The sequence below is a fragment of the Suillus subalutaceus genome, assembly GCF_016647625.1.
Source record: "Suillus subalutaceus strain FC151 chromosome Unknown DFJ58scaffold_50, whole genome shotgun sequence".
Taxonomy (NCBI): Eukaryota; Fungi; Basidiomycota; class Agaricomycetes; order Boletales; family Suillaceae; genus Suillus; species Suillus subalutaceus.
Window position 1 is genome coordinate 156,135 of NW_024540299.1, and position 121,412 is coordinate 277,546.

The window sequence follows — 121,412 nt, forward strand, 5'->3', positions numbered from 1 at the left end:
GGACAGTTCAAGAATTCCTCGCCCCAAAATTTGTCCTGTTTTATCAGAAGGATTGGTCCCTATATCTCGACGATCGCTCTCCCAACCACAAGGATTCCCTTGCAATCATGCAGGAGATGGGAGTTGCGACGGGCATAGATGCGCAGGCCCTCGTCGCCTTCCGTCCGGGGATGAGAGACGCACGGGAGAAACTCCAATGGGTGTCGGCGCGTGTCACCACGTGGCCGGAAGATATTGCATACTCATTGTTTGGTATCTTCGGCGTCAAACTACCAGTCATTTATGGCGAGAAGAAGCAAAACGCGCTTGGGAGACTTTTGCAAGAGGTCATAGCTCAGTCGGGTGACATCAGTGCCCTGGACTGGGTGGGAGAATCATCCGAATTCAATAGCTGTCTACCGGCTGACATTACTTCATATAAAGCTCCACCATACACCGTGCCATCTCTGTCCGAAGATGTCATTCAAACGTCGATCTCCTCGCTCCGACATGTCGTAGCTGTAGATTTTCTTCTGAAACTTTACGCTCTGCTTGACAACATGAACGCACCTCGTTTCGGGAACTGCAGACTGCATCTGCCTTGCATCGCATTTCGTGTCACAGCAGTCAGACGCAGTCGCGCTCAGGACCTGGAGATATATGAAGTCAATGCCGACGGGCTTCATGACCTGCTGATCACCACGGAGGACAAGCTGATACAGTTCTCATCACCACGACCCACTATGCAGACATTCTTGCTTGTTCGTCCGTGGAATCGTTATCTCCTCGAGCTTCCTGACTTCGCGGAGCCGTCTGGCTTGGCAGAGTTGCCTGACGTTGACGACATGGAGAGCGAGGACGGTTATTGGTCCGCGCCCGGGTCTCCATTACACAATTCGCCCGGAGAGCTCCCTGAAGCACAGGAGTTGGTTGATTCGCAACTGAGCGATCGAGCCTTGCGATTGGCTGCTCGCCTTGCGCAGCCCTTTAGCGCATTTTTGCTAGCGCACCAGCGCGGCGGAGAATACAAGAGAATCGCGTCAGATCATGATATTATTGCACAAGTCAAAGACCTTTCTTCTATTCTAGACATGGTCAAGACGCTAGAAATATTGTAGCGGTATGCATTTGTTATCTACAACAGTAATCCAAGAGTGTGAATTTGACGTATGAGACGAGCAATACCCAATGAATATCCTCGAAGCTGATCTACAAGCAATCACACAACTGGCGACTTCCATGCTCTCTAGCCATGAGCTGCCCTGTGGCTATCGGTTGCGAATTGGATGGATGAGGAACATAATCTTCATCACGAATCAAGCCATCGTCAGCATCGTTGTGGTGCAAATGGATGTGTGAGACTTGGACTATAACGAGAAAAATGCACGAGGTATACTAGACTCGGGGTAAGATGAACATCGAAAATCAGCGGCAATGCACGAGCGGTCCATAGGTAGTATAGGTGGGCTTTGAAGGTTGTAGCAGATGATTGGTTGGTGGGTAGTCGAGACTGAAAAAGATGTAAGTTGGAAATGTGATGGCGATCATTCTCGTTCTCGTTCTCGCGTGAATTTCTCGCGTGAATCTTTGTGTGAATGTCCGTGAGGAGTGACCTGCCGCGGCGGTGAGGGAGAGCAGTCAGATTCAAGGCAGGGGCAATGTATCAGGCTGCTGCAAGGAGTCAAGTGCGAAGGAAACAAGAGATGGACGTGCTTTCGAAGGATCATGAATGTCAGCATTCCGGAGAGGTGTCATGTGTATGCAAGCAGAGGAAGGAAGGAATTGGGAAACAAAGTAGGTCGCTGTGAGTGTACTGTAGGTGATTAATATTATCTTGGCGACTGAGGGACGAAAGATCTGACAGGCAAGATTACTCGTGATCGGACGTGTGATATCGATGCCAAAGGTGAAGCTATCGTGCACAAGTGATTGCCACTGCACGACTCGTCTTGTAAAAGGAAAGCCGAATCTGCGAGTTTTCGGTGCATCAACTTGAATACTTATGTTGCATTGTCGTCTATCTCGTCCTGCGAAAATAGCATCCGAGTCTGCGTGCACGGTACGTTGCAGATGTCAAAGAGCCGTATTGAAACAAAAGTGTTCCATATGGCAATCGACCTCCGGTATGGTCCAAAGCCAGGACCACCGCGCATCATGATGGTGAAGCAGTCACGGTGGGCTTGAAGTTTGCGCCCGATAGTACACTAGTCCAACAACCGTTGTGCATTCGGCACAGGAAGCAAAATGAGCGCTTCCGATGGGCTTTAAAAGTTTGCGCCCTGTAAAATCCGCGAAAGCTGACCAGAAACGGGTTCCATCACCACAAGCCACATACCACCGAAGTGCGTGTCTAAGACGGCCGGCGGGAACGGCACACTGATGGGGTATGCCTCTAGAAGGTCGGAAATCGGGGGTCCCATTGACTAGAAAGTATTGTCCTACATAGGGTACTACTATCCTCAATGGATACAAATTGGAACAAATTAAATTTGCGCCCATGTGTACTGGGCGTCTAATGACACATGAAGCTGATTAAGGCTGTGAAGAAACAACAAAATGCCCGGTACACACACTGCTACTGTACCCAGTGCACGCACCTCTGAAACTTACATAAGACACTTGCAAGCTCTCCAGCAAGTTGTGCTCAACACCATCCACCTCGAGCAGAATGACGGAATTAGAACATGCCGCCATCCGAATCACCACCACTAGTCGAACGTTTGAAGGTCATGAAGATAGTGTTTTGGAAGCCGCAATCTTCCCCGATAGACGCCGTATGGTGACAGCCTCGTTTGACAAGACGCTGTGTCTGTGGGACTTAGAAGACAGTGTTGTATTGAAGATAATGAAGGGGCATCGCTTCAACGTATACACAGTAGCAGTATCAAGAGACGGGAAATTTATCGCAAGCGGTGATGGTGGAGGAGAGCTCATCGCCTGGAACAGAGACGGCGAGCCTCTCACCGAACCCATCAAAGTCCACTCCAAAGAGATCTACTCGCTTGATTTTTCCCCAAACAGTACAGTGTTGGCAAGTGGCTCATTTGACACCACGACGGAACTGTGGAACACAAAAACATGGCAGGTGCAAGGAAATCCAATCAATTGTGGCGCTGGAATCACCTGCGTTCGGTATTCACCGGCACCATCTGGTGAACGTCTTGCCATCGCAACCAAGAAAGATATCCAAATATGGAATCCTGACAAGATGGAACGGATTACACAGTTCCAGGGTCACAATGGAGCATGGAATCGTTCACTCGCGTGGACTCCCGATGGCAAACAGCTTGTCTCAGCTGGTGCTAATTTCGATCCCACCATACGGATCTGGGATTCATCGACCTGGAAGCTAGTCGGTGAGCCCTGGAAAGGCCATACCGAAAGTGTCTACATGATTGCCTTGAATCCTACTGGCAGCCTTCTCGCGTCCGCATCTCACGACCACCAGGTTCGCCTTTGGCGACTTTCTGATCAACGAACCATCGCCATACTCAAGCACACCAATGTGGTGGATTGTGTCACTTTCTCCACGGATGGCAAACACATCCTGAGCGGAGGAGCGGATAGAATGATCTCAAAGTGGGCAGTACCTTTGCTGGAGGACATTATGAAGGACCAGGCATTAGATGTAAGATATTGCTCATTTCCGTCCCTTCTTCATCTCATGTTCTTCAAGGGTGCGTTACGGGAGGACACCCCGAAGGAACAAGTAGCAGATAATGTGAGTTTCCGTTCTTTGCTCGTCTCTTTGTATGTTGATCCTCAATCTTGATGCCAAGGCTCAACAGTCTGATTGCGAGGCATGTTTCTATCCTTCATTCTGACCACATGATCTGACCATGTGTAATACAGATTCTCGCCATCAACATCACAGCCCGCGACGCATGCATAACCGGGGACTTGCCCACTGCTGACAGGCTGTTAACACAAGATATCCGCGCCAATGGCAATGAATACAACTCTTATGCGACTCGCTCGTTTATAAAGGCGAGAAATTCAGACTGGGACCGTGCACTTGATGATGCGCTCAAAGTGAGATGCACCGTTCCGTCGTGACATTTTTAACACCGATTATATCGTGATGTAGAGCATCAGCATTCAGCCATCCTTGATGGGCTGTATCTCCAAGGGCATCGCCCACTGCGGAAAACGACAGTTCCAGGACGCAATGAAAACATTTGACCTCGCGTTCATGTACGTGGACGCAGACTTAAATAAAACTCGTCTTCTACTCTTGATTAAGGTACCTCAATTGTGTCTCATGTTTAAGCTACTTACAAGACAGCTGTCAGGCCATCGCCCTTTTCAATGCAGATCAACATGACGAGGCAATCTTGCGTGTCCACGAGCTAGCTACCACTCGTCCCAATCCGAATTCTCTTGCCTGTAGTATCGTGCAAGTGAGTACTCCTGACATAGTCAACTCCAGATTCATGCATCGATGCTGATTTTGCGAGTCTCGCGCTTCAGGCTTACCTACACGTTCAAGTGGGAATGAATGCATTAGACGACGCACGTCACATCGAAGCTGCCGACCACTTCACTTCCGCTGTCAACACCATTCGTTTCTCGTCTATGTCGGCCATCCATTCTAAATATGATGTCTTTGTGGTGGTAGGTTGATTGCAGTGCAACTGGAAATCATTTTTTTCACGGCCGACTGTGCTTTTTCTAGTTATTCGGGTGGGACCTCAAGTCCTTGTGGCAAACTGCACACCAGAATTGGTGCCATGCGCTCCTTCGGACAGGTAGACTTCCAGAAGCCATTAAAGCATACCGATACATGATGGATAGGGCTGATGAGGCTACGAAAGCACGCTGCCTTGATTGGTCGACAGGCAAGTCCTCGTGATGTCAACCGGTATACTTCTCAACCTCATTCCACTCAGCTTTCAAGCAAGATTGCAGCGTGCTCTATGCTGCCGCCGGAGTGACTGACCTCGCTGGGAGCGGAGATGATGCCCTCGCTGCGGGTAATCACGACAGGGCTGTCGAGCTTTACTCTGCGGCGATCGACCTCGATTTTGCAACCGATACCATATTTGCGAACCGCAGTCAGGCGAGGTCAGGAAAAATGCTGTGGGACGATGCACTCCTCGACGCGGAAAAGGTGCGATGACAGTTACCGTTTCCTATTCGACGCTCATTTGGTGATACGCAGGTGATCGAACTCAACCCGTCATCTTACTTTGGATATCAGTTGAAGCATGCGGTACTTCATGGCGCACGCCGATATGATGAAGCCATCGAGGCGTTCAAAATCATGTTCTCAAAGTTGGAAAATGCTCCCGACACGGAAGCACAAAGTACGCCCCTGAATAGCACATCCTCCAACATTGTTGACTCCTTCTCCAGACTTGCGCCAACAGTATGCTAGTCCATCCGAAGCAGGAGGTGCTATAGAAGAGATTATCAAGGTTCAACTTGATAACGCCCCGCATCGTCTAATCGACACCTCCACTGGTCACTTATGCAGTCGCGACGTACAGATCAATGCCTTCAAAATGAGCGCAGAGTACAAAGAACTTTTGTCATCCACAATTAAGCATGCAGACCTTCAAGTGGAGCGCATTCAAGGCGTTGTGGCGATGTACTTCCGTTATGCCATGCTATCGCATAGGTGGGGAGGGAAGGAGCCGTCGCTGCATGACATCCAGGGCAAGGTGGTATATGACTTGGATCCAGTTGGCGGGATCCCGAAGTTGCAGTCATTCTGTAGAACTGCTCGTGATATGGGGTATCGATGGGCATGGATTGATACCTGTTGCATCGACCAGACTAACAACGTCGAGGTCCAACAATCGGTCAACTCCATGTTTATCTGGTATCGTCACTCCGCACTTACGATCATCTACCTGTCGGATGTTCCACCTTCGTCGCAGCCTGGTGCACTCGCAAGTAGCGCTTGGAACACGCGAGGATGGACAGTTCAAGAATTCCTCGCCCCAAAATTTGTCCTGTTTTATCAGAAGGATTGGTCCCTATATCTCGACGATCGCTCTCCCAACCACAAGGATTCCCTTGCAATCATGCAGGAGATGGGAGTTGCGACGGGCATAGATGCGCAGGCCCTCATCGCCTTCCGTCCAGGGATGAGAGACGCACGAGAGAAACTGCAATGGGTGTCGGCCCGAGTTACCACGTGGCCGGAAGATATTGCATACTCATTGTTTGGTATCTTCGGCGTCAGACTACCTGTCATTTATGGCGAGAAGAAGCAAAACGCGCTTGGGAGACTTTTGCAAGAGGTCATAGCTCAGTCGGGTGACATCAGTGCCCTGGACTGGGTGGGAGAATCATCCGAATTCAATAGCTGTCTACCGGCTGACATTGCTTCATACAAAGCTCTACCATGCACCCTGCCATCTCTTTCCGAAGATGACATTCAGACGTCGATCTTTTCGCTCCAACGTGCCATGGCTGTAGATTCGGTTTTGAAACTTTACGCCCTACTTGACAGCCTGAACGCTCCTCGTTTCGCAAACTGCAGGCTGCATCTGCCTTGCATCGCATTTCGTGTGACAACAGTCAAACGCTGTCGCGCTCAAGACCAGGAGATATACGAAGTTAAAGCCGATGGGCTTCATGACCTGCTGATCACCACAGAGGACAAGCTGATTCAGTTCTCATCACCACGACCCACTAAGCAAACATTCTTGCTTGTTCGTCCGTGGAATCATTATCTTCTCGAGCTTCCTGACTTCGCGGAGCCGTCTGTCCTGGCAGAGCTGTCTGACGTTGCTGACGACACGGAGAGCGAGGAAGGTTATTGGTCTGCGCCCGGGTCTCCATTACAGGATTCGCCTGGCGAGTTCCCTGAAGCGCAGGAATCGGTTGATTCGGGATTGAGCGGTCGAGCATTGCGATTGGCTGCTTACCTTGAACAGCCTTTTAGCGCATTTTTGCTATCGCATCAACGCGGCGGAGAATACAAGAGAATTGCGTCAGATCATGATATTATTGCACAAGTCAAAGACCTTTCTTCTATGCAGGACATGGTCAGGACGCTAGAGATATTATAGCGGTATGCATTTTTGCTGTTATTTATATCCATAATCTAAGAGTGTGAATTTGACGTATGAGAGCAATACCTACGGAGTGTCCTCGAAGCTGATCTACAAGCAATAACACGACCGGCCACTTCCATGCTCTCCAGCCATGAACTGCCCTGCGGCTGACAGTTGCGAATTGGATGGATGAGGAACATAATCTTCATCACGAATCAAGTCATCGTCAGCATCATTGTGCTGCAAATGGATGTGTGAGACCTGGACTACAGCGAGAAAAATGCACCAGGTATACTAGACTCGGGGCAAGATGAACATTGAAAATTAGCGGCAATGCACGAGCGGTCCCTGTTATGTGCCTTACCTTTATACTCATAGGTGCTCGTTGTGAAGAATACGAGGATAAATTTTCCGTTTTCGATCACATTCGGGACCGACAAGAATATCGTGGTCGACACAGACAGCACGAACAGCTGTCATGACCTCTACTCCGCAAAGCACGTCAAAGTGACTATTCACAGCAACAAGCGCGAAGGACATCACCGTTTTCAGCAAACCATAATCATGAAGCAATCATTTCAGCATTGGGAAAAAGCTAAGGAAAGCAACATGTTCTTCAAAAATTGCAGATAGATACTGAGTCAAAACACATTTGCGACTACCGATGCCATGAATACCTAACTGCATTAAACACCATTGGAGCTGGGCAACACCAAGAAATACGAGAGCGCATCGACATTCGTCGCAAGACCACGAAAACCAAACGGGTTCTCGACCCACCAAATCGCTCATGTCAGCACGCATTCTGCGCAAGGATGTCACGTTTTACGAAACGATAATCCAAATTTGTTTAGTGTTGTGAACGACAAATGTTCAACGTCCTGAAGGACAAAGATGACGACAAGCTAATACTTACGCAATGTCAGCGAAAAGAAGACAGCGCAGTAGATAATAATCCTTTGAGTCTTTGACCACATGCACTACCAGTGGTTGTGAAAAACAATAGTGCCAGATCTACAGATCGGTACAAAAGCGGAACATTCAGTGCCGAATGAGGCTCACGGGGTATACACAATGACAGGGAAAAGAACAAACTACCCTCGCAAAAGCCCTCCTCTGGCGACTCGGGGACCCATCTCGAGTGATGTGCTACCCGGTCTTATGAAATTGCTGTTCACATGATCGTGGTTGGTTCGGGGTTCTCTTTCCTGCGTTACCTTTGTGCGCTTGGTTTGCCATAGTGCGACGCGTTTTAGGAACTCGTGGCTTAGACACAGCTTCCCCAAAAAACGTCTCCACAAAATGACGCATAACTATTTGGTGTCTAGAACCAGCTGCATTTAAGTAATACACAGACAAAGTCCCAAATCCATTCAAACCATGGTCCCAAATATTTGAGCGCCACGGGAGAACTTCTTGCTTACCTTTGATCACAGGCCCACTCAGTGACAGTCAAGAAACTCGAAGAGGCACTTGGTGAGAGGAGGTTGCTGCTGATTGATATGGCCGCTAAGACATTGATGAGTCCAATACTAGCAATGTCATATAGGTGGATAATAGTGTGGTTAACTTCGTATTATTTTGCCAAGTGTGCGTGTACATCGTGAGTCCGGCTAGAATGATCGGCGAAGATATATATCAAGAACTGTATTTTCAAAAGCGGGTGTTTCTCACGACATGGACCCAACACTGGAACCAGCATAAACACAGCGCATCTTGATAGTAAACAGCGGATGATCGATGATCGCTGGTCCCCGTTCAAAGGGTTCTCGCGACCGTCCAAGAACCCTGCCAGCATGACAATACAGAATTCCGTCCTCCTTGTGACCAGTGACAGTGGCACAGGCCCTAGTGCTGCCGCGGCCTGGTCCAGAACCACGGTTCGAACCGGACTTTTGGTCCGGTCCTCTGTGGTTGGGTCCATGGCCAGGCCCTTCCGAATTGTTCCAATTTAGTTCAGCCTTCCCGAACCGTTCCGAACTCTACCGGTATGACAATACGGAATTTCATCCTCAGGCTGTGACCCCGCCACATCATCTGTTTATGAAGTTAGCAAGCGTCTGAACATGAACACATGTAGCCTGCTTGGGGTCAGGTAGTTGGCGCAATTCGACGACAAAAAAAGTACAGGTAGATATAACAAATTCCAGATCTGTACGTACGAGTGTGAGGACGTTGAGACTTCTGTACTTGGATAGCAAATGTGAACTTGGATGGCAAGCATACGTACATGAACACATTGAAGCGTCTCGTCAAGGACGCTGCCACAAGGTATGCGAGAACTGGAACATCCACTCTATGCTGTCAATGATACTGATTAAGAAATTCAATCAAAAATGAAGATGTGAATTATTCAATGAAATTACCTCGCACTCCATGCTAAAAGCGCTTTCCTTGACGCGGGAGGTTTTTATTTGCACCTGAACACCTGTTTGTTAGCGCATATATCGTATCACAAATGTACACGCATACGCGTTTTTCCTTGGGCAGACCGCTATTCCACTCGTCGAAGCCAAGAGGAGTGTCTATGGCATTTGCATTTGCGTTCTCGACGAATGGCCCGCTGATATTCATGGTGAATCCTTGGTTGTACTTCAACTTCGCGACTGTGCCTTTGAGGCGGCTCGAAGCGCTGCGGTTGGATGCGGAGGAGATGACAGGCCGATAGTTCGTGACCTATGGGAAGAGGTTATTGAATCGATGAAGACACTTGTTTTTTGTGTATTGCTCACTGTTAAAACAGCTGGTGGACGCAAGCCAGGTAAGCATACAAAGCGCGTTAGACAACGAATGTGCGTCTTACGTGAACGGTGCCAGGTTCCCTATGCCCTCCTCACTGATCGTGGACATTAATGCGATGGGGTATGGTACAATGCCTGAAATAAAGAGCTTGCATATATCGCTGTCGATCGCGGTCACGATTGCGGCTGAACGACGGGTTGAGGAGTACGTACGTCTTGTCTGATTCTGTTGTGCTATAGACTTTCCACCCTGCAAATTCGTTTGCGACTGAGTCTTTTCCGGCAAGAGTGGTGTCAATTCTCCGATCGTACGTCCAAGATGAAGTAGGCGGTGGAGAGGGATGGACATGGAGGACTAGCTAATAGATGAAGAGAGCGAAGCTGGCCCTGGATTTATGCTTACATGGTTGCAGATTGCAAAAATATAGGTTTCGGGCCTCGTGTCCCGGGCGTCTAATCATACGTGAAGCAAGTTGAGGCTGTGAAGAAGCATAAAAGGGCCCGGTACACGCACCTCTGAAACTTAGATCAAGATACCCACAAGCTCTCCAGGAAGTTGTGCTCAACACCATCCACCTCCAGTAGAATGACTGAAGTGGAACAACCCGCCATTCGAATCACCACGGCTAGTCGAACATTTAAAGGCCATAAAGATAGTATCTTTGCAGCTGCAGTCTTCCCCGACAGAGGCCGTATGGTGACGGCCTCGGCAGACAAGACGCTTCGTCTGTGGGACTTAGAAGCCGGCGTTGTGTTGAAAAAAATGGAGGGGCATCACTTCGGTTTACGAAGACTTGCAGTGTCAAGAAACGGGCAATTAATAGCAAGTGGTGATGATGGTGGAGAACTCATTGCCTGGAACAGAGACGGCGAATCTCTCACCCAGCCCATCAAAGTCGACTCCAAACAGATATGGTGGCTTGATTTTTCCCCAGACAGCACATTGCTGGCGAGCGGCTCATGGGATACCACAGCAGAGCTCTGGAACACAAAAACATGGCAGGTACAAGGAGATCCAATCAATTGTGGTGCTGAAATCCGCTGCGTTCGGTATTCGCCGTCTGGTGAACATCTTGCCATCGCAACAAAGACAAATATTCAAATATGGAATCCAGGCAAGAGGGAATGAATCGCAAACTTTGAGGGTCACTCTGCGTACAATGGAGCATGGAATTTTACACTCACATGGACACCCGATGGCAAACAGCTTTTCTCGACTGGTAGTAATTCTGATCCAACCATACGGATTTGGGATTCATCGACCTGGATGCAGGTCGGTGAACCCTGGAAGGGCCATACCAGGTCTGTCAACATGATTGCCTTGAACCCTACTGGCACCCTTCTCGCGTCTGCATCTGAAGACCACCAGGTTCGCCTTTGGCGGCTTTTGGATGGAAGAACCATCGCCATATTCAAGCACACCAATGAGGTGGATTGTGTCACCTTCTCCATGAATGGCAAGCACATTCTCAGCGGAGGTGGGGGTAAAATGATTTTGAAGTGGGTAGTACCTTCGTCAGAGGACATTCTCAAGGACAAGGCATCGGATGTAAGTTTCTGTTCATTTTCCGTCCCTTCTTCATCTCATTTTCTTCAAGGATATGTTACAGGAGGGTGCCCCGAAGGAACAAGTGGCAGATAATGTGAGTTCCCATTCTTTGCCCGTCTTCTTGCATATTGATCCTCAATCTTCATGCCAAGGCTCGGCGGTCTGATTGCGAGGCATGTTTGCAGCTTCACTCTTACCACATAATCTGATCATGTGTGATGCAGATCCTCAGTATCAATACGACAGCCCGCGATGCATGCATAAGTGGCGACTTGCTCACTGCTGACAAGCTGTTGACGCAAGACATCGGCGCCGATGGCAACGACTACAACTCTTATGCGAGTCGCTCGTTTATAAAAGCAAGAAATTCAAACTGGGACTGCGCACTTGATGACGCGCTCGAAGTGAGATGCACTGTCCCATCACTACCTTTTTAACAGACTAACTTATATGGTGACATAGAGCATCAGTATTCAGCCATCCTTGATGGGCTGCATCTCCAAGGGCATCGCCCACTGGAAAACAACAGTTCCAAGACGCGACGAAAGCATTTGACCTCGCGTTCATGTACGTGGACGCAGATTTGAACAAAACTCGCGTTCTACTCTTGATTAAGGTACGTCAATTGTGTATCATGTACTAGCCACTTGCAAGACAGCTGTCAGGCTATCGCCCTTTTCAATGCAGATCAACATGACGAGGCAATTCTGCGCGTCCACGAGCTAGCTACCATTCGTCCCAATCCGAATTCTCTTGCCTGTGGTATCGTGGAAGTGAGTACTCCTGACATAGTCAACTCCAGATTCATGCGTCGATGCTGATCTTGCGAATCTCGCACTTCAGGCTTACCTACACGTTCAAGTGGGAATGAATGCATTAGACGACGCACGTCACAACGAAGCTGCTGACCACTTCATTTCCGCTGTCAACACCATTCGTTTTTCGTCCATGGCGGCCATCCATTCTAAATATGATGTCTTTGTGGTGGTAGGTTGATTGCAGTGCAACTGGAAAGCATTTTTTTCACGCCTGACTGCCTTTTCTAGTTATTCGGGTGGGACCTCAAGTCCTTGTGGCAAACTGCACACCAGAATTGGTGTCATGCGCTCCTTCGGGCAGGTAGACTTCCAGAAGCCATCAAAGCATACCGATACATGATGGATAGGGCTGATGAGGCTACGAAAGCACGCTGCCTTGATTGGTCGACTGGCAAGTCCTCGTGATGTCAACTGGATACACTCCTCAACCTCATCTTACTCAGCTTTCAAGCAAGATTGCAGCATGCTGTATGCTGCCGCTGGAGTGACTGACCTCGCTGGGAGCGGAGATGATGCCCTCGCTGCGGGTAATCACGACAGGGCTGTCGAGCTTTACTCTGCGGCGATCGACCTCGATTTTGCAACCGATACCATATTTGCGAACCGCAGTCAGGCGAGGTCAGGAAAAATGCTGTGGGACGACGCACTCCTCGACGCGGAAAAGGTGCGACGACAGCTACCGTCTCGTATCTGACGCTCATTTTGGTGATACGCAGGTGATCGAACTCAACCCGTCATCTTACTTTGGATATCAGTTGAAGCATGCGGTACTTCATGGCGCACACCGATATGATGAAGCCGTCGAGGCGTTCAAAATCATGCTCTCGAAGTTGGAAAATGCTCCCGACACGGAAACAACAAGTACGCCCCAAATAGCATGTCCTTCAACATTGTTGACTCTTTGTCCAGACCTGCGCCAACAGTATGTTAGTCCATCCGAAGCAGAAGAAACTGTTCGAGAGACTATCAAGGCTCAACTTGACGACGCCCCGCATCGTCTAATCAACACCTTTACTGGGCGCTTATGCAATCGCGAGGTACAGATCGATGCCTTCAGAATGAGTGCGGAGTACAAAGAACTTTTGTCATCCACAATGAGGCATGCAGACCTTCAAGCAGAGCGCATCCGAGACGTGGTGGCAATGTACTTCCGTTATGCCATGCTATCGCATAGGTGGGAAGGGACGGAGCCGTCGCTGCATGACATCCAGGGCAAGGTGGTATACGATTTGGATCCAGTTGGCGGGATCCCGAAGTTGCAGTCATTCTGTAAAACTGCTCGCGATATGGGGTATCGCTGGACATGGATCGACACCTGTTGCATCGACCAGACTAACAATGTCGAGGTCCAACAATCGGTCAACTCCATGTTTATCTGGTATCGCCACTCAGCACTTACCATCATCTACCTGTCGGATGTTCCACCTTCGTCGCAGCCTGGCGCACTCGCAAGTAGCATTTGGAACACGCGAGGATGGACAGTTCAAGACTTCCTCGCCCCAAAATTTGTCCTATTTTATCAGAAGGATTGGTCCTTATATCTCAATGATCGCTCTCCCAACCACAAGGATTCCCTTGCAATCATGCAGGAGATGGGAGATGCGACGGGCATAGATGCACAGGCCCTCGTCGCCTTCCGTCCAGGGATGAGAGACGCACGGGAGAAACTCCAATGGGTGTCGGCCCGTGTCACTACGTGGCCGGAAGATATTGCATACTCATTGTTTGGTATCTTCGACGTCAGACTACCTGTCATTTATGGCGAGAAGAAGCAAAATGCGCTTGGGAGGCTCTTGCAGGAGGTCGTAGCGCAGTCGGGTGACATCAGTGCCCTGGACTGGGTGGGCCAATCATCCGAATTCAATAGCTGTCTACCGGCAGACATTACTTCATATAAAGCTCCACCATACACCCTGCCATCTCTTTCCGAAGATGACATTCAGACGTCGATCTCCTCGCTCCGACATGTCGTCGCTCTAGATTTGGTCCTGAAACTTTATGCCCTGCTTGACAACCTGAACGCTCCACGTTTCGCAAACTGCAGAGTTCATCTACCTTGTATTGCATTTCGTGTCACAGCAGTCAAACGGAGTCGCGCGCAAGACCAGGAGATATACGAAGTTAAAGCCGATGGGCTTCATGACCTGCTGATCACCACGGAGGACAAGCTAAATCCATTCTCATCACTACGACCCACTATGCAGACACTCTTGCTTGTTCGTCCGTGGAATCGTTATCTCCTCGAGCTTCCTGATTTCGTGGAGCCGTCTGGCTTGGTAGAGTTGCCTGATGTGACTGACGACACAGAGAGCGAGGAAGGTTATTGGTCTGCGCCCGGGTCTCCATTACAGGATTCGCATGACGAGTTCCCTGAAGCACAGGAGTCGGTTGATTCAGAACTGAGCGATCGAGCCTTGCGATTGGCTGCTCGTCTTGGGCAGCCTTTTAGCGCATTTTTGCTAGCGCGCCAGCGCGGCGGAGAATACAAGAGAATCGCGTCAGATCATGATATTATTGCACAAGTCAAAGACCTTTCTTCTATTCTAGACATGGTCAAGACGCTAGAGATATTGTAGCGGTATGCATTTGTTATCTACAACAGTAATCCAAGAGTGTGAATTTGACGTATGAGACGAGCAATACCCAAGGAATATCCTCGAAGCTGATCTACAAGCAATCACACAACTGGCGACTTCCATGCCCTCTAGCCATGAGCTGCCCTGTGGCTATCGGTTGCGAATTGGATGGATAAGGAACATAATCTTCATCACGAATCAAGCCATCGTCAGCATCGTTGTGGTGCAAATGGATGTGTGAGACTTGGACTACAGCAAGAAAAATGTGCCAGGTATACTAGACTCGGGGTAAGATGAACATTGATAATTAGCGGCGATGCACGAGCGGTGCACAGGTAGTATAGGTGGGCTTTGAAGGTTATAGCAGATGATTGGTTGGTGGGTAGTCGAGACTGAAAACAGATGTAAGTTGGAAATGTGATGGCGATCGTTCTCGCGTGAATCTTTGTGTGAATGTCCGTGAGTAGTGACCTGCCGCGGCGGTGAGGGAGAGCAGTTAGAAGGCAGGGGCAATGTAACAGCCTGCTGCAAGGAGTCAAGTGCGAAGGAAACAAGAGATGGACGTGCATTCGAGGGATCACGAATGTTAGTATTCCGTAGAGGAGTCATATCTATGCGAGCAGTGGAAGGAAGGAATTTGGGACACAAAGTAGGTCGCTGTGAGTGTACTGTAGGTGATTAATATTATCTTGGGGACTGAGGGGCAAAAGATCTGACAGGCAAGATCACTCGTGATCGGACGTGTGATATCGATGCCAAAGGTGAAGCTATCGTGCACAAGTGATTGCCACTGCACGACTCGTCTTGTAAAAGGAAAGCCGAATCTGCGAGTTTTCGGTGCATCAACTTGAATACTTATGTTGCATTGTCGTCTATCTTGTCCTGCGAAAATAGCATCCGAGTCTGCGTGCACGGTATGTTGCAGATGTCAAAGAGCCGTATTGAAACAAAAGTGTTCCATATGGTAATCGACCTCCAGTATGGTCCAAAGCCAGGACCACCGCGCATCATGATGGCAAAGCAGTAGGCTTGAAGTTTGCGCCCGATGGTACACTAGTCCAACAACCGTTGTGCCTTCGGCACAGGAAGCAAAACGACCTGGGCTTTAAAAGTTTGCGTTCTGTAAAATCCGCGAAAGCGGACCAGAAACGGGTTCCATCACCACAAGCCATATACCACCGAAGTGCGCGTCTAAGACAGCCGGCGGGAACGGCAAACTGATGGGGTATGCCTCTAGAAGGTCGGAAATCGGGGGTCCCATTGACTAGAAAGTATTGTCCTACATAGGGTACTACAGTAGACATGCTCATAATGCATACTGTCGGGACCGCCAATAGTTTATGCATTATGAGAGATATGCAACACCACATATGTCACATTATTGTGACATATGTGACCTCCGCCAAAAGTGTGACATCATGCTACCTATTGTATCTGCTGATTGTACCGAGAAAAAATATTCTAGGAGGGTCTAGCATATGTAGATCACCATCTTGCATGCCGCATCCAACTTCGAGTTTCTGGCACAAATCAAGAAGATGTGTCAGTGTGATTGATGTAGCCGCTGAGTGCTGAATTGTTGTTGTTGTTGTCGTCGTCAAAATCAATCTCGATGACCTCGCCACTTGCGACGGCAACTTCGACATTCTGGTGAAAGAGCCGAAGTTCGAGGAGTGTCCTTTGTGATGATTTCCCACTGTTTCGCAGGTCGGTTGTATGCTATGGGCTTATCGCGGGTGTTATGCTCCAAGTTTAGGGACATTTTTGTGTATGATACTGTTGTAATTGCTCACTAGCTTCTATACATAGTTCAAAGAAAGAATACCGTTCACGCGGAACAATACATTTATGCAGTTCCTTAAGGCCTTACTATGTCCCACCCTGTTAATTTCGCACTTCATAATGCATACAAGCCATGTCAAGGCCATGCATTATGCAATATGCAATATGTATACAATTACATAGGAACATCGTTGGGATCCTGAAAAGTCCATCCATTATGAGCATGTCTACTAAGTAACTGTATAACGAAGCAGTTTAAATAGTGAAGTCGATAATTACCTACTGGGGGTACTCTGCTGCGGTCCGACATCTAAATAGTGTTGTTGGCAGAACTCGGGAGTTTTGAAATTCTGGCAAAACTAGTTGTGCTTCACGGCAGAACTCACGCGAAGGGAGGGTGGCCGAACCTCGCAGAACTCCAAGGTTTTCTGTTTTCATTCATGCCAATATAATTCCCTTCTGTGTTGGTGACGACATTGATGCGTTTTCCCACGTAGCCCGTCCGGACCGTCGCATCATATACTATCCCGCGACGTTAGTATTGCTGTCCGTAACAAGAGGAGATAAACTGACTGAAGGAACGAAAATATCTTACCCTTCTCCTGGTTACGCGGCAGGTAGCCAATCGCAGGTCATTCGAATTCATGGTGAAGGTCGCACTTGGCATTACAAAGCGCTGGAAGTGGGTCATCATGATGATCATAGGTTTCAGGCCTCGACTCCCGGGCGTCTAATGATACACGAAGCAGTTTAAGGCTGTGAAGAAGCATCAAAAGGCCCGGTACACGCACCTCTGAAACTTATATCAAGACACTCACAAGCTCTCCAAAAGTTGTGCTCAACACCATCCACCTCGAGTAGAATGACTGAAGCAGAACAGCCCGCCATTCGAATCGCCACGGCTACTCGAACATTTGAAGGTCATAAAGCTGGTATTTGGAGTCTCGCAGTCTTCCCTGATAGACGTCGTATGGTGACGGTGTCGCACGACAAGACGCTTCGTCTGTGGAATTTAGAAGATGGTGCGGTATTGAAGATAATGGAGAGGCATCACTACAGCATAGGAAGAGTCGCAGTATCAAGAGACGGGCAATTCATAGCAAGCGGTGATGATAGTGGAGAGCTCATCGCCTGGAATAGGGATGGCGAGTTGCTCGCCAAAACCATCAAAGTTCACTCCAGCCAGATCAACATGCTCGATTTTTCCCCAGATAGCACATTTCTGGCGAGTGGCTCAACAGATACTACAGTGGAGCTCTGGAACACAAAAACATGGCAGGTGCAAGGAAATCCAATCGGTTGTCGCGCCCAAATCGCCTGCGTTCGGTATTCTCCGTCTGGTGAACATCTTGCCGTCGCAACAAGGACAAATATTCAAATATGGAATCCAGGCAAGAGGGAATGCATCGCAAACTTTGAGGGTCACACTGTGTTCAATGGAGCATGGAATTTTACACTCGTGTGGATGCCCGATGGCAAACAGCTTGTCTCGGCTGGTATTCATGGCGATCCCGCCATACGGATCTGGGATTCATCGACCTGGAAGCAGGTCGGTGAACCATGGAAGGGCCATATTGATAATGTCTGGATGATTGCCTTGAACCCTACTGGCACACTTCTCGCGTCCGCATCTGAAGACCACCAGGTTCGCCTTTGGCGAGTTTCAGATCGACGAACCATTGCCATGTTCAAACACACCAATGACGTGTACTGTGTCACCTTCTCCATGGATGGCAAACACATTCTCAGCGGAGGAAGAGATAAAATGATCTCAAAGTGGCCAGTACCTTTGCTGTAGGACATTCCCGAGGCCCAGACATCAGATGTAAGATTCTGTTCATTTTCCACCCCTTCTGCATCTCATTTTCTTTAAGGATGCATTACGGGAGGATGGCCCGAAAGAACAAGTGGCAGATAATGCGAGTTCTCATTCTTTGCCCATGTTCTTGTATATTGATCCTCAATTTTGATGCCAAGGCTCAACAGTCTGATTGCGAAGCATGTTTCCAGCCTTCATTCTTACCACATAATCTGACCATGCGTGATGCAGATTCTCACTATCAACACGACAGCCCGCAATGCATGCATAACCGGTGACTTGCCTACTGCTGACAGGCTGTTAACACAAGATATCGACGCCGATAGCAATGACCACAACTCTTACGCGAATCGCTCGTTTGTCATGGCGAGAAAAGCGGACTGGAACCGCGCACTTGATGATGCACTCAAGGTGAGATACACTGTTCCGTCGCGACCTTTTTAACACAGGCTATCTTGTATGGCGATGTAGAGCATCAGCATTCAGCCATCTTTGATGGGCTGTATCTGCAAGGGCATCGCCCTCTGCGGTACAAGACAATTTCAGGACGCTGTGAAAGCATTTGATCTCGCGTTCATGTACGTGGACGCAGACTTGAATAAAACTCGTTTTCTACTCTTGATCAAGGTACGTCAATCGTGTCTCATGTACTCGCGACTTACACGACAGCTGTTAGGCCGTCGCACTTTTCAATGCAAATCAACATGACGAGGCAATTCTGCGCGTCCAAGAGCTAGCTACCACTCGTCCCAATCCGAATTCTCTGGCCTGTGGTATCGTGGAAGTGGGTACTCCTGACACAGCCAACTCCAGATTCATGCGTCGATGCTGATTTTGCGAACCTCGCACTTCAGGCTTATCTACATGTCCAAGTGGGAATGAATGCATCAGACGACGGGCGTCACAACGAAGCTACTGACCACTTCACTTCCGCTGTCAATACTATCGGTTTCTCGTCTATGTCGGCCATCCATTCCAGATATGATGTCTTCGTGGTGGTAGGTTGATTACAATGCAACTGGAAATTATTTTTTCACGGCCGACTGTGCTTTTTCTAGTTATTCGGGTGGGACCTCCAGTCCTTGTGGCGAACTGCACACCAGAATTGGTGCCATGCGCTCCTTCGGGCAGGTAGACTTCCAGAAGCCATTAAAGCATACCGATATACGATGGACACGGCTGATGAGGCTACGAAAGCATGCTGCCTTGATTGGTCCACTGGCAAGTCGGCGTGATGTCACTCAGGTATAATTCTCAACCCCATTTCACTTAGCTTTCAAGCAAGATTTCAGCGTGCTCTATGCTGCCACCGGAGTGACTGACCTCGCTGCGAGCGGAGATGCTGCCCTCGTTGCTGGTAATTATGACCTGGCTATCGAGCTTTGCTCTACGGCGATCGACCTCGATTTTGCAACCGAAACCATCTTTGCGAACCGCAGTAAGGCACGGTCGGGAAAAATGCTATGGGACGATGCACTCCTCGACGCAGAAAAGGTGGGATGACAGTTACCGTTTCGTATCCGACGCTCATTTTGGTGATATGCAGGTCATCGAACTCAACCCCTCATCTTACCTCGGATATCAGTCGAAGCATGCGGTACTTCATGGCGCACACCGATATGATGAAGCCATCGAAGCGTTTAATATCATGCTCTCCAAGTTGGACAATGCTCCCGACACGCAAACACAATGTATGGCCCAAATAGCATATCCTTCAACATTGTTGATTCTTTGTCCAGGCTTGCGCCAACAGTATGTTAGTCCATCCGAAGTGGAAGGTGCTATTCAAAAGACCATCAAGGCTCAACTCGACGATGTCCCGCATCGTCTAATCGACACCTCCACTGGGCGCTTAAGCAATCGCGAGGTACATATCAGTGCCTTCAGAACGAGCGCAGAGTACAAAGAACTTTTATCATCCACAATAAAACATGCAGATCTTCGAACGGAGCGCATTAAAGACGTGGTGACGATGTACTTCCGTTATGTCATGCTATCGCATAGGTGGGAAGCGACTGAGCCGGCGCTGCATGACATCCAGGGCAAGGTGGTATATGACTTGGATCCAGTTGGCGGCATCCCGAAGTTGCAGTCATTCTGTAGAACTGCTCGTGATATGGGGTATCGATGGGCATGGATTGATACCTGTTGCATCGACCAGACTAACAACGTCGAGGTCCAACAATCGGTCAACTCCATGTTTATCTGGTATCGTCACTCAGCGCTTACGATCATTTACCTGTCGGATGTTCCACCTTCGTCGCAGCCTGGCGCACTCGCAAGTAGCGCTTGGAACACGCGAGGATGGACAGTTCAAGAATTCCTCGCCCCAAAATTTGTCTTATTTTATCAGAAGGATTGGTCCTTATATCTCGACGACCGCTCTCCCAACCATAAGGATTCCATTGCAATCATGCAGGAGATGGGAGATGCGACGGGCATAGATGCACAGGCCCTCGTCGCCTTCCGTCCGGGGATGAGAGACGCACGGGAGAAACTCCAATGGGTGTCGGCGCGTGTCACCACGTGGCCGGAAGATATTGCATACTCATTGTTTGGTATCTTCGGCGTCAGACTACCTGTCATTTATGGCGAGAAGAAGCAAAATGCGCTTGGGAGGCTCTTGCAGGAGGTTGTAGCTCAGTCGGGTGATATCAGTGCCCTAGATTGGGTGGGGCAATTATCCGAATTCAATAGCTGTCTACCGGCCGACATTACTTCATACAAAGCTCCGCCTTACACCCTGCCATCTCTGTCCGAAGATGACATTCAGTCGTCGGTCTCCTCGCTCCAACATGCCATGACTGTAGATTCGGTTTTGAAACTTTACACCGTGCTTGACAGCCTGAACGCTCCTCGCTTCGCACACTGCAGACTTCATCTGCCTTGTATCGCATTTCGTGTTACAGCAGTCAAACGAAGTCTTGCCCAAGACCAGGAGATATATGAAGTCAAGGCCGACGGACTTCATGACCTACTGATCACTACGGGGGACAAGCTGATTCAGTTCTCATCACCACGACCCACTATGCAGACATTCTTGCTTGTTCGTCCGTGGAATCGTTATCTCCTCGAGCTTCCTGAATTCGCGGAGCCGTCCGGCTTGGCAGAGCTGCCTGACGTCGCTGACGACACGGAGAGCGAGGAAGGTTATTGGTCTGCGCCCGGCTCTCCATTACACAATTCGCCCGGAGAGCTCCCTGAAGCACAGGAGTTGGTTGATTCGCAACTGAGCGATCGAGCCTTGCGATTGGCTGCTCGTCTTGGGCAGCCTTTTAGCGCATTTTTGCTAGCGCACCAGCGCGGCGGAGAATACAAGAGAATTGCGTCAGATCATGATATTATTGCACAAGTCAAAGACCTTTCTTCTATTCTAGACATGGTCAAGACGCTAGAGATATTGTAGCGGTATGCATTTGTTATCTACAACAGTAATCCAATAGTGTGAATTTGACGTATGAGACGAGCAATACCCAAGGAATATCCTCGAAGCTGATCTACAAGCAATCACACAACTGGCGACTTCCATGCCCTCTAGCCATGAGCTGCCCTGTGGCTATCGGTTGCGAATTGGATGGATGAGGAACATAATCTTCATCACGAATCAAGCCATCGTCAGCATCGTTGTGCTGCAAATGGATGTGTGAGACTTGGACTACAACGAGAAAAATGCACGAGGTATACTAGACTCGGGGCAAGATGAACATCGAAAATTAGCGGCAATGCACGAGCGATCCATAGGTAGCATAGGTGGGCTTTGAAGGTTGTAGCAGATGATTGGTTGGTGGGTAGTCGAAACTGAAAAAGATGTAAGTTTGAAATGTGATGGCGATCGTTCTCGTTCTCGTTCTCGTTCTCGCGTGAATATTTGGGTGAATGTCCGTGAGTAGTGACCTGCCGCGGCGGTGAGGGAGAGCAGTTAGAAGGCAGGGGCAATGTAACAGCCTGCTGCAAGGAGTCAAGTGCGAAGGAAACACTGGAGAAGAACGTAATCCAAGTTATTATGAATGTCAGCATTCGGATTCTGGAGGGGAACCGTGTACATCTGCGCGAGAAGAGGAAGGAGGGGAGTTTGGGAAAGAACGTAGGTCGCTGTGAGCTCTGTATTGTATTAGGTGATTGTCCTAGCGGCTGAGGAGTCAAATATCTGACGGGCGGTAAAAGGAAATCTGAGTCTTTATGTGCAGAGTCATCCGAAGAGTGTGCGCTTGCTTGAAATGTTGTCACGCATCGTCATGTCACACTTTTATGAAAAGGAGCCTCTTTCAATTGATGGCCGGTTCTTCATGCTTCAATCCAGCTTTCGTCGCGTCCTGAAGCTACGTTTTACCCCACAAAGACTCACTTCGTTTTTTTGTTCCACTTCATGCTCTCTCAGTCCGGGTCCTCAAAGCCAGACAAGCACACACAATAAAATACGAGACTGTAATTCAAGTAACATCCAGGAACCCGCTCGACGCGTGTTTCGATCCCGCGTCAATGGTCTTCTGCGTTCTATAGACAGTCGCATTCTCGCAAAGGGTCCCGACGAAGTAGAGACCTATATCCATGACAAGATTTCCGTGGCGAAATTCGACAATGTATACCGCTCGACCATGTTCAACCGACTCATCCGTTTCTTGCTTGAAAGGGACCTTTTCAAGCTCGCTGTCTCGGTTTACGAGAGAATGCTCCACGAGCAATTTTTTCCAAGTCGTAGCATTAGCTTGAAAATAGCAGCTATGACTGAAATCGTGGATGATATGGCCGATGCTTTTGTCACTGCTCGCAACGTTGATCTCTCTGCGTCCGCGAATATGGTTAGCGTCATGGTAACAACATGTATGCGTGCGGGGCAAATGAGCACGGCAGAACGTTGGCTCAAGAAGTATGAGAGCGACTGCATGGAGCAGGGCGTTGCCCCTGATGCAGCTCCTTACGCGGGCATACTGGAGACATTGCATGAAATTCAACCAGAAAACTCCGCGGCCGTTCAGGCCACGTTGTACCGCATGCGCTCAGAGGGTGTCACACCTGATATATCAGTTTTCAACGCGCTTATCCACTCCAGCCTCGCTCGTCGAGAATACACCGAGGCCTTTGGGCTTTATCACGCCATCATGGCCAACCGCTCTACTTCCCTCTTACCCAGTGACCTCACTTTCAAGAAGCTTTTCCATGTATCCAGATTTTGGGGTCATAAACGTTCACGGAAACACAAGCGCCCGGATAATGCTGTCCCTCCCCGCCAGTTGTTTCGGGATATGGTCCAGTGCCATCTTCTGCGCACCGGGAATGCTCCCCTGGCACGTTCTAATATAATTTCAGTTTCATGCCTACACCTCGCACTGCGGACGTTTATGGCTCTCGAGGATTACCCCGCTACTCTCATGACGCTCCGCGCATTCGACCATTTTGGCTTCCAGCCGAACTTACAGACATATTTGATCGTCATCACTAGTCTTGTATTACGAATCAAGCAGGAGCTGGGACATGTTTGCAGGACTGGCCAATACCGCTTCGCAGATTTCGTCATGCACATGAGACCTCGGGAGCCTCCAGACGTTGACTTGCTAGAGCGGAGGATTCAGCATGGAGAACCTGTGGTGGAATTATCTGGTCCCGCCTGCGTTGGCCCTGAAACAGTCTCACACCTCCTCACTCTCGGGGAGCCAACTGCTTCATCCCGGTCTGAAACAGCTCATGCAAGTCGCAAGCGATTGCCCACATCTGCCGTCCCCACTGTCGACATGCTCATGGGAGCTACACCTCTCTCACCATTCCAAGAACTTTCGCTCGCACCGCTCGTGAGACTGTTGAGAAAAATGACGTTTGTAAACCTTTTTAAGAAAGCTGCAGCGGGTAAAAGGGAGGGCTGGGATTGGAAAGTGGCGGTGGGCCCCATTTTGTCGAGCGCAAAAGAGGAGATGTGGCGCGGCTTTGAGCTTCCTCCAGAGTCACGACCACTAACAAAGCGAAAGCGGAGAGGACATATCGGAGCTAAGAGGGGGCCGTTGCCGTCCTCGGCCTCGAGGATTAGAAGGATGGTTAAGAAACAGACCCTTCAGTCGATGCAAGGACGTAGAACCGAATGATCATAATCACGTGATTTAAGTAAAATTCAAGATTTGGCGCGTCTTCTTCGGTATGGACTCGAGTTATTGACCCAAGGAGTATAGTATAGTATGCCTCAAAGCAAATCGGAGCGCCCTCATAAACGTGCAAAACCTGAGCAAACCTCGCGGAAGGCGTATAAATTCTCAAATGCGATCGATGTCAGACGCGCTCTGCAGAATCAAGACCAGAATGCTCAAATAGAAGGTGCATAAGCCTTATGATCATCACTGCGAAGAATATTCACCAAGTCATGTAGCCCTGTCTGCATTGCGCTCGACTCTGTCCATCAAGTCAGGAGAGACTGTTGCTCCTCAAGATGAAAGGCTCGCACTTGTTGTGCAATGGATGGAGAGTTCCTCAGGTGCTCATGATATTTTTGAGATATGGGAGGGTATGAATCAAGTGCGTGCATTCTATTTTTTGTTTTGTTTTCTCAGCGTTTTGACGTTGCAATGCACTAGTCGTCCAGTCTATCACTCCTCGTGTCTCTGCTATCCTCTGTCCTTGCTCTGCTGTCCTCTCATTTCCCATACCACTCGCACGGCATTCCAATTATCAAAACGCTCTTGTCGCCAAAATGGATGCGCAAAATTACATCTTATCTCTCTGGTTCCAACGAGCTTATTCTCGTTTCGTTGAAACTGTTGAATAGTATCTCTCACTTCGGAGGTGGGAGGGAACGGAAGACACTTTTTGAAGCGTTTCCATGGGACACGAAGGTGCGTCAGCTTCCATACGCTAGCAGATCGGAATTTCTTTTTAAAAAACTTTAGACGTTGGCAAAAGTATCGCATATGAGGAGGAAAGGGAAAGGAGACACAGAGGATGCGCTCGCAAGACCTGGTATGTCCCCACAACATCTGTAGATCTATACCTGTCTGAACCTCATCAACCAGACATCCGCACTTATTACTTCTTCTTTATTCTCTCCTTCATCGATCCCGAAACTTCCTCACTGGTGAAATCGACTTTCCTCGAGCAACAGAGAGACATATTCCTGTCTATTTTCAAAGGTCTTTCTCAAGATTCGTATCTGGTAAGTCCTTGAAGTGTGCTCGGTTGGGCTGTGGTCTGATCCAAAAGTGAAACGGACCATGAAAATTGGACATGTGAGTGATACTTGGCATGGAAAGGAAGTAATTAATGTATGGAATAGCTCTTAAAATTGTACGAGCGCGCCGGCGCTGAATTTATTGTCGTTGACAGTGATTTTTTTCTCTAGACCTGTACCCTCTTCTAGGGTACAGGAACTGTTTTTTTTTTCACATCGTTTTTTTTGGCTTCAGAACTGTTAGTTTACTGCAAGTCTCAGACACATCCATCAAAGTATGACCAAACTCAGGTGTACATGGAACCCATAGATAACACATGATGTACATGAATTGTAGACTACTCTTATATACTGTAAAATATTAGTGCTTTTGGTTGGGTTTCTACATAACCGAAATATTGCAAACTGCGCACTTTGTCAGTCTTGAGCTCCGAGTTGCCGGTACTTTCTAAATCCAACAGGAACTTCAGCTACCATACTAGCTCTAAGTAATTTGAAATGTCAATGTACAAGAAAAAAAAATCTTCAAAGCTACACCACCTCTACTGTCCTGACGCAGTGCATCATGTCGCGAACAGAAGTTGTGTCTTTGACTTGTGCAATGATGTCACGATCTGACATGATTCTCGTGTATTCTTCGCCATATTTCTGCACTAGCAAAAATGCCCTGAATGGCTGTTTGAGGTGAGCAATCAATCGCAACGCTTTCTTGCTCAATTCTGAATCAACCGACTCCTGCTCTCCAGGGAACCCGCCATGCGAATGCTGCAATGGACACTCGAGCGCAGACGAGTAACTTTCCTCGCTCTCAGTGTCGTCAGCAATGTCAGACAGCTCTGCCAAGCTAGACAGTTCCGCAAACGGCTGTTTGAGGCGAGCAATCACTTTCTCGCTCCATTCCGAATCAATCGACTCCTGCTCTGCAGTAAACCCGCCATGTGAATCTGACGGGGACGGGGGACAGGATGAATCGTCTATGCTCTCCGTGTCATCCAGAAAGTCAGGCAGCTCGAGGAGACGACGGTCCAAGAGGCGGACGAGCAAGAATTTCGGTGTGGCGGATTTTGCTCGCGAGAACAGCTTTTTTCCCGTGGTGATGAGCAAATCACAAAGCCCCTTGGCCTCTACATCATAGAAATACATCCCTTGATCTTGATCACCCCTCCGCTTAAATTTGGTGACATCGAACACGATGCAAGGCAGATGTAACCGCCCGTGCGAGAAACCGGGGGGGCTCGTGCCGTTAAGCTTGTTATACAATTCTAAAGCCATCCCCTCAGCCCCAGCAACTGGCAGTGACGAAATTGATGCCCGAATATCATCTTTAGACAAAAATGGCAGCAAGGGATCTCCGTACGGCGTGAGATCTGCTGGCAGACAGCTGTTGTATTCGGATGATTTGCCAACCCAGTCAAGGACGCTGATGTCGCGCGACTGAGCAACAATCATCTCCAAGAGCCGCCCGACCGCATTCTGTCTGCCTTCGCCGTAGATTACGGGTAGGTAGACGCCGAAGATGCCGAATAATGAGTAGGCAACGTCTTCTGGCTCCTTGGTGACACGTTTCGATGCCCATTCGAGTTTCTTACGGGGGTCTTTCATTCCAGGACGGAAGGTGACGTAGAACCGTGAATCTATGCCCGTGACATCCTTCAACTCCTGCATGATAAACTCCTTGTGGTTGTCAGAGTGATGGTCGAGATACGGGGTCCAATCGCTTCGGTAGAAGAGAATAATGTTAGGAGCCAAGAATTCTTGAAGTGTCCATCCTCGCGTAATCCAAGCGCTCTCAGCGAGTGCGCCAGAAGGCGAGATATCTGACAAGTAGACAATCGTGAGAGCAGAGCGTTGGTACCAGCGAAACATGGAAGTGATGGATGTCGGGAGCTCCTTAATATCTTGCTTGTCTATGCAGCATGTATCGCTCCATGCCCAGCGGTACCCACTATCGCGAGCAGTTTCACAGAATCGCTGCAACTTCCCGATGCCGTGGACTGAATTCAACTCGTACACGCTCTTGCCCTGGATGTTGTACAGCAGCGGCTCCTTCCCTTCCCACCTATGGGATAGCATAACGTAAGCAAAGTACTTTGCCACCACTTTTCGGATGCGTTCTGTTTGGAGGTCCGCGCGCTTCGTTGATGATGACAAAAGTTTTTTGTACTCCGTGCTCGCCTTGAAGGCATTCGTCTGTGCCTCTTGATCGTATAAGCGACCAGTGGAGGTGTCCAGTAGACGAGTCGGGATGTTTTCCATGTAATCATAAATGACTTTTTGGATAACCTTTTCTGCGTGGAGTTGAGAGACATACTGCTGGCGCAGCTCTGGAGAAAGGGTCAACCATCTGGAGGTTTATGTTTTCAAGGCTTACCTTGTTGTCGTGTGTCGGGAGAAGTGTTCAACTTGGAGAGCATGGCTTGGAAGGCTTCGATAGCTTCGTCATAGCGTTGTGCAGCAAGAAGCACTGCATGCTTCGCCTGGTATCCAATATAAGACAAAGGGCTCTGTTGGACAACCTACATATCACCAGAATGGGTATTCACCACGCAACTGTAGATGTCACCACACCTTTTGCGCATCGAGAAGTGCATCTTCCCATAACCTTTGTTCTGATTTCGCCTTACTGCGATTTGTGAAGATGGTGTCGCTGGCTGAATCCAGGTTGATTGCCGCCGAGTATAGCTCGATAGCCTCGTCGTAATTGCGAGCATCGAACGCGGCATCTCCACTTGCAGCAACGTCAGTAAATCCTTTGGCAGCATAATGGTCCCTGCAGGCTTTCTCGAATTCTGAGTGAAAATGCAGGTGAGAACTGGGCCCGATAACATTGATGAAGACTTACTAGTGGACCAAGCAAGGCAGTTAGCCTTCGTAGCTTCGTCACTCATATCCATCATATATCGATACGATTCGAGGGCTTCTCTAATTCCACCCGACTGCCGGAGTGCATCGCAACGTTTCTGATTTGCAATCTGCCACACTGACTTGAGGTCCCAGCCGAAGAGCTGTACAGATCGCGGAGTTGGGCAAAAACAACATTTTTAATTACATCATGTTCACGCACCACAGCAAAATCTTCATATCCGGAAGAAATGGCAGAACAAATTGCGGATTCAGATGAGCCAGCGATGGCATTGACAGCAACGGCGAAATCGCCAGCACCTCCGTTGCGACGCACGTCACCTAAGCTATCGAGGTAAACCTATTGTGCGAGGTTCTGAATCAGTATCAACCGAGAACTGTACTGAATCAAGTCCATGATACTCACTTCCATGGCACTATAAGCAGGAGTATCACCATCGGGAGAAGCATCAGGTGGCTGGTGGACGTGTGGGATTGCCTTAGAAGGTTGCTCTGCGTTGAACAATGCAATGGCCTGAGAACGTGATGAATCAGGGAATATGGACGAAAACTTTGACCTGCCTTTATTAAGAGAAGAATAGTCTTCGATTGTCCATCCGTGAACATGGCCGCAAGGTCGAATGCTTCTATTGCACCCTGGATCTGCCCTTTCCCACAAAGAGCGATGCCCTCGGAGATATAGCCTGTCAAGGAGGGCTGAATCGTGACGGACTAAGTTACCATCACAGTTAGCATTCCAGTATGTCATGGGTGTCCAATATTATCTCACCTTGAGTGCATCATGGAGTGCACCATCCCAGTCAAGTTTTCGCGCCTTAACTAATGAGAGATTGGCATATGTGTTGTAGTCGCCGTTGTCACTGTCAGCAATTATCTGTTGTTCCAGCAGCGCTTCAGCGGTATCCCAGTCTCCAGTTATGCATGCCTTGCGGATTGTTGAATCGACATCGATGACCTGCAGGAAGTATCATCAGTAAATCACAAGGAGTAAAGGGCGGAAACATGCCTTGGAATCAAGCGAGGGTACTGCCCACTGTGAGATCTTCTTATCAAGACCTCCGGTGAGAATGTGCTTGCCATCCGTGGAGAAGATGACACAGCACACTGTGTGGGAGTGCTTGAATGAGGCGATGATTCGCCAATCCGAGAGCCGCCAGAGGCGGACATAGTGGTCATGAGACGTGAAAGCGACGAGGGTTCCAGTGGGGTTTACAGCAAGAGTGTTGATGCCCTTAGTAGTAAGGCCCCTGCAGGGACTACCGACCTGTTCCCACATCGATGTATCCCACCCCCGTATGGTGGGATCTGGATTGGAGCCCGCTGAGAGCAACCTTTTGCCGTCGGGCATCCACACAAGCGAGTAATTCCATGCTGAATTGAACTCGGTGTGAGCCTTCAAGGATTTTATTTGTTCTCTCCTGCTTGGACTCCATATTTGGATATCCCCGGATGTTGCTATGGCAAGGTGTTCTCCAGACGGCGAATACCGAATGCAATGGACATAATGACCGCAATTGATTGGAATTCCTTGCTGTTTCCACGATTGCGTGCTCCATAACTTTGTCACTTTGTCCATTGAACCAGTTGCCAGTACTTTGCTGTCTTGAGAAAAGTCCACCGAGTAAATTGCTGCAGAGTGAGCTTTTATGGTTTTGACCGGTTCACCAGTGTTGCCGTTCCAGATGATGAGCTCTCCGTTATGATCCCCGCTTGCTATGAATCTTCCGTTTCGTGATATCGCAACTGTCCACACCCAACCGTTATGACCTTCCATTTTCTTCGGCGTTACATCATCGCCTTGCAAGTCCCACAGAAGAAGTCTATTATCTCCCAAGCCCGTCACCATACGTCGCCCATCAGGAAAGACTGCTATTGCATATACGGTGTGTCCACGAGCCGCAAAATTTCGAACGGGCACTTTCGTTTGGATGATGGGCTGCGCTGTGTTGGAATCTGCCATTCAGTTGGAGGTCGACGGTGGACTTGCTCTGGGGATTGTTGGCGCCTTGCTCTAGGTCAATAGTACTCGCCATTTTTATCTTTTTTTTTCACAGCGCTAGTTCGTCTCGTGTCTTATCAGACGCCCAAGATATGGCTCAAGCACATGAGACTCCTTTTGTTGCATGGGTCGACTTCAGTCAGGACTCAGATCGTCATATCTGTCTCGCTTCTCAATCATGCGGCACTCAGGATTACATTTTTTCTGATCGATTTCGCGGAGGTCTCTACTAAGTGCCTGTCCCTCGCTAGTACTTACATTTTGCCTAGCTCCCTCCCACCAGTATATGTTACACGATAAAAAGAAATCAAACAACCTCCCCGCATAGCTAGTGAGCCTGCCAGCTTGCCCCTTGATAATCAATGATCACTGCCAGTCACTGCCCGAATAGTACTACTACACCGTAAATATAAATCATTAAGTAAATAAAAGGTACAAATGAAGTTTCAAACCTTTGGCTACAATATCTCTAAAGTCTCGATGTTCATTATGTCGCGAACGTCTTTAACTTGAACCGTGATATCATCAGACGCGATTCTCCTTTATTCTCTACCATGCCAAGTCATCTGCAAACTTCTGATAAGACACGAGGTGACAGATTGGCGCTGTGACATAATACAAAAATAGTAGTACACAGATTTGTGCAACTCAGAGCAAGACACCCACAATCCTTGGTTGCAGCAAGACCACCTTCATCGTGTTCAACACCATCAACCTCTAACTGAATGGCGGAAGCAGCACAGCCCATCATTATGATCAGCACACCCGTGCGAGCTTTTGAAGTGCGTGAATGCGCCGTATCTGCAGTCGCAGTATTCCCCGATAGACAACTTATGGTGACCGGCTTGGGAGACAATACACTTTGTCTGTGGGACTTGACGAATGGTGTTGTGTTGAAGAAAATGGAGGGACATCAGACCTGGGTGGGGGGCGGTAGCGGTATCACGAGACGGGCGGTTGATAGCAAGCGGTGATGCTAACGGAAAAATCATCGCGTGGGACGGCAACGCCGGCGAATTTCTATCTGATATCGACGTCCACCCTGCACGCTCCAGCTCAATTGGCTTTCCTCTACCTGAACCCCTTGCTATCGACTCGGATGTCCACTCTGCATGGATCAGTTCGCTTGACTTTTCTCCGGGTGGAACGCTGGCCAGTGGTTCAGGGGACAAAACGACGAGACTTTGGAGCACAGAAACATGGAAACCGCAAGGAAAAATTAATTGCGGTGCATCAGTCCACTGCGTTCGGCATTCGCCGTCTGGCGAACTTCTTGCCATCGCGACAGACGAGAATATTCAAATATGGACTCCAGGCGGGAGGGAATGTATCGCAAAGTTCAAGGCTCACTCTGCGTTCGATTCATCGCAGAATCGCTCACTTACGTGGACGCCCGATGGCACACGGTTGCTTTCAGCGGGCTCCACTACAGATCCTACCGTACGGGAGTGGGACACATCAACGTGGGAGCAGTTCGGTGATCCGTGGAAGAGGCACACTGGCTTGGTGACCGCTATTGCAGTGGACTCCACTGGTACCTTCGTGGCCTCCGCATCGCATGACCACCATGTCTACCTCTGGCGTCTCTCAGATCGACGAACCATCGCCTCATTCAAGCACTTTGATGAGGTGAATTCTGTCACTTTCTCCATGGATGGCAAGCACGTCCTCAGCGCAGGGAAAGATCGAATGATCTCAGAGTGGGCAGTGCTGGAGGACGATTTGCCTGGTTCTAAGGCACGTTTCCACCCTTCCCTGTTGGCAATGTAATGACCATGCATCCTATAGATCCTCGATATCGATTCGACAATCCGCAATGCATGCATAATTTGTGACTGGGATACAGCTGAAGCGCTGCTAACACAACGGATTGACATCGACGACAACAACCACATCGCCTATGCCAATCGCTCACTTGTTAGGGCGCGAAAACTTGACTGGGACCAAGCACTAAGTGATGCACTCAAGGTGAGATACACTGCCTCATCATGGCGCCCAAGGCTAAACGGAGACTTAGTCCGTCGGTATTCAGCCCTCCTTCACTGGGTGCATCTCCAAGGGTATTGCTTACTGTGGAAAAATGGAGATCCGAGACGCGATGAAAGCGTTTGATCTCGCGTTCATGTTCACGAAAGAAGACCCAAAGACCGTTCATCATCTTCTCTTGATTAAGGTATGCCAATGTTTTTTTTTCGCCTATACCTTATTTCATTAGGGTTTTCAGGCCATCGCTTGTTTCAATGCAAATCAATACGATGACGCAATCCAACGCGTTCAAGAGCTGTCCGATACTTGTCCCAAGGTAGACCCTCTTGCCTGTCATATCGTGGAAGTGAGCATTGTGCACTCTTAAAACTCGTGGCCGTTGACACTGAACTTATGCATATTAGGCATGTCTACGTGTCCAAATGGGAATAGACTCCTTGAATGACGCTTATGACAACAAAGATGCTGACCACTTCACTACCGTTGTCAACGCCATTGCTTCAAGCTCTCAGTCAGCTATTCATTCTGGTTATGATGACTTTATCGTGGTATGTTCATGTGATTTAACCGAAAATGCTTTTCATGCCCATGTGCGTGGTTTATCCAGCTCTTCGGATGGGACCTCAGGTCATTGTGGAAAATGGCAAACCAGAAACGGTGCGATGGACTCCTTCGCGCACATAGGCTTCGAGAAGCCCACGAATCGTATCGATATATGATGGATATGTGTGATGAAGCTACGAAGGCTAGCTGCCTTGATTGGTCCACTGGCAAGTCTTCAGTAACGTCCCCAGACTACAATTCTCACCCGCAGTTAAACATAGCTTTCAAGCAACGTTGCAGCGCGGTATATGCTGCCAATGGTGATGCTGTCCTTGCTGCAAGCGGAGATGCTGCGCTGGCTGTGAGCGATTACAACAAGGCTATTGAGCTGTACTCGGCGGCGATTAACCTGGATTCTGCAACTTATGAAACCTTTGCAAAGCGCGGTAAGGCAAAATTAGAAAAAGCGCTATGGGCGGACGCACTCCTCGATGCGCAACGGGTACGATCGCAACTATTGTCCTGTACTGAGCCTCACACCAGTTATACCCAGGTCATTGAACTTAACCCTCCCTCTTACCTCGGATACCAGTTAAAGCATGCGGCGCTTTATAGCGCGCAACGATATCATGAAGCCCTCGAGGCCTTTCGAATTATGCTCTCCAAGTTGGATAACTCTGCCGACCCACAGCTACGAGGTAGGCCATGAAAAACATGTGCCTCCAGATGATTGAACCTTTCCCCAGGGCTGCGTAGGCAGTATACCAGTCCATCCAGAGCACGGGCTGCTATTGGAAGAATTATTAATGACCAACTTGAACACACCCCGCTTCGTCTAATTGACACATCTACTGGTCACTTGTGTGATAGAGAGGCGCAGATGGATACCTTCGAATCGAGCGTGGAGTACAAGAAGCTCTTGTTGTTTACAATGATGCATGGAGAGCCCCGGATGGAGGACATCAAAGATACGGTAGTGAAGCACTTCGGTTACGTCATGCTATCACATAGGTGGGGAACGAAGGAGACAATGCTGCACGACATTCAGGACAAGAGCGTGTACAACTTGGATCCAGTTGGCAGCATCGCGAAGTTGCAGTCATTCTGTACAACTACTCGTGATATGGGGTACCGCTGGGCATGGATCGATACCTGTTGCATCGACCAGACTAACAATGTCGAGGTCCAACATTCGATCAACTCAATGTTTATCTGGTATCGCTACTCAGCGCTTACCATCATCTACTTGTCGGATGTTCCACCTTCGTCGCAGCCTGGCGCACTCGCGAATAGCACTTGGAACACGCGAGGATGGACAGTTCAAGAATTTCTGGCCCCCAAAATCGTCCTCTTTTATCAAAAGGATTGGACTTTATATCTTGGTGATTGCTCTCCCAACCACAAGGAATCCATTGCAATTATGCAGGAGATGGGAGATGCGATAGGCATAAATGCACAGGCCCTCGTTGCCTTCCGTCCGGGGATGAGAAACGCCCGGGAGAAGCTCCAATGGGTATCGACCCGTATCACCACGCTGCAGGAAGATATCGCATACTCGTTATTTGGTATCTTTGGCGTCAATCTGCCTGTCATTTATGGCGAGAAGAAGCAAAACGCGCTTGGGAGGCTCTTACAGGAGGTCGTAGCTCGATCGGGTGACATCAGTGTCCTGGATTGGGTGGGGCAGTCGTCCGAATTTAACAGTTGTCTGCCAGCCGATGTCATGTCATACAGCACTCCGCCATGCAGTTCGCCCCGCTTGTCCGAAGATGGCATTCAGAGGTCAATCTCCTCGCTCCGACATGCCATGGCCGTAGATTCGGTTCTGAAACTTTACGCCCTGCTTGACAACCTGAGCGCGCCTCGTTTCGGGAACTGCAGGCTGCATCTGCCTTGCATCGCATTTCGTGTCACAGCAGTCAAACGGAATCGCGCTCAAGACCAGGAGATATATAGAGTCAAGGCCGACGGGCTTCACGACCTGCTAATCATTACGCATGACAAGCTGATTCAGTTCTCACCATCACGACCCACTATGCAGACGTTCTTGCTTATTCGTCCATGGAATCGTTATCTCCTCGAACTTCCTGACTTCGTGGAGCCGTCTGGCTTAGTAGAGCTGCCTGACATTGCTGACGACGCGGAAAGCGAAGATTATTGGTCTGCGCCTGGGTCTCCATCACTGTATTCGCTTGACAGATTTCCTGAAGCACAGGAGTCGGTTGATTTAGAACTGAGCGGTCGAGCGTTGCGATTGGCTGCTCGCCTTGAGCAGCCTTTTAGCGCATTTTTACTTGCGCAGCAACGCGGCGGAGAATACAAGAGAATCGCGTCAGATCATGATATTATTGCACAAGTCAAAGACCTGTCTTCTATTCCAGACATGGTCAGGACGCTAGAGATATTGTAGCGGTATGCATTTCTCATGTTACTTATATCCATCATCCAAGACTGTGAATCCGACGCCACAGAATGTCCTTGAAGCTGATCTACAAGCAATAACACAATCGACCACTTCCACGCTCTGCAGCCCTGAGCAGCCCTCACAGGTGGCTAACGGTTGCGAATTAGATGGACGAGGAACATAATCTTCATCACGAATCAAGTCATCGTCAGCATCGCTGTGCTGCAAATGGATGTGTGAGACCTGGACGACAGCGACAAAATGAACCGGGTATACCAGTTGACCCAGGGCAAGACGAACATCGAAAATTGGCAGCAATGCACAAGCGGTCCATAGGTGGTGTAGGCGGGCTGTGAAGGTTGTAGGAGATGATTTGTTGGTGGGTAGTCGAGACTGAAATTGATGTTAAGTTAAACATGCGGCGGCGGCCGTTGACGCTCACGTTCTCTGTGTGTGAGTAATAGCTTACGGTGAGGAAGAGTAGTTAGGAGGTGGGGGCAATGTAGCAGGAGTAGTGCAAGGAGACTGTCGAGTCAAGTGGGAAGGATATAAGAGAAGAACGTACATCCAAGGGATCACGAATGTCAGCATCCCTGAGAGGAACCACTGTGTCCGTGTGAAAAGAGAAAAGATGGAGTTTGGGAAGGTAGTGAAATTGTCTTAGCGGCTGACTCGCTCCGAGGGGCAACATCCCGAATCTCGATATCTGATAATCTGAATGATCATAATCACGTGATTTAAGTAAAATTCAAGATTTGGTGCGTCTTCTTAGGTATGGTCATTGGTCCTGTCATATGGACTCGAGCTATTGACCCAAGGAGCATAGTATGCCTCAAAGCAAATCGGAGCGCCGTCATAAACGCGCAAAACCTGAGCAAACCTCACGAAAATCGTATACATTCTCGAATGCGATCGATGTCAGACGCGCTCTGCAGAATCAAGACCAGAATGCTCAAATAGAAGGTGCATAAGCCTTATGATCATCACTGCGAAGAATATTCACCAGACATGTAGCCCTATCTGCATTGCGCTCGACTCTGTCTGTCAAGTCAGGAGAGACTGTTGCTCCTCAAGATGAAAGGCTTGCGCTTGTCGTGCAGTGGATGGAGAGTTCGTCAGGTGCTCATGATATTTTTGAGATATGGGAGGGCACGAATCAAGTGCGTGCATTCTATTTTTTCTCTCTCAGCTTTTTGATGTTGCAATGCACTAGTCGTCCAGTCTATCACTCCTCGTGTCTCTGCTATCCTCGGTCCTTACTCTGCTGTCCTCTCATTTCCCATACCACTCGCACGGCATTCCAATTATCAAAACGCTCTTGGCGCCAAAATGGATGCGCAAAATTACATCTTATCTCTCTGGTTCTAACGAGCTTATTCTCGTTTCGTTGAAACTGTTGAATAGTATCTCTCACTTCGGAGGTGGGAGGGAACGGAAGACACTTTTTGAAGCGTTTCCATGGGACACGAAGGTGCGTCAGCTTCCATACGATAGCAGATCCGAATTCAAAAAAAAATTAGACGTTAACAAAAGTATCGCATATGAGGAGGAAAGGGAAAGGAGATGCAGAGGATGTCCTCGCAAGACCTGGTACGTCCCCACGACATCTGTAGACCTTGACCTATCTGAATCTCGTCAATCAGATATCCGCACTTATTACGTCTTCTTTATTCTCTCCTTCATCGATCCCGAAACTTCCTCACTGGTGAAATCGACTTTCCTCGAGCAGCAGAGAGATATATTCCTGTCTATTTTCAAAGGCCTTTCTCAAGATTCATATCTGGTCGTTCGGAAAGTCCTTGAAGTGTGCTGGGTTGGGCTGTGGTCTGATCCAAAAGTGAAACGGACCATGAAAATTGGACTTTTCGCTGAAGTGACAATTGGACATGTGAGTGATACTTGACATAGAAAGGAAGTAATTAATGTATGGAATAGCTCTTAAAATTGTACGAGCGCGCCGGCGCTGAAAATGCGGACGGTGATCACATCCCGGCAGATCTTGTGCACCATTTTCTCCTCGCTATCTGTACACGACCAGGACTGGGCATCTGTTTCAAAGACAGGGGATGGTATCCTCGTGATACGGATGTTGACGTCGTCGACGAGCCGAAGAAGGGCGGGAAAATATATAACAAGATCCTGAGTAACATATTGAAGAGCCTCAAGGCCAATGAAGACGCCAGGCAGCAGGAACTTGCGTTGAAAATTCTGGTGGCATGTCCGGAGCTGGTCGCTGGGTATGCAGCGTCGCTAATGAGAGATCCCCGTTAATGTTTGCTATTCTAGATACTGGCCTGCCGTTGCACTGACACTGGAACCCCGTCTATCGTCGAAATGGATAGCTAACATCGCGTTCTTTGGACTCGTCATCTCCCAACCTTTACCAGTCTCATCATTCTTCATCCCTGGGAACAATATTTATCAACCCGATCCACCACCGCTCTCAGCAATCCTCGAGAGTACCCTTCCTTCCGTCAGTACCAAGATGCATTTCTCCAAAGGACTGCAATCTACGTCCCACCTCGTGCAACATTGTACAGCGCTCGCGTTAGCCAGGTGCTTGACCAAGCTTTCCTGTGTCTTTCGTACATTCCAGGATGTTGAATCTGCACTCGAGGAAGACGAAAGTGGGCAATGGACGCGTCGGCGTCGAGAGGTTGAACGAGAGGCTCGGAGAAGGGTGCCAGAATTCCAGGTAGTGGTGGCGTTCTCACAAATGAAGGTAGATGCCAAAGAGGTGAAAGTAGCTTTGCTTGGGGAGAGCGCTCAGAGATTGCTTTGGTTGTATCATCTGTGTTTCCCTCAGATGGTTGCAGAGGCGAGGTTCGACGTAGGGAAGTTGTTGCAAGGTCTAGTGGATGCGTCCCAGGATACTGTAAGGGAAGCTGGGAACGTGTGTGGTCTGCATGACTTGAAGCAGTTGCATGTACTCCGATTATTACAAGAAAGCGATCAATTTATTTGGTCTGGGAAGGTTGGTCAGTATGATTTGATGTCTAATGTTGGCTTCGAGTGCTAACTAACTTTCGATCACAGCAAACTCTTCTAACACTTACCTTCATGCTCTCCTGAAGATATTTTGCGCTACCCCTACAAGAGCAGTCCGGAATACCCTGCGCTCACTGCTCAGGAAAACGCTTCCTGAAAGCATCCTTTTCCAAGAACACCCGGACGAGGTGGACATGTGGCTCGATTCCCTCCCAATAACTTGTCGTGGAACGGGTTGCGAAGCTCCAGATGGCGCCGCCCTGACCGACGAATCTGACGGAGTTGCCACCTTTCTGGATGACTGCGCGCAGCGATGTATAAAAACACCGTATCGATACTTGGAGACTCTTCGGGCTCTTCTACCTATGGAGAACTCAGCGGTCGATGCACCGAGTCCGTTGCTCATGACTGTGCTCGAACAATTTGCTGCAAAACTAGCGGGAAAATTGCTCACCCCATCGAATGCACTTGCCATTACTGGGTTTGTGAGAAGGCTCGTGTTCAAGCTAGCGGGCAAGCAGAGAGACTTGACGTTTCTGCGTATATTCTCTGGGAAAGTGGACGATGCTGCGATGTCTGAGAACTTGTTCTCCCAGCATGCTTGCGTTACCGCTGCGATCCGGCGTGAAGTGTCAATCATGCACAAGTGTTTCAGTCATTTCCAGGATGTGCGTAGACGCGCGGAGCCTAGCGCGAGTTCAGAGGTCGAAGACTTCTTGACGAAAATCGAAGGAGTACCTTTGCGTGTGTGCAGCGCTTATTTTTTTCATTCCAATGGAAATTGACTGCATTTTTCTAGCTGAAAGCTCAAGTGCACGCATTCACAACGCATACGAACTCGTTGACTGGTTGCGTTTCGTAGAACACACACTTCAGCCCCAAGATATCGTCCGACTTTCGGCCGTGGTCGAACGCTTCCATCCTCCCGCTCTCAAGGATTTATTCGAGAACCTTCATCCTGCAGATTCGCTGATGTGGGAAGGCGGTGATCTAAAGACTGCCTCGAGGCAGCTCCTCCAAGTGTATGTCACTTGCCTTTCCTTGATTCCTGCGTCGTTATGAATGTTAAATGCTTTACGCAGCCTTTCCTTTGATTGGATGTTCACGCAAAGCTCCGAAGCTGATATCGCGAACAAGCAATGCCGCGAAACAATGGTGGAGTGTCTGTTTCTCAGACCACCAACGCGGGTTCAGATTGAGCACGCCGTTTGCCTCATCGCACATAATATCTGCTCAATCATGGAACGGGAATCTCTTGTATGCGATTTACTGCTTTTGCTATCGGCGATTATGCGGAGGGCGCTTGGTGAACTCTCGAAAGAAGATGGCGCTCGGCTGAAGGAGTATGTCCTGTTGAGGGCGCCATCTATCCATGGCATGAGTATGTCTGGAGATCTTCCTGGTACTGTGCAAGAAGGTAATGTTCTCAATGTTACTTTGCGCACTTTCGTTAACTGTTTAAGCAGCTCTGTGCGCGTTTCTCGATATTTCTCTTGATCCCAGCAGTGAGGATGATAGGACAATGGTCTCCTCGATTTGTACATACTGGACGGAGTGTTTTAAGGCATCGGTTCAATCAGGACGACTGCAGACGGTACGATGATTCTATGCGTGAGTATTTACGTTGCTAATGTTTCTCCAGGGACGTTCCATCAAGTTGTGGCTACGTTATGCAGACCCAAACAATCTTCTAAACATCATTGATCAGGCGTGCGATGCCAATAATGCTGCCCTTACGCTTTCTGTGCTGGAGGTTCTGGAGTTTGCCCTTGATACCCTGAGGGGTTCCTTCACATGCGCTAGTTCGAGGATCCCTATTTCGCAACTCCTCAGGTTGTATTGGGTGTTGCCCGACTCCGAGGTGCTCGAAGAAACGATCGCTGTTGCAGTGACTTCACATCTTCCGCCATGCCATGATGGGCGGCCTCCACGAGCGAAGACATTGGACTTCTCCTTATCACCGCGATGCCTGCCAACTTCTGGAAGTTCACAGCTGGGAATATTGCCCGCTGATTTCATCTCGAGGCTGTTTCAAAAGGCGATTTGGACAGAATCCACGTCACGCATTGTGTCTGGGCTGGTTTATGCTCAATCCGGTGTTGCAAAGGAGTTTGTCGCGTGGTTCAACTCGGGAGCTTGGACGACCATTCCGTTTGAGCCTCTGCTATCATCGGTGCATGCTGTTTTGGATTCACTTGGTGGTGACGCCATCGATTTGTTTCATGATACCGTTATGATTGCACTCTTTGATCGTATGTTGCCTCAGCGTCATCGCCCTGAGGGCCTGAGACAGCTATATATCCGCTGCATCTGTATATTACTCAAGGCGGACGCAACTCGTAAACAGCAGTTCGCCAGCTTGCTACAGAAGAATATGCAACGCTTTGCTGTCGACCAATTCGCCCTCGAAAGCGTGTGCATTGCCTCGCGCTTGCAATCATTTCCCCCGCTGGCCGATCTCGTGACAGAATTAGCTGAGCGTGGACTGCAATGGGCTGTGCGCCATTTCTCTGGCCCTGAAGGCGAAGATGAAGAGGACCGATTAATTCTAGCCCAATTAAGTGCGTCGGATTGAAGAGGCTTTTCTTGTACCTTGGCTAAATTATGTTCGCAGCGAAAATCGCCAAGAAAGGATTCAAGGCAAAGGCGTACTTTGTGGAGCCTCTATTGACCACTATCATTCAGAACCGACTTGCTGATACCGTTGCTCTCGATATTGCCATTGCATTGCTGCAGTGCTCGCCCCTCAAGGTAATCATATCTTGTCATCTTGTGCAGCTTCAGGCTCAATATGGATGTTTTCAGCCTGTCGTTGTAAATCGAGCTCTGCAAAATATACTTCAACACCCTCAGTTCTTTAAACTATGTGGTCCTGAAGAGTCATCTCAAAGAGATCTTATCATCCGTTTTATCGCTGTCCTATTCCGACTCCACCCCACCAACACATGCCAGCCTTCACATATCATTCCACTCATGCGCATATACGGCGGGACCATCTCTGCCTCAGATCGAAATCTGTTGAACATCTTCCGTTTATATGAAGCTGAAAAGCTGACACCTATATCATCCATTCTCGCCAAGTGGTCACCTTCCCCTGGTGTTTCCACGTCAAGCCCGCTTGATGCAATACAAAACATGGATCCCATACGCATGTTGAGAACTTGTCATGTGTTCCCGATATGGAGACGTATGTCAGACGAACAGGAAGACGAGAAAGTTGGCCTGGATGAGCAGGTTTACGATCCACTATTCGTGACTTTGTTCGTTGCCCAAATGCTTGTGCATCATCCTCCAGCTTCGTCGCTTGAATGGGTGCAGACGTTCCGATCGAACGTTTTTAGTTTGCTCATCCGGTGTTTGTCTGCAAAAGATGAAAAGATTCGTGAAGCCTCACTCGGCTTGTTGGCAAGGGTGTGGAAATCTGTGGAGGTTCGTATATTATCTTGTTCTTCGGTATTCTAAGGCGTCGGGATGCTCACCCCTTGTCAGCTTTCGGATATGCAAGAAAAACAGCACGCGCTGTACATCTTTAACCTCCTGAAGAACCTTATCAAGCCCTCATTCGATGGTCCTCCCTTGCGGTTGCCTTCGTTTGCATCATTGATTCTGTCTCATGCTCTTCGTGGGGTGTTTTATCCTTCCAATTTCATCTACCCACGCACGGCGCGCTTCCTTCTTCAGCGCCCAGAACTTGACGTGACTGATGTGCCAATGCTATATGGCATGCTCTATGGTAGTTCGGATGACTGGAAGAAAGAGCGTGGATGGATCGTTAGGTTCCTGTCTGACGGCATGATGAGTACAGAGGATTGGAAGGTGCTTAAACGCCGACATACGTGGGAGCTTCTCTCCAGTCTTGTGCAGAGCTCAGTTCGCGATCAAGCGTTGCGACGCGCAGTACTGGAGGTTTGTTGCATTAACACTCTCGTCAATCCTTAATTCAAGTTATTTCACAGGTGCTCGCTAACCTGACTTCTAATGTCCAGGCAACGACTTCTCTCGTTTTAAGGTCATCTCTTCTATCCTGGATCGACATGCAAGTACAACTGCCACAGAGTAACGAAGACACTCTTGCTTGGCTAAGGATCCTTGAAAATATTCTGATCACAGCCAATACTGCGAAGCTGCAGCGGGCCACAAACGGTCAGTGGCAAGATGCTCTGTGCAGATGCTTGTCGCTGGTTCTACAGAATTGCAGTGGTATGGGCCTTATTTTCACTCCGTTTTTGAGGCTCATTCTCTTCCTGCAGCCCCATCGCTCCCCATTCTCCAACAAGCCGCTCGCGTGACGCTACGATTAAGTCTAGCGTCTCAGACCTCAACTTTTCATCTGTCGCATGTTTTCATGGCCACAATCAGCATTCTCGAACAGCTGGAGCCTTGCATAGATTTCAGCAAATCTAGTTCTGCCAACGGACCTGCCATTCCTTCTAAGCCACCGTACCACGGTCATGGGTTGCATATTCAACCACCAGTAACTGATCCCCTGCGTGCGTGGGGTGGCATTGTCGAGGACTTATGGCAGGCGAGTATGACGCTTGACGAAAAGTTTGTGAAATGGGATGTCCTGACAGGCAGGCTACTGCAGTGGAGAGGTATAGTCGGTGAGGATGGTAGCCCGATGGGTGAATGGGCGAGACTGGAAGCTGTCCGAGTATCTATGTCATCGATAGCCAACTGCGTCCAATGAACGCAGATAGTGATAAATTATAGCCTAGAAAATAATGTGAGAGATGATGTAGTGATCAAAATATCGAATATGCGTTCTCCAAGTTGATTAGGTACATGCTGAGGCACCTGATGAAAGATGATTACTTGATGTCAGAAGGAATGATTGTGCTGCATACCAGGTGTCCTGCTCCATCGATTCGCGTGACAGAGGAAAAACGCCTGCCTGAAGCCGGATCAATCAGGGCATCCTGTACTGCGCGGGGTCTACAGCACCACATATCCGTTCGTCAAGGATCAGCTTGGGTTTGTGGAACTGCGTACATGTACTCATTGTCACTTCCAAACACGATGCTGACGGGAATGCGTGGGCAAACTTTGTCCAAGTCCTGCACTGGTTTGGTTGCACCATCTGGTTCTCTGTACATTGTCTGAAAGTGGAGCTCAGTGGGATCAACTAGTTCAAAGAGGATCTTGGTCGCGTACCACCTCTTCATCACGCGAGCATGCTAAGCTGACACCATCGTAGGGTGCTTGCAGGTGACGCGCACCTGGGTGAGTCCGGAGTCCAAATTTCTACGAGGGCATTAGGGTGACGATATGACAGAATGATAAGAGGATGCAGTACAATATACAAATCCAGGACACGCGGGTCCCAGCGTTTACATCGCCTTCTTGATTTCAGGTTCTGGTACGCGTTTTCTCGAGAAGGCCACACGTCTTTTCGTTCGTATGCATGTTTGATGAGAACACGGCGCAATGGTTCCACTGCCTTTGCATTTGGACTGAGCATAGGTTCCACGAGGATGACAGAAGAAAATTTGAAGGCCGGTTCAAGGTTCTGCAATATGGTTCTAGTACAAGACCTGTAAATCGAGAGCGCGCATGTTGGAATAAGAGGCTAACATAGCAACTCCACCAAGAGAATGTCCTATTCCGACAAGACGCTGGCTTCGGAAGTCAAACATGGGTCTGAACCTTGATCCAGCAGACATAAGTCTATGGACAGCATCTGCATATTTGCGGCACCCGACTGTGCTGGTTCAGCTGTTCGTCTGTTATTGTGCAATCAAAGGGACTCACAGTTGTGGTAAAAAGGTGCCTGCCGAAGTGCGTCATCGTTGAGAGCGGCAGATACACCATGGTTTGGGCAGTCGATTGCCCATGCACATTTGATCTTCAACAATTTTGATGATTTGCTGGAATAAGCTGAAGAACACTGGAAGATACGTTCCAGGGTAGGCTGCCAAGTCTCTTTATGAAAGCTGGTCGAATGGAGCAAAACAAGTGTGACTGCTTCCTCGTCGTCCCAGTGAGCTTCAAATTCTGGTAGCCAGTATTTCTTGGCAGTGATGTACAGGGGATAGTGTTGGTCAGGTTCAAGTAGAGCTTCATATTCCAGCAAGTCCGATGTGGGCGACATGTTGGGACTAGTACTGTTGTAGTCACCTGAGGCACAGGGGAAAGCACGTGGGTGCCGTATTTTAGGTGTTGAAGTGTTTCAGCTTCTCAACATGTTCACAGGGGCACATCCTGTCTTTGATGGTTTTGGTCGCTATTCAACACGGCGCAGGTCAAATGCGAGGACAATTGAAGTTTTCTCACTCCAATTACTTTCTCTTGGAGAGGGTCGTAGTCGCTTGTACAAAAGTGGCCGAGAGCAATAACGATATCTTCTGCCAGTGGGAGATGCCGCGGCCGGGTCGTTGTTCGCGTCTTGAAAAAATGAAACGAGCATTCTATGAATCATAGATCATATCCTTCTCTCGCCAGCCTGTGCCGCCTCGCCTCATGACTGAAAGCAACTCTTGTGGGGCTTGAAAGCTTGGCCGGGAATGCTCGACACCGCGGAGTAGCCTTCAAGTTCGCAGTGATATACTTATTTTCTCTAGATCGGTTCTAGCTTGAGGCTAGGCTGTTGGAGCCAGCCTCAGGAAATTAATATCTCGCACGTGATCGCGTCGCGGTGACCTAATTCAATATATATATACGCGTCTTTGCATTTTTCCGTCACGGTTAACCTTGACCCTGTTCCAAAATTCCCTCTTTGTCTTGGGGATTGTTCGACGCTGCCACCCAAACTCGCCTTGACGACAAAAATCGGAGTCTGGCTCAATGGTCAGTGTTTATATATATATCTTATTTGATAGCTCTATCGTACTCATTCAGCTTTGATTTAGTTCGTGGTGCGTGCAGGTTGAGACTCATTTGAATGTAACTTCGCCAACGGGTCTTGCAGTTTTCTGGTGAACGTTCTGAATCGGCTCCGCCTCCGAATGGAGCAGTTACGAGGAGCCAGGTAGGCAAGGTAACATCGCGGAAACCTACTGCTCGTCAGCCTTTCAGGCAACCTCCGCTTGCATCGGGTGTAGCCTCGGCCGTTCGCAAGACTTCAATATCGACGAAACCAGTTCCATTTACGTTCAGGACTAATGTAACCAACCGCATTTTTGTAGCAATCAGTCTGTTACTGAGGCTTTAAATCTCATAGCTTCCTTCGAGAACTGATAGGTCCACCCCCGGAACGACCCTCTCACCGAAAGCAGAGAAGTTGGCCAAGGCCGAGGCACCCCCTGTGGTATATGCAGGCTGTACCTTGAGAATTTATGCCACCTAATATCTCCTTTGGCGGGCAAAGGACGATGATATTGACACTCGTGTAGAACCCGCGGAAGCAATCGACGAGCCCATTTATGACCTTGACACAGTGAAAGCTGCAAAAGTTTGTTCCTCCTATACCTGTAGGCTTCCTGATTCTCATCGATGCAGGTGGAGTTGAAGCATCTCCAGAGTCTGACAGTAGACACGTCAGACCTTAGTAAGGACCACGAACTACAAACCGCGCCTCTCATCACGAGAGAAGCGTATATCACTGCTGGATACAAGAAACATTCTACACAATATGGAGTGATGGGTCAGGTGTTGTCAATACAGTACGTCATTCCTCCCCCTCTGCGTCCCCAATATCCACGCTCGGCATCAAGTTCGAAATCAAGTACCTACGTCCCTGTAGATCCTAGACTCTATGTCAACACGGCGAGTCCTTCAGATCAACATTTCGCCTATGTATCTCATGAGCTCTCTAGAATACACCGTTCACTGCTGTAGTGTGTGGAGTACAAGGCTCGGGAAAATCACATACAGTTTCGGTCCTCCTCGAAAACATGCTCATTCCGAAACTCCAGGAAATAGGCTCCCTGCAGCAGCCTCTAGCAGGACTCGTTCTCCACTTTGGGGAAGGTGGTATCTGTTCCCTTCCGAGCGAGGCTGCATGGGTAGGTGTCCCGTCAACGGAGGGTGTAAGGACGCCGAAAGTGCGAGTCTTCGTGTCAAAGTCTTCCCTAAATACTATGAAGAGTGTTTACGCTCCTCTCGGAAATAACGTTGAAGTAGTTCCTTTACTATTCAACGAGGCAGAGTTGGATGCACAAGCTTTTCTATCTATGATGGCCGTTGGGTCGTCAGATTCAGCGCCACTTTACATCCAGATTGTTCTCGTAAGCTATAAAGGATAATCCATTCAGGATGTGTTATAGTCTGACCGCTTCTTTCCAGAGCATTCTCCGAGATTTGGGGGAGAGATTCTCGTACAAACTATTCATGGAGAGACTTGACGAAGAGAAGAGAACATTCAACCCCGCGCAAATTACCGGTCTTGAGCAGCGTCTGACCCTCCTGAACTCGTTCATGGAGCCCAATCGTCCGCAGCAAGCCACTTTTGGTTCAAGGACGTACGCCAATATCAGTGGGCCCAGATCAAATGTTATTGCTCCCAAATCGACATCGCATCGTTTCGCTGCGGGACATTTGACCATTGTTGATTTATCGGATCCATTCATTGACCCAGGTTCTGCGTGTGGCTTGTTCGAGATCGTCACGAGGCTATTCGTGAGGGCTGAGGTTGAGACTGGAAAGGTTCTTGTCGTCGATGAAGCCCACAAGGTATTTCGCTCGATGTCTCTTTGAAGTTGTGCCGTTCTAACGTACTGCATATAGTACTTGTCCACGAACAGAGGTGTTTCAGGGCTAACCAAGGCCCTTTTTACCCTCACGAGAGAGCAGAGGCATTTAGGGATGCGTGTCATCATTTCTACCCAAGGTAATTCCAGCCCTCAGTCAGACGGAGAGGCAATGCTTATACAAAACCCAGAGCCAACTGTAGTGCCACCCGTTCTGTTAGACTTGTGTACCGTCGCTATCATGCATCGATTTTCTTCTCCGGCGTGGTGGGACCACCTTGCACGGCACATTTCTGCCGACGTGTCTGTAGATGCAGCATTTGACACGGTTGTTAAGCTCCAGGTACGTCGGACGCTTGAACAGGGGGGCTCTGCTAATGCGCCGCACACGTCCAGACTGGCCAGGCGATTGTTTTTGCGCCATCAGGGCTTGGCGTGTTCCCTCAGGATGCAGAAATTCCTGGTCCGAGGAGAGTTAAAGGAGATACCCCGACTGCCTTGAAGATGAGCCAATTTGGAAGACGTTACATTATCATGAAGACACGCGCTCGCGTCACGAAAGACGGAGGGACATCGGTTCTTGCTGTTCCTCGTCAAGAAGAGAGCGAGGAGTCTGAGAGCGAGGAGTCTGAGAGAAAGGTGTCTGAGAGCGAAGAGTCTGAGAGCGAAGAGGAGGTATCTGAACCCGAGGAATCTGAGGATGAGGAATCTGAATAAGTTAATCACATCTTACCTAATTATGAATAGACACAATACTGATTCCCATCAATACTTATTTCATATGTAGCCTAATTCATAAAAGCATTTTCGTAGAAACATGTGCGAGGTTGTTTTTATATGTTTACCAAAGCCTTGTAAATTCAACAAGAACAAACAACATTCTGTTACTGCCGCAGTGTCAGTAGGACTCACTCACTACCAAAGCGCATTTTCCTACTATCCATAGCTGGTGTCTAGCGTTCCCCTATATTCAGTGCACTTTTTCCATTATCTCGTTTTGTCTTTGTGCTTTCTAAGGCCATGGCCGCCAACGTCAGGGTGCGGCGTCCAGCTACTCCACCGCCCGGTCTTCCACATGTTGCTCCTTCATCTCATAAATATCCGCCAATACGACAAGACCACCTGAACGCAGATGAACGACGTGAAGCAGCTTCCAAGGGGTATGGACCTGGGCAGAGAAGTCATTCATCAGGTGGTCTCAACATCACATCTGGGGAATGGAAACTACTGGCGGTTGTCCTTCTAATTGCAACTGGCGTCAGGATGTTCCGACTATCGAAACCAGATAGTGTGGTGTGAGTGTGCCAGATACTCACTCTACCCGTCTGACATATCCACCAGTTTCGACGAGGTGCACTTTGGCAAGTTTGCGGCGCGCTATATCAAAACGCGGTATTTCGTCGACGTGCACCCTCCACTTGCAAAGTTGTTGATCACTGCGGCGGCCTTCATATCCGGCTTCAACGGCGATTTTGACTTCAAGGAGATTGGCAAGTGAGTGTGTCGGAAACGATATACTTCTATTGTTGAGCATATGCATTAACTAGGGTCTTTGAAAATGCGCCATATGTGGCTATGCGAATGGTGCCCGCTACGTTTGGAGTCGCAACTGTCCCAATCGCGTATCTCACCCTACGAGCTCTTGACTGTCGCGCCACCACTGCACTACTAGCATCAATATTCCTGACATTCGAGAATGGACTGGTCACACAATCTCGCCATATTCTTCTGGATTCTCCCCTCGTATTTTTCACGGCCCTCACCATCTTCCTTTTTGTCGGGTTTTCGAATGAGGACAAGAAAGAACCATTTGGCACACAATGGTGGACATGGCTTATTTTGACTGGTCTGTCCCTAGGCGCTGTCGTTTCCTGCAAATGGGTTGGTCTCTTCACAATTGCGACGGTTGGTGTGTGCACTATCCTGCGATTGTGGCTTCTCTTGGGCGATCTTCGTGTCAGTCCAAGGATGTGGGCGAGGCATTTCTTCGCGCGGGCTCTCTGTCTCATCTTGATTCCTATCCTTTTCTACATGACCATGTTCCAGCTGCATTTCCTTATTCTTGGAAGCTCAGGAGAGGGTGACGCATTTATGAGCTCAGAATTCAGGCAGACACTGGGGCGCGGGATGGAGGACACGTACGCAGGTCCGTATATTGCGGTGATGTACATGGATGTGCTCATTTCATGTTATTGTAGATGTTGCCCTTGGTTCAGATATCACCATCCGACATCTAAACACACAAGGCGGTTATCTGCACTCCCATGCTCACAACTACCCTGGAGGAAGTGCACGTACGTGTGGCCTTTGCTTTATCTCATCTCCCATTGAATAGCTTGATAGAGCAACAAATCACACTTTACCCGCATAGGGATGATAATAATCTCTGGCGAGTGCTCAACGCAACAGTTGATGGCTATGAACAGTACGACTACGAGCACAAGCCTATCGTGTATATTGACCACGGCTCCCGCATCAAGCTAAGGCATATCGTGACCGACAAAGCCCTCCATTCGCACGAAGTCCGCCCGCCCGTCTCAGATGTCGACTTCCAGAATGAGGTTTCAGCGTACGGCTTGACCGGTTTTGTAGGCGACATCAATGACGACTGGGTTGTTGAAATCGAAAAGAGCGATAAAAGTGATAAAGAGTCGAGCAAACGCTTGAGGACGTTAAGAACGCATTTCAAGCTCAGGCACCTTAATACAGGCTGCTACCTCTTCTCGCACAAGGTGAAACTCCCTGAATGGGGTTTCGATCAGCAGGAGGTCACGTGCAACAAGAACGCTGTCAAGGCCAACTCGTTATGGTACGTCGAGACTGCTGCAAAGCATCCACAATGTAAGGTCTCTGTATCACTTGTCATCGAGTGTGTTCTCAGAACCGTCTCTTTCATAGTATCGACCGATGCCCCCAAGGTCAATTACAAGATTCCTGGATTCTTGTCCAAGTTCTGGGAGCTGCAACGGGTCATGTGGACAACGAATGCTGGATTGACCGACCGTCACATGTATGACTCTAGACCTTTGACCTGGCCTCATCTTCGACGTGGTATTGTGAGTTGTACGATTGAAGTTGTGATTCATATCTGATTGGTTGTATATCAGAATTTCTGGGTCAAGGATCATCGCCAGATCTACTTAATCGGTAATCCATTTGTTTGGTGGTCAAGCACGGCTTCGATCATCACATATATGATCGTCAGAGGCTTCCTCCTACTTCGCGCGAAGAGAGGATACCGCGATTTTGACAACAGTGAGAATTAGCGCAATTTACTCTTGTGTCATGCTGATCCAGGTAACCTGTTTTAGCCAAGGTTGTCAAGTATGATTCCCTCTGTGGTTTTCTCTTTGTTGGGTACTGCATGCATTACTTTCCTTTCTTCCTCATGGGCCGTCAACTCTTCCTTCACCACTACTTCCCTGCGCTGTATTTTGCAATTTTACTTAACTGCGCTGTTTTCGACCTCGCCACATCGACTCTACGACCAAAGATTCGGTTACAGATCGCCGCCGTCCTTATGGTGATAGCGGTCATTACATACTCGAAGTTTAGTTCCTTGACGTATGGTGATCCCTGGACGAAAAAGAAATGCACGAACGCACAGTGGGTGAAGACTTGGGACTTTGCCTGGTGAGTCTTGGATGTTCCATCAAGAGTTTGGGTTTTGACGAGCGTTTGTTAGTAACGAGTTTTTAGACGAGGTAGGTTTTATATAATTCGTGGAGCACACTGGCTAAACGCCGAACAGTACTCTCAGTATTCAGGCGTCACTGTTCCTACTTTGAACCGGACCACCCCGGTGGCAACCATTGGCGGTGAGCCCGGGGGGCGCGCAGCCATTGTGGTTGAGGACAAGCTCGGGCAAGATGGGGTTGCGCCACCTGAAGACGAACAGAACACCGCCGTCCCTATTGGTGTGCCGGAGCCCGGGCGGGATGTATTTGCCAAGGACAAACAGAAGGAAATCAAGAGCCTGAGGATTGCGTTACAAGATGTGCCGGTTATTAATGTGGATGAGAAGGAGATTAGCGTGGTGGCATTTGAACCGACCAGTGCAGCATCCGAAGTAGTGGCTGAGGGAAAAGAGGAGGTTAAGGTGCAAGCAGGCGACGTGGGTGCTACCGGTGAGTCGGAGGATGATGCGCGTCCTAAAGTCATCGGCATCCTGGAAAAGGATATGGAAGTGGAGCTGGGTGGGGATGTTGACGATCATCGGAAACCTCACGGGCCTCTTGACCACGAGGAGGCCATTGCAGATCAAGTGGCGCATGAGTTGTATCCTGAGGCCAGGGACGCTGAGTAAATTATTTAGGAATCTGTAATTTGTTGCTATAGATGTGTTGAGTGGTATTTCTTGAGTCGACTTGATCACACTTGACGATACTAACAATCTACTAGTACATTATGTCTTGAGGTACGCTGCGCGGCCGGCTCATCTTGTAAAAGGAACTTCTGTGCGGGTTTGCGTCTAGTATGTTGTCGTCTATCAAGTGTCCTACGAAAATAAGATCCCAGTCTGCGTGCATGGTATGTTGCAGATGTCAAGGAGCCATACGTGTATTAAAGCTGTTCCAAAAGTAATATATAGTAATCGACCTTCAGTAGGCGCAGTCACTCAGTTGGCTTGTCTGGAAGTTTGCGCCCTTGTGGATTACAGCTATTATCATATCGATAGTGGTCTGCCTGGCCTGTTGGGGAGTGAACCCTCAGGCCTCAAGATTGGTCCAATTGTTGCAAGGCAGACTCGGATTGTTTAGATCAACTTACAACAGACCTGCTGGACAATCATTGAGAAGTCCTTCATAACCCCACAGCGAAATGAACCCAGCTTTCATCCGAAATCGCCGACGCGGGCACTCAGACTCTTGGGCTGCATCCCGTATTCATGCAAACTTTGGAAGTCTAAATATACAGGCAATATTGTAGTGAGCTAATTGTATGTCAGTTTCGTGAAGGAAGGTCAAAAAGAATGACGTGCTGCACTGGGCTGGGTGTGGTAATTCGGACAGGCGTGCACATGATTCATGCAGTCCTGCAAGACCAAACGTGATCGTAGCATGCTATGGTTAAATAGGGCTCGACGGTGGGCCGCGAAGTAACCAATGCAAAATTATATCATGTCGGGAAAGATAGTGGATACATCAATACGCCAGTTGTTGATTTGAATATAGGTTCCAGGGCGTTCAGCCTCGTGTCCTGGGCGTCTAATTATATACGAAACAGGTTGAGGCTGTGAAGAAGCACCAAAGGGCCCGGTACCCGCACCTCTGAAACATAGATCTAGACATCCACAAGCTCTCCAGCACGTTGTGCTCAATACCATCCACCTCGGGCAGAATGACGGAAGCAGGACAGCCCACCATTCAAATCAGCAGGGCTAATCGAACATTTCAAGGTCATGAAGATTGTGTCTTTGCAGCAGTCTTCCCCGATAGACGCCGTATGGTGACGGCCTCATGGGACAAGACACTTCGTTTGTGGGACTTAGAAGACGGTGTTGTGCTGAAGATAATGGAGGGGCATCGCTTCAGCGTACGAGGACTTGCAGTATCAAGAGACGGGCAATTAATAGCAAGCGGTGATTATGGCGGAGAGCTCATCGCCTGGAACGGAGACGGCGAATCTCTTACCCAGCCGATTAAAGTCCATTCCAGACGGATCTACTCGCTTGATTTTTCCCCAGACAGCACATTGCTCGCGAGTGGCTCATTGGACAACACAGCGCAGCTCTGTAACACAAAAACATGGCAAGTGCAAGCTTGGAGATCCAATCAATTGCGGCGCTGAAATCAACTGCGTTCGTTATTCGCCATCTGGTGAACATATTGCCATCGCGACAGACAACAATATCCAAATATGGAATCCAGGCAAGGTATGCATCGCGAAGTTCCAGGGCCACACTGCGTTTGGCAATAAAGCATGGAATTACTCACTTGCGTGGACGCACGATGGCACAAAGCTTATCTCGGCCGGTTCTGCTAGTGATGCCACCATACGGATCTGGGATACATCGACCTGGATGCAGGTTGGTGAGCCCTGGAAGGGCCATACTGCGAATGTCTTCATGATCGCCTTGAACCCTACTGGTACCCTTCTCGCGTCTGCATCTCCAGACTACCAGGTTCGCCTTTGGCGGCTTTCAGATCGACGAACTATCGCCATATTCCAGCATACCAATGAGGTATTTTGTGTCACCTTCTCCACGGATGGCAAGCACATTCTCAGCGGAGGAAAAGATAGAATGATCTCAAAGTGGGCAGTACCTTTGTTGGACGATATTCTCAAGGACAAGGCATCAGATGTAATATTCTGTTCATTTTCCGTCCCTTCTTCATCTCATTTTCTCCAAGGATGCATTACTGGAGGATACCCCGAAAGAACAAGTGGCAGATAATGTGGGTTCCCATTCTTTACCCTTCTTCTTGCAAATCGATCCTCAATCTTTATCCAAAGGCTCAGCAGTCTTATTGCGAGGCATGTTTCCAGCATTCACTCTTACCACGTAATCTGACCATGCATGATGCAGATCCTCGCCATCAACACGACAGCCCGCGATGCATGCATAACCGGGGATTTGACCACCGCTGACAGACTGCTCACCCAAGAGATCAACGCTGATAGCGACGACTATAACTCTTACGCGAATCGCTCATTTGTGAAGGCAAGAAATTCAGACTGGGACTGCGCACTTGCTGATGCACTTAAGGTAGGATACACTGTCCCGTCGTGACCTTTTTAACACAGGCTAACTTGTATGGTGATATAGAGCATCAACATTCAGCCATCCTTGATGGGCTGTATCTCCAAGGGCATCGCCCACTGTGGAAAACGACAGTTCCAAGACGCGACTAAAGCATTTGACCTCGCGTTTATGTACGTGGACGCAGACTTGAATAAAACTCGTATTCTACTCTTGATTAAGGTACGTCATTCGTGTCTCATATACTCGCTACTTACACGACAGCTATCAGGCCATCGCCCTTTTCAATGCAAATCAACATGACGAGGCGATTCTGCGCGTCCAAGAGCTAGCTACCACTCGTCCCGATCCGAATTCTCTTGCATGTGGTATCGTGGAAGTGAGTGCTCCTGACACAGTTAACTTCAAATTCATGCGTCGATGCTGATTTTGAGAATCTCGCACTTCAGGCTTATCTACACGTCCAAGTGGGAATGAATGCATTAGACAACGCACGCAACAACGAAGCTGCTGGCCACTTCACTGCTGCTGTCAACACTATCAGTTTCTCGTCTATGTCAGCCATCCATTCTAAATATGATGTCTTCACGGTGGTTGGTCGTTTGCAGTGCAACTGGATTCATTTTTTCACGCCCGACTTGCTTTTCTAGTTATTCGGGTGGGACCTTAAGTCCTTGTGGCGAATTACACACCAGAATTGGTGCCATGCGCTCCTTCGGGCAGGTAGACTTCCAGAAGCCATCAAAGCCTACCGATATATGATGGATACGGCTGATGAGCCTACGAAAGCACACGGCCTTGATTGGTCCACTGGCAAGTATTTGTCATGTCAACCAGGTATAATTCTCAACCCCGTCTCACTTAGCTTTCAAGCAAGATTGCAACGTCCTATATGCTGCCGGCGGAGTGATCGACCGTGCTACAAGCGGAGATGCTGCCCTCGCTGCGGGCAATTACGACAGGGCTGTCGAGCTTTACTCTGCGGCGATCGACCTTGATTTTGCAACCGATACCATCTTTGCGAACCGCAGTAAGGCGAGGTCGGGAAAAATGCTATGGGACGACGCACTCCTCGACGCGGAAAAGGTGCGATGACGGTTACCATTTTGTATTCGACGCTCATTCTGGTGATACGCAGGCCATCGAACTCAACCCTTCATCTTATTTTGGATATCAATCGAAGCATGCAGCACTTCATGGCGCACACCGATACGATGAAGCCATCGAGACGTTCAAATCCATGCTCTTCAGGTTGGAAAATACTCCCGACACGCAAACGCAAAGTATGTCGCCAAATAGTACATCCTTCAACATTGTTAACACTTTGTCCAGACTTGCGCCAACAATATGTCAATGCATCCGAAGTAGAAGGAGCTATTCAAGAGACCATCAAGGCTCAACTCGACGATGCCCCGCATCGTTTGCTTAATACCTTTACTGGGTGCTTATGCGACCGAGGGGTACAGATCGATGCCTTCAAAACGAGCACAGAGTATAAGGAACTTTTGTCATCATCATTGGTGCACGTAGATCTCCCGATGCATCGCATCCAAGACGTGGTGGCAATGTACTTCCGTTATGTCATGCTATCGCATAGGTGGGAAGGGAAGGAGCCGCTGCTGCACGACATCCAGGGCAAGGTGATATACGACTTGGATCCAGTTGATGGCATCGCGAAGTTGCAGTCATTCTGTAAAACTGCTCGTGATATAGGGTATCGCTGGACATGGATCGATACGTGTTGCATCGATCAGACTAATAACGTCGAGGTCCAACAATCGGTCAACTCTATGTTTATCTGGTATCGTCACTCAGCACTTACCATCATCTACCTGTCGGATGTTCCACCTTCGCAGCCTGGTGCACTCACAAGTAGCGCTTGGAACACGCGAGGATGGACAGTTCAAGAATTCCTGGCCCCCAATTTTGTCCTATTTTATCAGAAGGATTGGTCCCTATATCTCGACGATCGCTCCCCCAACCACAAGGATTCCCTTGCAATCATGCAGGAGATGGGAGACGCGACGGGCATAGATCCACAGACCCTCGTCGCCTTCCGTCCGGGGATGAGAGACGCACGAGAGAAACTCCAATGGGTGTCGACTCGTGTCACCACGTGGCCTGAAGATATTGCATACTCATTGTTCGGTATCTTCGGCGTCAACCTGCCTGTCATTTATGGCGAGAAGAAGCAAAAGGCGCTTGGAAGGCTCTTGCAGGAGGTCGTAGCTCAGTCGGGCGACATCAGTGCCCTGGACTGGGTGGGGCAATCATCCGAATTTAATAGCTGTCTACCGGCCGACATCACTTCATACAAAGCTCCACCATATACCCTACCGTCTCTGTCCGAAGATGACATTCAGACGTCCATCTCCTTGCTCCGACATGCCATGGCTGTAGATTTAGTTCTAAAACTTTATACCCTGCTTGACAACCTGAACGCGCCTCGTTTCGCGAACTGCAGACTGCATCTACCTTGCATCGCATTTCGCGTCACAGCAGTCAAACGGAGTCGCGCTCAAGACCAGGAGATATATGAAGTCAAGGCCGACGGGCTTCATGACCTGCTGATCACCACGCAAGACAAGTTGATTCAGTTCTCATCACCACGGCCGACTATGCAGACATTCTTGCTTGTTCGTCCGTGGAATCGTTATCTCCTCGAGCTTCCTGACTTCGCGGAGCCGTCTGGCTTGGCAGAGCCGCCTGACGTTGCTGACGACACGGAGAGCGAGGAAGGTTATTGGTCTGCGCCCGGGTCTCCATTACAGCATTCGCCTGGTGGGTTCTCTGAAGCACAGGAGTCGGTTGATTCGGAATTGAGCGATCGAGCGTGGCGATTGACTGCTCGCCTTGAGCAGCCTTTTAGCGCATTTTTTCTAGCGCAGCAACGCGGCGGAGAGTACAAGAGAATCGCGTCAGATCATGATATTGTTGCACAAGTTAAAGACCTTTCTTCTATGCAGGACATGGTCAGGACGCTAGAGATATTGTAGCGGCATGCATTTTTGGTGTTATTTATATTCCTAATCGAAGAGTGTGAATTTAATGCAAACACGATTTGTAGATCTGAAGTATGCACTTTGAAGGCAAACAAGACGTGTGGAGTATGCATTAAAAATGGTCGCATGCACGGATTTGTATCGCTACTTACAAGTCTGCCAGTACCTTGTATTGGCTGCTAGAGGGTTTGTATACTTTGTCAATGGGATGTTTTGCCGATGATCGTCGGTACCGTGGGGATAGTATGTACTGTGATAGCCCATCACATGGGTGACAATTTCGTGGGGAATTCCGAATTTGCTGCAACTTTGCAACTGCGGGCGAGGGTACCCACTGCTTGTTCTTAGACTGCTATCCTCGCAAAAACTTACGTGTAGGACTCGAACAACAATCTAACGACGACTGATCACACTACTGTCTGGCGTTAATATATTGTTTCACGACTTGAACACTTGAATCCCTCGACTGGATTAACATCCACTTACGTCGTCCGTCGAGATCATCAATATTTAGTCACCTTGTCGTTCCAAAGTGGTACGTTGTTCTATTGCATCTTACAATCGGTTTTACAATCTATCGACAATCCTTGTCAACCTGTCATCAGCAGGCTATGTCGGATGGCCAGGTTTTACGTTCAAGTTGGGAGAAGCTGTCCCACGTCTTTGTCAAGGGCGCTGAGTATGATTCTCGTGAATGCCGGCCCCATCCGAGACGGTTGGAAGGTTCTTGGGTAGATCTTACCAACTGCGTCCACGCATTATTGGACAACCAAGAGAAGAACCAACTTATTTGGCTTCATGGGGCGGCGGGTGTCGGAAAGTCTGCTGTTGCGTTCAATATAGCTGAAAGGATGAAAGGTCTGAATATAACAGAGGAGACGAAGCTCGAAAAGCGGCTCGCGGGATCTTTCGTTTTCTCGCTCAAACACACGAAACGCTCTACGACTGGATATGTTTTTGCGACATTCGCCTACCAGCTTGCGAGTGCTTATCCTTCCATCCGGCAGGATGTGACAAGATGCATCCAGAACAATCCAGCCCTTCTAGACCCCGATAAGTCTCTTCGCGACCAGATGGAGAACCTCTTTCTCCAACCTCTCCGGAAGCTTCGATTGAGACTGCGCGGGTGTCTACCTTTGGTATTCGTTGTCGATGCCCTTCATGAGTGTACATCCAAAGCTGAGCTTGCCGATTTCATCACCCTACTCGCCCAAGTTCTTCGCGAACCTGATTTACCCGTGGCCCACATCCTGCTCACGAGTAATTCGCAAACGCATATCCGTGAAGCTTTTCAGAAGGCAGAGGTGCGCCCCCTGCTGTGTGAAATACGAGCGAGTACATCTGGCGAGATTCTCGCTATGGACGTAGCATCCCGTGATTCACGCGTAACTGGAGACTTGCCACACATCCTCGCTATAAACACGGAAGTCCGTAACGCGTGCATAACTGGAGACTTGCTAACCGCTGAAGAGCTGTTAACGCAAGAAATTCAAGACAGCGGTGTCAACAACAACCAGTCCTACGCAAATCGGTCATTTATTATGGCGCGGAAACATGACTGGGACCACGCGCTTCAAGACGCACTTAAGGTGCGATTCGTTGATCTATCATCATAGTGATGCAGTCCGTCAGTCTTGACCCCTCGTTGACAGGTTATATCTCCAAGGGCATTGCCCTGTGCGGAAAAAATGACCTCCAGGAGGCGAAAAGGGCATTTGACCTCGCATCCGTGTTCATGAAAAGTGATTCAGAGACCACTCTTCTTCTCTTGATTAAGGCAAGGAGGTCAATTTCTTCTTGAATATTCCTTGCTTCAACACAGTCTTCTTCAGGCTGTTGCGCTTTTCAATGCAAATCAGCATGAGGATGCAATGCTGCGGGTTCAAGGGTTGGCTGCTATTTGTCCCAAATCCGACACCCTTGCGTGTCGTGTCGTGGAAGTGAGTTTTATGTGTTCTGTGACTTCTGCCGAACGCATGTTCGTGCGTGACACCGATTGTCCTAACTCTGCACGCCAGGCATATTTATGCGTCCACCTGGGTTCCAATGCCTTAAATGGCGGGCGTCACAGCGAAGCTGCTGACCACTTCACTGCAGCTGTCAAGGCCAGCGCTTTCACATCGCGGTCGGCCATTCATTCCAAATACCAAGACTTTGTGGTGGTACGTGACACGATGCAGCCATGAGTTATTGTTCATGCCTAACGGCGTGCTTTATCTAGCTCTTCGGGTGGGACCTCAAGTCCTTCTGGGAAAATGCAAACCAGAAAAAGTGCGATGCACTTCTTCGTGCAGGTAGGCTTCGAGAAGCAATTGAATCGTACCGATACATGATGGATATGAGTGACGAAGCTATGAAGGCGAGCTGCCTTGAATGGTCTACTGGCAAGTCTTCATTATTGTCGCCTGGGCTGCAATCCTCACGTGCATATAATTTAGCTTTCATGCGAAAATGCAAAGCGCTCTATGCTGCGAGTGGAGTTGCTGAGCTAGCTGCGAGTGGAGATGCTGCCTTGGCTGAGAAGGACTACGACCGGGCTATTGAACTATACTCGGCGGCGATCGAGTTGGACTCTGCAACCGATACCATCTTTGCAAATCGAAGTAAGGCGAGGTTGTTGAAAATGCTATGGGAGGATGCACTTCTCGATGCGGAAAAGGTGCGATGGCATCTGTTTCACAATAGGCCATGCTCATTTCAGATATGCACAGGTCATCGAACTCAAGCCTTCGGATTATCTTGGATACCAGCTGAAGCATGAGGCGCTTCATGGCGCGCAATGTTATGACGAAGCCATCGAGGCTTTCCAAATCATGTTGTTAAAACTGGATGAGGCTCCCGACGCGCAAGTACAAAGTAAGCTCCGAATAATACATATATCAAAATGTTCGACTTTTCGTCCAGATCTGCACCAACACTACATCAGTCCATTTGAAGCAGACAGTGCTATTCGACAAGTCCTTCATGCTCACCTCGACAATGCCCCACTTCGTCTACTCAACACATCCAATGGGCGCTTATGTGATCGAGAGGCCCAGACACATGCTTTCAAGACGAGTGCAGAATACAAGGAGCTGTTAGCATCTATAATAAATAATGCAGACCTCCAATTGGAGCGCATCCAAGACGTGGTGGCCAAGTACTTCCGTTGGGTCATGCTATCACATAGGTGGGGAGAAAAGGAGCCGCTGCTGCACGACATCGAAGACAAGGTCGTGTACGAGTTGGATTCAGTCGACAGCATCACGAAGTTGCAGTCATTCTGCGAAATTACTCGTGATGCGGGGTTCCTGTGGGCGTGGATGGACACGTGTTGCATTGACCAGAAAAACAATGTCGAGCTCCAAAAATCGGTCAACTCCATGTTTGTTTGGTATCACAACTCAGCGCTCATAATCGTCTATCTGTCTGACGTTCTACCTTCGTCCAAGTCTTGCACGCTAGCCAGGAGTGCTTGGAATAAGAGAGGATGGACGGTCCAAGAATTCTTGGCTCCTAAAGTCATTCTTTTTTATCGCCAGGATTGGACCCTATACCTCGACGACCACTCTACCAACCACAAGGAGTCTACCGCAATGATGCAGGAGTTGGGAGATGCCACTGGCATAGATTTACGGTCCCTTGTCGCCTTCCGTCCAGGGATGATAAACCCTCGAGAGAAACTCCAATGGACATCGACACGTATCACCACGTTGCAGGAAGACATCGCGTACTCATTATTTGGCATCTTCGGTGTTCACCTACCCGTAATGTATGGCGAAAACAAACGAAACGCGCTCGGGCGGCTCTTGCAGGAGATTGTTGCTCGTTCAGGCGACGTCAGTGTGCTTGACTGGGTCGGGAAATCATCCGAATTCAATAGCTGTTTGCCAGCGGACATCACCTCGTATCAAGCCTCGCCATGGTTGCCATCTCTTTCCGAAGATGATATTCAGACATCGGTCTCATCGCTGCAAGATGCTGTGGTTGTAGAGATGGCTTCGGGATTGTACCGTGAGCTTGACTCCTTGAGGGCTGCTCGTTTCGCGCACTGCCGGCTGCATCTACCTTGCATGGTATTCCTCGTCACCGAAGTCAGAGGGAAGCCTGGTCAAAACCAGGGGGCCAATTTCACATATCAAGTCAAGGCGAAAGGGCTTCATGATTTGTTGGTCACCACGAAATACAGGCTGATCCAGTTTTGGCCAGGGAGATCCGCTCCACAAACATTCTATCTTGTTCGTCCATGGAATCGTGATCTCCTGGAGCTGCCCGACTTTGCGGAGCTTCCTGGCCAGGCGGAGCCTCCTTCTCCCGAAGCCTCGCAGAGTATGGAAGAATATTGGACCTCACCTAGGTCTTCGTTAGACGATATTCTTCCTGTGCCCCCCGGAGAAAAGGAAATGGTTGATTTGGAGTCTCAGTCACAAGCATTGCGATTGATTGTTCGCCTTGGACAGCCGTTTAGCGCATGTTTGCTAGCACAGCAACGCGGCGGAGAATACAAGAGAATTGCGTCAGATCATGTTATCGTTGCACAAGTCAAAGAGATGGCGTCTATTCGCGATATTATAGATGTCAGGACACTAGAGATATTGTAGTGTACACATTGTGGATGAAGGATACCTGACCCTGTGTTACATGTATGCGCCCACAATATTTGCATAATGCACCTGTACCCTGACCATCTTGAGATCTTCACAGTACTTATCCCCACCGATCCTAGAGTCCTACAGATGTTACCACGATTGGCACAGGCATGGCATGTACGTAGTACTCGGCTCGCGGCATGCACATCTGGGGAGAGCACAAACCACGTGTTCGTACACTCAATATGCCAGCCCTCACTCACTAGTTACTCGGCGCTCCCATGCTAGTCAATGATTATAAGGAAGGACTACCTCAGGGATGGGTAATGGAAACGGACTCGATTACGCGTGGATGCTAATATCTATTAAATATTATCTATGGTATATGTTACCAATGAAACAGCAAGCTGGCCTGCTCCCTTTTATGTCATAGCAATGCCAAAGTCGCCAACGCTCCTCCTATCTTCGCCTCGTCCAACACATCACGTATCTTCGCCTTGTCCTGCGCCCATGTTGGAGAGGCGATCCTGAATGCATCTCCAACGCGCGCATATGAGATGTCGCCCACACGCGCGACAGGCTTGAACTTTGTCAGGTCGATCACACCTCTCTGTGTGAGCATGTCTTTGCGCACGTGGATGTACTTGACGTGCGCGAGGATGAGCGTGCTGGTGTGCTCGCCTGTGACTCGGTGCGTGATATCGATGGATTTGTAGAGCTGTTGGGAGGCGGCGTGGTCAGCCAGCGAACGGGCTCGGTATGAAATGAAAATACCTCGCACTCCATGCTAAAAGCGCTTTCCTTGACGCGCGAGGCTTTTATTTGCACCTGAACACCTTGTTGTCAGCGCATATATCGTATCACAAAGGCGCATCCATACACATTTTTCCATTGTTAGACCGCTGAGACTCCATTCGTCGAAGCCGGGAGGAGAGTCTATGGCAGTTGCATTTGCACTCTCGATGAATGGCTCGCTGACGATGTTCACGCTGAATCCTTGGCTGTTCATCACATTCACCGCTGTGTCTTTGAGGCCGCCCAGGGCGTTGTTGTTGCATGCGAATGAGATGATAGGCGGGTAGGTCGTGACCTAGTATGGGAAGAGATTATTGAACCGATAAACGGACATGTTTCTTGTGAATTGCTCACTGTGTTAAACCAACTGGTGGATGCAAGCCAGGTAAGCGTACAGATCGCGTTAGATAATGGAAGTGTCTCTTACCTGTACGGTGCCAGGTTCTCTATGCCATCCTCGCTGATCGTGGACACGAATGCGATGGGACGCGGTACGATGCCCGAATTCAAGAGCTTGGTGATATCGCTGTCGATCGCGGTCACAATTGGGGCTGAACAATAGGTCGAGGAGTACGTACACCTTGTCTAATTCTGCTGTGTTATAGATTTTCCACCCAGCAGATTCGCCTGCAACCCAGTCTCTTCCGGCAGGAGTGGTGTCGACTCTCTGACCGTACGTCCATGACGGATTGGGTGATTGGGTGTAGGTGGAATAGGTGGTGGAATCGAATGGAGGGATGAACATCATGTTGATGGATTAGTTGAACTTAGATGGAAAGAGCGAGACTGGCCCTGGATTTATAGTTACATGGTTGCAGGTAAAGGCTGGTTTTCACATATACGAGGCCGATAGTGGATGTACGAGGCTGATAGCGCTGATAACAAGGAATCCGTGATGGTGTCCGACAGTCCGAGTAGATACTTGAAATTGCTTACTACAGCTTGCTTACTACTGGGCACGTGCAGAGTTTCTAACTTCGCGATGATCGCTATGCTGTGCGGCGCTGACACACCTTCTAATTAACCGCCGGCTCGGTGTCAATTCTGTCCACCACCGTCAAGGATTCGAATTCACACGACAAGAGCCTGCCTCTCCGCATCATCATCTTTGCAAGCATTCCGACTCTGAGTTGAAACCTCCCGGGCCCTCTATGGAAGCTTATGTGCCAGAGAGTTTGGAAATCTTGATAACGTGATGTGCGTCCGCAATGCGCATGACATGCAATTGGAGTCTGTCGGATTTAGACACAGACAATTGAGGTGCTTTCAGCGATGCATCTTCACGGGAGCGGCCGCCCAGAAGGAAATCTTGGCCAGTAACTGCGACAGCATGACTTGTTTCACCTTCTGATTCAAAGGACACTGTACTGACATTTTCAAGTAAGAGAGCACTCCTGCTTCCAATTCAGGAGACGGAATCCACAAACGACTAGCCACGACGAAGTAACAGCCTACTCCATCCGAATATCAAAATTGACGCTACAGGATGCCTCGTGACGCGTCAGTTATTATGCTATCACGGATATCGACTCAATTTGGCAATGTGGTATATCCTGGCATTGCTCGCGGGTACGCCATAGATATATCCCATTGCCAATTGCATTGAATCCCTCCAGGGGGTGAACTCCAGGTTTCTACGACATAATGGCAGACGGTGGTATCCCATTGGTAAAACCCCAATGAAACTAACAACAATGACATGTTCCTATAAGGTGAGTTTGCCCGCAATCAACACCATCTGATTGGGCGCTAGACCCTTCCTGACATTAGAATTTGTGGTCACAGTCGTAGTCATGGGCACAAATCATGGTTAGCGCGAGACAGCAATGACCTTGTTTACCATGGTCTCTAGCACTCATGGGGACTTCGTATGACTACGATTTATGTAATGTGCATATGCCAACTCTGACACTCAGGCCCTGGTGGCTCACACTTTCAACTGGCACTGACAAGCTCCTATTTTTATATCAATGTTGGAAGTGATATATTTGAATCACCAGAGAGTCGTGGTATGCACTAAAGGCCACCTGGACTCGGAGGTGCCGTCTGATCCATACCCCTCCTTAGACTATTCCATCCTCGACCGCTTCCCTGTCCTCCACAGAAGATCAGGAAGGTGCGAAAGTTTGGCTTCGCGCGTTCGAAGGCGCCAAAACCGTCCCGAAAAAATCGAACTTACTTTCTCTCGCAGTTCTGGTCCCGGAGGGGAGGTGCATTTATATTGTCGACTCTGTATCTCAAACTGAACATAATTTCTTTTCTCTGCCGCCGTGATGGATGCTGCCAAGAACTTCATAATATTACTAGCAAGTGTGGACACATTGACACCGAGCCGGCGGTCAAGAGGTGTGTCAGCACTGCACAGCATAACGGGGCGATCATCGCGCAGTTAAAAGCTGCACGTGCTCACAGCTATAGTAAGCAATTCAAAAGCAATTTCAAGTATCTACTCGGACTGTCGGACACCGTCACGGGTCCGTTGTTATCAGCGCTGTCAGCCTCGTAGATCCACTATCGGCCTCGCATATGTGAAAACCAGCCTTTACCTGCAACCATGTAGCTATAAATCCAGGGCTGGTCTCGCTCTTTCCATCCAACTAATCCACCAACATGATGTTCATTCCTCCATTCGATTCCACTACCTATTCCACTTACACCCAATCACCCAATCCGTCATGGACGTACGGTCAGAGAGTCGACACCACTCCTGCCGGAAAAGACTGGGTCGCAGGCGAATCTGCAGGCTGGAAAATCTATAACACAGCAGAATTAGACAAGGTGTACGTACTCCTCGACCTATTGTTCAGCCGCAATCGTGACCGCGATCGATAGCAATATGACCAAGCTCTTGAATTCGGGCATCGTACCGCGCCCCATCGCATTCGTATCAACGATCAGCGAGGAGGGCATAGAGAACCTGGCACCATACAGGTAAGACACGCTTCCATTATCTACTGCGCTCTGCACGCTTACCTGGCTTGCATCCACCAGTTGGTTTAACACAGTGAGCAATAAACAAAAAACATGTCTCTTCATCGGTTTGATAACTTGTTCCCATGTTAGGTCACGACCTACCCGCCTATCATCTCATTCGCATGCAACAACAATGCCCTGGGCGGCCTGAAAGACACAGCGGTGAATGTGATGAACAGCCAAGGGTTTAGCGTGAACATCGTCAGCGAGCCATTCATCGAGAGTGCAAATGCAACTGCCATAGACTCTCCTCCCGGCTTCGACGAATGGAGTCTCAGCGGTCTAACAAAGGAAAAATGCGTATGGATGCACCTTTGTGATACGATATATGCGCTGACAACAAGTGTTCAGGTGCAAATAAAAGCCTCGCGCGTCAAGGAAAGCGCTTTTAGCATGGAGTGCGAGGTAATTTTATTGCATTTCATGCCGAGCCCGTTCGCTCGCTGACCATGTGGCCTCCCAACAGCTCTACAAATCCATAGATATCACGCACCCAGTCACAGGCGAGCACACCAGCACGCTCATTCTCGCGCACGTCAAGTACATCCATGTGCGCAAGGACATGCTCACGCAAAGAGGTGTGATCGACCTGACAAAGTTCAAGCCTGTCGCGCGTGTGGGCGATATCTCATATGCGCGCGTTGGAGATGCATTCAGGATCGCCTCTCCAACATGGGCGCAGGACAAGGCGAAGATACGTGATGTGTTGGACGAGGCGAAGATAGGAGGAGCGTTGGCAACTCTGGCATTGCTATGACAGAACGAGGGAGGCCAGCTTGCTGTTTCTGTTACATATACCATAGATAATAATTAATAGATGTTAGCATCCACGCGTGGTCATGTCGGTTTCCATTACCCATTCCTGAGGTAGTCCTTCCTTATAATCATTGACTAGGAAGAGCGCCGAGTAACCAGTGAGTGAGGGCTGGCATATTGAGTGTACGAACACGTGGTTTGTGCTCTCCCCAGATGTACATGCGACGAGTCGAGCACTACGCACATGCCATACTTGCGCCATGGATCATGATAACATAGTCTAGGATCCATTGTCGGTGGGGTTATCGATGAATATGATAGCCCATACGTGGAGGCAAATATTCAACAATCTCGAGGGGAATTAATCGAATTTGCTGCCATTGTGTCGTCGAAGTTTGTGGTCCAACAACGCCGTGAAATGAAGGAGAGGTCGCCCTAAAAACATGAACACGCAACAACACAGCATGACGCGGTGGACGAAAAGAGCCATGACAGAACGCAACAACACAACATGACATCGCCGGCGATATCTCATGCTTATATATTGGAGATTATACATTGTAGATAGATAGACAGCGTCTACAGACAATGCATATATATGATGTCATGCAAGCGAGGCTCAACGCGAGACAGCAAGACGGCTTGCTATCATGCGTAGAATCGACGGCTTCCGACTCTTGAGTTCCTGTATGCATAGGTTAGCGATGGTTCGCGAAAATCATTGGAACTACAGACCTCCTGTGTCTTGAGTTTTTGCCCTTCGGACAAAACAATAAGGCAAGATCGCAGTCCTTTCAAACACCATTGTCTTTCAAGCCAGGAGAGAAGATAATTATTCCAGAACGACGTAAATGCATGGTCGAGCGTGTCGTCCCAGGGCTTCGGAACTCGCAAGAGATGAAAGGCCCAGTTTTGACATGCATAATTGAGAGCGTCAGAACCCGATGGATGTCGTGTGCGTGCTTGGTGTGCGAAAATTTCAAAGGTCAACATGCTGTGGATGATCTCCATGTCTGGTAGAAAATTGTCTTCCGTGAACTCCGGCTGGGCCAGGTGGGCCTGCGGGCCTAAGCCCTGGCCCTCCACATCACTACCAGTGAACGCCAGAAACACAGGAAGCAACAACAAATCCGACATGTTCTTGAGTATCTGGATTACTTGGAATGTTGGCTGTAAAGCCAATTCTGGGAGGATATTAAATTGAGTGATTGTTTCCAGTGTGCTTGAGAACTCTTTCATCGTCACCCAGACAGACCCCTCAGCAGTTAACTGCCATGCTTGTCCATCGGGCGTCTGCAGCCATTCTTGCCCCCTCTCAGCCTGCACCCACTCTCGTCCGCTCGGGATCTGCAGCCAAACTCTCCCGCACTGGGTCTGCAGCCATTCTTGCCCGCCGGTAGTCCACAGCCACTCTCTCCCGTCTGGGGTCTGCAGCCAGTCTCTCCCATTGGTGGTCCACAGCCACTGTTGTCCGCCATAGGTCCACAACCACTGTCTCCCACTCGCGATTCGTAGCCATTCTCGTGCGCCCGGGGTCCACAGCCACTCTTGCCCATTCTCGGCCTCCAGCCAATCCTGGCCAGGCACGCTAAGCAGCCAGGATCGCGCACTCTGGGTTTTTAGCCACTCTCGCCCATCCGGGCTTTCCAGCCATCGTTGGCCACTGGCGCTCCACAGCCAGTTTCGCCCCATCACAGTCTGAAGCCACTCTTGCTGCGTCTTCGTCGGCCTATTTCGCCTAAACAAGGGCGCTGGCCCTGCATCTCTGTCCCGCCAAGGTTCCACATCTCTGTCCCACCAAGAATTTCCATTTCCATTTATCTTCCACCAATCCCTTCCAACCCGGGTCCGTAGCCAGTCTTTTCCCCCCTGGGTCCGCAGCCAGTCCTTTCCCCCCTGGGTCCGCAGCCAGTCCTTCCCCTCCTGAGTCCGTAGCCATAGATTCCCTTCTTGGGTATGCAGCCATGCCTGCCCATCCAGGGTGTCCAGCCAGCATTGTAGATCTGAACTATGATCTCCTCGAAGCCATAACAGACCAATAAGAATTTGCAGTGGTTTCGGTGGCTGCACGATGAAATTGAAGGAGTTGTCTATGTTCTTGAGGCGATGACGCCGCATACCTTGGCTCTGCCTCTCGAGGCTCGAGAGTGAATCCAAGATGGCCATGCTTTCGGGGATGTCTTGCATCATCAAGCGTAAAGAAGAATGTGCGAGCAGCGAGTGGGGTAGTGTCATAGATTGCACTTCAGGAAGGCTGCAGTTTGAGGGCTCTGATACGTAGTCACGAACGGATGAGTGATATATAGTCACGGGGAGAGTACTGTCAGTAGGAACATTCATGACAGACCGTAGCTGCACCAGTGCTGTTTCGACGTCCCTGCCCTGACCAGGTCCAAGAAGCTCTGAAATTTGTGACATCGGAAGAGGGTCTGCGAGGGCAGCAACAACGGACAAGTGCAGGTATGCCCGCGCAGAGTGAGCACACGTGGAAAGGATGAGGTCATATAACTTGTAGAGTTCCGTTTCTGGTAGCAGGTTGCTCGTTAGCTCAAGCATGAGCTGAAGCCGATCACGGGGATCATTGTACCCGTCATCCACAAACTTCATCATGGTAGAGGCCACGATGAAACGTCTGCCCGCTCGGCTTGCCAGTCGCGCAAGCTCGTCGTCCGTTGGCTGGGGAAAGTTGCAATGACGACTTTGCAGCTCTCTGAACGAATGCTGCAAGAATATATATATGTCTTTGTCAACATCAACGCCGTCTAATGAGATGGTGGCAACGATGCCCGTCTTCACTGGTATCTCGCATACCAACGGGCGTATGTCTTTGGTCTGCATGGCTTTGCAAATGTGGTCTTCGGAGCGACTTGTGAGCAAAATGTGGGTCACGGGCAGACCAGGTTCGCGAAGAGCTTGACCAAGCAAGGAGATAAGATCAGCAAGCTCGCTTTCCGATGTGCATTCATCCAGGGCGTCAACAACGAACGTCAAAGGCGGACACTCGCACAGTCTGAAGTGAAGCCTCTGGAGAGGGGGGAGAAACAATGCCTCCATCTGGTCACGAAGAGATTTGTCGGGGTCTAAAAGCGCAGGATTCCCTCTGATCGCTTCGTTCACATCCTCCCGGACGCTGGCAAAATTGCTGGCAATCTGGTAGGCAAGTGTCGCAAAGAAAAAACCAGTTGTACGTCGTTTCGTGTGTTTGCGCGAAAAAAAGAATGTCCCCGCGAGTCGCCTTTCCTTGCTCCTTTCTGTCACTTTCAGGCCTCTCATTCTTTCAGCGACAGTGAACGCAACAGCAGACTTTCCTACACCAGCCGTGCCATGCAACCAAATGAGCTGACTCTTCTTTCGGTCATCCAATGATTCGTAGATGTAGTTTAGTAGGTCCAGCCGCGTGCCCTCTAAACATTGCGGATGAGGTTGACGTTCACGGGAGTCATATTCGGCACCCTTGACAGCAACTTGGGAAAGCTTCTCCCAAGTTCCTTCGTAATCACGAACTGTCGATGAAATGAGACAGCGAGGTTGGAGTGGAAGATGAAAATACTGACATTGATCCATGGACACAGGTGGATTATAAACGTGATAAGGACTGGAACAACTGGGAATGTACCTTGGACGTTGTGGGGCAGAGGGTAAGTTCTCAAAAGACTGAAGTCGTGACACAAAGTTGTGGCGTCAGGCTGTCCGTAAGTTCCCGCGATGGTGCTCTCGAGCTAGGCAGCAAGGTGGACAAATTTTGGGGTGATCGAGATTACAAGGCGTAAAAGCTACAGCTGGAGATTGACGAGGCCTGACTATAGCCTTAGCCTATGTAATGTTGTCACACCCACGGGGCGCTTATGTAATCGCGGGGCACTCATCAATGCCTTCAAAACAAGCGCAGAGTGCAAAGAACTTTTGTCATCCACAATGAACCATGCAGACCTCCAAGTGGAGCGCATCCGAGACGTGGTGGCGATGTACTTTCGTTATGTCATGCTATCGCATAGGTGGGAAGGGACGGAGCCGTTGCTGCATGTCGTCCAGGGCAAGGTGGTATACTACTTGAATCCAGTCGGTGGCATCGCGAAGTTGCAGTCATTCTAAAACTGCTCGTGATATGGGGTATTGCTGGACATGGATCGACACCTGTTGCATCGACCAGACTAACAACGTAGAGGTCCAACAATCAGTCAACTCGATGTTTATCTGGTATCGCCACTCAGCGCTTACCATCATCTACCTGTCGGGTGTTCCACCTTTGTCGCAGCCTGGTGCACTCGCCAGTAGCATTTGGAACCCGCGAGGATGGACAGTTCAAGAATTCCTCGCCTCCAATGGGCGTCTGCGCGTGTCACCACGTGGCCTGAAGATATTGCATACTCATTGTTTGGTATCTTCGGTGTCAGACTACCTGTCATGTATGGGGAGAAGAAGCAAAACGCGCTTGGGAGGCTCTTGCAGGAGGTCGTAGCACAGTCGGGCGATATCAGTGCCCTGGACTGGGTGGGACAATCATCCGAATTTAATAGCTGTCTACCGGCCGACATTACTTTATACAAAGCTCTGCCAACACTGCGCCATCTCTGTCCGAAGATGTCATTCAGATGTCAATCTCCTCGCTCCGACATGCCATAGCTGTAGATTCGGTGTTGAAAATTTACGCCCTCCTTGACAGCCTCAACGCTCCTCGTTTTGCGAACTGCAGACTGCATCTGCCTTGCATCGCATTTGTGTCACAGCAATCAAACGAAATCGTGCTCAGGACCAGGAGATACATGAAGTCAAGGCTGACGGGCTTCATGACCTGCTGATCACCACGCAGGACAAGTTGATTCTCATCACCACGACCCACCATGCAGACATTCTTGCTTGTTCGTCTGTGGAATCATCATCTCCTCGAGCTTCCTGACTTCGCGGAACCGTCAGGCCTGGTAGAGCTAGCTGATATTGCTGACGACACGGAGAGCGAGGAAGGTTATTGGTCCTCGCTCCTCGCCCGGGTCTCCATTACAGGATTCGCCTGTCGAGTTCCCCGAAGCACAGGAGTCGGTTGATTTAGCACTGAGCGATCTAGCCTTGCGATTGGCTGCTCGTCTTGAGCAGCCTTTCAGCGCATTTTTGCTAGCACAGCAGCGCGGCGGGGAATACAAGAGAATCGCGTCAGATCATGATATTATTGCACAAGTCAAAGACCTTTCTTCTATTCCGGACATGGTCAGGACGCTAGAGATATTGTGGCGGCATGCATTTTTGGTGTTATTTATATTCCTAGTGAATTTGACGTATGAGACGAGCAATACCCATGGAATGTCCTTGAAGCTGATCTACAAGCAATATGTACACAACCGACCACTTCCATCCTCCCCCGCCATGAGCTGCCACTTATCTGTAACCCAGAATGTGAGCTCACGTATGGATAGATATATATGCGTGGATCCATACATTAAGCTGTGCTTCTTCTGTACATTGAACAGCGCCAAGGATGCGTGGAGGCCATCCATTCGCACGAAGCCCGCCCGCCCGTCTCAGATGTCGACTTCCAGAACGAGGTTTCAACGTACAGCATGAATGGCTTTGTGACTTTGTCGGCGACATCAACGACGACTCGATTGTTGAAATTGAAAAGGGCGGCTCATGCTAGTCAATGATTATAACGAAGGACTACCTCAGGGATGGGTAATGGAAACGGACATGATCACGCGTGGATGCTAACATCTATTAATTATTATCTATGGTATATGTTACTAATGAAACAACAAGCTGGCTTCCTTCGTTCTATGTCATAGCAATGCCAGAGTCGCCATCGCTTCTCCTATCTTCGCACCGTCCAACACATCACGTATCTTCGCCTTGTCCTGCGCCCATGTTGGAGAGGCGATCCTGAATGCATCTCCAACGCGCGCATATGAGATGTCGCCCACACGCGCGACAGGCTTGAACTTTGTCAGGTCGATCACACCTCTCTGTGTGAGCATGTCTTTGCGCACGTGGATGTACTTGACGTGCGCGAGAATGAGCGTGCTGGTGTGCTCGCCTGTGACTGAGTGCGCGATATCTATGGATTTGTAGAGCTGTTGCGAAGCAGCGTGGTCAGCGAGCGAACGGGCTCGGCATGAAATGCAATAAAATTACCTCGCACTCCATGCTAAAAGCGCTTTCCTTGACGCGCGAGGCTTTTATATGCACCTGAACACTTTGTTGTCAGCGCATATATCGTATCACAAAGGTGCACACATACGCATTTTTCCTTTGTTAGACCGCTGAGACTCCATTCGTCGAAGCCGGGAGGAGAGTCTATGGCAGTTGCATTTGCACTCTCGATGAATGGCTCGCTGACGATGTTCACGCTAAATCCTTGGCTGTTCATCACATTCACCGCTGTGTCTTTGAGGCCGCCCACGGCGTTGTTATTACATGCGAATGAGATGATAGGCGGGTAGGTCGTGACCTAACATGGGAACAAGTTATCAAACCGATGAAGAGACATGTTTTTTGTTTATTGCTCACTGTGTTAAACCAACTGGTGGATGCAAGCCAGGTAAGCGTGCAGAGCGCAGTAGATAATGGAAGCGTGTCTTACCTGTATGGTGCCAGGTTCTCTATGCCCTCCTCGCTGATCGTTGATACGAATGCGATGGGGCGCGGTACGATGCCCGAATTCAAGAGCTTGGTCATATTGCTATCGATCGCGGTCACGATTGCGGCTGAACAATAGGTCGAGGAGTACGTACACCTTGTCTAATTCTGCTGTGTTGTAGATTTTCCAGCCTGCAGATTCGCCTGCGACCCAGTCTTTTCCGGCAGGAGTGGTGTCGACTCTCTGACCGTACGTCCATGACGGATTGGGTGATTGGGTGTAGGTGGAATAGGTGGTGGAATCGAAGGGAGGGATGAACATCATGTTGGTGGATTAGTTGGACGGAAAGAGCGAAACTGGCCCTGGATTTATAGCTACATGGTTGCAGGTAAAGGCTGGTTTCCACATATACGAGGCTGACAGCGCTGATAACAAGGAATCCGTGATGGTGTCCGACAGTCCGAGTAGATACTTGAAATTGCTTACTATAGCTATGAGCACGTGCAGCCTTTAACTGCGCGATGATCGCCCCGTTATGCTGTGCAGTGCTGACACACCTCTTAACCGCCGGCTCGGTGTCAATGGGTTCCACCCTCGCTGGCTGGTAAAGTTCTTGGCAGCATTCACGACGGCATGCATCTTGAGAAAAGAAATTATGTTCAATTTGAGATACAGAGTCGACATATTGAACAGACTTTGCCAAGGGAATCACCAATGTTTTGTGCTTGCGAACGAGACGCGCTAGATGACACCAGTAAAAAATACAATGTTCCGATGTAGTATGGCTTGACTGAAATACTAATTTCAGTCTGACAATCGCATGACAAGCTGCACAAATCACAGTCCTCACGAGACTCTCGCGCCCCCATATCGTTATCCAAGGTGCCTCTACACGACAGCGCGCAGAAACCTTGGTTTCCATCTCGTTGACATTCTAACCAATATCAATCAAGTTCACCGCAGTCTCACAAGGAAAATGGGCAATATAGATGCACCTGCCCTCCGGGACCAGAACTGCGAGAGAAAGTAAGTTCGATTTTTTTCGAAACGGTTTTGGCGTCTTCAAACGCGCGAAGCCAAACTTTCGCACCTTCCTGATCATCCGTGCACGATGGGGAAGCGGTCGAGGGTGGAATAGTCTAAGGAAGGGTATGGATCAGACGGCACCTCCGAGTCCAGGTGGCCGTAAATAGTGCATACCACGACTCTCTGGTGATTCGAGAAATCATAAATATATCACTCCCAACATTGATATATAAAAATAGGAGCTTGTCAGTGCCAGTTGAAAGTGTCAGCCACCAGGGCCTGAGTATCAGAGTTGGCATATGCACATTACATAAATCGTAGTCATACGAAGTCCCCATGAGTGCTAGAGACCATGGTAAACAAGGTCATTGCTGTCTCGCGCTAACCATGATTTTTGCCCATGACTACAACTGTGACTACAAATTCTAATGTCAGGAAGGGTCTAGCGCCCAATCAGATGGTGTTGATCGTGGGCAAACTCACCTTATAGGAACGTGTCATTGTTGTTAGTTTTCTTGGGGTTTCAACAATGGGATACCACCGTCTACCATTATGTCGCAGAAACCTGGAGTTCACCCCCTGGAGGGATTCAATGCAATTGGCAATGGGATATATCTCTGGCATACCCACGAGCAGTACCAAAATATACCACATTGCCAAATTGAGTCGATATCCGTGATAGCATAATAACTGACACGTCACGAGACATCCTGTAGGCTGTAGCGTCAATTTTGATATTCGGATGGAGTAGGCTGTCGTTTTTTTTTTCCCTCGTGGATTCCGTCTCCTGAATTGGAAGCAGGAGTGCTCTCTTATTTGAAAATGTTAGGACAGTGTCCTTTAAATCAGAAGGTAAAACGCGTTTTCCTGTCGCAGTTACCGGCCAAGATTTCCTTCCGGGCGGCCGCTCCCGTGAAGATGCATCACTGAAAGCACCTCAATTGTGTGTGTCTAAAATTTAAATGTTGTATTATCCGACAAACTCCAATTGCAAGTCATGCGGACGCACATCATGTTATCAAGATTTCCAAACTCTCTGGCAAATAAGCTTCCATAGAGGGCCCGGGAGGTTCTAACTCAGAGTCGGAATGCTTGTAAAGATGATGATGCGGAGAGGCAGGCTCTTTTCGTGCGATTTCGAATCCCTTGACGTGGTTGGACAACATTGACACCGAGCCGGCGGTTAAGAAGTGTGTCAGCGCTGCACAGCATAGCGATCATCGCGAAGTTAGAAGCCATGCACGTGCCCAGTAGTAAGCAAGCTATAGTAAGCAATTTCAAGTATCTACTCGGACTGTCGGACACCATCACGGGTCCGTTGTTATCAGCGCTGTCAGCTTCGTAGATCCAACATCAGCTTCGCATATGTGAAAACCAGCCTTTACCTGCAACCATGTAGCTATAAATCCAGGGCCAGTTTCGCTCTTTCCGTCCAACTAATCCACCAACATGATGTTCATCCCTCCCTTCGATTCCACCACCTATTCCACCTACACCCAATCACCCAATCCGTCATGGACGTACGGTCAGAGAGTCGACACCACTCCTGCCGGAAAAGACTGGGTCGCAGGCGAATCTGCAGGCTGGAAAATCTACAACACAGCAGAATTAGACAAGGTGTACGTACTCCTCGACCTATTGTTCAGCCGCAATCGTGACCGCGATCGATAGCAATATGACCAAGCTCTTGAATTCGGGCATCGTACCGCGCCCCATCGCATTCGTATCAACGATCAGCGAGGAGGGCATAGAGAACCTGGCACCATACAGGTAAGACACGCTTCCATTATCTACTGCGCTCTGCACGCTTACTTGGCTTGCATCCACAAGTTGGTTTAACACAGTGAGCAATTCACAAGAAACGTGTCTCTTCATCGGTTCGATAACTTGTTCCCATGCTAGGTCACGACCTACCCGCCTATCATCTCATTCGCATGCAACAACAATGCCCTGGGCGGCCTCAAAGACACAGCGGTGAATGTGATGAACAGCCAAGGATTTAGCGTGAACATCGTCAGCGAGCCATTCATCGAGAGTGCAAATGCAACTGCCATAGACTCTCCTCCCGGTTTTGACGAGTGGAGTCTCAGCGGTCTGACAAAGGAAAAATGCGTATGTGTGCGGCTTTGTGATACGATATATGCGCTGACAACAAGTGTTCAGGTGCAAATAAAAGCCTCGCGCGTCAAGGAAAGCGCTTTTAGCATGGAGTGCGAGGTAATTTTATTTCATGCCGAGCCCGTTCGCTCGCTGACCATGTGGCCTCCCAACAGCTCTACAAATCCATAGATATCACGCACCCAGTCACAGGCGAGCACACCAGCACGCTCATTCTCGCGCACGTCAAGTACATCCACGTGCGCAAAGACATGCTCACACAGAGAGGTGTGATCGACCTGACAAAGTTCAAGCCTGTCGCGCGTGTGGGCGATATCTCATATGCGCGCATTGGAGATGCATTCAGGATCGCCTCTCCAACATGGGCGCAGGACAAGGCGAAGATACATGAAGCGTTGGACGATGCGAAGATAGGAGAAGCGATGGCGACTCTAGCATTGCTATGACATAGAACGAAGGAGGCCAGGTTGCTGTTTCATTAGTAACATATACCATAGATAATACTAATTAATAGATATTAGCATCCACGCGTGATCGTGTCCGTTGCTAATTTTCATCCCTGAGGTAGTCCTTCCTTATAATCATTGACTAGGAAGAGCGCCGAGTAACTAGTGAGTGAGGAATTTGTAGGAAAAGATGAAGGGCTGGCATATTGAGTGAGAATGAGTGTACGAACACGTGGTTTGTGCTCTCCCCAGATGTGCATGCGACGAGTCGAGTACTACGCACATGCCATACTTGCGCCATGGATCATGATAACATAGTCTAGGATCCATTGTCGGTGGGGTCATCGATGAATATGATAGCCCATACGCGGAGGCAAATATTCTACAATCTCGAGGGGAATTAACCGAATTTGCTGTTATTGTGTCGTCGAAGTTTGTGGTCCAACAACGCCGTGAAATGAAGCAGAGGTCGCCCTAGGAGCATGGATGTTGAACACGCGACAACGCGGTGGACAACATCGCCGGCGATATCTCATGCTTATATATTGGAGATTATATATTGTAGATCTCGATAGACAGCGTCGAGAGACAATGCATAGTAGAGATATTGTAGCGGTATGCATTTTTGCTGTTATTTATATTCATAATCCAAGAGTGTAAATCTGACATATGGGACGAGTCACGAGAAATACCTACGAAATGTCCTCGAAGCTGATCTACAGGCCGCCTGTAGATCAGCTTCGAGGACATTCCGCCCAGACCCCCTTCCCCGTTAGACATTGAACATGTTCCAGTTATCAGATACCTTGCAGTTCCCATGTCTTTCACACAGCAGACGAACGAGTCTGTCTGCTTCCAGCTCCCGCTAGGATTTCTGTCCTTTCCAAACCTTTATGTTATAGTAGATATCACCACATGTACTGCGTATTTGATGACACATGCAAAACCCTAACTAACCCTAACAGGATGTATACTAACCCTAACCCTCATGCACAAGGTGCAATCATGGAGAAACTTGTGGAGAAAAACATTGTTGGCGAGTTTTAAACCTGCGCAAATAGATCTTGAACCTGTTAACCACTTGGCTAAGAATAGCTAAGATAAATTGATGAATTCAAGCTAAACATGCCAAATGAGTAAAACCTGTCTGACGATGTGGCTGGTTGTGCAGGCGAGAATGACAGTAGCACATTGTAGTGTCGTGAACCACGAATCAGTCTCACGATGACTAGCTCGTGCAAACACGGGAAGAATCTGATGTTAGCGGTGGTTTTCGATGAGACTACGTGTAACAGTAGTGTCCTGTCATCGCTTGATGATAGGCTGTACGGCCTGTATCAATGACAGCTTGTATGCATAATCTTGTGTGTATATGGGCCAGCACAGATGTAGGGCTGCATGTCCATATGGTGGCCATGGTTGCGCATGACAACCTGTAGATGGAATCAACTTATAGCAGTCAGAAGAAGTGTTGGATATTAAACACTCGCTATTGTCCTTCGGTGCCGTTTGCTTATCTAACCACCTAGAAATTTTCCTTTGCTCTTCACTTGCCTGCTTTCCTCAGTTGACTCCATCCATCGCTGAGGTCAGTATCGTTCTCATATATATCATACATGTAACTCACATCCTATGCAGCTATACTTGCTGCAGGTACTATACATCAGTAAATCACTCGGTTCTGTACAGAACTGTACAGAACTGTACAGTGTGACAGGCCGACAGCTTGGTCCCTTCTATACAGCTCACTACAGTACTACTTCACTCTGTAGATCTCTGTACAGATAACTCACAGACACCCAGAGAAGGGCTCTTGTACCAATAAAATATAATTGTGCCGCTGCTGCTAGCTGCTCGACTGTTCACACATGTACACACAAGCAAAAAATCGACAAAATCAATAATAGCATTCAATCAGATGCATACTACACTAAACGACGCTCGAGATAGAATCAATGCGGGGCAATAATGTCAAGAATAGAAAGACGTCAATCAAGGATGATTTTCAAATGAGAATGTCTCGAAGCGTCATTCACATTGCCGTCGACTTTGTAGGACTCCGCCCTGTGAGAACTTCATCAGCATGCAATACTTCGAAAGCAAAAACTCCTTGCCATCCAGCTGCAGCCCAGGAACGAAGTTGCCGCGCTAATTTCGGTCCATGGTAAGGGTCACGCATGATCGATTCCAGGTTAGTGAGCATAGCAGTATACAAAGAAGAGTATTCCTTTGCGGTGAACTTCGGAAATGATTTTCCGCTGCCGTTCTTAGCAAAGCCATCTAGGACACAATTAACCTATCAAACATGTGGTCAGTGTGTTGTTAGTAGGACATGGAAGGACGAAAAAATACCGCGGTGCAAACCAGTGCCAAGCACTCTAGCGGTAAAGACTTCTGGAAGACCTCAGGTCTCCTGCGAGCAACACGGTAAGACCCTGTATAGAAGAAAGAGATAGAAGCCTCGCGGAGCACAGGATGAGAGGCGTTTTCGGTTTTCCCATTTTCATCTACACCGTTGCGTAAGAAAATAGCGTCTTTGAGCAACTCCGTGGCAGCTTCTTCAACCCAGGCAGCACGTTGTTGGGGTGGGACATGAGATGGAGGTATGAGGTCGTACATGGAGGGCACAATACTGGCAACGGTCTTCTTGAGGTCCGAGCGCCACGTTGATAAATCCTCATACAGCTAACATAACAGCACGTTAGATATCGGATGCGTGCCAATGAATGCACACACCAGTTTTGCCATATCATGCTTGCGATCAGGCCAAATACCTGGTAGACACGTCAGTAAAATATCTCGACAGCAAAAAAGACCTACCCTCTTCGACTTGTTGACCACCCTCGAGCCATTCGACAAGCGAAGCCATGAGTATCTCGTTGATGGAACCTGTCAAATCTTTCGCTAGTTTGGGGAATGGGTTCTCTATCGCGTGTTGGGCGCGGCACTCGCTCTTCGTAACCTCAAGGAAGTTTTTCCATCGTGGACCATACCAGCCTAGTTGAGTGGCTCTAGGCCCATCACCTGATTCCTTCACTTTTGCTGATGTAGTCTTGACGTTTGTGTCCTTTGACTTGGAAGACTTTGTCTCGGCGTGACGTAGGAGGTCAAGAACTTGTGGATCAGGAAGTCGAGGGCGTCCATTTTTCTGGTGGTGGCGCTGTAAGACATCATCTGGCTTAGGTTCAGCCGGCTGCCAAACAAACAGAAAATTAGTAGGCTTTCAGGAAACTAAATAAACTATACCTTGGTCGTGGTATCATCAGTACTGGAGATATCATCTGCCAAAGATCTTTCTGCGTTAATGTCACCTTCATCACGTGAATATTGAAAATTGAAGTCGGTTGGAAGAGCACGAGCGACATGGGGTTGAGACGGTAAATCTTCTTTTGAGAAACCTGTCGCTCGTTTAGTATGTCATGATGGTGATCATTGATTTGCTTACCAGGATGTTCAGTCACGCGCCCCTGCGCTGCTCCCCAGCCAACTTCATTGTCCGTGTGATCTTCGTCATCGTCGTCGTCGTCAGTATTTCCATCGCCACCCTCACTAGATGTCTCCGTGCTTTCAGCTCCTGAATCTTGCGGTCCGTTGTTGACTGGCCGAAGGGTAGGATCCAGGTTCTGGAATAAGTCTGAGTTAGCATCAGGCTGACGTGCAGCTAGACCTGCTGAAAGAGCCTGCTTCTCCCTGGCTGCAGCCACAAAAGGGTTGTTGAGTGCCTGCAGGTCAGGCTCTGTACCAGGGGGAACGATGAACTGAGAAAAACCAAAGCGTGCACCCGCTTCACGATGTACGAAACTGGGTTGGAGGTTTGGGGGCTCGACAGTCGAGGCAACGGGAGTAGTTTTCTTCGTCAATGTAGCTTTTTTTCCCCGTGGTTTCGAAGGCGCAGAATCCATGGACTCGACAGTTGAGGCAACGGGAGCAGGTTTCTTCGCCACTGTAGCTTTTTCCCCCTGTGGTCTCGAAGGCGCAGAATCCATCGGCTTGCCAGAGGCACTATATGGTGGAGGGGGCTTCTGATGTATTCAGAGTGATCAGTCTGTTACTACAAGTAAAAAACGAAAAAAACCTTCATCCGGCCTCTCTTGTGAGGCGGTTCTGGAGCAAGCGGATTGGTAGGGATACTAGAGTCGAGGGAGGTGGAGCCTTTGGGCTGGCTGGTATGTGCTGGGGCACCCAAGAGTGCTCCAATGATCTCGAGTTGACTAACTCTACCTCCTGTTCCAGCACCAGGACGTCCAGAACGTCGAGTAGGCTGCTGCGACGCGATGGGTGCTTCAGCCTCAGCCCGCGATTTCTTGGTTGACACATCCCGCCCGTCAGAATCCGCGGCTTTGCGCTTTGTCTTCCTCTTCTTAGGGCTAGTGCGAGCTGGGTCCTGACGTTGAGATGGCATCTGAGGCTGACACCAGGGAGAAACTGGCATGAAGGAAACAAAAAACTTACCTTGATGGCTTTTAATAAGGAATGTATCGCAATTACTATGACTCGAGCTCGGCGTGGGTAACAGCGTGGAATTTTAGTGAAGTCAGAATCAACGTGTTCAGAGATATTAGTCGAGTGTTGGCCTGCAGGCATGATACAAATGATGTGGTTGAGTAATGATGTAGTCGTATGGTATCATGTTGTGCGGAGGTTAGCGCGATTATATATATCATCAGTGACTCAAACAAATCCAATTGAAATGACATAATGAATCAGATGCGTTTTCAAGTTCCTATCTCCGAGTCTTGGACCTCTTCGGCTTGGGCATAGCTTCCATCGTCCATCGATAATCTATGACTCGCTTGTTCTTGTTGCCCGGCAGAGTCCCAGCAACCGACTGCGACATCTTTTCCTCAACACTTGGGCCCTCCTTCTCATCTTTCTCATCCTGTTCCTTGAGTGCCCTGAGCAACCACCTTGAAACCAGGAGTTCGGGTGAGGGCTCATCCATCGGAAGGTCCGCAAGATGTTTATTCAACACCGTAAGCACGTCGTCGAAATGCACGTTTTTCGGGTTTTTCATGAGCTCATACCAATCCAACACAACAGGAATGAGGCTTTTGAAGTATGGATGGATTTGTTCAGTAAGCTCCTTGACGTAGTGCTCATCGTGCCAAAAAAATGATGTTTTACTATCGCAGCACGTCTTGAACTTCGAGGCAGACCACTCGTGCGGTATCCAATTGTGGCTCTTGTCGAGAATACGCTTCATGCCAAGGGGACCCCTGAACTCGATGAGAATCCATATGAAGACATAGAACATGGACTCGAGGTCGTCTTGGTAGCAGTGCTTGATTAGGGGGGGTGGGTATGGTCTCGAACTTGAGGCCCCCTTAAGCTCGAGCACATCAGTTGGAGTCTTGAGGTGGAGCTGCAGGAGAAGTGCTCGGGACATGAAGGGTAATGTGCCCTAAATACAACGTTCAACGTTGATTTCTCAACTAACTCAAAAGAAATACTGACGGTGCCCCCAACAGTGTAACTCTGATTCTTCAAGATCTTCACGGCAAACTCCCAATCTATCAGCATTCCGTGGGTGCCGTTACCATCGTCCTCGATCATGGCATTGAAGAGACTACAATCGCGGTGAAGAACATTGCGTTGTTCAACTGCTTCCTTCTGAACTAAAGATAGGTCAGTAAATGCTCGCGCATCACAATGTATGATACTTACTTTGCACGATATCCCGTACCGAGGCCAGCAACTCGTACTTTGTGCGGAATTTGTGTAAAGGTCATCCCCGGGGTTTCAAGACCACGCGAATGTGAGTACGGAATGTACCCTGCAGACTTCGCACGGACCTGTAGCGATATTCCACTGTTTGATCCACCTTGCCAGGGGTGACCTCAACGAGCCAATATTCAACCAGCTGGGGGACACCACAGACGCCTTTCATCTTCTCCATCATCTTGATTTCATTCAAGGCTTCTTTATTTCCTCCAATGGCCCAGTAGTCCTTGATTATAAACTCCTCATCATTCTTCCTCACATGATAGCAAACAGTACCGCGGCCCACAAGACCCTGCCTCGAAAAAATAATATCCAAAATGTCATAAAAATGGTCGTTGACCCGTATCTTCCCGATTGGCTCCGGCAGAGGTTCGAGAAGAGGATCCTGAGGGATCTCTATTGGGAGTTCCACTGGGAAGCTACCGTCATCTTCATCGGCGTTATCCTCGGTAGGTTCTGTCTCCAAGTCAATCTGAGGAGTGGTACTAGCAAGTGAAGATGTACTCTCGAACTGGGGGGGGGATGTGCTCTCGATCTGGCCCGGGGAGTGAGTTGGTGCGACGTCCTGGGATGAACCTTCGTTCTGCAGGAGGCAAGTAGAATGTGTTTTGAGAGTCTGCGGAAGTGTATGCGCGAATATGCTGATTGTGGTGTCGTATCCGATGCACTCAAGATTACCAAATACAACGCATGACAAGATATACAAGTATCTGTCTGGTTCTTGATCGATGTTAGTGCAAGGGCTTACGACACCTCCGGAATGGTCGTACAGGTGGACACGAAGATCGCGATACCCATTGCACAAGGATATCAGCAGCGCAAACCGTCTCCAGGGTTGGTGCTTTAGAAGAAGGTATGCTTTGGTATCAAGAGTCTTCGCAAGGGTGCTCGAAGGTTTGTATGCGCTGGATGTCAACTCGCATACCGCTTTGATCGTATCCCACCTAGCTTCAACATTGTCTAGTAGGGTAAGATCTGGTTTGCGCGGGATTTCTTCACCAGGTACTGGGCGTGATGAATTTGCCGCACTCCAGGTGCGTGATAAGTTGCGTGTGTGAGCAAGATCAGGCTGCAATGCAAGGAGGGCCGTAGAAACAACATTGAAGAATGATGAGAAGATGCGTTCTGTCGTTAATGGACCCTCCGAGGCTACAGCTGAGGAAGACAGGCAGTCCAAGTCCCTGTCCTCCCCGTCGTCTGACTTCGATCCTTCATCCGTCAAAAGGTCTGCATCAGCGAATGGCAGCATGCTCTCGGTAGCTTCACTTGTAGATGCCAGCGGTGCATCCAGCCCCCCAGAGGCTAGTAACTCGGTTTTGTTCGTTTCATCGATCAACACCCATTCTCCCGACTTCTCTTTTGTGCCACTCTCAGTTCCTCCTCGCTCACTTTTTTTCGTAGTTCGTCCCTGTCCATGCATTGTTGGAAGGGGCCAATTCCATCGACGCTTTTGAGTGTTATATAGCGGCACCATGGGAGCTCCATCTGGAGCCAGAGAAAAAGCTTCCAGATCATCGAGCTGACTGTCGGGGGGTATCTTGCTTAACGGAACCACAAGATCCTCCGCTTTGGGGACTTCAACAGTGCATGACTGGAATATAAGAGATAAGGTATGGCTGAGCTCGTCTTTGTTGGTAAACGCAGGCTCATGGAGTATCAAGCGGTTGAGTTCAGAAGTTGTGAGTTCATCCATCACTTTTATATTATGGATGGGGGGAGCTGTCAAGAAGGATGACAGTTTTTTCCCTAGGTCGATTGTTCTGGCGTGTCTCGCAGTTGGCATAACGAGGCATAGAACTCCGAAAAAAACCATGCCAGCATACATATGGAAAGTAAAGAAATGATAGCACACAAAATGGTCTTATCTCGAATCAAATACTATGCTGATAGGGCAAAGAATGTGTGTTTTTCCCAATACTCATTCAACCAAAACTCCGCGGCATGCTCCATGCTATTATAAACAGTGAGGCGTTTATCTGCAGTGGCTCCAAAGCGAGGAACAAGATTTATAGGCGCCCTTAGTTGAGAGAGCGGAATCACGTCCCCCATCCGAACACCATTTGAGTGTTTTGAGCGTTTGAGTACATGAAGTTGCGTAGTTGCATCACGATCATGCGAGATATCGAAGCATTGCACGTAGCTGAGAAATTGGTCTTTCCATGACCATGATGTGCCGCTCTTACCAATAGGCCGCATGATCAGTCTGATCTGGGCGACAGTGTGACCTATACAGGGTACAGTTGAGGCTGAGACAAGTATTGTGACACAAGACAGAATTCACACCTGAAAGTCCACTACTAGGCCATGAAAAGCCCGCACTAGTTTGAACGATAGCTGTGTCATAACGACCTAAATTCCAGGGGTGGCAGGGTGGGGCACAATTTAGTGTTTGAGCTGGTCTGATAGTGTGAGCATCGTGAAATTCTGTTTCTTGTAAGCGAACTTTGAACCAGACTTGAACCCTGTCAAAAGGAAGGATAGCCGTATGTGCCCCTCTTCTTGGACCGCCTATTGCATGGATGTGTTGGTCTCCACAAGTCGCCTCACGCTGAATGAAATCAGCGATAGCTGGTCGCAGATCTGGAAGGGAAAATTTGATGGCGACGTCGTCGATAGAGATCTTCCTAATGGACGCATCGTATGCAATATGAAATGCAGTGCGGCCGACGACAAATGAACGTAATGGAAGAGGTACAGAACCCAGGGGTCTGTACTGCAATGCCCTAGCAATGGCAAAATAGCTGATGACAGGATGACGTGGGAGTTCCTGCACCGCGGAAAGTTCGATTGGAGTGTCAGCATCAGCATCGGCATCGTCAGCGTCAGCATCGATGTTGATGTTCTCCAGCTGCTCAGTAGTCTGTTTTGCATCCAAAAGGCTAGTGGCGAGCTCAAAGCGCTGACACTTTTCGGCACGGTCCAAGTGTCGACATATCTGAGGATCGTAGTTGTGATTGTTGCTTGCCCTTGCAGGGTCTTTGATTTCAGTCACATGCGCATGTTCTGTGACATCCGCAGACCACTGTCTGATGACCCCAGAGTTGCGAATGCTTGGAACAATGTTCTGCATTAACTCCAACTTGGGTATATGCCAATTGGCAATAGGTCTATTACCCTTCCCTCGGCGAACTCCCGCAGCGATAATTGAATCCTTGTTTGAATGAAACTCGTCCAATGCGCCTGATATGCGCCTGATATCATCGTCGTCGATGCGTGGTGACTGCACACGATAACGGAACTGCATGAGTGCGCGTACGGCAGTGAGAACACCAGGAGCTGCGTCCGCACATACTGCAATGATGTATCGTTGAACATCACGATGACAACGACCGGTAACCTGTTTCAGTTTCGAAATGCCTCCGTGGAAGTGCTGATAACCAGTGATCGGCTGCAAAACAGAAAACCGGAAATCAATCTCGGACTCTCCGACTGCACAAATGAGCCATTGCGCGTCATGGTCCCAGAATTCTTTATGAATGTGGTGAAGGTCTTCCGGTGTAAAGAAATGAGATGGTTCCGCGAGTATCCAGTCTCGAAAGAACGGCTCAGCAACCCCATTCAGGCGGAACTTCTGTGCCTCGCGGAAGAAGGCCTCGATATCGAGGGGATCAGCGCGTGAACGCACAACTGTAAGCTGCGCAAGAGTCGTGGATTTCGTCCGAGGTTCATGCTGGAAGGCATCCCCGAACTGCTTATACATTGCCATGGTCACTGGCGATGTTTTGCCACCGACCGTTGCTAACATCATGGCTTCAGGGGTGTCAGCAATATAACTGGCAAGCGGGGTGAAGCAATAACGACTGTTGCCAATGGGATCCGATAGCATGACGCCATGTCGAGCTGCCTGTTTCAGAGGTTCAAGAACGATGTCCAAACATTCATGTATGAGGCGATCCTCCAATACACCCTTCATTCGTTTCTTCTTATGCACGAACTTCGGGACCGGTAGTAGAGCGGTGAGAACGAAAGCACTCGAAGACGATTTTAGACGTATATTCATATGTATGTTTGCAAGGCTTATAAGAAGTGGGTGAGCAATGCGATCGCCTGTTAAGGCAGTGATGTTCGTCTTGTCGGAGGATAGGATGGTACCGAGGAGGGTCGCACCACTAGGTATAGCGGCCTTCAAGGATAAATAAGCCAGAGACACCGAAAGTCAACATGGTACGCACCTGCATATCCCAAGCATCATTTCCCGTCATCCATTCAGTATATACACGACACCGCTTCTCTGCAGTAGTGTACACCTTGCGAGGCCTGGAATCAATACGATTGTGAAATATGGGGTTGTTGAAGATGCTGGCGATGCATTCTAGAGGGTCGCGCCAATATAAAACTACCGGTGACTTTGTTGCATGCGATGTGGGTATTACTTTGGACATCCAACGCGGACCACTGGGGAGCATTTCAGCTCGACCCCGTAGTTCTTTAGCTGAGGAGAATGACAAAGGTAATTCTTTGATCTAGAAAGTCCAACAGTTATGGAATGGTAACCAGTATGAAGTTCGGACACTCACCATTTCAAGCGATAGGAAGGAATCGATCTTGCCCATGCTCAGGCCCGAACGAAGCAGCCATGCCGCAACTTGCCAATCTCTTCGACCACTAAATGGATAGTAAAGGTTGTTCTTGCGATACACACTATTTTCGTCAGCGTCAAATAGGTTCAAAAAGGTGTAGCCATCCTGATAGGCAAGTGGAGGGTCAGGATAGTATTCGGTTACTTCACCGCCCTCATCCATAATTCCACCTCCCATGATATTCTCTTCATCACCGAATTCACCGCCATCATCACCAAAGTCAACTACCAAGGCCTTGCCTCCGAGTTCTGGTTCATGAGAAATGTCGTGCTCGATATTCACTGGGTCCAAGGGTGGAATGAGGGAATTAAGCTTGATGATATCTTCTAGCCACGTGTTGCGTGGAATGAGGGAATTAAGCTTGATGATATCTTCTAGCCACGTGTTGCAGCCAGACCGGGGCTGGCTCATATGGCGAGTGACAGATGTGTGGTCCTTCAGAATTTTTCCGCACGATGGACATTGAGGCATAAGGGTAAGGGTGAGACATACGACAGTCATCATTAACCTTCTGATCGATATTTCGGCATTTTCCGATACTGACTTAAACAATACTACCATGAACATAACCAAACTGCGATCTCTATCAGCACGCGCACCAGGGATGGACGAGCAGATCTCCCGTTTACATCATCGCGAAGGACCATCGGGTGCATATGACATATACAATGTTCTTCATTCTGTCAATTCCTTGGTGATGTCGATCTTGAAATTCGCTTTTTCGATGTACCTTACATTTTAACAGTCCATACAGGATCCAACCGACTCTGAGGCCAACCTGGTGTTGGACCTTGTAAGAGCTAAGCGGCAAGTTTATCTAGCGCAAAAGACACTGGCGGACTGTATAATACGCGAGAACGAAGTGTTGGCAAACTTACTCCGATATCGAGCTGAAGAAGCAGAAAAACGACTGGAGGACGCGGATGTTGGATTAGGGTGCATGCGAATCGCATTTAAGAAGAATGGATGGAGTCATTTTCCTCATCCGACTCAAACACGCGATGGCCGCCTACAAACTGGTAAGCTAACGATACGAAACTTGATGCAGGAGGTTGATTATCCCAGTAGAAGATACTGAACGTGGTCGTCACCTCACCGTCCAGCTTGATTGATCCGAGCGCTCCCTCTTCACATTATTATGATACTCAACTTATGTATATGCTGTTGTTGCATGAATATTTCGCTATGCAGTGTTATTTGTTGTATGTCCTCTCAGGCGTGAATGAACATATGCGTCTCACTCAGATCTTAAACTATCTTCACTGCGGCTGTTTAAGTTTGATCATTCAATTTGAAGCCAAGTCATATCGTACGAAACTGAGTCGTATAGACCTAGAGAAAAGTACTATGTAACTACTACCTATATTAGTTGATAAATTCTTGAATTATACTGTAGAACTGTGAGTAACTGGAGACAATGTATACTTTGCAGCCACTGTTGGCTGTGACTTTGGCGGAACTGTGGACTCTGTGGCTCACTGTCGTGGGAACATGATTTGTGTACATTCTGTGGAGAAATTTGTGATTTACTGATGTACCCAATATATATAGTTGACTCCGTCCGTCGCTGAGCTATACTTGCTGCAGGTTATGAGCCCTGCGCTCGTCAATTGAAAACCAATTCAACGCGGAGAACAAACTTACAATTATGTCGACCTCCAATGGAAAACTCGGCGATGACTTTCTTCGGATCCTGAAGCTGGTCGCCAATGGCGAGAACTGGATGATGTACAAGGAGCGACTTCAACGGTCCATAGACGCTCGTGGGCTGCTCGGCCATTTGGATGGCACTGAGACAAAGCCAATTGACCCCCAGACTTTGTCTGGCAGAGGAGTGTCATGGGTACCGACAACTGTAGACGGATTAAAAGAGGTTAGCACATACAAAATGGAATTGAAAGAATGGCGCACCGGGCAAGCCATAACGAAACAGCAAATCACGGGAATGATTCCTGATTCCCTATTCATTCAAATCAAAAATCTAGACACAGCTAAAGAGATCTTTATGCACCTTTCGAGTTTATTTGAGCAACACTTGCGCGTAGTCTCTGTCGAGCTACTGCGCAAGCTACAAGACCTGAAGTGCCCAGAGAAGGGCAACGTCTACGAGCACTTTGACAAGATGCACACCATGAAGGAACAGCTGTCATTGTTGGGGCATGCGCCCATGGACGAAAGCTTCACGGCCATGATCATGAGCTCCCTCCCAGCGTCCTACGACCCTCATTTATCAGCGCTGACAGCATCAGCCAAAGTATCAAAGGTCATACTCACCTCTGACACGTTGATGTCGACCATTGTCGATGAATACGACCGTTGAGCCTCCAAATCCAAGAAGGCCGGATCCTCGAATGACGACGCTGCCTACAACACAAACACAAATCAGCGCACTCGGAGAATCAAAGGAAACTGCCACAATTGTGGCAAGTATGGTCATATGCAACGCAATTGTCAAGGACCCGGGGGAGGAGCATCTGGTGGGAAGGGCAAAGAGCGGCCTGACACCAAAGGCAAGGACAAAAGAGCCGAAACAGCCGCTAGCGCCAAGGAAAAGGGCAATGACGATGAACCTGAAGGTGTTTGGTTAATGGATGATATGGATGATACAGATGAGATGGATGAACAAACATCGTTCACCTACGCCACACTGGCTAACTCAAACTCGCAGTCTGAATCCCGAACAGAGTTACTGGACTCTGGTGCATCAAGGCACATGTCGTCCTATCGCGATCTATTCAAAGACTTCGTTAGCATCACACCAAAACCCATCACAACCGCCAACAAACACACCTTTGAAGCCACCGGTAAAGGATCCCTACTCATCACACTGCCTAATGGGCAATCAAGCATCAAACTACTCCTGAAAGACGTACTTTATGCACCGAAAATGGGTGTCACACTTGTCTCCATCAATCGTCTTGCTGCAGCTGGGTACGCTGCACTATTCCACGAGAGTTCGTGCAAGATTTTCGATGAAAAGAGGAAGAAGCTGGGGGAGGTACCAGTGAACAAAGGCCTTTACTGTATCAAAGGCCCACGGAGGTTATTCACGGGAGTAGCAAATGCTAAAGAATCGCTCACCATGCAAGAAATACATATCCGGCTAGGACATATAGCCCCCAGTACCATCCTGCAAATGATTCGTGATGACGCTGGAGTAGGGGACCCCGGGGGTAGGAGCCGAGTGGCAGCCGAGCAGCACCGTAGTTTAGCGAGCCATTCAGTGTCCTTCGGGCTTTGTCGTAGCATAGTGCTCTTCACCACTTCTTGCCTTGCTCGCAACATGCAGGCACACAGTCGCGGATACACCGCTCCAACTGGTGAACAGAGCGAGTTCGCCTCAACCAAGCTTCGCTTTGGTCCTTCCCCCTTCGAGTCCAGAGTCTAGAGTCCAGAGCCCAGAGTCCAGATTACCCAGCCTGAGAGTTAGAGAGAGTCTCGTTGAGTAACGAGCAACACATATTAGAGTCAACGGACTCTAGTAGAGTTCAGTGTCACAGGGTAGAGAAGCCCATCGACACCGAGCACTTTCGCGTACGTTCACGCACTTCGGCGTACTCTCGCGCACTTTCAACCACAACCACCACTGTTTTTCGGCTCCCGCACTTTTATAGCATCATGTCTGTCCCTGCTAGACCTTCCTGCCGCAAGTTGACTGGCATGCAGGATGCTTCTGAATGGATGGAAGATTATAGCTGCGCGCTCGATGCCGCCGGCATTGCAATAGCCTCCCGCCATATATGCTTTAGCCACTCTCTCGCAGGCACTGCATTACAGTGGTTTTTCGACTTACCGTACAATGAGAAGCTTTCTTGGCAAAAGCTCAAATCCGCATTTTTGACCAGATGGTCCCGCAACTTTCCGCATACCACGCCCGCAGTAATTGTTACGCCTCTTAACGCCTCTTACTCTGTCTATTCCGAGCGCTCCGCACAAGATCTCGCAAGGGAACAGAAGGCTGCACTCATACGAGCTGGAACTATGGTTGCCCCCATCCGTCTTTATAGAGACCGCAGCTTCCAGACTGTCTCCATTGCAGCGAAGACTTACATAACATGCGGTACACAAACTGAGACAGTCAACACTGTCAGTCCACGACCAGCGCCTACTAACGGCACGAGCCCTGCTCAGTCATTTAACTGGGCAGATGACGTTGATTCAACTGTTCTATTCACATTCCCCACTCAACCAACACTTCCGCCACAACAACCACGCGATTTTTCTGTTCTACGGAGCTCAAACACCAACCTGTGGTCTAGTCTTCAGTGCCGTCACCGTCGGTCATCAGATCAATGCAGTCGGAGCTTCCCGCAGCGAGCACAGCCCCAGCCTGACTTCGAACTGCCCAAGGTAGCACTGGCAGTTGCAGCATCGGACAACGTGCTCGTCAAACCCTCTGTAAACTTCACTGCAGCATCAGCAACTGTTGACTTTGTTGCATCCCCGCCATGTCCAGCGCTTGAAATACCTGGTGCGCAAACTCACATTGCGTCACTGGATTGGGAACAAGATCCACGTCTTCGAGATCTGAGCTGTGCTCTTCGAACACTAGGTTGGACACACATGTCAGACCAAGTTTCTGCGTTTAGAGGGCGACGAGGACGCCGCCGTTTTTTCAAGGGGGGCACATGGAGTAGGGGACCCCAGGGGTAGGAGCCGAGTGGCAGCCGAGCAGCACCGTAGTTTAGCGAGCCATTCAGTGTCCTTCAGGCTTTGTCGTAGCGTAGTGCTCTTCACCACTTCTTGCCTTGCTCGCAACACGCAGGCACACAGTCGCGGATACACCGCTCCAATGTGATCACTGGTATCACCCTAGACCCATCAGAGACCATGATGGAACGATGTGAGTCTTGCGAATATGCTAAGGCCACACGCAAACCTATTGGCAAGATTCAAGACCCCCCACGACGTGAGAACTTCAGTGACGAGGTGCACAGTGACCTCTGGGGACCATCCCCAGTGAGAACCCCTGGACACAAAGAGTATTTTGTGTCATTCATGGACAATTACACGCGATACTCTCACCTGTATCTTCTGCGCACGAAGGATGAGCCATTCAATGCCTACAAGTACTATGAAGCTTGGGCAAACACACAGTTTGACACCAAGATCAAACACCTTCAGTCGGATTGCAGGGGAGAATTCACTAGTGATGACTTCACGCATTATCTCATGAGCAAAGGGACTGAACGCAAACTCACCATACATGACACGCCGGAGCACAACGGCGTAGCCAAATGCCTTAACCAAACCGTCGCTGAATGGACTCGCGCATTGCTACATGCTAGCGAGTTGCCAAAATTCCTGTGGGGAGAGGCCATTATGCACACTACATGGCTAAAGAATCGTACCATCACTCGCACGCTGAATAATATGACACCCTATGCAATGTTATTCAAGAAAAAGCCCAATCTCATGAACTTACCAATATGGGGATGCCATGTCAAGGTCCATACCACCCATGGCTCGAAACTTGACATGCAAGCAATAGACAGGAGATGGGTGGGCTTCGATTCAAGTAGCAATGGGCACTGAGTATGGTTGCCTGAGGCCAGGCAAGTAGCAGTGGAACGAAGTGTCATGTTTGACACTGCAGAGGTAAGGGTGCCCCTGAAAGGACCCACGGAAAAGGCAAGCGGCACGGCACAAGGCAATCATGTCGGTTCCACACCTCCGTCATCAGTCAGCCACACGGTACGAGGCCATGATGTCAGTTCAACACCTACCAGTCAAAGCCCAAGCCCACAACCAAATCTAACGACTGCTTCTGATCACCTTGGCCCACAGTTCGAAAGCACGGCGCAGCCACATCACTCTAGTCGAGTGAGGGTTGAGTCAGCGTACATCAAAAGTCTGCGCGATGGCACAGGAACTATAGATGGACACAGCAATGACTTACCCCGTGGTATGCAGCCCATCCCTGAAGAATCCCATTTGGCAGCCGAGCTCAGACTGGTGGGGGAGAATGGAGAGATAGACGAGGATGATGAAGAGGTTTTTGCTATGATGGCAGGAGTTGCGGCTGTAGAAGGAAGCGACCCTACAACAATCAAAGAGGCCTGTAAACGGACTGATTGTCCAAGTGGGAAGACACCATCAACAAAGAACTCACCTCCCTAGAGGGTGCACGGACCTGGTCCATTGTCGAGCGGCCAGAAGGCACCAACATAGTAGGGTGCAAGTGGGTATTCCGGATTAAGCAGAACGCAGATGGGGAAATCGACAAATACAAAGCCCGGCTAGTGGCTAAGGGTTATTCCCAGGTATACGGCGTAGACTATTATGACACTTACGCACCCGTTGCACGCCTTGCATCCCTCCGTACCATCCTTGCCATTGCTGCACAAAACGACTGGAATATCGACGTTTTCGACTTCCACAGCGCTTTCCTCAATGGTAAGCTCAACGAAGACGAGATTATCTACATGGAGCTCCCACCTGGTCTAAAGGTCGACACAAAGTTCAAACATCCTGTTGCATTGTTGCACGTCGCACTTTACAGATCGAAACAAGGAGCTCTGAAGTGGTATCAGGAGTTGTGTCGATTGCTGAAGAGTTTAGGCATGACACATGCAGAGTCTGACTGGGGAGTTTTCTACAAGCATATAGGCGCGGACATCTTAATTCTCGCATCACACGTTGACGACTGCGCAGTGACCAGCAGTAACAACAAGCTTATCACAGAGTTCAAACGAGATGTCGCCTCACACTATAAATTAACAGACCTTGGTCCTATCACCTCACTACTTGGCATGAAAGTCACCCGTGATTGTATTTAGGCAAGAGCACGGGTCTGGGTAACCCGTGCGGGTTGCGGGTACGGGTATCCCTGGGGTATGGGTAGGGGTCTGACATTAGTGTACCCATACCCGTACCCGTACCCCTGACATGGGTTTCAAATTATATTAGTACAAGTACTGATGACGGTCCATCAAATGAATGAAATTCGGACATATTGTACATGTCAAACTCTATTTACAAACATCAACGCAAAATGCTAGCACACAGTGCACAAAACACAGCCCCTTCACTCACACCATGCACTCTGATACTACTGCTAAACGAGTCCCCAAGGTCTCTGCTAAAGCCCAAGCCGCACTAGAAGAAACTGCATCTAAAAAACGCCAAGCTGATGTCAATGGAGATAGTGTGAGGATACAGCCGAAGAAGGTAAAATCAAACCCACCCACTGGAAGCGCTGCGAGAACAGCATCGAAGAAGAACATCGCAGTGTCGAGATCATCACCTGCGTCAAGTCAACAAGCTGTCGTCCATACAGAAGCTGAGGAAGAAGACTCACATAGCGATAATGCGAAAAACGATGATGTTGAACTTGTGGTGACTGAAAATGAAGACGAAAGTGCCGCTGATGAGCTAAGTATGTTCGAAAACCTAGGAAATGATATTATTTTATCAAACACCAACAGAACGATTCATGAAAGACTGGATCTCACCTGTGTACGCTTTCTTTGAACCATTTCCCAAGATTGTCGAGGAGAATGGCCGGCGGGCACATGTCTTTAAGTGCCAGGGCAAGGGTTGCAAAACTACGGTAAGACGTTACCTCGACAAAGGTGATGCGCGCTCGACAGGGAACATGCGCAAACACGTTCGGTCGTGCTGGGGTGAAGAAGTATTGCGAGCCGCCGATGAGGCCAAGGACGCCAATGAAGTGCGAAAGAAGATTGTGGGCAGTGTACTACGAAATGGGTCAATAACAGCCTCATTTGAAAGAAAGGGAAAGGGAAAAAATAACGTACTCGCATCGTCAGCATACCAAGGCTGAGACAAAGTAAGGTCAATTCTAACTTATCCGCGCTGTCCTCTAATGTGTCGTGTACCAGGGCCGAGATTGTTCGCTGGGTATCAGAGAATCTGCGGCCGTTTGAAATCGTGCAGGACAGAGGATTTCAGTCACTTATGAAAACAGGACGACCGGAGTATTACATACCGTCGAAGTCCACAGTCTCGAGGGATGTGCGGCTTGTTTTTGCACGAACTCGACAACGAATTGCTAAAATGATGATGGTTAGTTTAATTAATGTTCAAACGAGGCCAATAATAACAAAACACGTACTAGGAATATGCGGGCAGGCTCAATTTTTCAACTGATGCTTGGACATCACCCAACCACCGTGCCTTCATTGCAGTATTGGTCCACTTGGAGCATAATGGTGTGCCGCTATGCTTTCCGTTAGATGTGGTTGAAGTACCGAAGGTAGGGAAATCACTCACAGAAAGGATGTTGCTAATCCAGTAACAGTCGCACACCGGGGAGGAGCTAGCGCGGGCATTTGAAGGGATCCTGGAAGAATTCAGAATCCCAGACAAAGTGAGCTAACCATTCCATACAAACAATTGAGACTTACCAATGACGCGAAGGTCCTTTGCATTGCGTGCGACAACGCATCTAATAACAACAAAATGATTGACCAGCTCGCTGTGGAGCTTCCGAACTATGGTGGGCGCGCAGGTCACACTCGATGCTTCCTCCATACTGTGAATCTTGTTGCAAAATCGGTCCTCCGCGAATTCGATGTGAAAAAGGGTGATGGCGGTGAGGGAGACAGCTGGGATGACCAAGAAAGTGATGGTGTCGGCAAGGGAGATGATGAAGGGCTTGCAGGTGACACCAGTGATGCTAGCGAGAACGATAATGATGACGATATTGATGGATTGGTCGATGCTGCTACGATTTTGAATGCAGAGGAGCAACGAGAGTTGCAGAGCAGCGTCCGTCCTGTCAAGGATGCTCTGGCCAAGGTAAGCACTTGACGAGTGAGGAACGAGCTGCTGTTGACCAAATTTGATTAGATACGAAAGTTATCATATAAAATAATACACTCTACCACAAAAATCCTTCCTGCATGGTATGATATTCTGACAGAACTTGAGATGTCGACCCGGATGTTGCCTCGAGACGTTTCGACAAGGTGGAACTCAACATTCGATATGTTGGAGCAAGCGTTGAAGCACCGAGAGGCTGTCGACAGGATAACGCAGTGTCGGGACTTGGGGCTGAGAGCATTGGAGCTAACTGACAGAGAGTGGGCAATCCTGGAGCAGTTGCACGACATTCTGAAGGTGAGTTTGGCCACTGTTGCATTAAGTCAGCATCAACGCTGACAACACATGCAGATTCTCAAGGACGCCACCTTGTTTTTCTCACGTTCAACTCCTAATCTCGCCACTGTAATCCCAGCAATGGACCTCATTGACGAGACGCTTACTACCCACTCAATGAATCGACAACTTCTGCCCTCAATCCGTGTTGCTGCTGGTCTCGCTAAAAAAACTCTGAACCGCTATTATGAACTTACCGACAGTTCTGAAGTCTACCGTATTGCAATGGGTACGTTCTTTATTTATTTTCATGCTCGTACTGACTATAATTTGATATAGTACTTCACCCACGTCACAAGCTAGCTTATTTCAAGCGCGCGAAATGGGAACAACAGTGGATCGACACGGCAGAGACACTTGTTCGCAATGCATATGAGCTGCGTCTCAATGCTGACAACAGCGACCCTGGCGAAGATGAGGAGATTGTGGAAAGCACCCGCCCTTGTGATTCAAGTGTCCCAGTGAGTGTGATTAGTTCTCTAACCTCAAGTGCCATAGTGTAGCTAATTTTTAATGAACTAGAATATATTCGACAATATGGCAGCACTTGCACCACCTCAAATCACGGACCTTCGAGACGAACTGGATCGGTACCTCAGCACTGACATTGAGCATGTCACAGACCCTCTCGCATGGTGGTATGAGCGCCGGACAACATACCCTTATCTTTCACGGATGGCCTTAGACTACCTTACTATCCCAGGTAAGTATTTTTCTTTGTATATTCAATGGTTGCCGCCTCACGCAGCTTTTAACAGCGACTTCGGTGGATGTTGAACGACTGTTTAGTCGTGGTCGTTTGATACTCTCACATGTGCGATCACGTCTCAATGCTCAATCCACTCGCGCGCTATTGTGTCTGGGCTTTTGGAGCCGGCTTAATCTGGTCCATACTGAAGATGTGTTGTCTGTTAGTGCACTCGCTGACGTGAAAGGTGACGACGTCGAGATGGATGATGGCTGGGACATGATTGAGTTGTAGTATATTTCATTCATGTTGTATTTACAAGGTTCAAGCAAGCAGACTCGTGGGTATACCCGTCGTGGGTCTTACCCTGGGTGTTCTAACATAACACCCATGAAAAAACCCATACCCACTTGACGGGTGTGGGTATTGTGCCAGGTACGGGTACGGGTGACATCTCTTACACCCGGGGGTTTACCCGTGCTCTTGCCTAATTGTATTGCACGCACTATCTCGTTCTCCCATGAAACCTACATTGATGCCATCCTTACCAAGTATAATTTCATTGATATGAAGCCTTGCTCTATTCCTATGGATCCAAACATCACACTCTCACACACCCAATCCCCAACAACCCCGCACGAGTCAGCACGCATGAAGAACATCCCGTATCATGAAGCCGTAGGATCGTTGATGCACCTTGCGGTCAGTACACGACCTGACATTGCATTCGCTGTGTCAACTGTGGCGCAATTCGGCGCAAACCCTGGTATGACTCACTGGGAGGCCGTCAAAAAGATCTATAAGTATCTTATTGGCACGAAAACTTTGTCACTCACCTTCGGCAGCTCCAAACAAGGGCTTGAAGGCTATAGTGACGCTGACAGAGCCTCTCAGGAACATCGTCATGCAATATCCGGCTATGCCTTTCTGCTAGATGGGGGCGCGGTCTCCTGGAGCTCGAAAAAGCAAGAGGTAGTAACTCTTTCCACGACCGAGGCCGAGTACGTCGCAGCTACGCACGCTGCAAAAGAAGCTGTTTGGCTTCGTCGCTTCATCAGCAAGATCTTCCGTCCCTTATCCCAACCCACTATCCTTCATTGCGACAATCAATCGGCCATTGCACTTGCTAAGTCCAGAGCGTTTCACGCTCGAACGAAACACATAGACATTCGTTATCACTTTATTCATTTTTCCATTGACAAAGGTTCTATTTCTTTGATTTATTGCCCTACAGACGATATGATTGCAGATACACTTACAAAACCCCTTCCTAGCTTGAAAGCTAAACACTTCGCATCCGCCCTTGGACTTCGCTTGGTTTGAGGGGGAGTGTTGGATATTAAACACTCACTATTGTCCTTCGGTGCCGTTCGCTTATCTAACCACCTAGAAATTTTCCTTTGCTCTTTGCTTGCCTGCTTTCCTCAGTTGACTCCATCCATCGCTGAGGTCAGTATCATTCTCGTATATATCATACATGTAACTCACATCCTATGCAGCTATACTTGCTGCAGGTACTATACCCAATATATATAGTTGACTCTGTCCATCGCTGAGCTATACTTGCTGCAAGAAGTCATGTAATCAAGTGCACCAAGAGGGTAGTTGCCAGTCAATGATGCCAGCAAGAACGAAAAACTGCTTCTCCCTCAGGATGAATGTACGATATTACTGTAGCCATCAAGCCAATGTTGGCGAAGCACATTGCAAGTGACCACTGCGCTACTCCTGAAACATGCGAGATACCACATATCTACAGCAAGCCCAACATGTGTATTGTATTCTGTAGGAGATGCAATTTAGTGCCTACTCACCTTAGTGCACGCAAGTAACCACTCCCTCGTCGACACTCCTGCTGACTGAGACATCGAAAAAGATGCAATGGCAGCCATCACTGGCACTCACAAAGTAGCGTCCCAAGCGCCAACTCAAAAGGAAAGTGCCTCATAGACTTGAACTGATGCTTAAGGGTCATGAGAAATTGGTGAACGAGGTAGTTTTCAATGTTCATCTGTGGTACCCGTCCCCTCATTGCTTTCTCCCACGACAACAGTAGGATCTGGACTTGCGGAAACAGGTGGGCAGCGAAGCAGTTGATATGTAGCTCGAATCCGTGTAACCGAGGTTTTGAAGAAGCACACACACGTGAGTCACATTCAAATTCATCCATGCACTTCCCGCCATTCATAAACTGCGCGATGATCGCTATTAATATGCTGTGCAGCGCTGACACACCTCTTAACCGCCGGCTCGGTGTCAATACCAAGGATTCGAAATCACACAAGTAATCACATGTAGAAACGCTTCATAATCGTTCACTCTGACTACCACTAACTTAATCCCACAGCCAGGACTTCTCCCTACCCATCGGAGCAGCTTGGAGAGGTAATACAGTCCCATGAGACTGGCACAGAGAGAATAGGAGAGATTGATGATAATGATTAAAAGTTTGGTGACCCCCAATTAACCCAATTAACTCCTAGTACATCAACCCTACTAACCCTCCCAAAATCACAGATCCATTTAACTAACCTCTTAACCGGTTATAACCGGGATAAGTTATAACTGTTTTAACTGGTTAGTAACAACACTGTTGACACTTGCAAAGATCTTGATGCGGAGAGGCAGGCTCTTTTCGTGATTTCGAATCCTTGACGGTGGTGGACAGTATTGACACCGAACCAGCGGTTAAGAGGTGTGTCAGCGCTGCACAGCATAGCGATCATCGCGCAGTTACATAGAAGCTGCATAACGGGGCGATCATCGCGCAGTCAGAAGCTGCACGTGCTTATCATTGCTAAGCTATAGTAAGCAATTCAAGTATCTACTTGGACTGTCGGACACCATCACGGATTCCTTGTTATCAGCGCTGTCAGCCTCGTAGATCCACTATCGGCCTCGTATATGTGAAAACCAGCCTTCACCTGCAACCATGTAGCTATAAATCCAGGGCCAGTCTCGCTCTTTCCATCCAACTAATCCACCAACATGATGTTCATCCCTCCATTCGATTCCACCGCCTATTCCACTTACACTCAATCGCCCAATCACATCGGATGTCCATGCTGGTAGCGTGCTACTGCTTGAGGCACCAGTGTGGGCTTAGTGGCGAGGAGGACGTAGGTTTTGAAGAAGCGCACGCACGTGAGTCACATTCAAATTCATCCATGCACTTCCCGCCATTCATAGCAGTTAGAAGCTGCATAACGGGGCGATCATCGCGCAGTTAGAAGCTGCACATGCTTATCATTGCCAAGCTATGATAGTAAGCAATTCAAGTATCTACTTGGACTGTCGGACACCATCACGGATTCCTTGTTATCAGCGCTGTCAGCCTCGTAGATCCACTATCAGCCTCGTATATGTGAAAACCAGCCTTCACCTGCAACCATGTAGCTATAAATCCAGGGCCGGTCTCGCTCTTTCCATCCAACTAATCCACCAACATGATGTTCATCCCTCCCTTCGATTCCACCGCCTATTCCACTTACACCCAATCACCCAATCCGTCATGGACGTACGGTCAGAGAGTCGACACCACTCCTGCCGGAAAAGACTGGGTCGCAGGCGAATCTTCTGGGTGGAAAATCTATAACCCAGCAGAACTAGACAAGGTGTACGTACTCCTCGACCAATTGTTCAGCCCCAATTGTGACCGCGATCGACAGCAATATCACCAAGCTCATGAATTCGGGCATCATACCACGCCCCATCGCATTCGTGTCCACGATCAGCGAGGACGGCATAGAGAACCTGGCACCGTACAGGTAAGACACGGTTCCATTATGTACTACGCTCTGCACGCTTACCTGGCTTGCATCCACCAGTTGGTTTAACATAGTGAGCAATAAACAGAAAACATGTCTCTTCATCGGTTCGATGACCTCTTCCCATGCTAGGTCACGACCTACCCGCCTATGATCTCATTCGCATGCAACAACACCGCCCTGGGCGGCCTCAAAGACACAGCCGCGAATGTGAAGAACAGTCAAGGGTTTAGCGTGAACATCATCAGCGAGCCATTCATCGAGAGTGCAAATGCAACTGCCATAGACGCTCCCCCTGACTTCGACGAATGGAGTCTCAGCGGTCTAACAAAGGAAAAATGCGTATGTGTGCACCTTTGTGATACGATATGTGCGCTGACAACAAATTGTTCAGGTGCAAATAAAAGCCTCGCGCGTCAAGGAAAGCGCTTTTAGCATGGAGTGCGAGGTAATTTCATTTCATTTCATGCCGAGCCCGTTCGCTCGCCGACCACACTGCCTCCTAACAGCTGCACAGATCCATAGATATCACGCACCCAGTCACAGGCGAGCACACCAGCACGCTCATGCTCTCGCATGTCAAGTGCATCCATGTGCGCAAAGACATGGTCACAGAGAGAGGTGTCATCGATCTGACAAAGTACAAGCCTATCGCGCGTGTGGGCGATATCACATATGCGCGCGTTGGAGATGCATTCAGGATCGCCACTCCGACATGGGCGCAGGACAAGGCGAAGATACGTGATGCGTTTGACGAGGCGAAGATATAGGAGGAGCGTTGGCGACTCTGTCATTGCTATGAGATAGAACGAAGGAGGCCAGCTTGCTATTTCATTAGTAACAGATACCATTAATATATATTAGCATCCAAGCGTGATCGTGTCTGCCCCCACCAGCCATCCCTGAGGTAGTCCTTCCTTATAATCATTGACTAGCATGGAAGCGCCGAGTAACTAGTGAGTGAGGGCTGGCATATTGAGTGTACGAACACGTGGTTTGTGCTCTCCCCAGATGCACATGCCAGTATTACTTGCGTCAATCATGATAACATAGTCTAGGATCCATCGTTGGAGCCACCTGTAGGGCAGCTCATGGCTAGAGAGCATAGAAGTGGATAGTTATGTTATTGTTTCTAGATCAGCTTCGAGGACACTCCGTGGATATTGCTCGTCTCATACGTCAGATTCACACTCTTGGATGACTGATGTAAATAACACCAAAAATGCATACCGCTACAATATCTCTAGCGTCCTGACCATGTCATGAATAGAAGAAAGATCCTTGACTTGTGCAACAATATCATGATCTGCCGTGATTCTCTTGTATTCTCCGCCGCGTTGCTGGGCTAGAAAAAATGCGCTAAAAGGCTGCTCAAGGCGAGCAGTCAATCGCCACGCTCGATCGCTCAACTCCAAATCAACTGACTCCTGTGCTTCAGAGAACCCACCAGGCGAATGCTGTAATGGAGACCCGGGCGCAGACCAATAGTCTTCTTCGCTCTGCGTGTCGTCAGCAACGTCAGGCGGCTCTGCCAAGCCAGACGGCTCCGCGAAGTCAGGAAGCTCGAGGAGATGACGATTCCACGGACGAACAAGCAAGAATGCCTGCATAGTGGGTCGTGGTGATGAGAACTGAATCAACTTGTCTTGCGTGGTGATCAGCAGGTCATGAAGCCCGTCGGCCTTGACTTCATATATCTCCTGGTCTTGAGCGCGACAGCGTTTGACTGTTGTCACACGAAATGCGATGCAAGGCAGATGCAGCCTGCAGTTTGCGAAACGAGGAGCGTTCAGGCTGTCAAGTAGGGCGTAAAGTTTCAAAACCGAATCTACAGCCATGGCACGTTGGAGCGAAAAGATCGACGTCTGAATGTCATCTTCGGAAAGAGATGGCAGGGTGCATGGTAGAGCTTTGTATGAAGCAATGTCAGCCGGTAGACAGCTATTGAATTCGGATGATTCTCCCACCCAGTCCAGGGCACTGATGTCACCCGACTGAGCTATGACCTCTTGCAAAAGTCTCCCAAGCGCGTTTTGCTTCTTCTCGCCATAAATGACAGGTAGTCTGACGCCGAAGATACCAAACAATGAGTATGCAATATCTTCCGGCCACGTGGTAACTCGGGCCGACACCCATTGCAGTTTCTCTCGTGCGTCTCTCATCCCTGGACGGAAGGCGATGAGGGCCTGCGCATCTATGCCCGTCGCAACTCCCATCTCCTGCATGATTGCAAGGGAATCCTTGTGGTTGGGAGAGCGATCGTCGAGATATAGGGACCAATCCTTCTGATAAAACAGGACAAATTTTGGGGCGAGGAATTCTTGAACTGTCCATCCTCGCGTGTTCCAAACGCTACTTGCGAGTGCGCCAGGCTGCGACGAAGGTGGAACATCCGACAGGTAGATGATGGTAAGTGCTGAGTGGCGATACCAGATAAACATGGAGTTGACCGATTGTTGGACCTCGACATTGTTAGTCTGGTCGATGCAACAGGTATCGATCCAAGTCCAGTGATAGCCCATATCGCGAGCAGTTTTACAGAATGACTGCAACTTCGGGATGCCACAGACTGGATCCAAGTCGTACACCACCTTGCCCTGGATGTCATGCAGCGACGGCTCCGTCCCTTCCCACCTATGCGATAGCATGACATAACGGAAGTATATCGCCACAATGTCTTTGATGCGCTCCACTTGAAGGTCTGCATGCTTCGTTGTCGATGACAAAAGTTCTTTGTACTCTGCGCTCATTCTGAAGGCATTGATCTGTAGCTCGCGATTGCATAAGCGCCCAGTGGAGGTGTTAATTAGACGATGCGGGGCATCGTCGAGTTGAGCCTTGATGGTCTTTTGAATAGCTCCTTCTACTTCGGATGGATTGACATATTGTTGGCGCAAGCCTGGACAAAGAGTCAATAATGTTGAAGGATGTGCTGTTTGGGGCGCACTTGTTATTTCCGTGTCGGGAGCATTTTCCAATTTGGAGAGCATGATTTTGAACGCCTCGATGGCTTCATCGTATCGGTGTGCATCATGAAGTACCGCATGCTTCAATTGATATCCAAAGTAAGATGAGGGTTTGAGTTCGATGACCTTCGTATCACCAAAATAAGCGTCGAAAACGAAACGGTAACGGTCATCGCACCTTTTCCGCGTCCTGGAGGGCATCGTCCCATAACATTTTGCCCGACCTCGCTTTACTGCGGTTCGCAAAGATGGTATAGGTTGCAAAATCAAGGTCGATCGCCAACGAGTAAAGGTCGATAGCCCTGTCGTAATTACCCGCAGCGAGGGCAGCATCTCCGCTCGCAGTGAGGTCAGTCTCTTCGGCGGCAGCATAGAGCACGCTGCAATCTTGCTTGAAAGCTAAGTGATATGAGGTTCATAATTATACCGGTTGACAGCAGGCAGACTTGCCAGTCGACCAATCAAGGGAGCGTGCTTTAGTAGCCTCATCAGCCCTATCCATCATGTATCGGTATGCTTTGATGGCTTCTGGAAGTCTACCTGCCCGAAGGAGCGCATGACATCCATTTTGGTGTGCAGTTCGCCACAAGGACTTGAGGTCCCACCCGAATAACTAGAAAAAGCAAGTCGGGCGTGAAAAAATGATTTCCAGTTGCACCGCAAACAACCTACCACCACGAAGACATCATAATATTTAGAATGGATGGCTGATATAGGCGAGAAGCCGATAGCGTTGATAGCAGCATTGAAGTGGTCAGCAGCTTCATTGTAAAATGCGCCGTCTAATGCATTCATTCCCACTTGTGCGTGTAGATAAGCCTAAAGTGCGAGGTTAGCATCGACGCATGAATCTGGAGGTGACTGTGTCGGGAGCGCTCACTTCCACGATACCACAGGCAAGAGAATTAGGATTGGGACGAGTAGTAGCTAGCTCTTGGACACGCAAAATTGCCTCGTCATGTTGATCTGCATTAAAGAGGGCGATGGCCTGACAGCTGTCTTGTAAGTAGCGAGTACATAAAACACACTGATCGACGTACCTTAATCAAGAGTAGAAGACAAGTTTTATTCAAGTCTGCGTCCACGTACATAAACGCAAGGTCAAATGCTTTCATCGCGTCTTGAAACTGTCGTTTTCCACAGTGGGCGATGCCCTTAGAGATACAACCCATCAAGGATGGCTGAATATTGATGCTCTATAACGCCACATAAGTTGGCCTGTGTTAAAAATGTCCCGACGAGACAGTGTATCTCACTTTGAGTGCGTCATCAAGTGCACAGTCCCAGTCAGCTTTTCTCGCCATAACAAACGAGCGATTTGCGTAAGAGTTGTAGTCGTTGGCATCAGCGTTGATCTCTTGGGTGAGAAGCTTGTCAGCAGTAGATAATTCTCCGGTTTCACATGCATTGCGGGCCATCGTGCTTATGGTAAGGATCTGCATCATAGTACATAGTCAGATTGCGTGGTAAGAATGAATGTTCGAAACAAGCCTCGAAATCAGACTGTCGAGCCTTAGGATCAATATACAAGAAGACGAACCAACTGTCAATGAACGGGAACTCACATTATTTGCCACGTGTTCCTTCAAAGTGTCTTCCCGTAACGCATCCTTGGAGAAAATGAGATGAAGAAGGGACGGAAAATGAACAGAATCTTACATCTGATGCTTGGTCCTTGAGGATGTCCTCCAGCAAAGGTATTGTCCACTTTGAGATCATTCTATCTGCTCCTCCGCTCAGGATGTGTTTGCCATCCGCGGAGAAGGTGACACAATACACCTCATTAGGGTGCTTGAATATGGTGATGGTTCGTCGATTCGATAGTTGCCAAAGGCGAACCTGGTGGTCATTAGATGCGGACGCGAGAAGGGTGCCAGTAGGGTCCAACGCAATCATCCAGACAAGCCCAGCATGGCCCTTCCAGGGTTCACCGACCTGCTTCCAGGTCGATGAATCCCAGATCCGTATGGTGGGATCGTGTACATCACCAGCTGAGACAAGCTGTTTGCCATCGGGAGTCCACGCGAGTGAAAAGTTACGTGCTTCATTCTCTGCAGAGTGACCCTGGAACTTTGCTATGCATTTCCTCTTGCCTGGATTCCATATTTGGATATTTGCCGCGGTTGCGATGGCAAGATGTTGACCAGACGGTGAATACCGAACACAGAACACTCCATTCCCACAATTGATTGGATCTCCTTGCACCTGCCACGATTTTGTGCTCCAGAGCTCCATTGTGGTGTCCGATGAGCCGCTCGCCAACAGTGTGGTGTCTGGAGAGAAATCGAGAGACCATATCCGTTGGGAGTGAACTTTGATGGGTTTTGTGAGAGATTCGCCGTCTCTGTTCCAGGCGATGAGCTCTCCACTGTCATCACCGCTTGCTATTAATTGCCCGTCTCTTGATACTGCAACTCTCCGTACCACATCGCGATGCCCTTCCATTTTCTTCAATACAACACCGTCCTCTAAATTCCACAGACGAAGCGTCTTGTCGTGCGAGGCTGTCACCATACGGCGTCTATCGGGGAAGACTGCGGCTGCCCACACAATACCTTCATGACTTTCTAATGTTTGACTAGCCGTGGTGATTCGAATAGCGGGCTGTTCTGCTTCCGCCATTCTGCTCGAGGTAGATGATATTAGTGGTTCTCAAAGTTGATTTCATAGAATCTGGAAACGTCAAAAGTTTGCGAGTTGCCGGTTGTATTTGAAGCTCCGACGCTGACAAATAAACCCTAAGCTTTGTACCATCTGCTATAGCATTCTGCAGCTCCATCACTGATATGCCCCGTGAATCAGATCGAAAGATGCTGCTTCGCAGCCTCAAACAAACCAGAAATGACCTTTCCGTCGCGCGATACATGGAACTAATTGAATTTATGATAGATCAAATACTGGATGAAGACTCAGACTCTGATACAGAGCTTGATGATGCTGCCAGTGGCCGTAGCGACTCGGATATCAGTATACGGACTGCATCACCAACATGGCCGGAGTCGCCTACATTGTCAATCACATCTGCCTCATCAATCAACTCTCTGGTATCGCTCTCGACAGCATACTCCGACTTCTTATCGCATGATATCCTGGACATGTGTGAACGGGTCTTTACCCAGTTCATTGACGCAATCGGTGCGCTGCATGATGAGGTGGAGAAGTGTCGAGTGCTGAATGTGCATCCACGTCTGAATCGCGCACCTCAGCTTCACTTGCTGGAGGAGTGGGCTCTGTTCTCAGCTGATAAATTTCGCCGCAAGCTTCGTGTTGAGGCAGACGTGTTCGATGGACTCACAAAGTTAATTCAAGAACACCCCATCTTCTATAACCGCTCAAATAACCCCCAACTCCCTGTTGCGGTCCAGCTCGCCATTTTTCTAAACGGTGTTGGCCATTATGGCAATGCCGCGACTACTGAAGATATATCCGACTGGGCTGGAGTATCCTTGGGGACCGTTTATAACTGCTACAAACGGGTTATGATTGCGATCTTGCAGCTTCATGACCAGGCGATTCATTTCGATCCGCTTGATCACGAGGATCAAATGGAGCGAGAGCGGGCGAAAGCTTACGTGGAAAGCAAGACATGTCGTGAATGGCGTGGAGGTTTTCTTTGTGTAGATGGGACTCCGTCCCCTCTACACGAGAAACCTGGTTGGCATGGTGAAGGGTTCTTCGACAAGAATTCGGACTACTCTCTAACAGCCCAGGTAAGTATTGGTTTGGTGTGCAACACAGTGACTTACAGTTTAAAAGGTTGTTATATTCCCTCATAACCTTCGTATCGTGGACTATGTCATTGGCGTACCTGGGAGTCTCCATGACTCAAACGTATTCGCACGAACGAGAGTTTCCCGGCATCCTGAGTCGTTTTTTGGTGCAGGAGAGTGGTTGTGGGCGGACTCGGCATATGCTGCATGAACCTGGTGTGTGCCACCATATAAACGGCCACCGGGAGGGAGTTTGACGGAGGACCAAAAGACGTTCAATCACAACCTGTCAACGGTGAGTATGGATCACAATACATGTTCATAGTGCTTACCAAGTGTCTAGGTCCGTGTTCGTTCAGAGCATTTTTTTGGCTCTATCAAGGGCCGGTTCCAATCACTGTGGGAGCTTCGCATCCCAATCCAAAATCAGAAGGACCTTGACTACGCAAACATGTGGATCCGTTCGTGCCTCATTCTGCACAATTTAATTATTGAAATCGAGGAAAAATTAAACCATGGGGACTCGAATGTCCGCTTCTACCAACAACCTCGGAGGCCAAGGCAAACTGATGGCGATGTGGGAGAGGAGGATCAACAAGAGGGTGGTGCAATAGGTGATCAGACTTACATTGGAAGTGTGGGGCAGGATTTTCGCAACACGTTGAAGACATGGTTGCTTTCCTCGTTGGCGTAATTAGAACGTACATATCTTGAGTCCAGTGATACGGTTTGTTTCGATCTTGGGTTTCTTTGCTACTCTCTTTGTCAAGTAGAAGCTCTTCGTCCTCTTTAGTACCCAATGAGGGAAATTTGCGCTTAAGTTCAGCGTCAAGTAGAAGCTCTTCATCCTCTTTAGTACCCAACGAGGGAAATTTGCAGAGAAAGGACCATTTGCATTGCTTAACGATCAGTTGTATGACATAGACGGACCTAGTACTTCAGTTTTGATCAAGACCACGCTCCATAGTAATATGATGAATCCGGGCCTCCTCCTCTTCTCGATGTGCACGAGATAGCTCAAGTTCGATTCTTGCAAACTCCATTTGCTGAACTATCCTCTCCCGTTGGTGGAGGTGGTCTTGTTCAGCAAGACGCATTGCATGCTCCCGCTCATCACGAGCACTGCGGGCCTTGAGATCACGAGCCCAGACTTTGCTCTCGAGTTTCATACGCTTATAGCGTTCATGCTCGACACGACCCTCGCGTTTGCCATCGAGGTGTACCATTAAAGACTCTGCCGTTTGGGACATCCTTTCTGCGGTCTGGTCAAGAGCATTGGTGCCAGGGCGTTTGCGTGATGAAGAGGGAGGACGGCTAAGCTGAGATGATGTGCTTTGAGAAGATGGACAAGACTGCTTTGCAGTGAGAGAAGGTGAGCTTTTGCGACTTCCCTTAAGTGAGCTGACATGGAGAGACCGTAGTGCTCGGCTGGCACCAATGTCCAAGTCTTCTGAGTCAATAGGTGTAGACTGATGGCTCGGTGAAGACTCCTTGAAATCCGAAAAAAAAGACAGCGAATTATCAACGGCGTTTTTATTGGATGCTGGTGAGCGCTCAGGAGAGTTCAATGATACTACTCCTGGGCCAAGCGCATCAGAAGTTGAGATGGGAGGGAGCTGTGGTCGTTGGTACCATGATGGTAATGGAATTAGCGAGAATGAATCAGGTGTGTTGCTAGGACCACAGTCCGAAGTTAAAAGTGGTGATGATTCGACTGATTCCACGCAGGGGGGCTGGTCAACCACCATATCATCTGTCACATCTACAACACCACCATCATCCGTAGTGCAAGGATTGATCTCAACTATTTCTCCGTCTTCAGGGTCTGTGTGAGTGTCGTCGTCACCTGTAGCCGGTTTTAGTTGCATCGATTGAATATCAAAGTGTTCCAATGCGGCAGATGCAAAGTCCTGCCCTACATCCGCAGTAGAGAAGGCATAGTTGAAGGCTGGGTTGGTCCGCCACCAGCCATGAAGCTCAGGCCACCAGGGAAATTTTTCGAGCTTTGTATCTGATGGAAACACGGTTAAGACATGTGCAGATCAACACAGCTAAAACGGACTGATCAACGACTTCATCTTTGGATCCTCTTGGAGCTCTGCATACGTCTTTCCTGCTCCTGACTGCTTGAGGTCCTTGTTGAACTCGTTGTATTTTCTTCGAAGTCTGAAACATCTTATCAGTGATTCCAGTGGGAAGATGAATGACGCAGGAACTAGATACTTACATGCCGAAACGAGTTGAAACTGGTTTGATAAAGGCCTTAGGGTCCTCTTTGAAGAGTCGTTGAACCTCCAGATCCTCATCATTCGAAAATACTGCGTGTGCGACCTGTGAATAGACAACATCTCTCGAACTACCACTCTGCTTCTTCTTCCGACCTTGCTCCTTGGCATCCTTTGCCGAATCAGAGAAAAGCTTGATTCGTGCATTGTCATTTTCCTTGCACCAGGCAAGTAGCCGTTCAGTACGAGCACCACGGACCCCCTCCCAGTGAATGGTACACTTCTTCCCAGTGTCCGTACTGGCAGGTGCATTGGCCCGGACACCTCCACCCCAGCCTCTCTGATTTGAGCGTGACATGATCTAGGGTGTGCTTAATGACAGTGATTAGATATTGGATTAAGGCTTTAGCAGCGTCAACGCCGGTAACAACGATGTTGAGCACACTGGCTGGCAGGGCAGGTCGGAGTTCGAAACCTGCCGTACCGGCAGCATCCGAATTCGCAAAATTTCTCTGTGAATTTCTTAGAAGGTTCGACTTTGAGAACCGTTATTGACTTGGACTGACTGCTGAGTACTGAGTGCTGAAGTACCGCAAGTTACTAGCAAACATCCAATAACATCAGTGTTACTAATAAGAGCCCATCTGGACAATGAATAACAAAATTTCAAATTTCAACTGAGTCATGTCACATGGTCTGGGAGATCCCGGATCACACAGATTCTTTCACACAGGGCACCTTGCTTCCCTGCCATAACCGCCATGTCATCTAATGTATCAAGCCACAGTGATGGATCTAATCGCTCCCTTCGTTCTCGTGGTACTGTTGATCCAGTAGAATTGAAGAAGAACCAAAGCAAAAGAAAGCCTGCTGCCTCCTGGACGCTAGAAGAAGAAACTGTTTTCGTTGACTTCCTGTTATCTCAGTTCTCTGCAAGTGGCGATGGAAATCCCAAGGGTACAACACTCACCAGCGCTGCAAATCTACTGAAGGAGAGATTCCCAAACGCATCTGGTGCTGAGAAGACAGCTGGTGTTTGTAAGAACAAGTGGCAATCTGTATGTTATCAGTCCGATGATCGTGTTGCCGGTGATCAGGGAAAACTCAAAGAATGTATGTCTTGCAGCTCAAAACATCATATGGTGCTGTCGCAGATATCAAGAACACATCGGGATTTACATGGAGTGATGAGTATGGAGCTGGAATAGTGATGAAGAATGATGATGTCTGGGATCGGTACATCAAGGTATGTATTGTTGCCACTGCTGCAGCCAGCACTACTAATAACGCAATCACTCTCAGCGACGCCCTGCAGCGAAGGCCTTCAAAAATAAGGGCTTCAAACATACCTCTGCTATGGAGCAGATGACGCCAAAGATTGCAAAAGGATCGCATGTCTATCGACCACCTCCAGTGCCCAACGGCAATGACATCCCTCAGGCTACTCCTCCCTCCTTTAATCTCAGCCAGCTTACCTCTGCAACCGAAGAAGTCATGCAAGTGGGTGGCAGTGGGCTTCTCCGCACTCCTGGGCCATCGGCCACTTTCAGTGATCCCTCATCAACATCGCCCTCTACTCCATCTTGTTTCCTTACCTCTTCCGGTGGTGGCTCAGCCCCCTCGTCTGTGTTGACAAGTGTTAGCCGCAGTGCAAAGCGCAGAATCAGTTCCACACCCTCAATTATTGAATCAGAAGCAAGCGCTCGAAAACGTACACGCCGGCCACTATCTGTAACTGCCCAGGCACAAAAGGATGGGTCTGAGACGATGAAGGAGCTCGCTACTTACATCAAAGACTACCTCCAAACTCCCCCCCAGGTTACTTCATCTGACCCCCTCGCTCGTGCTGTTGTCTTGTTATCAGAACATAAGACTCTTACAGCTGATGATCAGCTCGAGATCGCAGACTACTTCGCTAGGGACAAGACACAGGCTGTAATTTTTTCTAATTTTCCAGAGACAACTCGAGCTGCCTGGTTGGAGAAAACTCTCCGCAAACTCAAGTCCAACCAAGACGACGATGTAGTAATGGTATAGAGCTTGAAGCGGCGGTTCCGCGGAGTGTAGTACGACAATACAAACTACTACTTATTTGTATTCAAGCTGTACCTGGCAATGGAAGTCCTCGTTCCCTGTGCTCATTGAGATAGTCAGCCCACATTTCCTCTGCAATTCTCTCCCGCCGCTGATCCGCTCTGCACCGTTCCGCTGTGTCAGCTGGTCCATCGCCGAGTTCACCCAATGCAACATCAAGGTTCATTCTGTCAGATTCGACGTCAAAGTCGTCAGGATGATACCTTTGATTGAAGTTGTGCAGTGCGCACAGCGCTACAGGGATCTGAGCCTGAATATCCATGTTATATTCAGGGACATGTCGCAAGATGCCCCATTGACGCTTCATAACGCCAAAAATGCGTTCAATCACATTGCGAAGTCCAGCATGACGAAGGTTGAATAGTTCCTTGGCATTCTGTGGCCTGTGTAGAATCCCAGTCAGACGCTAACTTAAAATAATAAAGGATTAGTACTACTTGATATTGGCCTGTCGCCACTCTTTCAAATGATAACGGACACTCCGGTATGGAACAAGGAGGACATCGGAGGTACCAAAACCAGCATCCGCAAGAAAGTATCGACCTTCAGGGATTCGTAGGTCATTTGAATGGGCGTCCGTCCACAGAGCAGCATCAGACATAGATCCGTCCCACCCACAGAGTGAATACAAGAAATGGAGGTCAAAATCGCAGATGAACAGACAATTTTGCGATCAAAAACCTTTGCGGTTTCGCATGTGAAAGTGTTCCTCTGGCAGTACAAAAGCCTGGATATGCGTGCCGTCTACGGCACCGATACACTGATCAAAGAACCGATATCGAGGATCATCGAGAATTTTATGGGAAATTGGGGTTGTGTGAGTCGGAAATGTGATCTGGGAGCTGTAAAATGGATTCAACGAGAAGAAGAAAAGCATGCGTTTGAAATATCTTGGAAAATAGATTAAGTCGCTTGAAAAATAATATCGAGACCACTATACCTTGTGACCGTGTCAGGGGAGCGCTGGAATCTCTCCCCAACAAGGCGGGATGATAATCCAGTGACACATGTATATAAAAAAATGCCAAGCTGCTCCTCCACTGATACGCCATTGCGGGATAGGACAAATCTATTGTGGTGAAGAACCTGCAGCAGTGCATTGAAAACATTGCCATCAATACCAAAGTTGTGCCGGATCCTGTCAGGATGTCCATAAATGAGCTCGTACACCCATGCTTCACCAGTGAGGATGGATGTATGATATGGGATGCGGACAGTTGAGGATAAGAACAGAAGCTGGTAGGTATTCATAATTTGCACTACCATAGCTATGAGAATCACAGTCCAGCGACGTCGACGTTGGTCGAATTGTTGTTGCGCTTCAAGGTCAATATCATAGTCCATGTATGCGAAGCGTTATCATTGTTAATACGAAGTCTAACCGAGGTGTGTGATCCGGGATCTTCCAGACCATGTGACATGACTCAGTTGAAATTTGAAATTTTGTTATTCGTTGTCCAGATGGGCTCTAAGTAATGTGTACACTACAATATCTCTAGCACTGTCCTGATATCTACTGGTTGCATATCATGCTCCTTAATAGACATTGCACAATCCCTAAAGGCTTGTTTAACGGCAGACACAAGTTGATATTGGGCAGACCAGGTATTCTAAAGACTTATTCCAAGGTTCACAGTGTCACTCATACTATTCACTGTATGGAATCGTTCGACTTTTCTATGCGCGCCGTTTTCAGCAGTTTGTATTGTCTTTATTTCCACTACTTTAGGAAACACGCTCGATTCTACGTTTTGCTTTCGAAGTGTGCTAAATGAGTGATGCGACTCCATGATACAAGTCTAGGCGCAGCAACTATCACCAGACGCTCTGAGACTCGCATACCCCCTTCAACCTGTGCGGGCCACTTTTGCTGAAAACTGATCAATGTCATTGTCTATTCTTTAGCACAGATTCTTCCGCTAATCCTAATGATCTCCATTTTCAGCGCTTAGTGCAATCGTACCAGCGTCTATCGTGCCGAACTGGAAATACACGTGTAGCAGAGCCTGAACCCTCAGCCTCTTCTCCTCGGATCCCTGAGCCGAATTTCATATATCCACAGTCCCTACCCCGTCGTTTCCTCTCACTCATTCCGCTCACCATTCAGTCCATCCTCGATCCTCGTTATTTTACTTCATCACACCATCATGCCTGGTAGCTTGGAAAGCCGATATGTCAGACTTGAAGGCGGGTCGCTCCATATCACCTTTGTATCCGTTTCGTGATCCTCACACTCTTTTTATAGTCATCAGCGGAAAAAATCTTCAAGTCCCCTCCGAGCGCATTCCCGCAGGGATCTACATATCCGTCAATGTCGATTCCCAGAGACGCTGGAAATCGGCCATCAGTGTCTTATCATCCGACAGATCTGTAGTGTGGAGCGACACTGTGACTCTGTAAAGTCCACGGAGACTTTCTGACGCGATCCGAGAACTGATCTTCAGTTTCTAGATCATCCCATGCCTCACCTGCGTTATCAGTGGAAATATGGGCATCTTATGAGGCCGGTCGAATGCTAGGCAGCGGAGAGGTCATTGGGAAACTTCAAACGTCGTGGGATGACCTACTCGATCACGGAGATGAACCTTTCGGTGAGAGTGAATTTCTCCTCGTTCATGCACATATACCAACATCTCGTAGTTTTGTCCTTCCCACCCATTCGTGGTGTCCACTCTTCCCTCACGCTGAAGGCCGCCATTGTACATACTTGCGACGATCAGGAGGGCGTGCTGTCTGATGTAAGTAACGCTGGTCTCTATTGTTAGCTTTTGCTGACGGAACACCAATCGCAGTCCCTCGTAGACTGCGAAATCGCTCGAGACACAGATGCGGGCCATGCACAATTTGCTGCATACGTGACGAGCAAAGCGGTCTCTCACCTGAACGATGCAGTGCAGCATTTTCAGTTGGTTCTAGACCAGTGTCCAGTCAGCCATCCTGACCACGCAACTGCCCTCACCAACCTTGCGTACGCGCGCCTTCAGGCATATATTCGCGACGATCTTGAAGACATTGAGACCACCACTTCCCTGTTCCGCGAAGCCCTTGCATTGCGTCCGCAGCGCCATCCCGATCATCCATTATCTCTATATAGTCTCACCGAAGCGCTGAACTGGTGCCACAACGAGAGAAGTACTGTTGCCGACATCCGCGAAGCCGCCAAACTTTGTCATGAGCTATTGCCTCTCTGTCCAGAGGGCACCTACCTTCGTAGCATCGCGACAGGGGAAAATGGGGTCGATTATGTGATCTGTGGATGCAACAATCTTCCGATAGACACATCCGATGAAGGCATCCACCTTCGACAAGTCATCCTCGAGCTTTGTCCTCTGGGCCATCAACGCCGTCCAAGAGCACTCTACGCGCTTTTACAATCACTCCACTCGCGCTTTACACAATGTGGCAGCATCGATGATCTAGATGAGAGCATAAGACTCGGTCGTGAAGCCGTTTCTCTGCTTTCTGAGGGACATCCTGACCGTGATAGCTGCTTGAATGACTTGGCCCTCTCACTCGTAGATCGCTTCAATCACCAATGCAAACCTGATGACCTCGATGAGGCCATCCCTTTGTACCAAGAAGCGCTGCGCCTGTGCTCTGTTGGGCGTGATACCTTATTAGACAACCTAGGGGGCGCCCTCATCGCCCGTTTCAACAAACGCAGCGACATTGATGACATCACCCGAACTATCAGCCTCTTTCGTGAGGCACTGACATTGCGCCCACCTGGGCATCCATGTCGTGACACCACGCTCAACAACCTTGCCCTCGCGCTCGACACCAGATACAACGAATTATATGTCATCGAGGATCTTAATGAGGCCATTGATCTGTACCGCGAATGCCTTCGGTCACTGCGACATGACCATTCAGAGCGCCATGCATATCTTCAAAATCTGGGCTTCGCGCTGTGCTTGCGTTTTATGCAAACTCAGGAGAATGACGATGTCGAAGAGGCCATTCAGCTCTGCCAAGAATCTTTGGCCGCTCTGTCTTTACTGCACCCGAGCAGGTATTCTGGCTATGTGTGCCTGCGGGAGGCTTATTTGTCTCGTTACCGGATTCTACACGACTCTGCTGATTTATCGCTCGCAGTGGAGAACTTCAGGCTCGCATCGGGGCACCCTACTAAGGGCTTTCCAGGTCGCATTGTGACAGCATGCAACTGGGTCATCGTAGCAGAGCAACACGGTCATATATCTGTACTGGAGGCCTACAACACATGTTTCGACCTTCTTGACAGTCATTTGGCAACGCGATCATCAACAATTTCACGGCGTGAAGCTGCAGCTGCCTTCAGTAGTGCCAGATCGCTGCCTGTAGATGCAGCATCATGTGCAATCCGCCACGACAATCTACGACACGCAGTGGAACTCGTGGAGCAGGGCCGTGGCCAGCAATGGTCGCTGGCCTCTCGACTCAAGACTCCAGTTGAAGACCTCGAGTCAGCAAATCCAAAATTGGCGCACGATTATTTGGACCTGAGCAAGCGCGTTTCCGATGCCGCCCAGAGTTCTGCAACCATCACCGACAGAGCTGCTGCTGATCGGGCAGCAACCGAGTATAGGGGACTTACAAGGCAATGGGAAGCTGCAGTAACTGAGATACGCAAACTCCAAGGTTTCCAGCGGTTCCTTCTCCCGCCGTCATATGCAGACTTGCAAGCGGCAGCACGCCAAGGCCCCGTTATCGTCCTTATTGCCAGCGAATACTCGTGCAGCGCCATCATTATCCCAACGTCAGGAGAACCCCATCATGTTCCCTTCCTGTCTGTCTGTCTGACAGATCTAAACAATCTCAAGGATCGCTTCGCCAGGGCGATACGACACGCATCTACCATGGGCCCAAAGGTGCCTCGAAATGATCTGATAGTCCTCTTGCGGGCAGTTTGGGACGAGATCATGCTACCCATCATCAACGTCCTCGAGCATGTCCTTAAGCTACAGCACGGCTCTCGAATTTGGCTGTGTCCAACCGCAGCTTTCACGTCCATTCCTCTCCATGCAGCTCACCCCTTTCAAACAAGGGCAGATCGCTCTAAAGAGCCATGCCTAGAAGATCTCTACATCTGCTCTTACACCCCGACACTTTCGGCTCTGGTCAGATCTAGACAGATGATGAAGAAGCGTGTCACTCCGTCCTTCGTGACAATCGGACAGGGTCAACCGGGTACAGGGAAAGGCAAGGCGCTCTTGGCTGTCGACAGCGAGCTCGAACTTGTCCATAAGCTCGTCCCTGCAACGGTCAACCGTAACACTATTTCTGGTGACGCAGCCACACGAGCAGGTGCACTCAAAGCTTTGGAAAAGGACACCTGGGTGCACCTCGCTTGTCATGGCAAGCAGGACCCTACACAGCCTTACAATTCCCACTTCGTCATGAGAGATGAACACCTGACGCTGCTTGATATCATGGAGAAACATATTCCGCATGCTGAGTTCGCATTCTTGTCCGCTTGTCATACCGCCGTTGGCGACAAGGAGACGCCCGACGAGGTTATTCACCTCGCAGCTGGTCTCCAGTTTTCGGGATTCAAGAGCGTCATTGGCACGCTGTGGGAGGTCGACGATGCTGTCGCAAAACACGTTGTTAAAGCGTTCTACGAGAATTTGTTCGCCGATTTGGAGGATGGTGGTGTCATGGACTGCACAAAGGCGGCCTGGGCACTCAACCGTGCTACGCACTCCGTGAAGACGAAAGTGCCGCTCGAGCAGAGGATGGTTTTCATTCATATTGGTGTGTAGTTCTATGTCGTATTGCTGTCGTCTAGTACATATTCACAAGTTTTTGATCTGCGATCCTCTTTCATCCTGTTGTTTGTAGAAATGACCCTCGTCTTCTTACGCTCCAGCTGTCTCGTTTTTGTACTATACTATCGTGGTTTTGTCGACTAGAATGTTCACCAAAGATTTTGCGTACTCGACTCGTCTGTGCTTAGATAGTACGCCAGGCGGCCCAGGCCAGTCCGACCGACTTGCGCCTTCCAGTCATACCATTCTTCAAGCTTCAAGTATTCAAGTCCTTCTGCACCGTGGAACTTCGACTAACCGTCGCTGATGTAATAATTTACGTTAAGTTCAGTGCTAGGCACCAACAGAAGCCATGGACGAGCCACAACTAACCCCAACAATCAAATCCCTGTGTCTCTCGCATCTGTCGATGTATCGCACATCATGCCTCCCATTGTCAAACGACGAAAGCTTTCAGACCTAACTGTAGGAGATACAACCGAATTGCTTTATAAGCTCGAGGAATTTCGTTCCAACCTTGATGAAGGAGACGAGGATTTGCCTGCTAGTTTGATCGATACACTCCAAGAACTGCATGACAAATTGGAAGACGTTAAGGTGATGAAGGCTGAATGATGCTGAATTGTCCACAGCACTTATCAGCCTCTCCTTAGCACACTTCCTTCTCTAAGGTGGATCCAATGACGCTCCTTTCATTGAAGATATCGTCTGGTCCACTTTTCCTGATCAGCGACAAGAGGCGAGAAGTCGAAAACCTTGGATTGGCCGAAACACCAGGGTGTCTTCCGATTGACACTACGCGATTTCTGATAAGTTTAGTGCGCGGCCACGTCGCAACGGTGGTATGTTACGGTGGCTGATTTCCGTGATCGATTGTATATTCATTTAAACTCCAAAGACGGAAGCTGGATGTCGCATCTTGATCAACATGCTCTTGTTGAGAGTTGTATCAGTCATGTGTCCGGGTGACACGACGGTGAATATAATTCCAGAATTTCCTCTCCCTAGAACGACCTTCAACCGAGACTCTGGCAAATGTTCGTTTATTGGCGTCGTCGACTTCCTGGTGACTAAACTCCCCGCTCGGTATACCGGCTAGTTATTTTCCGTCGCGTGCTAGAGTGGCTTTGAACCGTTCTTTAGAATACCTCCTGGGTGATCCGACTACTGCACTGGCGAATCCTGGATACATCGAGGGACCAATGACGTCCAACATATTCGAAGCCAAGCGCGATAATGTTCGGGCCACTCTGCCTCGGGCTGCAATTGCTGCGGCTTCGTATTGCCAATTGCAGGGGTCAGCTCTCTATCGTTCTATGTTCCGTGAGGTAGTCTAACTTGACGATAGCTTATCTGCCGTCAGGGGTGTTGTCACCAGCGGAGAACAGTGGGTATTCTTCGTGTACGAAGGGCACACAGATAGTACTGGGCTAGTCCGATCTTCTCCCGAATACACTCTGGGACGGAATCTCGAAGGTCTAGCCTTGGTTCTTGGCCTCTTGCGGGATTCGGTGCGATTGAATTCTCGCATCTCATTTTTGCATCCTCAACCGTTTCGAATAGATTGATAACGCAAATAACTCCGACTATACATTCTTCACTACTACGTGACGAATACGTACAGCACGTTCTGGTCTCAGGATAGCGTCCTATTAGGGCTGCTATTCTTCTTCTCCGATAATTTTTCTCGATGTCGCTTGCATGACTTGGTAGATGCTGCGGACGACCGGCCGAGGATGTACGCGGGGAGGAGGAGGAACATGGGCAGGTGGCTCCTGATGTATGCGGGGTCCAAGCGACTTTCATTTAAGAGTCACAATCAACGATCCAGTGTTTTAAGCGGTTGCAATTCCTCGTATTCAAAGAGTTCAGATTGTTTGGGGGTTACTACTGGACAAAAATAAATTGCAACTTGAGTTGTCCTAATTGTGCCTAAGATATGACGGCTCATGATGAATCATGGTGAATAATGATGTATGATGACCTAGGCATGGCACCTGTGACTCCCAATTAACGACGGTCTTTATAGGGTGATAACCCATGAGTACCGCATCAGACATCTATAAGGCGAGGGCATTACAGAGTGCTAGGACCTCCTTCGATATTATTTGAATAAAGAGGGACAGGTGCATTGTATAATTGTGGGTGCATACACGTAACACAAGGCCAGGTATCCTTCATCCACAATGTGTACACTACAATATCTCTAGTGTCCTGACATCTATAATATCGCGAATAGATGCAATGTCTTTGACCTGTGCAACGATAACATGATCTGACCCAATTCTCTTGTATTCTCCGCCGCGTTGCAGTGCTAGCAAAAATGCGCTAAACGGCTGTCCAAGGCGAACAATCAATCGCAATGCTTGTGACTGAGACTCCGAATCAACCGTCCATTTTTCTCCGGAAGACACATCGTCTAACAAAGACCCAGGTAAGGTCCAATATTCTTCCATGCTTTCCGAGGCTTCGGGAGAAGGAGGAGGCTCTGCGTGACCGGGCAGCTCCAGGAGATCACGATTCCATGGACGAACAAGATAGAATGCTTGCGGAGCGGGTTTCCCCGGCCAAACCTGGATCAGCCTGTCTTCCGTGGTGATCAATAAATCATGAAGCCCTCTGGCCTTGACTTGATACGTGAAATTGGCCCCCTGGTTTTGACCAGGCTTTCCGCTGACTTCGGTGACGAGGAATGCGATGCAAGGCAGATGCAGCCGGTGGTGCGCGAAACGAGCAGCCCTCAGGGAGTCAAGCTCACGGTACAATCCTGAAGCCATCTCTACAACCGCAGCATCTTGCAGCGATGAAACCGATGTCTGAGTATCATCTTCGGAAAGAGATGGCAACCATGGCGAGGCTTGATACGAAGTGATGTCCGCCGGCAAACAGCTATTGAATTCGGATGATTTCCCAACCCAGTCAAGCACACTGACGTCGCCTGAACGAGCAACAATCTCCTGCAAGAGCCGTCCGAGCGCGTTTCGTTTGTTCTCGCCATACATTACGGGTAGGTGAACGCCGAAGATGCCAAATAATGAGTACGCAATGTCTTCCTGCAACGTGGTGATACGTGTCGATGCCCATTGGAGTTTCTCTCGCGGGTGTCTCATCCCTGGACGGAAGGTGGCGACGGACCGTAAATCTATGCCTGTAGCATCTCCCAACTCCTCCATGATCGCCGTACACTCCTTGTGGTTGGGTAGAGTGGTAGTCGAGGTATAGGGTCCAGTCCTGACGATAAAAAAGAATGACTTTAGGAGCCAAGAATTCTTGGACCGTCCATCCTCTCTTATTCCAAGTACTCCTGGCCAGCGTGCAAGACTTGGACGAAGGCAGAACGTCAGACAGATAGACGATTGTGAGCGCTGAGTTGTGATACCAAACAAACATGGAGTTGACCGATTTTGGAGCTCGACATTGTTTTTCTGGTCAATGCAGCACGTGTCCATCCATGCCCACAGGAACCCCGCATCACGAGTAACTTCGCAGAATGACTGCAACTTCGTGATGCTGTCGACTGATTCTAACTCATACACGACCTTGTCTTGGATGTCGTGCAGCAGTGGCTCTTTTTCTCCCCACCTATGTGATAGCATGACCCAACGGAAGTACTTGGCCACCACGTCTTGGATGCGCTCCAATTGGAGGTCTGCATTATTGATTACAGATGCCAGAAGCTCCTTGTATTCTGCACTCGTCTTGAAAGCATGTGTCTGGGCCATCTCGATCATATATACGCCCATTGGATGTGTTGATTAGACGAAGTGGGGGCATTGTCGAGGTGAGCATGAAGGACTTGTCGAATAGTGCTTTCTGCTTGAAATGGACTGATACAGTGCTGGTACAGCTCTGGACAAAGAGTCAATTATTTTGACACGTGTATTATTCGGAGCTTACTTTGTATTTGCGGGTCGGGAGCCTCATCCAGTTTTAACAACATCATTTGGAAAGCCTCGATGGCTTCGTCATAACATTGCGCGCCATGAGCGGCCTCGTGCTTCAGCCGGTATCCAAGATAATCCGAAGGGTTGAGGTTCGATGACCTGTGCATATCTGAAATGAGCACGGCCTATTGTGAAACAAATGCCATCGCACCTTTTCCGCATCAAGAAGTGCATCCTCCCCATAGCATTTTCAACAACCTCGCCTTACTTCGGCTTGCAAAGATGGTATCGGTTGCAGAGTCCAGCTCGATCGCCGCTGAGTACAGTTCAATAGCCCAGTCGTAGTCCTTCTCAGCCAAGGCAGCGTCTCCGCTCGCAGCAAGCTCGACAAACTCCATTGGCAGCATAAAGCGCGCTGCATTTTCGCGTGAAAGCTAGTTATATGCGCGTGAGGATTGTAGCCCGGACGACAATAATGAAGACTTGCCAGTAGACCATTCAAGGGCAGCTCGCTTTCATAGTTTCGTCGCTCAAATTCATCATGTATCGGTGAGATTCGACTGCTTCTCCAAGCCTACCTGCACGAAGGAGTGCATCGCACTTTTTCTGGTTTGCATTTTTCCACAAGGACTCGAGGTCCCACCCGAAGATCTAGACAAAGCACACTGTTAGGCATGAACAGAAACTCGCGGTTGCATCGCGTTCACATACCACCACAAAGACTTGGTATTTAGAATGAATGGCCAACTGCGATGTGACAGCGCTGTCCTTGACAGCTGCAGCGAAGTGTCAGCAGCTTCGCTGTGACGTCCGCCGTCTAAGGCAGTGGTGCCCAGCTGGAAGCATAGATATGCCTGGTGTGCAGAGTTAAGAAAAATTGGTGTCACGCACGAACCTGGGTTCGGCGGAAGTCACAGAACACATAAAACTCACTTCCACGACACGACACGCAAGAGTGTCGACGTCAGGACAAACAGCAGCCAACTCTTGCACCCGCAGCATTGCATCCTCATGCTGATTTGCATTGAACAGCGCAACGGCCTGAGGACTGTGTTGAAGCAAGGAATACGCGAGAAGAAATTGGCATCCTTGCCTTAATCAAGAGAAGAAGAGTGGTCTCTGATA

The 121,412-nt window shown here is 48.9% G+C and overlaps 22 protein-coding genes across 22 annotated transcripts; 13 read left to right on the forward strand and 9 right to left on the reverse strand.

Annotated features, from left to right (window-relative positions):
• Window positions 1-9,089: 9,089 nt before the first annotated feature.
• DFJ58DRAFT_913940 (uncharacterized protein) lies at window positions 9,090-10,182 on the reverse strand. Its single transcript, XM_041395354.1, has 6 exons — window positions 10,131-10,182; window positions 9,941-10,082; window positions 9,719-9,729; window positions 9,459-9,662; window positions 9,353-9,406; window positions 9,090-9,299 (listed from the first exon to the last, which is right to left on the reverse strand). The coding sequence occupies exons 2-6, from the start codon at window positions 10,074-10,076 to the stop codon at window positions 9,291-9,293; spliced, it is 414 nt and encodes a 137-aa protein (XP_041244145.1). The 5' UTR covers window positions 10,077-10,082; window positions 10,131-10,182; the 3' UTR covers window positions 9,090-9,290.
• An 11,600-nt stretch (window positions 10,183-21,782) lies between these two features.
• On the reverse strand, window positions 21,783-22,494 carry DFJ58DRAFT_372330 (uncharacterized protein). Its single transcript, XM_041380090.1, has one exon. The coding sequence runs from the start codon at window positions 22,286-22,288 to the stop codon at window positions 21,887-21,889; it is 402 nt and encodes a 133-aa protein (XP_041244146.1). The 5' UTR covers window positions 22,289-22,494; the 3' UTR covers window positions 21,783-21,886.
• Window positions 22,495-22,557: 63 nt separating this feature from the next.
• On the forward strand, window positions 22,558-24,345 carry DFJ58DRAFT_703002 (uncharacterized protein; the record flags this gene model as incomplete). The annotated part of the gene is made up of 1 exon (XM_041383642.1): window positions 22,558-24,345. The coding sequence occupies one exon, from the start codon at window positions 22,558-22,560 to the stop codon at window positions 24,343-24,345; it is 1,788 nt and encodes a 595-aa protein (XP_041244147.1).
• Window positions 24,346-24,406: 61 nt separating this feature from the next.
• DFJ58DRAFT_787133 (ribosome 60S biogenesis N-terminal-domain-containing protein) lies at window positions 24,407-25,546 on the forward strand. Its single transcript, XM_041390099.1, has 5 exons — window positions 24,407-24,571; window positions 24,624-24,769; window positions 24,829-25,086; window positions 25,141-25,210; window positions 25,264-25,546. Exons 1-5 carry the CDS (start codon window positions 24,436-24,438, stop codon window positions 25,413-25,415), a joined length of 762 nt encoding a protein of 253 aa, XP_041244148.1. The 5' UTR covers window positions 24,407-24,435; the 3' UTR covers window positions 25,416-25,546.
• Window positions 25,547-35,996: 10,450 nt separating this feature from the next.
• On the forward strand, window positions 35,997-43,003 carry DFJ58DRAFT_372465 (ribosome 60S biogenesis N-terminal-domain-containing protein). The gene is made up of 17 exons (XM_041380091.1): window positions 35,997-36,175; window positions 36,227-36,372; window positions 36,426-36,683; window positions 36,733-36,802; window positions 36,856-37,100; window positions 37,148-37,449; window positions 37,499-38,190; window positions 38,249-38,944; window positions 39,000-39,222; window positions 39,283-39,617; window positions 39,667-39,794; window positions 39,843-40,761; window positions 40,815-40,951; window positions 41,006-41,629; window positions 41,690-42,106; window positions 42,157-42,400; window positions 42,451-43,003. Exons 1-17 carry the CDS (start codon window positions 36,040-36,042, stop codon window positions 42,888-42,890), a joined length of 6,012 nt encoding a protein of 2,003 aa, XP_041244149.1. The 5' UTR covers window positions 35,997-36,039; the 3' UTR covers window positions 42,891-43,003.
• A 46-nt stretch (window positions 43,004-43,049) lies between these two features.
• On the reverse strand, window positions 43,050-44,539 carry DFJ58DRAFT_372471 (Alpha/beta hydrolase fold-1). The gene is made up of 5 exons (XM_041380092.1): window positions 43,952-44,539; window positions 43,775-43,901; window positions 43,497-43,722; window positions 43,355-43,444; window positions 43,050-43,299 (listed from the first exon to the last, which is right to left on the reverse strand). Exons 1-5 carry the CDS (start codon window positions 44,289-44,291, stop codon window positions 43,159-43,161), a joined length of 924 nt encoding a protein of 307 aa, XP_041244150.1. The 5' UTR covers window positions 44,292-44,539; the 3' UTR covers window positions 43,050-43,158.
• Window positions 44,540-45,379: 840 nt separating this feature from the next.
• Window positions 45,380-47,544, forward strand: DFJ58DRAFT_882127 (uncharacterized protein; the record flags this gene model as incomplete). The annotated part of the gene is made up of 7 exons (XM_041394567.1): window positions 45,380-45,801; window positions 45,865-45,904; window positions 45,955-46,365; window positions 46,424-46,810; window positions 46,865-46,967; window positions 47,019-47,170; window positions 47,224-47,544. Exons 1-7 carry the CDS (start codon window positions 45,632-45,634, stop codon window positions 47,542-47,544), a joined length of 1,584 nt encoding a protein of 527 aa, XP_041244151.1. The 5' UTR covers window positions 45,380-45,631.
• A 174-nt stretch (window positions 47,545-47,718) lies between these two features.
• DFJ58DRAFT_787162 (glycosyltransferase family 39 protein) lies at window positions 47,719-51,322 on the forward strand. The gene is made up of 10 exons (XM_041390100.1): window positions 47,719-48,122; window positions 48,169-48,321; window positions 48,375-48,973; window positions 49,026-49,121; window positions 49,171-49,668; window positions 49,726-49,883; window positions 49,935-50,082; window positions 50,139-50,460; window positions 50,513-50,531; window positions 50,579-51,322. Exons 1-10 carry the CDS (start codon window positions 47,848-47,850, stop codon window positions 51,131-51,133), a joined length of 2,823 nt encoding a protein of 940 aa, XP_041244152.1. The 5' UTR covers window positions 47,719-47,847; the 3' UTR covers window positions 51,134-51,322.
• A 10,205-nt stretch (window positions 51,323-61,527) lies between these two features.
• On the reverse strand, window positions 61,528-62,643 carry DFJ58DRAFT_727722 (uncharacterized protein; the record flags this gene model as incomplete). The annotated part of the gene is made up of 6 exons (XM_041385512.1): window positions 61,528-61,818; window positions 61,875-61,928; window positions 61,981-62,190; window positions 62,250-62,262; window positions 62,323-62,421; window positions 62,474-62,643. 6 exons carry the CDS (start codon window positions 62,641-62,643, stop codon window positions 61,528-61,530), a joined length of 837 nt encoding a protein of 278 aa, XP_041244153.1.
• Window positions 62,644-64,264: 1,621 nt separating this feature from the next.
• Window positions 64,265-65,698, forward strand: DFJ58DRAFT_913945 (uncharacterized protein). The gene is made up of 5 exons (XM_041395355.1): window positions 64,265-64,675; window positions 64,728-64,826; window positions 64,887-64,899; window positions 64,959-65,273; window positions 65,335-65,698. The coding sequence occupies exons 1-5, from the start codon at window positions 64,506-64,508 to the stop codon at window positions 65,623-65,625; spliced, it is 888 nt and encodes a 295-aa protein (XP_041244154.1). The 5' UTR covers window positions 64,265-64,505; the 3' UTR covers window positions 65,626-65,698.
• Window positions 65,699-71,314: 5,616 nt separating this feature from the next.
• DFJ58DRAFT_703022 (uncharacterized protein) lies at window positions 71,315-72,682 on the reverse strand. Its single transcript, XM_041383643.1, has 6 exons — window positions 72,344-72,682; window positions 72,193-72,291; window positions 72,120-72,132; window positions 71,851-72,060; window positions 71,745-71,798; window positions 71,315-71,683 (listed from the first exon to the last, which is right to left on the reverse strand). Exons 1-6 carry the CDS (start codon window positions 72,511-72,513, stop codon window positions 71,393-71,395), a joined length of 837 nt encoding a protein of 278 aa, XP_041244155.1. The 5' UTR covers window positions 72,514-72,682; the 3' UTR covers window positions 71,315-71,392.
• A 199-nt stretch (window positions 72,683-72,881) lies between these two features.
• DFJ58DRAFT_627593 (uncharacterized protein) lies at window positions 72,882-73,322 on the reverse strand (the record flags this gene model as incomplete). Its single annotated transcript, XM_041381143.1, has 3 exons — window positions 72,882-72,974; window positions 73,031-73,123; window positions 73,185-73,322. Coding segments are annotated over 3 exons (324 nt in total), but the record flags the coding sequence as incomplete, so codon positions are not given.
• Window positions 73,323-74,486: 1,164 nt separating this feature from the next.
• On the forward strand, window positions 74,487-75,936 carry DFJ58DRAFT_372743 (uncharacterized protein). Its single transcript, XM_041380093.1, has 5 exons — window positions 74,487-74,834; window positions 74,887-74,985; window positions 75,046-75,058; window positions 75,118-75,432; window positions 75,489-75,936. Exons 1-5 carry the CDS (start codon window positions 74,665-74,667, stop codon window positions 75,777-75,779), a joined length of 888 nt encoding a protein of 295 aa, XP_041244157.1. The 5' UTR covers window positions 74,487-74,664; the 3' UTR covers window positions 75,780-75,936.
• Window positions 75,937-77,811: 1,875 nt separating this feature from the next.
• Window positions 77,812-80,211, reverse strand: DFJ58DRAFT_727728 (uncharacterized protein; the record flags this gene model as incomplete). The annotated part of the gene is made up of 7 exons (XM_041385513.1): window positions 77,812-78,075; window positions 78,132-78,464; window positions 78,516-78,553; window positions 78,600-78,972; window positions 79,026-79,177; window positions 79,225-79,801; window positions 79,855-80,211. 7 exons carry the CDS (start codon window positions 80,209-80,211, stop codon window positions 77,812-77,814), a joined length of 2,094 nt encoding a protein of 697 aa, XP_041244158.1.
• A 291-nt stretch (window positions 80,212-80,502) lies between these two features.
• On the reverse strand, window positions 80,503-82,920 carry DFJ58DRAFT_841263 (uncharacterized protein; the record flags this gene model as incomplete). Its single annotated transcript, XM_041392691.1, has 4 exons — window positions 80,503-81,180; window positions 81,234-81,394; window positions 81,444-81,480; window positions 81,601-82,920. The coding sequence occupies 4 exons, from the start codon at window positions 82,918-82,920 to the stop codon at window positions 80,503-80,505; spliced, it is 2,196 nt and encodes a 731-aa protein (XP_041244159.1).
• A 458-nt stretch (window positions 82,921-83,378) lies between these two features.
• DFJ58DRAFT_727730 (uncharacterized protein) lies at window positions 83,379-86,551 on the reverse strand (the record flags this gene model as incomplete). The annotated part of the gene is made up of 4 exons (XM_041385514.1): window positions 83,379-83,725; window positions 83,784-85,623; window positions 85,673-85,963; window positions 86,018-86,551. 4 exons carry the CDS (start codon window positions 86,549-86,551, stop codon window positions 83,379-83,381), a joined length of 3,012 nt encoding a protein of 1,003 aa, XP_041244160.1.
• An 88-nt stretch (window positions 86,552-86,639) lies between these two features.
• Window positions 86,640-87,613, forward strand: DFJ58DRAFT_841265 (uncharacterized protein; the record flags this gene model as incomplete). Its single annotated transcript, XM_041392692.1, has 5 exons — window positions 86,640-86,750; window positions 86,826-87,099; window positions 87,272-87,282; window positions 87,477-87,480; window positions 87,513-87,613. 5 exons carry the CDS (start codon window positions 86,640-86,642, stop codon window positions 87,611-87,613), a joined length of 501 nt encoding a protein of 166 aa, XP_041244161.1.
• A 124-nt stretch (window positions 87,614-87,737) lies between these two features.
• Window positions 87,738-88,139, forward strand: DFJ58DRAFT_643723 (uncharacterized protein; the record flags this gene model as incomplete). Its single annotated transcript, XM_041381385.1, has 1 exon — window positions 87,738-88,139. A coding segment is annotated over one exon (402 nt), but the record flags the coding sequence as incomplete, so codon positions are not given.
• Window positions 88,140-91,453: 3,314 nt separating this feature from the next.
• Window positions 91,454-91,615, forward strand: DFJ58DRAFT_660120 (uncharacterized protein; the record flags this gene model as incomplete). Its single annotated transcript, XM_041382129.1, has 1 exon — window positions 91,454-91,615. One exon carries the CDS (start codon window positions 91,454-91,456, stop codon window positions 91,613-91,615), a length of 162 nt encoding a protein of 53 aa, XP_041244163.1.
• A 7,722-nt stretch (window positions 91,616-99,337) lies between these two features.
• On the forward strand, window positions 99,338-100,428 carry DFJ58DRAFT_841267 (uncharacterized protein; the record flags this gene model as incomplete). Its single annotated transcript, XM_041392693.1, has 6 exons — window positions 99,338-99,507; window positions 99,560-99,658; window positions 99,719-99,731; window positions 99,791-100,000; window positions 100,053-100,106; window positions 100,168-100,428. The coding sequence occupies 6 exons, from the start codon at window positions 99,338-99,340 to the stop codon at window positions 100,426-100,428; spliced, it is 807 nt and encodes a 268-aa protein (XP_041244164.1).
• A 12,337-nt stretch (window positions 100,429-112,765) lies between these two features.
• On the forward strand, window positions 112,766-116,397 carry DFJ58DRAFT_745606 (CHAT domain-containing protein; the record flags this gene model as incomplete). Its single annotated transcript, XM_041387405.1, has 5 exons — window positions 112,766-112,840; window positions 112,899-113,049; window positions 113,105-113,244; window positions 113,294-113,391; window positions 113,446-116,397. Exons 1-5 carry the CDS (start codon window positions 112,801-112,803, stop codon window positions 116,395-116,397), a joined length of 3,381 nt encoding a protein of 1,126 aa, XP_041244165.1. The 5' UTR covers window positions 112,766-112,800.
• A 287-nt stretch (window positions 116,398-116,684) lies between these two features.
• DFJ58DRAFT_787331 (uncharacterized protein) lies at window positions 116,685-118,319 on the forward strand. Its single transcript, XM_041390101.1, has 6 exons — window positions 116,685-117,000; window positions 117,057-117,245; window positions 117,302-117,497; window positions 117,547-117,700; window positions 117,752-117,914; window positions 117,967-118,319. The coding sequence occupies exons 1-6, from the start codon at window positions 116,827-116,829 to the stop codon at window positions 118,012-118,014; spliced, it is 924 nt and encodes a 307-aa protein (XP_041244166.1). The 5' UTR covers window positions 116,685-116,826; the 3' UTR covers window positions 118,015-118,319.
• The last annotated feature ends 3,093 nt before the right edge of the window (window positions 118,320-121,412 follow it).

Excerpts from the sequence above, each read along its gene's own strand:
- DFJ58DRAFT_913940 (XM_041395354.1), bottom strand. The coding sequence starts at position 10,076 with ATGTCCATCCCTCTCCACCGCCTACTTCATCTTGGACGTACGATCGGA. Across the intron at positions 9,407-9,458 it reads GTCTGCCCAAGGAAAAACGC|GTGCAAATAAAAACCTCCCG; the intron begins GTATGCGTGTAC and ends ACAGGTGTTCAG.
- DFJ58DRAFT_372330 (XM_041380090.1), bottom strand. The coding sequence starts at position 22,288 with ATGCTGACATTCATAATAACTTGGATTACGTTCTTCTCCAGTGTTTCC.
- DFJ58DRAFT_787133 (XM_041390099.1), top strand. The coding sequence starts at position 24,436 with ATGCCTCAAAGCAAATCGGAGCGCCCTCATAAACGTGCAAAACCTGAG. Across the intron at positions 24,572-24,623 it reads CCAGAATGCTCAAATAGAAG|CCCTGTCTGCATTGCGCTCG; the intron begins GTGCATAAGCCT and ends CAAGTCATGTAG. Across the intron at positions 25,087-25,140 it reads CGTTTCCATGGGACACGAAG|ACGTTGGCAAAAGTATCGCA; the intron begins GTGCGTCAGCTT and ends AAAAAACTTTAG.
- DFJ58DRAFT_372465 (XM_041380091.1), top strand. The coding sequence starts at position 36,040 with ATGCCTCAAAGCAAATCGGAGCGCCGTCATAAACGCGCAAAACCTGAG. Across the intron at positions 38,945-38,999 it reads AATCGAAGGAGTACCTTTGC|CTGAAAGCTCAAGTGCACGC; the intron begins GTGTGTGCAGCG and ends GCATTTTTCTAG. Across the intron at positions 42,107-42,156 it reads TGCGACGCGCAGTACTGGAG|GTGCTCGCTAACCTGACTTC; the intron begins GTTTGTTGCATT and ends GTTATTTCACAG.
- DFJ58DRAFT_372471 (XM_041380092.1), bottom strand. The coding sequence starts at position 44,291 with ATGTCGCCCACATCGGACTTGCTGGAATATGAAGCTCTACTTGAACCT. Across the intron at positions 43,723-43,774 it reads TCTCTTGGTGGAGTTGCTAT|AACCATATTGCAGAACCTTG; the intron begins GTTAGCCTCTTA and ends GTCTTGTACTAG. Across the intron at positions 43,445-43,496 it reads GTGTCCTGGATTTGTATATT|AAATTTGGACTCCGGACTCA; the intron begins GTACTGCATCCT and ends ATGCCCTCGTAG.
- DFJ58DRAFT_787162 (XM_041390100.1), top strand. The coding sequence starts at position 47,848 with ATGGCCGCCAACGTCAGGGTGCGGCGTCCAGCTACTCCACCGCCCGGT. Across the intron at positions 48,974-49,025 it reads GATGGAGGACACGTACGCAG|ATGTTGCCCTTGGTTCAGAT; the intron begins GTCCGTATATTG and ends ATGTTATTGTAG. Across the intron at positions 49,122-49,170 it reads CTACCCTGGAGGAAGTGCAC|AGCAACAAATCACACTTTAC; the intron begins GTACGTGTGGCC and ends ATAGCTTGATAG.
- DFJ58DRAFT_913945 (XM_041395355.1), top strand. The coding sequence starts at position 64,506 with ATGATGTTCATTCCTCCATTCGATTCCACTACCTATTCCACTTACACC. Across the intron at positions 64,676-64,727 it reads ACAGCAGAATTAGACAAGGT|CAATATGACCAAGCTCTTGA; the intron begins GTACGTACTCCT and ends CGCGATCGATAG. Across the intron at positions 65,274-65,334 it reads CTTTTAGCATGGAGTGCGAG|CTCTACAAATCCATAGATAT; the intron begins GTAATTTTATTG and ends GCCTCCCAACAG.
- DFJ58DRAFT_703022 (XM_041383643.1), bottom strand. The coding sequence starts at position 72,513 with ATGATGTTCATCCCTCCCTTCGATTCCACCACCTATTCCACCTACACC. Across the intron at positions 72,292-72,343 it reads ACAGCAGAATTAGACAAGGT|CAATATGACCAAGCTCTTGA; the intron begins GTACGTACTCCT and ends CGCGATCGATAG. Across the intron at positions 71,799-71,850 it reads GTCTAACAAAGGAAAAATGC|GTGCATATAAAAGCCTCGCG; the intron begins GTATGTGTGCAC and ends CAAAGTGTTCAG.
- DFJ58DRAFT_372743 (XM_041380093.1), top strand. The coding sequence starts at position 74,665 with ATGATGTTCATCCCTCCCTTCGATTCCACCACCTATTCCACCTACACC. Across the intron at positions 74,835-74,886 it reads ACAGCAGAATTAGACAAGGT|CAATATGACCAAGCTCTTGA; the intron begins GTACGTACTCCT and ends CGCGATCGATAG. Across the intron at positions 75,433-75,488 it reads CTTTTAGCATGGAGTGCGAG|CTCTACAAATCCATAGATAT; the intron begins GTAATTTTATTT and ends GCCTCCCAACAG.
- DFJ58DRAFT_787331 (XM_041390101.1), top strand. The coding sequence starts at position 116,827 with ATGCCTCCCATTGTCAAACGACGAAAGCTTTCAGACCTAACTGTAGGA. Across the intron at positions 117,498-117,546 it reads ACTCCCCGCTCGGTATACCG|AATACCTCCTGGGTGATCCG; the intron begins GCTAGTTATTTT and ends ACCGTTCTTTAG. Across the intron at positions 117,915-117,966 it reads TTGGCCTCTTGCGGGATTCG|ATTGATAACGCAAATAACTC; the intron begins GTGCGATTGAAT and ends CGTTTCGAATAG.